Source organism: Ceratotherium simum, chromosome 35 (genome assembly GCF_057802395.1).
Source record: "Ceratotherium simum simum isolate JZ-2026a chromosome 35, ASM5780239v1, whole genome shotgun sequence".
NCBI lineage: Eukaryota > Metazoa > Chordata > Mammalia > Perissodactyla > Rhinocerotidae > Ceratotherium > Ceratotherium simum.
This window is the reverse complement of record NC_141934.1, coordinates 32112059-32255942: the sequence shown is the minus strand read 5'-3', so window position 1 is coordinate 32255942 and position 143884 is coordinate 32112059. Positions and strand designations below refer to the sequence as shown.

Below are 143884 nucleotides of genomic sequence, written 5' to 3'. Positions count from 1 at the left end.
GAGCCCACATCAGTACTGTCTTTCCACATCCTCTTCTATGTCCTCCTGAAGGTCTCTGTAGCATGTGCGATTCACTACCACCACTCTCCTTAAAGCCAGAGCTCAGTTTTCATGGCACCTTCTCCTGTTCCCTCATCAGTCCTTCCAAGCCGCTGCTTCTCTCTAAGCGTTCCTCCTGTTATCTCAACAGGACCACTCTCTAAAGGTCAGTATACCTCCATCAGAAGTGTGCTTCAGAATCAACTATAGAACGTAGGGAACTTTTCATAAATACATATAACTTAGGCTCCACAGATCTTCTATGTCAGAATCTTCAAGGGTGGGAGATGGCCATATTTATTTTTAAAGAGCTTCACCAGCAATTCTGTTGTCAACCTAAGGAGAAAAAGGCTTTCAGAGCCCTTCTCAATCTCATGGCTTCAATTTTTGCTTCTTAACATAAGATTCCCACGTCTACATCTTTAATCTGAACTTCTTCCTGAGACATGTTCCAACAGTCTGTTTCACAGCTTCACTGGGAAATACCGTCCTCTACTCACACCACGCATATCTCAAACTAATTCATCACCTTTTCTACAAAACCAACCCTGGTTCCATCTTTTGTGTTTCTATTACTACTATCCCTATCCAAATTATCCAGGCCTAAAACACCAACTGGAAATCCCTTTTTTCTCATTGCTGAACTGCCAACTCTAACAAAGTCACTTACAGATCCATTTTATCTCTCTAGACCATAGCTTACTTGACAGTTATTACATTTTTGTATGCCTTCTACTCTCTGTAGCACCTAAGAGAAAGTCTTGATGAGGTTAAAATTTCAGTAAATATTCTTAAGTGAATATATGAGGGATGAATAAAGCCATCAGTTAACCAAAGAGTAATGGATTAATCTTTCCAAGATGGCTAAACAGAACAGCACTATAAAAAAATATATATCTTTTAATTTAGGCAATAGAGACATATGTCAAGTTCAAGAAAGAAAAGAGAAATAAAAAAAAAATGAAATTCAGAGCCCAGACAGAACTACCAATGAAAAGAGAGGACACGTCTATCTGTGAGAAAGTGGGGAAAGGGTAACATGTGATTTGAAGGCAGACTGATAAGTGGGTGTGAAGTAGTCCCTTATGCAGTCTTGTGGACAAGACTTCGTAGTCTCTGTATCTCTAGTATCTTTTCTTTTCAGTGAGGAAGATCAGCCCTGAGCTAACATCTGTACCCATCTTCCTCTATTTTGTATATGGGATGCTGCCACAGCATGGCTTGATGAGCAGTGCATAGGTCCGCGCCTGGGATCCGAACCTGCGAACCCCGGGCCACCGAAACAGTGCGCGAGAACTTAACCTCTTCGCCACCGAGCTGGCCCCTTCTCTAGTATCTTTAAGGGAAAACTTTCCAACCAACATATAAAAAAGTATTGCTTTCTCATTGACTAGTTGAGTTGTTATTTAAAAAATTTTCCCCACCAATTTTCTAACTCACTCACCTGAAAACAGATCTCTTCTCACATCTCCTTTCCCCAGCCAAGGGTCTTTGCCTTGTTCCAATAAGGAAACCACATCTGGCTTAGAAATGTTAAGACCTGCTTGCAGAAAATGAAATAAATTCAAAATCAGTCCTTAAATCCTCAGAAAAGAGGGACTATTAAAAGAAATACCAGATGTAAGTATGAAAGATGTCTAAACATCACGTGAAGTTATAATCTCCATCTTAAAAACTAAAAAAACAAAAACAAAAACAAAAACATACCTCCTTTGGGAATATTCAGCCAGATAATCAAGATTCACAACAACCATCCTAAATGTCAAATTCTGACTGAGTGGAGACGAGGAGGAATACTTACCCAGCGAAACCAGGTGGCCATAGTTCTCCAACATTACGTATCTGTACAGATCTCTTTGAGCAGGCTGAAGCCACTCCCACTCCTCCTGGGAGAAGTCTATGGCCACATCCCTGAACGTCACGGACCCCTGAAAGGACATACAGAGATAGGCACAACCAGCACCATGCTCCCAAAGGCTCTGACCAAGGAGTGCAGTGAGTCCCACTATGGAGAGTGGACAAGTCTCCATAAGTAGCAATGGGAGTTTTCAGAATTCTGAATAATTATTAAGAGTATAACTAAGAGCCTCGCTGTTTTGTTTTGTTGTATAATTAAGAAAAGGAGAAACCATATATGGGATTTGTCCTGAGATAATTTACAATTTTGTGGAAGATAAAGCATCATACATGTAAAGAACAGGGATTTCTGGCTTTGGCTGTAAAAATTCTTAAGATCTTACAACACTTTATGAATAGCAAAGACAATTCATTTGTGTTAATAGACAATGTATATTTTCCTTAATACCAGCCTATCTGGATACTACTTGGCAAGAATTTTTCATGGTAACAAGTGGCTATACCAGATAACAGCAGCACCCTTGAAATGGGGCACACACTCAAGTTTATCACAGTGGCCCCAAGCCGAAAGGAACAGCTGTGAAACTCAGAGGGATTTTTAGCAATATGACAGAACAAGGAGGGATAAGCAGTCAAGTACAAGGATCTCTCAAAGAGGGAACGTAATACTTCCCAGGATGGAACCTAAAGCTTTTTCCCTCGGGGCTGGGGGAACAATAAGCCCCTGCTTTGCAGCCTGGTTTTGCGCCACTTGAGTGAACCTCATAACCACTAGGCATGAACATGAATTTTAAAAGATCCCAAACTAGCAACAGCCCCAGATGTATGGCAGAGTTATATTTTACAGTTTAAGGTTTTTAATAAAAACTTCCTGACTAATAACGAAAGCTGTTTCCTAGAGTCAACAGTGGGATCTGCAGCAGAGGAGGAACAGACTCTCCAGCAAAACTCGGAGAGCCTCTGGATTTGAAGACAAGTGTGACAAAAAGCAAGACAGGGAAGTGACTAAACACAAAGGGACTAATTTGGAACGGCTGGCCGCCTTCTCTCTGCGAAGCACAGCTGCCGGCCAGGCTTTCAGCCACAACCAAAACGAAAATACCCAGCGTTCTCTGCTAAAGAAACGTAACGTCATGCCTGAAAAACGAGATCGGAGGTGGTGTCCTGCTCACTGCGGCATCCCCAAGCCCCCGGACGGGTCATGCACGAGCGTCACCTGCAGGCACTGCCGAGCCGCGCGCCCAGTGTCCGGTTCAGAAGGACCGGCGGGGGCTCAGGCGACGCTGATGCTGCTGGTCCAGGAGCAGCACTGCGCCAGGGCCATAGGCGCCGCAGCAGACGCTCCACGACACACGACGAGCAGCGGATGAAGGGCAGACGCTCCCCGCTCCACCACGGGGAGGGCAGAGGCGGCGACCCACCGCGCGCCCGCTCCCGGCCCGCGAGCGCCCGCGGGGCAGCCCGGCCCTCTGAGACGCGGCCGGAGGGGCAGGGGCGGGGGCGGGGCTCCAGGACAGAGAGCCCCGTCCCCGAGTCCGGGACACCGCGGCGTCGGCGAGGGGAGGCCCTTACCTGAGACATGGCGCTCGGCGGCCCGACGGCGACGGGAGGAGGGCCGAGCTGCAGGGAGAGAGGAGCCCTGAGCCGGGCGCCGTCACTCCACGGCCGCCGCCCTCGGCACGCGGCCCGGCGCCCGCGCCCCGCACCCCGGCCCGCAGCGGCCAGAACGGCGCGCTTCTCCGCGCGCTCCCGAGCCCCGGACGCCCGTCGCGCCGGGCCACTCGGCGGGCAGCCGGCGCGCGCAGGGCGAGCCCCTGACCTACCTCGGGTCCAACGCAGGCCGGGTTCTCGGCTCTAAGGATTCGGGGTCTGAGGCCCTGCCGCCAGCGTCGCGCAAACTGCATTCCAGGCCGCGGGCCTCAGACACTACACTTCCCAGGACCCACCGCGCCTCCGCGGGGAAGGAAGTGCCCCCCAAACACACTACAATTCCCAAAACACCCCGCGTCCACGCCCACAGCGCCGGAGACCGACTGTGGGCCTCAGACACTGCATTTCCCGGGACCCACCGCTCCGCGCACGTGGGATGCAGTGTGCGTCTCACACACACACTACAACTCCCAGTATGCCCCGCGGCGGAGCTCATGGCGCCTCGATACAAAGGCCGTTGACCTCAGGCAACTACAACTCACCGGCCGCCGAGCAGCCTCAGCCTGAGACCCAGAGCGCGACCCTCAGACAACTACAATTCCCAGAACCGACTGCGGCCCCAGCACTTCCGTCAGAGACTTCCAGCCTCCGACAGCTGTGGTGACCAGATGCGATTCCCGGAGACGCTCGCGCCGTCAGGCGAGATCGGGGAACGCACCCCCGAGGCCGCAGCGCCCGCGCACGCCATGGCTCTGACGCCCCCGGAAGCACTGGGGAAAGGGGAGCTAGAACGGCTGCGCCGGCCGAGCGACCTGAGCGCCCCTGTGCCCCCCTGTGCGGAACACTGTCCTGGGCACGTGGAGGAGGTTTGGGGAGCAAGCAGGACGCTCCTGCCCTTGGAGAGCGCAGAGGCGGAGTGGGGTGGGAGGCAGGGCGGGAATCCTTGAAGTATGGCGGTCAGGAAAGGGTCGGCCCACTGGATCGGGGGGCATTACTCCAGGTGGAGGGAACAGTTTATGAAAAAAGGCTTAGAGGCAGGAAAGAAAAACGGTCCGTTATGGGACAGGAGAAGAACATTCATTGGCCTGGTGAAAAGAGGACAGGGAAGAGGTGGTGCAAAAAGAGATGAGACTGAAAAGGCAAGCGAGGCGTTGTGAGGGGATTTGCGTGTAGTGAGAAGACTGTGCAGAGTTTCAAGGAGGGTATAACGTGGTCATGTTTGCCTTCTAGTGCCTGGTGTCGGGTAAAGTGAAGGGAAGGAGGACTTGAGCCAGGAAGGCCAGTTCGGGCAACGCAGTAGTTCTGTCTTCTGAAGACTGGCATCTGGGGGGACTGATTCAGGACACAATTTAAAGGAAGAATCTAAGGGACCCGGTAATGAAACGGATATGGTGGATGAGAGAGAAGAGCTAGGTTTCTTGCTTGGGTGAAATATTTCTAGAAGTTCATTCTTTAAAACCTCTTCTACCGCTATGTTATTCTACCGCTATGTTATCCACTCCCATGACTTCAACTTCGACGTATACCACAGACAACTGGCCCAGATCTTTGGGTAATCATTTATTTCACTAAGATGATGAACACAGGGAAAAAAAAATTTAGGAGAGAAGAAATGAATTTGTTTTGGGACATGTTGAGATCGACATGTGTCTGTGTTTAATCTTAGCTACTAATCTTGTCCAAACTATGTTTTCTCGCCTGGAATCTTGCTATAACTTCACCACAGCCATTTCCCCAAATCTTTTGTTCACACAGAAGTCAGCCTAATGTTTATAAAAGCACTTACAAACATATTCCTCTGCTTAACATAATTTGATGGCTTTTGATTGCTCTGAAGTAAAGGCAAAAGTCCTCCACATAGTCCACAACACTGCGTCTTACCCCGTGTGTCGTAGTCTTACATTAATTTCCCTCTCTGACTGCTAACCTTCTTTCCCCAAAGCCATGCATCTCAGGACCTTTGAGCGTGTTAATTTGCTTTACCTCAAAAGGCCATTGGTCCCTTCACATTCAGCTCAGAGAAGTGTTCTCTGATCCCATTGTGATCTCGGAGTAAGGTCCCTTTGACTGTTCACCCTCATTGAGTCCTATACTCATTCTCCTTAGCATTTACATAATTTGCAATTATGTTTGTAATTATGTATGTGTATTTGTGTGATTATTTTGTTACTCCTTGTCTACCTCACTAGACCAGAAGCTCTATGAGTCTAGCAACTGTCTGTGGTGCTTATCGTTATGCCCATGACTAGCATATTGCTTGACACAGAGTAGGGGCTCAATGAATTTATTGACTGAATGAATGACCAGAATTATAAGAATTTAATTTGGGAGGCCGGCCTGGCGGCCTGGTGGTTAAGTTCGGTGCGCTCTGCTCTGGTGGCCTGGGTTCGGTTCCGGGTTATAGTGTAGACCACTCGTCAGCAGCTGTGCTGTGGCAGTGATCCACCTGCAAAATGCGGGAAGATTGGCAACAGATGTTAGCTCAGGGCGAATCTTCCTCAGGGAAAAAAAAAAGAAAATTTAATTTTTGTCATATGGTGAGTTAAAATATCTTGTTTTAACCTACTTTCTGTAAGAATAAGCAACTTTATTTATTGACTAGTTCTTATTTATCTTCTGTGAAATACCTGTTCTTATTTGTTCTTATGTCTCTGAGGCAGATAAAGACGCTGTGTGGAGTCCCTTTCAATCCCTAGCAGTTACAAAGGCCTCTAGGGTTCTGTAGCAAGGCCATGGCTTCTGTGGCAGAGAACTACTTTCCATTTGAAAAACAAACTCTGGCATGCTGCAGGGCCCCAACAGAGGTGGCACACTGGAGCATGTGAGTATGTGACTGGTGCTAGCCTTCACGAGATGTATTCTCAGGTTCATTGACTGCTGCTGCAATTCACTGTATTGTGGAAATGCTTTATTTGGGATCAGGCATTAGGAAGTCCAGAAAGCCTAGGTAAAGTGCATAAATAGGAGTCCAGACTCCTATGTCAACTGACAGGCCTCCTGGGGGCTTCCCTGTGACCAATGGGCAGTGGAGGAGATAACTCAGGCCTCGTTCACAGGTGCATCAGCACCATCTGGAAAGGACCACTGATACATTTTAAAGAATTTTGTGAAGACCCTAAAGGACAGTTTTCAGAGAAACCTTCCCAGTGGTCACAGCTAGGAGAGGTACCCTTGGAAATTTACTTCATATAGCAGCTGGGACAGCTGGAAATACAGACGTACACTAATTTCTTGGCAGAGGTAACTGACTTGGCTGGTTGTTAGGATCCTGACAGGAACAAAACTGGAACCTCAGGGACAAGGAAGTCTGAGGAAAGGCCGCGTGGGTGAACTCCGAACCTGGCAGTGGACACACAGCGTGTGGCTGTCCATGTCTCACCCCCAAAAGAGGCAGGGGAAGCCAATGGCGGACGGTGTGACACCTCGTGCGTGTCAGCTGGTTTCAGGTCCAATGACCCATTTTAAGGCAAAGAAAGTGTAACAGTGGGATTGTGATCATGGTTAAGACCACTAGTATTAACATTTATTTGCTTACCCAGAAGCAGTCAGCCTGACAGAATGGTAAAATGGCCTGTGGATGGTTCCTAAGTTTTACAGTACGTACTTGTGACCCAATTACAGGGTCTATCCTCAACGAGATCCAGTTCCTGTATTTTTTATTATAAAGATAAGACCTTCCTAAGCTGTCCATCTATTTTGGCCCTTAAGATCCCACGATCAGTTAGCCACTTCCAGAGGTTTTGGCAGGTCCAGCAACTCTGATTACAATTATGACCCTGAGCCTATTGCAGTAACCACGCCCGCCTTGCTCTCAAAACTAAATTCTGCTACTAGGACTGTTCCATCCCAGACTCCTAGAATCTCCTTTGATACCAGGGGTCTCACTTCAGTGACAGCAGCACCATCTTCACCCTTGGCCTACAACACACGGCCACAGCACATTTCTCCGGGATGCTGGCGCTCCCCTCACCCAGGAATTTCTCAACGCCCTGGTAAGAGAAGTGTCTTCTGGCCCCTCTTGGAGGTCAAAATGGAGGGACCTGGTGAGTGGATTACTCATGACAAATCTATATCGGTAATCATATTTCCTCAAGTTCCTATACTGTAACAAGGAATTTCTGACAGCTTATCTTAGTATTGGCCTCTGTCAAGTCCAGCTTTCAGCTAATCAACTAAACAGAAACGATGATACTAATAGATCAGCAAAGTCACAATCTTGTTCATTATAAAAGCTAATAGACAAACTTCTGCTAAGAGGGAACAAGAATAAAACAGAATGTAACGATAAATATTACAATGAAAAATTCAACATAAACTACAGATACAGAAGAGATTCCAAAATTAATAAAACATCTATAATTTGACGTCAATATATAAATTACTAGAAAAACAGCCTACCAAAACTTCCTAGATAATATATAAAGCAAAATATATAATACAAAAATGTGAATCGTATCTTTTGTGGTAAGTTGCTAAACCCACAGGGTTTGTTGCCCATCCCCTGGGAGGCATGTGGCGTGTCAGGGTCTCCAACCCGCTGGCCACCACTTGCTCACCCTGCTTGACCAGCATGGTTTCACTGCTGTGACGGGTCACTGTAATGTTCTCTGGAAGGTCAAGATAGTCTCTATCTCTTCAGACTATGTTACAGTGGCCCTGGGGTAAACTGTGGATGTATAACGTTGTCTGCTCCATGTTAATGCAAACATTTTTTTAATCTTTTTTCCTGAGTGGGGTAAAAAGAATGCATTTGTCTAATCAAAGGCTGCATAGTATGTACCCAAGGGCATACAAATCTGCTTTAGAAACAATGCCATGTCTGCAAGTGGGAGTACTATTGGTTGAGCTTGTGTCTAGTCTGGAGTCATTCTCTAGAACTTGTCGGGCTTCCACAAGGTCTTGACTATGGAATTAAACAGGGATATGATAGAATATCACCACTGCATCTTTTAGGTCTGTAAGAACAGCACTAATCTCTGCCACCCTCTTCCCATCCCCCTCCCCTGAATGTAGTAGTGTTTTTTATTTAATATCTTACCTGGGGAGTAAGTTTCCATCTTGCTTCCCCCACTATGGTGGCCCTTAACCAATGACCAGGGATCCAACACAGGGGTGACTCTAGTCACCAAGAATGTCAGTCCAGTCCAATGGCACAGAATCTCTCTCACCAGGGCTGATCTGGCTACTGCCACCACTGAATGTCCAAAATGAGAGACCAAGGCTGAGCCCCCCACAAGGAACCATTCCTTGAGGAGACCAACTGGTACTTGGTGTCAAGTCGACTACTTTGGCCTTGAAAAGGCTAGTGTTTGTTCTCACAGGAAAAAAATACATATTCCACGTATGAGTTTTCTTCCCTGCTCATAGGGCCTCAGCCAGCACCACTACCCAAAGGCTTAAAAAATGTCTGCTCAACTGATATGGGAGCCCACATACACTGCATCAGACCAGAGGGGGTCTTTGCAGCAAAGGGGGTGCAAGAATATGCCCAGTACAAAAGGACCCCCTGGACGTTTCACATACCTCACCTTCCAGTAGCTGCTGTTGCAACAGAGCATTGCAATGGCCTGGTGAAGGCAAAGATGAAGCCCCAGCTCAGAAGCAATGTTCTGTCAGGACATGGCGCTATCTTTCACATGCAGCACGTGGACTGGATGGAAGATCTCTCTATGGTGCTGTGTCCCCATAGTGGAACAATACATGGTACCACTGCCTGGAAGCAGGGATGGCCTCACCCACCACCATTACCAATGACCCTCCAGGGGACTGTGTGCTTCCTGTACCCACAACTTGGGGCTCTGCGGGGTTAAAGGTCTTGCTCCCCAGAGGGGGCACACTTTTCACCAAGGGACAGAACAAGTTTTCTACTTAATTACAAGCTATAGGTACGACATGGGAACTGTGCTCCTTATGTCCAGGGACCAGCAGGTCAGGAGGAGTCAATCTTTGCAGGGGCATCTGACACGTCATGAGGAGGCAAGGCAGCTGTGACACAAGAGGGCGGCGGGGGGGTGGGGAGGAATGGCTTAGATAGGAGTGGGTTCAGGTGATCCACTGAGGTGCTTCCTGGGACATCCTTGCCCAACTGTGATAAATGGACACACATCAACTCGAGTCTGAGAAGCGCACAGTGACCAGGGCTGACCTCAGGAATGAGGCTCTGGGTCCTGCCACCAAGAGAGCCACTGATGCCAGCAGAGGTGGTAACTGTGTGAGAACCTGGGATGGATAACAGATGAGGGAAAACAACCCCAACAGTAAGGGCTGTAGTTTGTCCTACCAATCTTCCTTTTCTCAGTCTCTCCTCCGAGACCTAATATTGGGAAAATGGATCTAAACAGTGGAAGGGATGGACTGTGTAGTCTCAGAGATGTGTCACCCAGACCCCTCTTCCAAGAATGACTTTGCAGGGAGAGTGCTCAGCAGACTGCCTCCAGCGCCAGCGTTTTCAGAGCTGGCCTCAACTGAAAAGATCTGCTTCACCTGAGATTACGCCCTTCCCAAGGCCACCTGCCTCTGGTGACTGAGCAACTCAGCCGTCATAAAGGCCAGACCATCTTGGCCTGATACAAGACACTCTTCTGAGCAACCCCTGCTTCAGAGCTCCTCACTGGCTTGGCTAAGGTTTCAACAACCTACAGTGCAGTTTGACTTCTTCCTCTGATCAATCCTTTCCTAATTATTCTCCCATCACTTCACAGCCATTGATCCTCAGTAAACGTCTTGCACCCCAAACTTCATCTCAGCATCTTCTTCCAGAGAACCCAACTTATGACACAGCCCGACTTGCTCTGTTAGTTAGGAATATGTGGGTTTTAAGTAACAAACACAACTTGAACCAGCTGAAGCAAACATGGGAATTTATTAGGATATGTGGGACATCTCACAGAAGAACCCAACAATCAAGGCATGAAAAGGGCAGAGATGAACCTAGACATCAAGACAAGAGAAGCCAGGGGCCGGCCCCGTGGCACAAGCGGTTAAGTGCGCATGCTCCGCTGCGGCGGCCCGGGGTTCGCAGGTTCGGATCCCGGGCGTGCACGGATGCACCGCTTGGAAAGCCATGCTGTGGCAGCATCCCATGTAAAGTGGGGGAAGATGGGCATGGATGTCAGCCCAGGGCCAGTCTTCCTCAGCAAAAAGAGGAGGATTGGCATGGATGTTAGCTCAGGGCTGATCTTCCTCACACAAAAAAAAAACAAAACAAAACAAAAAAGACAAGAGAAGCCAGAACCTGGGACGCAGTCAGGACTGGTCTTGAACTCTGCTTCCATGATGGCTTCCTCCTTCTCTCCCACTGCAGACTCAGCTTCTCCATGTGGTAGAAAACACAGCCACTGATGGCACCCACATGATACATTTCAGCTTCAACTGCTGAAGTTATACAGACAAACAAGACAGGCCCAGCTTCCCAGAAGCCTTCTAATGGAAATGATTATATTATCAGTGACAAGCACATGTACAGCTTCATATAGGTTGGGTAGGCATTAACAAGGAACAAGGGCATTTCCACAGATTTGCAAAAAGCATAAGATGAGCGACTGTAGAAATCTCAAAGAACTGCCAAGTATTTCTAGAAGGCCAAAAAAAACTGTGTCGGAGGAAAGTTTAAGTATTCAGAAATGAAGGATAGGCATGGATTTGTATACAAGTCCTCAATACCACGATATTACACTTTATTCTTAAGTCCACAATTAGCCACACATTATTTCAACATGGTTTGTAATCAGAATTGCATCTTAAAATAACTACTATGTGTAGGTGTGAAAAATGGGCTAAGAAAGAATGAAGGCAAGCTGCAGAAAGCATGCACAGAGCTGCAGGGTCACGGCTGAGTCCGTCTGTCAGCACTCAGGCCAGGACTAGGTGCTGAACATCTGAAAGCTTGCTGGTACCATATCTGTAGACTAATGAGCCCACTGAAATTGACAACCTGGGTACATATTGCTGGAATAAATGACCAAACGGCTGAGGTCTCAAGTGTGGATTCCAATGCCTACTGACCTATATTCTACTATTTAATACAGACATTGTAGACAAATCTGGTGTTCTTTGGCTTCATTTCATCTCAGCAGTCTACAAGTGATGTTCTTGAAACCAAAATATCTGGAACATACGGATCTACACGGACATAACTGTGTCAGGAGATGCTGAAGCCAACCAAGAGAAGCTGAACAGAAGGCCTGGGACAAGTCTCAAAATTCAGACTGGACCTCCAGAAGATCCACTCCTTAGTGAAAGAACGCAACAGAAACCATCCCCTGTAGAACTGCCTCCAGGCCAGTGGAAGGCCCTGGGTGGTGAGAGGAAAGGAAAGGGATGTCTGTTTCCCTGAGTGTTCTATCTCAACCTAGCCTACTGGGCTCCATGAAACTGTATGCAATCCAGCTAACTTTAAAACTGGCTTTCTTCATGTGGGGTTTGTGGTAGAAATCAATGAGGGGAAATGTGGGGACACATTATGGGGAGTTTACCAAGGTCATTTAAAAAACAGACACTAAAAATATCTAACATCAGAATCAGAACCTTCTTGTGACACTTCAGAACCACAGAGCTCCCAGTGAGTCCTACACACGCCAGGGGCTCCTCATCGGGTATTCTGATAAACTAGACCTCAGTTGCCAGTATCAGCCCTCCCTATGACTAACATCTGACCCTTAGGAGAAAAATCTTGCTCTTGGGCAGTCAATCAATAGGTGAATGCCAAAGTTTCATTATCTAGTGAAGGAAGTACTAGGTTTAACTACTTAATAGTTAATGTAATAATCTAGAATTGCAGTAAGCAAAATTAGGAAATGTTTAGACAACAGACTCCTGAGCTCAATCCAAGACCTAATGACTCAATCTCTGGGACAAGGGAAGAGAATCATGAGAGACGGGAAGAAAAAAACAGGAAAAAACACAAAGTAAGATATAACCCTGGGGGCCGGACCCGTGGCTTAGCGGTTAAGTGCGTGCTCTCTGCTACTGGGGGCCCGGGTTCGGATCCCGGGCATGCACCAACGCACCGCTTCTCTGGCCATGCTGAGACCGCATCCCACATACAGCAACTAGAATTTGCAACTATGACATACAACTATCTACTGGAGCTTTGGGGGGAAAAAAAGGAGGAGGATTGGCAATAGATGTTAGCTCAGAGCCGGTCTTCAGCAAAGAGGAGGATTAGCATGGATGTTAGCTCAGGGCTGATCTTCCTCACAAAATAAATAAATAAATAAATAAATAAAATGTCACCCTGTAACTATTTGTTCGTTTACAAAGGTCTGTTTCCTACATCTGGTAAAATGAGCTTTAGGCATTAGGGAGAAAAGTAGAAAGTCCATAAATTTGAGTATGAATACAAATTTGGGAAATTAGATGATTTTAAAATTAATATGTGGAAGGCCAGGATTATCTGGCTGTTAAAATTCTGGTACCATGGTTTAGAAAATTACTCTCATTTATTTAAAGTCCTAATTTTTCAACCATGATGTAACATGGGTAATTAAAGGAAAAAAATACTGCTGGAATCAAAGGTGCGACACACCATACAGAGGGAACAACTTGTGCACAAGAGAAGCCTTGATTTTTCCCAGTTTGGAAACAAGGTCAATGTTGGACTTTTCTGAATTTCTCCATCGTACAAAAAATACTGTTGACTTTGTCAAGTAACATTATAGAGAGATCGCTACAAAACCCTAACTAAGCTACAAGATGGTTCACGCATTTTCAAGGGAACCACACTTACACAGCTCAGGGTGCGGAGCCTCCCGTGCAGGTGATACAACTGCTGAAGGAAGGACAACAAGTATTGCAAATGATGCAGTAACGAAAATCCTGCTTCCTGATGCCTGTCCAGTAGTCACAGACACGTGCAGGAACGCCAAACAGGCCTCCCTGAATACATCAAAAATATAGTTCTCACCACAAAATTCTCTATATTTTACATTTTCTGGAGTGACTCAAATAATTGGTTTCTCCATCTAATTTTTTACAACATACTTTATGAAACATCAAAAACATAAGAGCAGCACACAGCATCCATGACACTCATCAGAGTAAACTAAAGTACACGTTGCACTTGTTACACAGCACTTTATGAACGTGATGCTCACAGGCCTGTAACTCACTGAGAAACAGACTGTGCTCAGCACCACTGCCATCTCGTCTGAGTGCTGAGTGACACAGTGCTCACCCTCCTCCTGCTCACTCAGTTCATCATGAGTCACCAGTGCTGGTCTGTGCTTCTTGCCTTTGAATACTTATATAAACTGTTTCTCAGACTCTGAGGGTGCAGGAGACTTTATATAATGTTGGCTTTTGTTACTGAAGAGAAAAGTCAGTAATAACAGACCCCTTTGATATGCCAACAAACCACAAGGGAAAAAGAGATGTGGTATCTCATTTTACTCTCATTCATTACTTAAGCTACTTATTCAGCAATAAGACATGTGATATTAGTTACCATTTTTATAGTATCATTAAAATGGAAAAACCAGTTGCATGTGTCTCCACAGACATCAGAGGCACTACAAGGCTGTGTGCATTTCATGCTCCCAATTACACTACCATATGCCATTCCAAAATACACATATGTGACACAGGAAAATAAGCCATAAATACCACTGAGAAATTTCTTATTTAGATGTTCCAATAATTCAATTTATTCATATATCTTTAAAACTTCATACTTCAGAGTGAACACCTGTCAACCATTTAAATTGGGTATTTTGGGTACCCATGTTTATAAAAAGTGTATGGCTTCCCTTTATAGCATTACTTCTAGGAACACATATTTCCAATGACTTTAAATTAGGTTTACCCCACAATATGAATTCTCCAAAATACAATATGGTTGGATTACCTGCTGAAGATTGTCCCATATCCAGTATTTTCACAGAATTTCATTCCTGAGGGCATTTTCTTATGTACAATGAGCTGTCATTTCTTGATGAAAATATTATGTCACTTGCTGCATTCATGGGGTTTTCCTTCACTCACTGGACTAAGATTTATCTCCAGTGAGAATGTTTCCAACAGCTAATGAGATTTGACCTCTGGAAAGCTATCTGAGGTACAATTCACAATTCCTCTTTGCTGTTAATTTTCTACCATATGAGGTTTGACAGGATTTTGAAATCCACTGCGTTTCATAAGCTCATTCTACTCTATGAATTCTGATATAAACGTATTAGAAGCATCTGCGGTAAGCTCAGAACCTCATTATCACTCCTACCCTAAGAGTACTCAGACATATACAGTGATGTGACTGTTATCTGATTTATCACAACTGCATTTTCTCAAGTACAATGAGGTAAGATCTCTGTCAGAGACTAATATTCACTCCATTCCTAGGATTTCTTTACTGTGTGAGTTCTCTGATGATTAATTAGCTGTGACTTTTGGGAGAAGGCTTTCCCACATTCAGTGCACTGATAAGGTTTCTCCCCTGTATGAATCCTCTGATGATTAACAAGCTGTGACTTCTGGGAGAAGGCCTTCCTACATTCGCTGCATCCATAGGGCCTCTCTCCTGTGTGTGTCCTCTGATGTGGGATGAGGTGTGATTTCCGAGAGAAGGCTTTGCCACATTCGCTGCATTCGAAGGGTTTCTCTCCCGTATGTATCCTCTGATGATTGATGAGACTTGACTTTTCCCTGAAAGCTTTTCTACATTCAGGGCATTCATAAGGTTTTTCTCCTGTGTGAGTTCTCTGATGTCTAATTAGCTCTGATTTCTCAAAGAAAGCTTTCCTACAAAGACTGCATTCATAGGGTTTCTCTCCGGTGTGAATTCTCTGGTGAGTATTGAGCTGTGACTTCTGGGAGAAGGCTTTTTCACAATCCCTGCATTCGTAGGGTTTCTCTCCCGTGTGAGTTCTCTGATGAGTTGCAAGACTTGACTTCTCACCAAAGGCTTTCCCACATTCAGTGCATTCATAGGGTTTCTCTCCTGTGTGTGTCCTTTCATGGGATATGAGATGTGACTTCTGACAAAAGGCTTTCCCACATTCACTGCACACATAGGGCTTTTCTCCTGTATGAATTCTGTGATGATTAGTGAGGCTTAGTTTTTCACTGAAAGCTTTCCCACATTCACTGCATTCATAGGGTTTTTCTCCTGTGTGAGTTCTCTGATGTCTAACAAGCTGGGATTTCCTGCTGAAGGCCTTCCCACATTTAATGCATATGAAGGGTCTCTCTCCCGTGTGTGTCATCTGATGTGATATGAGGTGTGACTTCTGGGAGAAGGCTTTCCCACACTGAATGCATCCATGAGGCTTCTCTCCTGTATGGGTTCTCTGATGGTTAATAAGACTTGACCTCTCTCTGAAGGCTTTCCGACACTCACTGCATTCATAGGGCTTCTCTCCAGTGTGAATGGTCTGATGTCTGATGAGCTCTGATTTCTCAAAGAAGGCTTTTCTACAATCACTACACCCATAAGGTTTTGTTCCTGTGTGCGTCCTGTGATGGGTAACAAGCTGTGACTTCCTGCTGAAGGCTTTCCCACATTCTCTGCATTCAAAAGGTTTCTCTCCTGTATGAATTCTCTGATGATTAATGAGATTTGACTTCTCACTGAAGGCCCTCCCACATTCACTGCACCCATAGGGTTTTTCCCCTGTGTGTGTCCTCCAATGTGATATGAGATGTGACTTCCGGGAGAAGGCCTTCCCACACTCACCACATTCATATGGTTTCTCTCCTGTGTGTGTCCTCTGGTGGGATGTGAGCTGTGACTTTTGGGAGAAGGCCTTCCCACACTGGCCACAATCATAAGGTTTCTCTCCTGTATGAGTTCTGTGATGTGTAATAAACTGTGACTTCTGGGGAAAGGTTTTGCCACATTTACCACAGCCATAGGCTATCTCTCTTACATGTCTGCTCTGATGTTTAATAAGACTTGATTTCTTAGTGAAGCGCTTCCTACATTCACCGCATTCATAGAGTTTCTCCCCTAAACGAGTTCTGTGATATATGATAATCTGTGACTTCTTACAGCTGCCTTTATCATATTTATCACATTCATAGCATTTTAACCAAGTGTCAGTTTCCTCGGGTCTGGTATGGAGAAACAATTTATCAAAAACATTTAGGTCATCTGGTTCCATTTTTCCATAATCTGCTTTTGGAATAAGTAAATCTAAATGATGTTTTAAAATTAATCCATCTACATCACCTTCACTGTTTGATTTCCTTAAAGGAGCAAAGTTCATGCTCAGATTGAAATTTTTTCCAAATGCATCACATTCATCATCTTGTTTCCTGTTTCTAAGCTTCTCTTGGGTATCCTGGTGCCATGTCACGTGACCACTTGCTTCTAAGACTTGTTCTATAAAGAAAAAAACCCTGTGAATCCTTCCATAATTGTGGTCACTCAATAAAATATGAGAAATGCTATGTGAGGATGAATGCTTTTTAAGGCTTCATTTCTTAGTCTCAAATAAGTCCCAAATATAGTGTCTATCCTGTAGGTATCAAAAAACAAAGGAAATGCTGTAAACAGGAACAGGAAACACACAGTAGATTAACTTACCTTTGATTGTTGTCAAACAGAAGTTTACAAAACGAGGAGAGAATGTGAAAAATACATGAAGAGCAATGAGGAACAAAGAAAGGAGGTATTGATCCAATGTCCTGAGGAATTATTTACTCAACACCGACTGACACACCACGTTCCAGGGGGCATGTGAGGTGCTGGAGACATAAGAGAACAAGCCCCCGCCATTGTGAAACTTACATCGCAAAGGAAAAGATAATTAATAGATAATATTAAGAAACAACATGACTGTTCACTGTGGAAAGTACTGTGAAGAAAATTAACAAGTTTTATAGAGTTAACTGGCTAAAACCATTTCAAGCTTGAAGAATGAGAAATATTTTGTGTGCTTTTTCCTATTCTCAAATTTTCTGAAAAGTTTTATTTAAACTTACAATATATACTTTCAACATTACTACCAGGAAAACCACTTCACATAACACATTCAAAACACATCATCTTTCATCTAAACTGTCCAGGGAAAACTCTAAAGTCCATGTGTTCTTTCACTGAAATTGTCCCAAGACACATGTTCCCATTCTTAAAAGTATGCTGAGGGCCGGCCCCGTGGCTTAGCGGTTAAATGCGTGCGCTCTGCTGCTGGCGGCCCGGGGTCGGATCCCAGGCGCGCACCAACGCACCACTTCTCCGGCCATGCTGAGGCCGCATCCCACATACAGCAACTAGAAGGATGCACAGCTATGACACACAACTATCTACTAGGGCTTTGGGGGAAAAATCAATAAATAAATAAAAATTGTAAGAAAAAAAAAAAGTATGCTGAGAGTGGGATTGTCATTTATTACATAGCTCCATTTCCATTATCCTCACAACATAACCACTTATGCCAGGGTTAAGTGATCTTCCAAAGAATTATTTTTCACTAAGAATCTATACTTGAAATTTTTTCTGAGGTCATACCCACAGGTATGAAAGACAATCAGTAATGTTAAAATTTTTTTAAGGACTTACTTAAATGTCAATTGAGGGCAATAAATTTGCAGGAAACCCACAACTCACTGTTGGCCATATATATTTTGGAGGTAGAATCAACAAGGTTTGCTGATGGAGCTGATATGTGGGGGATAAGGGAAAGCAAGGAATCAGGAAGGATGCCTAGGTTTTGGGTTTGAGCAATTCAGTGGATTGTGGTGTTAATTACTGAGTTGGGAAGAAGGAGGGAAAAAGAGGTCTGGGACTAAAATCAAGAGTCTACCAGATACATTAATTCTGAGATGTATGTTACATTTGAATAAATGTGAGTGTAGAAAATGGAATATGTGTAAATTAAACTTACAGTTTTATGTTACTTTAGTAAAATGTTACTTTAAATGTTACATTATTAAACTAAGTACACATTTGGAAATATCTACCTTCCTCCAAATTTTTGTTTAATTTCTTCCCATGAGAAGAATGAGACTCTTCGTATTTGGCTATTTGTGGTATATTCCAAATATTCCAACTCTCTCCATCATTTTCTCTGCTGTAGTTTACTCCAGCTTATTATCTCAATGAAACATCCTTCTAATTGGTTTCCCTGCTTCCAAGGACATTTTCCATTCTGTGGTCAGACTGACTCTTAAAAATGTAAATCAGATAACTTTACCTTTATTTAAATTAATTTAAATCAATCTAGATTCCTTTCTATTGCTTACAGATTGATGTATCATCAATCCAGCTCCTGCACCCTCTCCAACCTCTATCTCCCTGGCACACTGACCTCAACACATAGCCTTCCTTTCTGTTTCTCAAAGTCACTAAGTCCCTTCCCGACTTAATACATTCATATCTGTCATTCCTTGTGGGGACACTTCTCCCCAGTTCTTCAGGTAGCTTGCTCACTTCACATCTAGAATTGGCTTCTCCACGTTACCCTGTTGTGGACTGAATGTTTGTGTCCCCCCAAAATTCATATGCTGAAGCCCTAACGCCCAGTGTGGCTGTATATGGAGATGGGGTCTCAAATGAAGTAATTAAGGCTAAATGAGGTCATACGGGTGAGGCCCTGATCCAACAGGATTAGTGTCCTTACAAGAGACACTAGAGAGAACTCCCCACACCCGCTCCGCCCACATGCATGAATGAGGAAAGGCCATGTGAGGACAGAGCTACAAGGCTACAGGTGGGTCTACAAGCCAGGAAGACAGACCTCATCAGAACCCGATCATGCTGGCACCTTGATCTTGGACTTCAACCTCCAGATCTGTGAGAATAACTCTCTGCTGCTCAAACCACCCAGTCTGTAGTACTTTGTTATGGCAGCCTGAGCAGATTAATACACTCTCTATGACATCATCACCTAATTTATTTCTACAATCATACTTTCAGAGTCTGGATTTTATCTTGATTATGTGCTAACTTGTTCACTCTTATCCTCCCACTAGAAAGTAAGCACTACATGGGCAGGGAACATGTCTCTAATGCTCACTATTGTACCAATAGCACCCAGCACAATACCTGAGAAATAGGAGAATCTGTTTGTATTCAATGTTCTATGAACTGCTACAGCGGTCTGTGGAGAAGAGCTAGCCTCTGGCTTGAGACAGCTGTGCAGAGACAGGCCTGCCAGGCTGGCCCTTGGCTGGCATTTGGAAACTTGGGTTTCGGGACAGTTCCCACCACTCCCTAACTGATAAAGTGGCCCCTGTGCCTAGAGCGTGTACAGACAACATGGTCTATGCCGAGCACCTGCTTCCCTTCTGGAGTCTGAGAGGCTGATGCGAGTCTCTAATCAGCTTCGCCGGGCAGACACATCACACACGTCACTGCATTTTTGCTGCTGAAGGAAAAGTGAGCTCTCTGTAGCCCTCGCAGAGGGAGAGAGCCCAGGAAGTCTGCCCTGGATTCTTCCAGAGTCTTCTGTGACTCCTCCCTTGGGATGAAGCTGTGTATTCTGGTTAGGCCACTGTAATAAATCTGAACATTAAGTACAACTACATTCTGAGTCCTTCTAGTGACTCTCCGAACATGGGGTGGTCTTGGGGACCCTGACACACAGTCCTTGACTGTGTAATTAATTTTGATAACTAACTTTGCACTGCATTGCAATGAAACATAAACACTCAATGTTTAAATACTGAATAAAAAAACTGGATGCAAATGTCACATCTTCTTAACTAAGTTCTAGGCTTCTAAGTTCTTATTTTATAGGTCTCTTACTTGTTAATCATTTTTAGTAGTCATTAGAGTAGTGGGTCTCAACTAATGAGGTGCACATAAAAATCACAATAAGTTTTTCAAATTACGAGTTTCAGTACTAGAATACCAAATTAAAAGCTACAGATACACCACTCTACTGAATCAGTTTCTGGTAATGGATCCATGATGCTCATCACTGGGAAAAAAAAAATCCCCAGGTAATCTGATGTATAACTGGCTAAAAACACCTGAACTAAACTAACGGGCTTGTGGAGAGACATTTATTGAATGAATATTGTGTGTCCCATCACTGAAGATATTAAATCATAAGCCCTGGGTCTATGCATGCAAACATGGCTCAGGGGCCAACCAACTAAAAAACATGACACACCATGATCAGGTCTGGGATGGGACTTCAGAAAAAGGTGAGAAAAATTTAGGCTGGAGCAGTCAAGGAACATTTTATGAATACTGATGCAGTGAATACAGAGTTTGGGCAGAAAGAATTAAGGTTTCTAGACTAAAAAAAAAACAAAAACATAGCATGATCAAAAGTTCAGATGCAGGGCCGGCCCCGTGGCTTGGTGGTTAAGTGAGCGTGCTCCACTGCTGGCGACCCGGGTTCAGATCCCAGGCTTGCACCGACGCGCTGCTTCTCCGGCCATGCTGAGGCCGCGCCCCACATACAGCAACTAGAAGGATGTGCAGCTGTGACACACAACTATCTACTGGGGCTTTGGGGGGAAAAATAAATAAATAAAATCTTTAAAAAAAAAAAAAAAAAAGTTCAGATGCAGAGAAGAATAAATAGTACATGTCTGAAAACACTGAGAAATGTTTAAATGGAACTGACTGTGAATTTGGAAGGAAAAGGGGAAACAGGTGAACAGGGCACACGGGCGTGTACTGTGGAGGTCCCTGAAGAAGAGGCCACAGATGAAACAGGTGCTCCTGCTGCCTCACCCACAGCCCTCAGCTACAATCAGGGAACACCAGCAGCTGGGCAGATGTGGGGCCCACCCCAGGTGCCCGAATCTCTCCACCTGAGACCTTTCCAAGGCCGCAAGTGCATGCTGGGTCTGTGTGCAGAACGCTGAACATTCTGGAGACTTGATGTTCCCCAGAGAGAGATGACACTCTCTCAACTACTCAGAGATGCTCAACCACCGGGAGACAGGAGCTGGGAGGATGACACCAGCTTCCTGGTCCCTCAGCGCTCCAGCAGCACTGAGTGCCCACTGCCCACAACAGCAGTAACGCCCTTCACTGCACTACTCCTCCCACCACATCTCACTTCCCTTTCTCCCCCTACACCGTGGGATCACACGCTCAAAAAATTCTTGCACTCAGATACGTATCTCAGGGTCTGCTTCTGAGGGAACCTGAGGTCAGCCAATGTCACAGGCAGATAACAAGGAGGAGGAGGTTTAACTCCTCAAAGCAGTGCTCGGTGCTTTGGGAATCAAATATGGGATAACACATAAAAGAAGATCAGAATCTAGATCCGTCCAGCAATCTGTAGAACTGAGGAACAAGACGTCATGGGCTTAGTTTTAAGTGGGAGTTGAGGAGGGAAGGCTCTAAAAAGATATTTTCCAAAGGGCAAAAAACTCAGTAAGAAAGAATGGCAGAAAGAGATCATTCAATGTACTCCATGTGCCACCTATAGAAAAAGCACAGCAGAACCTAATCTAAAAAGAGATGAAAAGGACAAACTGGAAGGATGATGCCTCCGTTCTCTGATAAAGAGACTGAACACGGGGCTTCACAGGGAACTTCTCTGGGCATCAGAGACACTCAAAACGAGGGGAAAAAGAAGAATACTTGAATGTACAAGCAGCAGTGTCTTTGACTACAGGGGAAGGGAGGACAGAGGGAGATGAAACACGTCGGGGACAGAACACCCAATAAGGAGTCAAAGTCCCAGACGCAAGAGACGGGGAAGAACGACACGGCCCAGACAAGCCGAAACATTCTGCTTTAGGCTCCAAGCAGAGGCCACATCTGAATGTGATTACTTGAGGAGCTCGTGTCAGTTGTGAGTCACCACCAAAGCCTGAGAGATTTGGCAAAGAGCTCCCTAAAGCACGTTCCAAAGATGCCAACCCACTGACCAGCTGAGACACTGCCACCCCCTCCCACCGGCCTGGTTCTCATACACTCACCTGGAGGGTCTGAACTTGCGATTTCTCCATCGCCTGTCCACGGCTCTTCCCCTCGCTCCAACTTGAGGATGACCTCGGGTTTTCTAACTTCATACCCTGTTCAAGGGAAACCACACAGGCCTTGGCCCTGACTGCTTGGGCTTTAGGGCCTCCGAAGAATGAGCAAGGTTGGGCATCAGAGTTGACCCAGTGAAGCTACCCGTTTGTATATCAACAGAGCAAACAATTCTCAAAGAAAAGTAATGGTCTCTCTGGGAGCTAACGGGGTCTAAAAATCTCTGACTAGAATAATTCAAGTCCCAAACCATTAAACACTTCAGAGGCTCTGGTGCCAGCCTGCCTGGGTTCAAATCCAGGCTCTTTCATTTACTAACTCCCTGGGAGTTACTTAACCTCTCTTTGCCTCAATTTCCTCATTATAAAAAAAGGAGAGCAATCACACCGGCCGCACAGGACTGCTCTGACGGTTACATGAGTCAACACGTGAACAGGATGTAGAACGGAGTAAGTTACATGCACCACCCTCGACCCAACCCCTCCCCCCATTACTATTAGTTTCAGAGGCTACACAATGAAATTAAGACCTCATTATTGGAAGGTGAGATCCAAACACTTTCCCTGGTGTCAAAGTCCAAGGAACTTTGATCTCCTAAATTTAGGTCCAAAATCACTAAAAATTTCAGAAGCCTCAACACTCTCAGCAATTAAAAAAGAAAAGGCAACGTACTGAGCCCAGTCTGAGGTCCCCTGGGAAGCTTTCCTTACCCAGCGACACAAGGCTGCTGTAGTTCTCCAACATGACATCCTTGTACAAGTCCTTCTGCGGGGGGCCCAGGAGCTGCCACTCCTTCTGGGTGAAGTCCACTGACAAATCTTCAAACGAGAACGACTCCTGTGAGAGCACAAGCCTAGTAAACCTGAAGCACTACCACTGCAGGATGAGGGAAGCGGGTGCTGGAGCGGGAGCACATCATGCATCATAACAAGGCACGGAGAGTCCCAAGCCCCTGCTCTTGCTAGTCTGTGGGATGAAATACCATGATGCGTTCTTCCATCTTTCCATTTACACAATACGTGAGAACTGGAATACACTGACTTCTGAGTCACCAACAAAATATTCACTGAACCTCAAATCTGGCACCAGAAGAGACAGCAGCAAAAGAAGATAATAAAACAATATCCCCAAAACCTGCTCAGTCTTGTAGAGGGCTGCAAACAAGTACACCTATAAACAAAGGAGGTGGTTACAACAGCTAAGACAGAAATGAGGGCACAGGCACCAACCGGGTGGTGCAGCAGTTAAGTGCTCGTGCTCCACTGCGGTGGCCTGGGGTTCGCAGGTCCGGATCCCGGGTGTGCACTGACGTACCGCTTGTCAAGCCACGCTGTGATGGCATCCCATATAAAGTAGAGGAAGATGGGCACGGATATTAGCTCAGGGCCAATCTTCCTCAGCAAAAACAGGGGGATTGGCATTGGATGTTAGCTCAGGGCTGATCTTCCTCATAAAAAAAAAATTAAAAAAAAAAAAGAAATGAGGGCACATGTGGGTATAGGCAGGGAGGGCATCGTCCTGTTTTCAGGTCAAGCTGGGCTCTCTGCAAGAGGTAACACTTGAGATGAATTCTAGGAAATCAGTCGCATTTTCCACACAAAAGAGGGTGCAAAGGCATTCTGGGAGACGGCAGCTCCAATATCAGACCCAAAAACTGCTGGGGGTGAGGAGGTGCAAACAGTTGAATGAGATCAACCCAACTGTGTGGGACAGTGGTTAGATCACAGGGTGTGGGGGTGGAGATCAGATCACATGGTGGGGGTGTGATTAAATCAAAGGGGTGTGGGGGTGGAGATTAGATTATAGGGTGGGCGGTGATTAGGTCACAGTGTGTGGGGTGGAGATTAAATCATAGAGTGGGGCGGTGATTAGGTCACAGGGTGTGGGGTGGTGATTAGATCACAGGGTGGGGCAGTGATTAAGTCAAAGGCTGCGGGGTGGAGATTAGATCATAGGGTGGGGCAGTGATTAGGTCACAGGCCACAAAGGGAGGATGGGCAGATGGTGGTTAACACAGCTGGACACTGTCATGTTGCCAACAGTTAGCCATGAAAGATTTTACAGGATGGGAGTGATATAACCAAATTTAGGTTTTAGAAAGGTTTCTGGATTTCAGATCAAGATGAACTTCTGTCCGAAAGTCTCCTGAGACGACAAGAAAACATAAACACACTCTTTAAAAAATCCAGAATACCATTGGAAAATAAGAAACCGGACCCTAAACAGCACACCCTACCCTCTGAGAGGAGCCAGTGAACCTGACGACAGTCAACAGAAAGTACCCATTTTGAGCAACCAAGGGAAAAAGACTTAAAAATGGACAGAGCTCAGGACACGGCAGACAATACCAATTCTATGTCGTGGGAGAAAAGAGAGCACGGTGAAGAAAGAAGTTTCAAGAAACGATGGCAGAAGATATCAAGTCTGCAGGTCAGTGGCCCCCAACGGATAAAAGAAACCCTTGACCACACACATCAGGTTCCAACTGCTACACAATAAAGACAGAGAAAAAGCGACACCACTTATGGGGACGGCGATTCAAACAACTGCAAACTTCCACCGAGAAGCAGAGAGCCAGAGGAGGCGGAACGGTTTACACCTGTGGAAAGGAAAGAGCTGTTAACCCAGAATTCCGTAGCCAGGAATAACTGTGAAAACACATTTTCTCAGGACGTGAAACTAGGAGAATTCAAGGGCAGCAGACCTGCTGTGAGTTACCAGTGGAAGATCTTCAGATGGAAACAATTCCAGAGGATAAGTTAGAAATCCAAGAACGAAGAAAGAGGAGAAATGGCAAATATCTAGAAACTATGACACACTCTTCTCCTCAAGTTCTTTAAAGTATGTTTGATGGTTGAAAGCAAAAATCTAACACTTTCTGAAGGAGCTTTCAATACATATAGGTGTAATATATCAGACTGCTATAACGTAAAGGAAAGAGGATAATGGGATCTGAATGGTGGTAAGATTTCTACGTTCCTATTGAAGTGCAAATAAAACTTAAAACTTTTGCACTTCAAATAACAATGAAATGAAATGTTTTCATTTCATTGAAAAATGAAATGACAAGACATGGACTGGAAAAAATTATTTGCAAATCATATTTCTGATAAAGAACATGACCCAGAACTTACAAAAACGACTCTTAAAACTCAATAATAAAGAGACAAACAACAATTCAAAAACAGGCAGCAGGACCGGCCCTGTGACCTAGTGGTTGAGTTTGGTACGCTTTGGTGGCCCGGGCTCGGTTTAGCAGCCATGCTGTGGCGGCGACCCACATGTAAAATAGAGGAAGACTGGCACAGACGTTAGCTCAGGGCCAATCTTCCTCAGGAAAAAATAAATAAATAAAAGGCAGAATATCTGAATACATTTTATCAAAGAAGATATAGAAACAGCTAATAAGCACATGAAACGATGACCAACATCATTAGTTATTAAGGAAATGCAAACTAAAACCACAATGAGGTACCACTTCACGTTCACTAGAATGACTATCATCAAACAGACAATAACAAGTGCTGGAAAGGACGTGGAGAAACTGGAACTTCATACTGGTAGGAAAACAAAATGGTTCAGACACTATGGAACTGTGGCAATTTCTTAAGAAGTTAATATAATTTTACCATATAACCCAGTAATTATACTCTTAGGTATGTGCCCAAGAGAAATGAAAACATGTTCATACAAAGCTCTGTACATGATTGCTCATATCAGCACTACTTGTAACAACCAAAAAGTGTAAATAATTCACATGTCCATCAAGTGGGGAATGGATAAACAAAAACTGTATCCATACACAGAATACTATCCAACAATAAAAAGAATGAATTTCTGACATCTGTTAAAACATGGATGGACTTCAAAAACATCTGCTAATTGAAAGAAGCTGGACACACAAGATTACACAATACACAAATCCATTTACACAAAATATCCAAAAGGAAAATCTATACAGAGAGTAAGCAAATTAATGGTTGCCTCAGGCTGAGGATGGGAACAGAAATCGACTGCAAATGTCTCTTGGGGTGACGGAAACTTTCTAAAACTGGATTGTGATCATGGTTACACAACATGATGTTACCAAAAAACAAAAAATAACACAGGACCAGCCCAGCAGCATAGTGGTTAAGTTCTCGTGCTCCTCTTCAGTGGCCCGGTTCGGATCCCAGGCGCAGACCTAGACACTGCTCATCAAGTTGTGCTGTGGCAGCATCCCACATACAAAAAATAGAGGAAGACTGGCAACAGATAGCTCAGGGCCAATCTTCCTCATGAGAAAAAAAATCACTGAATTATACACTTAAAACGGGTGGATCTTACTGAAGTCATAGTTCAATAAAGCTATTAAAAAGGACACTATAATAATAACTTTATGCCAACATATTTGACAACTTAGAAGAAACAGATATATTCCTTGAAAAACAATGTCTTCAAAAGTGACACAAGAATAAAGAGAAAATCTGAATTAGTCCTGAAACTGTTAAAGAAACTGACCCCCTTGGGCTGGCCCCGTGGCTTAGCGGTGAAGTGCGCACGCTCCGCTGCCAGCGGCCCGGGTTCGGATCCCGGGCGCGTACTGACGCACTGCTTCTCCAGCCATGCTGAGGCCACGTCCCACATACAGCAACTAGAAGGATGTGCAGCTATGACATACAACTATCTACCGGGGCTTTGGGGGGGGAAAAATAAATAAATAAAATTATAAAAAATAAAAAAATAAAATAAAATAAAATGCTTATCTTTAAAAAAAAAAAAAAAGAAAAGAAACTGACCCCCACAATTTAAAACCTTCCTTCAAAAAACTCAAGGTCCAGATGGCTTCAGAGGTGAATTTTTCCCAACATTTAGGGAATAAATAAAATGATCTCACATAAATTCTTTCGAGAGCAAACTTCTCAACTCATTTTATAAGGCCAACAGACCTCTCTAACCGCAAACCAGACAAGACCACAACAAGAAAAGAACATCACAATTAACTCTCACAGAATCAAAATTCCTAACCAAATATTAGCAAATTGAATCAAGCATGCATAAAAAGCATAACATCGCCTGACCAGATGAGGTTTCCTGCAGTAGTGCAAGATAGGTTGAACACTCAGAAATCAATAAATCATATTAACAGAATAAAGGAGGAAAACCATTATCATCCAACAGATGCAGAAGTGGGATGAAAATCTGTTAATTGTAAATATGATCAACAAACTAGGCATAGAAGGGAAATTAATCTGATAATCAAGATCTACAAAATATCTACAGCCAGCATCATACTTAATGGTAAAACACTGAACACTTGCTCCCTGAGGACTAGAAAGGCACTGTTGAATAGAATTTTATTTTATTTTATTTTGTGAGGAAGATTAGCCCTGGGCTAACATCCGTGCCTATCTTCCTCGATTTTATATGGGACGCCGCCACAGCATGGCTTGACAAGCAGTGCGTCAGTGCGTGCCTGGGATCTGAACCTGTGAACCCTGGGCCGCCGCAGCGGAGCGCACACGCTTAACCACTATGCCACCGGGCTGGCCCTCAACAGAATTTTTTTGTGATGAGTGAAATGTTCTATGTCTGCACAGTCCAGTACAGTAGCCACAAGCCACACGTGTCTACTGAATACTTTCAAGATGACTAGGAACTGACTTTTAAATTGTATTTAACTAATTTAAATTTAAATAGCACACGTAGCTAATGGCTACCTGTTGTATAATAAAGAATTTGTCTGGTCTTTGTCCCAGGTTCCTGGGATGGAGCTTCTACAGCCGTGGAATCTCTGCAGTGACAGGAGTGTCTGATACCCATGGTGGGCCCCTCCTGAGTGTATGCTATCAAGGTGACTCAGGGTGGCTCCCAGATAGTCTGCAGACAGGGACTGGCCATGCTGGAAAGGGTTGATTAGAGGGTTAGGGCTTTGAGCCAGATATCAGCCCAACCTCCAGGGAGGGGAGGAGGGCTAGAGACTGTGTTCAACCACATGGGCAGTGATTCAATCAATCAGACCTACTCAATGAATACCCAATAAAAACTCTGGACACTGTGGGGCCGGCCCCGTGGCTTAGCGGTTAAGTGTGCGCGCTCCGCTGCTGGCGGCCCGGGTTCGGATCCCGGGTGCGCACCAACGCACCGCTTCTCCGGCCGTGCTGAGGCCGCGTCCCACATACAGCAACTAGAAGGATGTGCAACTATGACATACAACTATCTACTGGGGCTTTGGGGGAAAAATAAATAAATAAGTAAAGATATCTCCCTCTCTGTTTGGAGAAGAGAGGGGGATGAGCTCATTAAAAAAAAAAAAACAAAAACAAAACAAAAAAAAAAAAACTCTGGACACTGCAGCCTCAGGTCAGCTTCCCGGTTGGTGAACACAAACATGTTCCAGGAGGGTGATGTGTCCTGATTCCTTAGGGAGAGGGCACAGAAACTCCATACTGGGACTCTCCCAGACCTCACCCTATGTGTGTCTTCATTTGGCTGGTCCTAATTTGTGTCCTTTATTTATTTACTTTTTTGTGGAAGATCAGCCCTGAGCTAACATCCATGCTAATCCTCCTCTTTTTGCTGAGGAAGACTGGCTCTGAGCTAACATCTATTGCCAATCCTCCTCCTTTTTTTTCCCCAAAGCCCCAGTAGATAGTTGTATGTCATAGTTGCACGTCCTTCTAGTTGCTGTATGTGGGACGTGGCCTCAGCATGGCCAGAGAAGCGGTGCGTCGGTGCGCGCCCGGGATCTGAACCCGGGCCACCAGCAGCGGAGCGCGTGCACTTAACCGCTAAGCCATGGGGCCAGCCCTGTGTCCTTTATAATAAAACTGTAATTCTAAGTATAGTACTGTCCTGAGTTCTATGAGTTGTTCCAGTGGAACCCCCTCAAATTTGTAGCCAGATGGTCAGAAGTGCAGGTGGCCTGGAGACCCCCAAACTTACAGCTAGCAACTGAAGTGATGACAGTCTTGCTGGAGTCTGCGCTAACATCAGACAGTTGGTGTCAGAACTGAACTGCTATAATGCGCTATACAGCAGACAGGGCAGGTAAGGCAAGGATGCCCCCTCACGCACTTCCAGTCCACACTTTATGGAGGTCCTGGCCAGCACAATAAATGCAAGGAAAAGGTATAAATATTGAAAGGAAGATGCAAAACTTTCATACATGATATGAGGGCAAATGAAGAAAACCCAAAAGACTCTACAAACAATTAGAACTGGTTAATTATGGATAGTCGTCTTTGATACCACACCAAAACTAACCAACTGGTGGTCTCTTAAAGATGAGTTGCATTGTAGAATCTTCAACTTTATCAATGAACTTTTCATATTCTGTTACACTAAAATCTACTGTTTTATCCTGCTCTTTGAACGGATCATTTACCCATTAATGATTTTATAACACTGCACATCGGTCATGTGGAAAATATCGGTTCCCTGAGTTAAAATCTTCTCACAAAAAAATGGCTTTACCAGTTAATTCTGTAAATATTTAATGTAGAAATAATACCAATTCTACTAAACTTTAGTGTACAGAAGCAAGAACATAACTCTAAATGTTTTGATACTAGAATAACCTTGATAACAAAACCCAATAAGGATATCCCAAGAAAGGAAAAGAAAAGACTAACTTACACCTGAATGTTAATGTGACAATCTTAAACAATGTTACCACACTTCATTGAGCAATATAGAAAAAAAAATATATATCAAGACTAAATTGGAGTTTATCCCAGAAATTCAAGGTTGGTTTAAATTTTCTTTATAAAATCAGTGATATTCACTACCTTAACAGATTAAGAAAAAATATATAATCACCTCAATAGATGCAGATGAAACATATCTGCAAATGAAGAACATACATTGTAAGAACTACAAATAGAAAAATCTAACCGAGTTTTTAAAAAGCACGTTTAAAATTTTCAAAATGAAGGCCTAGATTTTATAAGGAAAGAATATAAGAGTGTGAAAAAGAATAAGCAGATTAAAAAAATTCACACTAAAAATGGAAAAATAATCAATATTTGTTATAAAACTCTTGGCAAACTACGAATTCAGTGGAATTTCTTTTTCCTAAAAAAAAAAGTACTGCTGATATGTCTGTGAACATGGAAAATCTAATCAAATCTAAAGAAAAATTATTGGAATTAATAAGTGGGCTTAAAAAGTTCCTGGATACAAAGTTAATATGCATAAATCTAGTATATTTCCATGTTTTGGCAACAAAAAATTTTAAAAATTAATAAATAAATTTTAAGATACTATTTACTGTAGAAATGGCTAATTGCAGGGCTGGGGCAAAAAATGTATCAACTGAGCCTTGATATATCTTGTCATGCTAGAAAGTTGTATTCTAGTTAATAAATAAAGAAGAAATAATAGAAGTAGGATGTCATCATTCTATACCCCTACTGAAATACCCCGTCTAGGCAATGATCACAGAAGGCTGCTAGCTTGACAAAAAGAGAACAGCAGACATTATGTGCCCCAGAAAGGACATACCACAGCCTCTGAAGCATTCTTGCCAAGAAGTCAAACTTGAATCTGATCAAGCCTCTAAATGATGGAAATGTTCTTTATCTCTGCTATCCAATTCACAGCTGTCCGATTTGTGACTCCTGAGCACTGGAAATGTGGCTAGTGTGACTGAGGGATTTAATTTACATTTAAACTGTCATATGTGGCTGGTGCCTTCTGTATTGAACAGCACAGCTCTATATCTACCAATTTATAGGAATCACGGTGACAGAATACATTAACAACACTGTAGGGAAGCAATTAGCAAAATCCAGACAGTGGGAAACTACAGAATAAATGACTTGGCTTTTTCAACAAATAATTTGGCTATAAAAAACTGAGAAGAGCCAATAGATTAAAAGAGACTTCAGAGACAGATCAACCAATACACTGTATGAACTTTATTTAGATTCTGATTCAAACAAACTGCAAACAATTTATGGATGTTATGAGACAACTGGATATTTGAACACTGATTGGATTTGGTGATACGAAGAAGCTACCTTAATTGGAGAGAGAGTTGTAATTGCGATGAATCTCACAAACAAAACGTCAAGTGAAAGAAGCAAAATACAAATGAGTATCCACCACAGCAGACAAACCAAAGTGCAGTGTCTAAGGAAGAAGACTTAGGAGTAAAACCAGGCAGAACAGTGAGGAAATGGGCACCAGTCGGGGTCCTGGTATGGGGGGAGGGAGGGGGGCAGGGCGGCAGGCACAGGAAGGGCTGAGTTCAGGCTGAAAGGTTCTAGTTCTTGACCTGAATAGAAGTTTCATGGGTATTCAGTTGATAATAATTCATTAAGCTGTACTTTTACATTTTATGTACTTTCCTGCATGTGAATTCTGCTTCACAATTAAAGAGGTAAGTAAATAAATACTTATGGTCACTATGCTCTGCTCTGGCATTTTCCCCTTGGTCACTCTGTGGAAAATGGTGAAAAACAGCCATAAGACCCAGGTATTTATTACAACATTTCTCCTGAGGACATTACTCACTACATCATTTATTCAAAGACCTCATCAAGAAATGACCAAGAAATATTTACTTTCATGAAGAATCAGTTTGCTCTTTCCTTTGGATAATGCAACTCATATAAATGTTCATATTTCTTTATTACAACTGCCAAAAATTGGAGTACCAGTTTGCAGCTCAAATTCAATAATTATGTAGGACACTATGGCTTATAAAAATTCAAACCTTAAGAACTCTCAAGGTCTTATAGTTAACATATCACTGCTCCAATTTTATCCCAATCCGGATCTTCTATCCTGAGGCTATTTTCCCAATTTCTTAACTATTTATACTTTTCTTTTTCCCTGGAAGACTTACACACCTCTTCTAATCCCCTGGAAAAATAATGAGGAATAAATAATCAACTCACCTGTAACATGGTCATTTTCTGTTGTCTACACGAGATGATCAGCAAGTCCGATCTGTTCTATCCTGAGGCTCTTCTGCTTCAGCCCAAAGCTCTGGTGTGAGGTCCTGGCTAGGTCTTTACACTGAGAATGAATTCCTGCTTCGAGGAATTCCTTTCTCATCTCACGTGTGTAGGCTTACTCGTAGGGAACCAGGAACTGTGGACTTAGGGACAAACACACTTTAATTAGCATATTCACACTGCACCTAAAACCCTTTCCTCTCTTGCTAGGAACTAGGCATTCTTTTTTTTTTTTTTTTAATTTTATTTATTTATTTTTTTCCCCCAAAGCCCCAGTAGATAGTTGTATGTCATAGCTGCACATCCTTCCAGTTGCTGTATGTGGGACGTGGCCTCTGCATGGCCAGAGAAGCGGCGCGTCGGTGCGCGCCTGGGATCCGAACCCAGGCCGCCAGCAGCAGAGCGCGCGCACTTAATCGCCAAGCCATGGGGCCGGCCTGGAACTAGGCATCTTGACCCTCTAAGGCCAGAGTGTTTTTTCTATATAACCACAACAGGGCTAGCAGGGAAAGAAATAGGATATAGTGTAAAACAGCAGCAGAAATCTATGTCTCTGCAAACAGATAAAGAAATACCAGAAATAAAGCAATTCTGAGATCATTCCACGTTCACTGTGGGCACTGAAGTATAAATCTCTTTAACAGATGCCGTCAAGTACATCACAATTCTATTTTAGGCAGATGGAATTTTGGAAAGCTTATGTGATTTGTATTAAAACAGATCTGAGTTTCAATCAACCTTTTCCTTTTACTGGCTATGTGACTTTGGACAAAAACAAACTTCATCTTTCTGAGCCTTCGTTTCCTATTAAAATCTTCTATAACCTTCCTAATTTATGTCTGCCAGTTCTAGCAATTTCTGAGAAAAGTGTGTTAAAAATCTCCCAAGATGATTACAGATTGGTCAGTTTTTCCCTGTAATCCTGCTGACGCTTGGATTGTATATTTAAGGCTATGTTGTGAGATGCATAGAGCTTATGTATTTCTGGAGGATTATTCTTTAATCATTAGATAATGACACTCCATATCTCAAATAACGTTCCTTTCTTGCCTTCTAATCTTTCATTTTTTTTACCTGCTAAAATGGTGAGGATAAAGTGGACCTCTGGGTCCAACTGAGGAATAAGTGAGATTAAAAGGAAAGTGACTAGTTCCTTGTAATGACAATAGCTAAAGTCTGAGTGCTTTCTATACATAATACAAAACACTACGTGCTTTATAATGTAATCCTCACAGATGACCCAATAAGGCATTTAACATAACCTCTATTTTACAGAAAAACTGAGACTTAAAGTGACTGAAAATGTGCCCATGATGGCACAGCTATTAAGTAGCAGAATTGGAATGTTATTTCTCTTTCTTGCTATGTTCAAGGCGTTTACTACCAAAATCATAATATCATTTGTGTGTATCTATGCACACACACACACCTCCCATATATCCTGGAATTAGCTTATTTCCATGCACACCTTCAGTCACCTTATTTCCACAAACACATAAATGAAGAACAGCCTGCTCACGCCTATATCATACTAAGAAGCAGCACTTAAAAAACCAAGCTCTTGGGGCCAGCCCCGTGGCCAACTGGTTAAAGTTCTGCGTGCTCCACTCTGGCAGCCCAGGTTTGCGGGTTCGGATCCCAGGCACGGACCTACTCCACCAATCAGCCATGCCGTGGAGGCATCCCACGTACAAAAGAGAGGAAGACTGGCACAGATGTTAGCTCAGGGCTAATCTCCCATAAGCAAAAAAAAAAAAGGAAGACTGGCAACGGATGTTAGCTCAGCGTGAATCTTCCTCATCAAAAAAAAAACTAAGCTCTTGAGCCAGCCCTGATGGCCTAGTGGTCAATGTTCAGCACACTTTGCTTTGGAGGCCTGAGTTCAGTTTCCCCGGGGTGTGGAACCACACCCCTCGTCTGTCAGTTGCCACGCTGTGGCAGCGGCTCACGTAGAAGAACTAGAAGGACCTACAACTAGAAGATACAACTACGTACTGGGGTTTTGGGGAGCAAAAAAAAAAAAAAGAGGAAGATTTGCAACAGATGTTAGCTCAGGGCAAATCTTTCTCAGCAAAAAGAAAAAAAAGGCCAGGCCTTGAGTCTAAAAAAATAACCAAGCTCTTCTCTTTCATGCTTTTCTGTGATTCAAACTTCAGAGCCAACTCAAAAAGACATATTAACGGTTTCTTCCAGTCACACAAGAAACAATTCCCTCATATCTTAAATTGTGAAAACATATGCATCTTAGAACAGGAGCTGGCACACAGAAGCACTAAAAAAATACTAGCCATAATTATCATTACAAAAGTAAAACACGACAGCAAAGGGGCCAGCCCCATGGCATAGCGGTTAAGTGCCCGCACTCTGCTGCTGGCGGCCCGGGATTCAGACCCCAGGCGCGCACCAATGGACCGCTTGTCAGGCCATGCTGTGGCGGCCTCCCACATAAAGGGAGGAAGATGGGCACGGATGTTAGCTCAGGGCCAATCTTCCTCGGCAAAAACAGGAAGATTGGCAGATGTTAGCTCAGGGTTGATCTTCCTCACAAAAAAAAATATGACAGCAAAATTTAGAAACATATACACGATAAACAAGAAAGAACTATTACCTATGATATCACCACACCACAGATAACCATTCTTAAGAGATGATGGAAACTATCTGGATATTTTTAACAAAAATATACGGATACGGTCACATTTAAAAACTGTTTTTGTTTTTTTTCCCCACTATGCAAAGACCATCTTTCCGGATTAATCAACATAGTTCTCAACTATCAACAGCTTTCTTATATAAATCAATAAAAAGGTAGAAAATAAAATCTACTCATAATAGAAAGAAATACATAAAATATAAAGGAATACACTTGACAAGAAATATGTAAGATCTATATGAAAAAAACTAAAAATACCAATGGTGACTTTAAAAATAGACTTCACTGGGGTAGGCCTGGTGGTGCAAGCGGTTAAGCGCACGCACTCCGCTGCGGTGGCCCAGGGTTCGCAGGTTCGGATCCCGGGCACGGACCAACGCACCGCTTGTCAGGCCATGCTGTGGCAAGCATCCCATATAAAGTGGAGGAAGATGGGCATGGGTGTTAGGCTAGGGCCAGTCTTCCTCAGCAAAAAGAGGAGGATTGGCAGATGTTAGCTCAGGGCCGATCTTCCTCAAAAATAATAAATAAATAAAAATAGACTTCATACATGTACAATTTGGTCTTGTTCTGGGATAGGAAGACTTCATATAGTAAAGATAATTTAGCCCAAAATGATTTGTATCTCTAGTCAACTCGAACTATAACCTCGAAAAGTTTTTAACAAGCAATTCTAAAGTTCATCCGGAAGAAAAAAGGTTTAGAGACAGCTTCAATACTTTTGGAAATACAAAATAACGAGTGTAAACAGGTCTACGTAATATTAACATATATTATAAAATTATACTAATCAAAAAAGCAGTTGACACTGGCTTCAAAAAAGACATACAGATGAATAAAGCACAATGGTCCAAATACGTAAGAATTTAGCGTGCAATACACGTAGCATTTCAAAGCCATGAGTAAAATTACTTAATAAACAGAAGTGATTAATATTTGAAAGAAAATAAAGCTAGTTATCTATCTCGTATATTACAACAAACTACCTTCAGATGGATTAGAACTTAAAATAAGGGAAACCACGATAATGCCTGAAGAGAACACAGGTAAATATTTGTATTTTTGGAGAGAATTTCCCCACACATGATACAAAGGCAAAAATCATATTTTTTTTTAAATACAGTCAATGAACTTCACCATCAAAAAATTTAAAAACCTCTGTGTGGTTAAAAAAAAAAACAATCATAACACACACACACTACAAATGAAAAAAATATAACTACCACAAATATGTCATTTTCTCTGCATTATGCTTTCACTTCCTTTCATCTCACGTAATAAAAATTCTGGCATTATGACAAATAAAACTACGTTTATCATTCAAACCATTTCCTTAAGCAGACAGACAAATTCACAAGGTGATTTTAAAATATTTCTCACAGGGGCTAGTCTGGTAGCGTAGCGGTCAAGTTCAAGAGCTCCACTTCAGCAGCCGGGAGTTCCCAGGTTTGGACCTAACACCACTTATCAAGCCATGCTGTGGCAGGGTCCCAGATACAAAGTAGAGGAAGATGGGCATAGATGTTACCCAGGGCCAATCTTCCTCAGCAAAAAGAGGAGGATTGGCAATGGATGTTAGCTCAGAGCCAGCCTTCCTCACACACACACACAAAAATTCTCACAATATTTAGGTTTGTTACTCAGAACAATGCAGACTCAACCTTTTTATACTTTAATTTAAACAAATGTTTTTGCAAGTTGGCCCTTGAGAGAGAGGGCACCCCTGAACTCTCTGTTATCTGGCTCTCACAGGTCCGCTCAGCCTCTCACAAACAATCGGGCCCATCTTCACTTCATGGGCGTTTTCTTACCTTGGCAGTTTCCTGTGTCACACTGCAGCTCTCCCCTCGACAGCTCTCACATTCACCTTCAGGAGGAAGGGGCCACCTTCACCATCATCCAGTAGTTCCTCTCAGCATCAAGTTCTGAAGAAATTTCAGGGGAAAGGTAGAGAATAATAAAGGATTTCTTTACACTTACTACGTGCCAGATGTTTTATACACCATACTGTCTTTTTTTAATGCATTCAGCACCCGCTACAGAAGCAGCAATAAGGTACAGAGGTTCAGCAACTCGCCCAACATGGAGGACACACCCAGAAAGTGGCAGATCTGGGCCACTGGTCCCCTGCAGTCCACCCAAGAGCCTGTGACCACAGCCCCTCAGCAATAGTGGAGGGAGGCATGGGCAAAGGCCTCCAGCTGTTCATATTCCCAGTACAGGCGAGATCAGTCCCCTGGCTCCACGGCAGAGTAGGGATGAAAACAAGAGAAAGATAAGTTCTCAGGGGCCAGTTGAAAAAACTCCCCACTTGGGACAAAATATTTCAAGTAAAGGAAAGATATTCTTCATACGTTGTAATGGCTTTAAGCACCGTATTCAGCATATTCCCAATTTTGTTTTCTTAAAAGGAAATATAAACAAGATGTACTAAAAACATACATCTATTGACTAAAAGAAATGTACCAAAACGTTAGCAGTGACTATCTCCTGTTAATGAGGTCATGAATAATTTTTATTTGAATCTGTTTATCAAGATGCTCCAAATTGAGTACAGTAAACGTATTTTAAGTTTATAACAGAAAAACATACAGATACTATTTTTTAAAATGTTAAAGTCCTTAACTCAAGAAAACAACAGACAAGCAGAGGAGTTTCAGTCTAGCACCACATGGCTGAAACAAAGTAAACAATAAACAAAAATTAAAATAAAGTATGTTTTATGATGCAAAAAGTAACAAACCTAGAAATAAAAAAGGTCATTCGTTTCCACTCCCTCATTTTCAGATAAGAAACGGGAGACCCTGAAATCGTGCGTGAACTGTCCAAAGAAGCCGAGTGGGTCAAGATCAGAGACGAGGACCTCAGGCCAGTGTTGTCCCTGCCACACCAGCTTTCGTCAAAGGTTGTTCTGGTTTGGTTTTTCAGTAGAGAAGCCTTTATAAAAAACTTGATAGGGGTCCAGCCTGGTGGCGCAAGTGGTTAAGTGCGCACGTTCTGCTGCAGCGGCCCGGGGTTTGCCGGTTCGGATCCCGGGTGCGCACCAACGCACGGCTTGTTAAGCCATGCTGTGGCGGCGTCCCATATAAAGTAGAGGAAGATGGGCATGGATGTTAGCCCAGGGCCAGTCTTCCTCAGCAAAAAAGGGGAGGATTGGCATTGGATGTTAGCTCAGGGCTGGTCCTCCTCACAAAAAAAAAAAAAAAAAAAAAAACTTGATAAAGCAGAGCTCAACCGGGTGAAGCCAGGCGGGAGGGGGCATCACAGGCGCAGCGCTCCCGGGACCCTCGCCCCGCACTCCAGCGGGGTCTACGCAGACACGCGCAGGAGCTCCTTCCGTCCAGCCATGGCTCCCGGCCCCGGAACCGGACCCGCGCTGGGCTCCCGGCTGAAAACATCCAGGGACGCCCGCGGGCGTCAGTGCCTCCAGACCCACCTACAAGGGGGACCCGGAGAGCTGAGAACCGGGGGCGGGGCCTCGGGCGCGAGGGCGGCGAGGCGTGGGGGGACCCCGCGCGCAGCCACCGCCCCGCCCCCGACCCGCCGCCAGCACCCCGGCGCTCGGAGCCCCGTCAGGACCAGAGGCCCCGCTCCCCGCGCTCCGGCCGGGCCAGCGCTGCCCGCCGCACCGCACCCCACGTCAGATACCCCGAACCTCCCCGCCCGCGCAGGCGCTGACGCCTCAGCTCAAACACGATCCTAAATTCCTCCCCGGGGACCCCCACACGCCCCCAACCGCCGGCCCGACAGGTTCCCTGAACCCGCAGAAGCGCCGGCACCGACCCCCAGGCCTCCGCCGCCGGAAGCGCAGGGCCGGGGACCACGTGACCCGCCCCGCCGCCCCCAGACTCGCCGCCGCCCCGCCCCCGGCCCACCCTCGCCCCCGCCGTCCGCGGGTCCCCGCCGGGGCCGGAGTGGCGCGGGGGTCCGCGCGCACGGACACGCGCGCACTCGCCTCTCGCGTGGCGGCGAAGGACAAAGAAGAGGGGCGCAACCCGAACGCGCCAGAGGCCATGCGCCTGCGCGACAGGAGGGAGCCGCCGAACTACATTTCCCAGAAGGCTCCGCGGCACGTCGGCGTCCTAGGAACGCTGGTTGCCTAGAGACGCGGGGATGGCCGCCTGCGCAAGAGCGAGTTACGGGCACAAGCGCTTGGGAGAAACGTGAAGGATTAGGGTTTTAAAAGAGTAGGAATACAAATCCATCAGAACGTTAAAAAAAAAAAAAAAAGATACCTGACTTAAGAATTCAGTTGAGGAAACCAGAAAAAAATTTTTAATACGTTTATGGAAAGCAGATAGGAATTAATCAACAGAAAAACGTAAAACTGATGCATAATTCAAGTACTGTGGGGGAAAGTTATAAAGAAGTCACTATCTCTATTTTAAAAAGAGAGAGTAGGGTAGGATGATAAAAGAGAAGTAACCACAGACACATAGGAAATTGAATGAGAATCCTCTCTATGCTAATAAATTCGAAATTCTTTGTGACACAAATGATTCTGCAGGAATAGATGTGTCAAATTTGACCCAAGAAAGGAGAAAACCTAAGCATGGATAAAAATGAAGACAATTTAAGGAGATTATCTGCCAAAAAGCATCAGTCATTGAGTTTCTGGTGAATTCTTTCAAACATCTAGTGGTCAGAGAATTCTTATATTTAAATAGTTCCAGAGGAATTGGAAGAAGGAAATCTTATATTTATTAAATAGTCAGCATAAAGACACCAAAATCGACAAATATATGATTTGAAAAGAAAGCTCAGACAAAACTTGTTTATGACTACACGTGCAAAAATACTGAGAAATTTTAACAGAGAGAAGCTGGTGTTACCGCCAAGGGGTGTCTACTGGCTGCAGGAAAAAGCTAAACTTTGAAGAGGTAAGGTGTTGAGAGAGAAAGTGTCTATATTTCAGCGGGCTAGCAAGTGGAAGACTGATGGACTAATGTCCAAACAAAAACCATCTTAAAACTACAAAATCTTGAAGCAGTGATATAGGGCAAATGGGCTGAAAAAAGGGGGGCTCTTGGAACATTGACCATCTGATGTAGCAGACCTTGAGACGCTAACTCGTGTGTTTCTTCTGTCACCGGTGATGGATATCCGCAGAGGGCTTTCTCCGGAAGTTCCTTACATTCCTGAGAAAAATGGAAGAACAAAGTTACTGCCTTATCGTAACAGGGAGGTTTCCGTTTAAGCCAGGGCTACCAAATAGCAGAACATGCATATTCCTCAGAAGCAGGTGCTTGCCGTGTCTACTGCAAACTAAAGCATTTCTGGAACTAAGGGTGGGGGTCTGGTGAAGCACGGTTATTTACGGTTTCAGTATGGCTTCTCTTACGCTAACATGTTAATCTTGGGCTGCACTTATCGCAACTATTTTAGGAGGCGCTAACACTGGGAATACCTTACAGAAACGTACTATAACCAAGTGGATTCTATTCTAGAAATATAAGGATGATCAGGATATCCATTAATATTACCATATCAATAAGTCAAAGGGAAAAATATAATCACCTCAATAAGATGAAAAAAAAATTTATACTTAAAAATACATTCTAGACTTTAAAAAATAATAAATTAGAAAAATTTGTTTGCTCCTTTAACATGATACAAGTATAGACTTGAACCATAAAGCCAGTATGCTACTTAATGGGGTAACATTAGGAGGAATTAGGAACAAGATATGGATACTCAAGATCAAGATTTTAAAACTTCAACTAGGGCCGCCCCGTGGCTTAGCGGTGACGTGCGAGCGCTCGGCTGCTGGCGCCCGGGGTTCAGATCTTGGGTGCGCACTGACACACCGCTTCTCCCGCCATGCTGAGGCTGCGTCCCACATACAGCAACTAGAAGGATGTGCAACTATGACATACAACTGTCTACTGGGGCTTTGGGGGGAAAATAAATAAATAAAATTATTTTTAAAAATATTAAAAAATAAATAAATAAAACTTCGACTAATATTTGAACTGCAGAACATGCAGATAATGTGTTTCAGTGATCACTGCAGAAGTATACACATTTCTACACCATTTGGGGGTTTTATTCCATAAATTGTCAATTATCGTTTGCCTATTTTTCTGTTGGGTTATCTTTTTCCCCTAGATTCATAGAGTTGAATGTGTATTGTTTACTAATCCTCAATATGGATATATGTTTTATTTTTTTCTGTCTGTTCTTTGTCTTTGAACTTTGTTTATAAAATTGTTGGTCCCTAAGATTTTAGTTTTGACATTATAAATTTGTCTAGCTTTTCCTTTATGGTTTCCTTACATGTCTTCTTAGGAAATCTTTCTCCGTCCTGATGTCATACAACATTTCCTTGTGTTGTCTTTTAATAGTGTAGTCATTTGCTTTGACATTTAAGTTTTAATCTATCTGGAGTTGTATTTATGCATGTAGTGTGAGATATTGATCTAATTTCATTTTGTTTCCGTATGGGAAGCCAATTGCCTAATCTCAAGTATATTAGTTTGCTAGGGCTGCTGTAACAAAATACCACAGACTTGGGGGCGGTAAACAATAGAAGTTTATGTTGTCACGATTCTGGAGACTAGAAGTACAAGCTCAAGGTGTTGGCGGGGTTGGTTTCTTCTGAGGCCTCTCTCCTTGGCGTGTAGAAGGCCATCTTCCCCTGTGTCCTCACATGGCCATCCCTCTGTGCATATCTGTGTCCTAATCTCCTCTTTTTATAAGGACACCAGTCTTTTTGGATTGGGGCGATCCATATGACCTTATTTTACCTTAATTACCTCTTTCAAGTCCCTATCTCCAAATACAGTCACATCCTGAGGTGGTGGGGGTTAGGACTTCAACATATGAATTTGGAGGGTGACACAATTCAGCTACCAAGTGTCAAATTGCCCAATTTTTCTTCAATGTTTGTAAACTGATTTCTTTTATATCTGAAGTTCCTCGATGTGCAAAGGTCCCTTTCTGGAATATCTTTTCTGTTCCCTTGACCTATTAGTCTATCACTGCATGAATACCGCAATGCTTTATTATTCTACCTTAATAAAAAACTCTTGTATCTCCTCTAATTGTTGTACTTGTTTATTATTGTCTTGGATAGTTTGAGACCTGTAAACTTGCATGTAAATGTTAGAATCTGTCACATTTCAAGAAAAAAATTCTTTTATTGTTTTGATTGGAATCATATTAAATTTATATTTTGTAAAAATTAATATTTTTATTATATTGACTCTACTCCTCCATCAATACAGTCTATCTTTCAATTTTTCAGTTCTTTTATGAAATTTAATAGCATTTTATTATTTTATTCATAAACTCTGTTTATATAGGTTTTTCAAAAGATTTATTTCTAAATAGTTCTCATTTTAAATTCCACATTGTACAGTATAAGATGTATTCCTAAGTAGCTTATTATTCTTATTGATATTATGAAGGTGAGGGTTTTTTTCCTAGTATATTTTCTCATTGGCTATTAATTGTGCTATGGACTAAATGTTTGTGTCCCTCCAAAATTCATATTGAAATTCATTGAAATGCTAACCCCCAATCTGGCTATATTTGGAGATGGGGTATCTAAGGAAATTAAGGTTAAAAGAGGTCATTAGGTTGGGGCCCTGATCCAGTAGCATTAGTGTCCTTATAAGAAGAGACACCAGGGAGCTCACTTTCTCTCTCCAGGCGCACACGAGGAAAGGCCACGTGAGGACGTAGCAACACGGTGGCCATCTACAAGCCAGGAGCAGAGGTCTCACCAGAGACTGACCATGCTGGCTCTTTGATATTGGACTTCTAGACTCCTGAACTGTGAGAAAATAAATGTCTGTTGTTTAAGGCACCCAGTCTGTGGCATTTTGTTACTGCAGCCAGAGCAGACTAAGACAGATGGTGTACAGGAAAAGTATTGATTTGTCCCTAGCAACAGTGCTCAAATCACTTTTCAGATCTTGCCTCTAATAACCACAATTATTCCTCTTTATTTCCAGTCCATGTAACACTTAATCTTCATTTCTTATCTTATTGCATTCATTAGGATGCCAGTTCAATGCTTAATAGCATGAGAACCAGAGGGGTCGGCTCAGCAGTTCCTGACTTTAATTATAATGTTTCTCAAGTCTTACTGTGAGTATGATGTTTGTTGTGGGGGTTAGTAGCTTTTTTTTTTTTTTTGAAGGAAGATTGGCCCTGGGCTAACATCCCTGCCCATCCTCCTCTACTTTATATGGGACACCGCCACAGCATGGCTCAACAAGCGGTGCGTTGGTCCGTGCCCAGGGTTCTGAACCCGCGGACCCTGGGCCACCGAAGTGGAGGGTGCAAACTTAACCACTACACCATCGGGCCGGCCCTGGTAGCTATCTTTGATTACCTTAAAGGGAAGTTACCTTCCATTCTGAGTTTTTTAAGGATTTTATCACAAAGAATTGCTAAAATGTACTGAATATTTTTCTTAAGCTATATAGGTAATTACGTTTTGTATATTAACCTATTTCTACATTAACTGATTAATGTGATGAATACTTTAATAAACTCTAATATTGAATTATCTTGGACATATTATTTACTTATAAGGTTGAACAATATGAAATTATCCTTTTGTGGGTTGGTCCAGTTACTCTTCTACATAGTAGATCACTTCAACATTTAGTGGCTATTTATATCTCACAGTTTCCCGGATCCAAAATTCAAGACAAGCTCAGCTAGGCAGTTATGTCTCGGGGTCTCTCATGTGGCTGCAATCAGGCGATGGCTGGATTTAGAACAGCGGGGTGAGCTGGAACACATTGGGTGGTGTAGGCATCTTTCAATATTCGGTAGTCTCAGGCCTCTTCACGTGGTCTCTTTGTGTGAGCTGTCTGGACTTCACCACAGCATGACAGCCTCAGGGCAGTTGGACTGCTCACCTGGCAGCTTAAGTCTCCATCAGTGAGTGTTCTTATGAATAAGGTGGAAGACGTATCTCCTTTTATGACCTAGCCTTGGAAGCCACACAGCTTCATTTCTGCTGCATTCTATTGGCTACGAGCAAATCACCAGCCCTTCCAGATTTAAGGAGCAAGGGGCATAGACCTCCCTTCCCAATGGGAGGAATGGCACAGTCACATCGTCACATTGTTGAGGAGGATGCTGGATAGGAAATATATGGTAGCCATCTTTGGAAAACACAACTTACCACAGTCTGCCCCTCTGTCTTTAACAATTCACATCTGCAAACTATACTCATCTCCTCCAAGACCCCTAATGTCTCATCCCATCATGGCGTCGGATTAAAGTCCAGGATCCCGTCATCTAAATCAGGTACTGCCGCACAAGAGGCTCTTCAGGACTGCTCCCTTGGGTACAGCTCTTTAGGTGCTATTCCTCTCAATCTGAATACCTGTGAACTAAAAGAGAAGTTATTTTCATCTTACACACCCAAAATGTAATAGTGGGGTGGACACAGAAAATCTGCTATAGGTACTCCTATTCAAAACTGGAGACAACAGGAATCCCCACAAGGCAGTCACTGGTCCATAGAAATTCCTAAATCCTGCTGAGTACATGTTACTGGTTCATTGATTAGGGTGCATTCCTGCTTTCTTGGTGTTCAGAGCTCTTGGCTGCACCCTTTGGATCTTGTTTCTCCTATCTGAGTTGTCTTTCCTTCCTTATTCATGAAGAGTGACCCATGTTTGCAACTGATTTTCCTTCTCAGCCCCCTTCCTGCCCAAATAAGGTTGGGAGTCCAAAGATCTCTATTTTGTACAGGGTTTGTCCTTTTCAGTTCAAGTTAATACGGCTGTTTTAAAAGCTTTGTGGCGTGTGTGTGAGTATTTACACTATCTTTCAGTTTTCAATTAGCTTTTGTTTTTCCACTTTTTGCTGTGAATCCTACAATTAACCATACTTCTACGATAATTTTGTCCTGTATTTTTCTTTCTACTCAAACACTTTCCAATTTTTCTTTATTAGACACTCATGACACTGATGTTAACTCTTTAGTTAGTATATCTCCAACCTCAAGTAATGGAAAATATTCTTGGGAATTGAGGTTGTCATGAAGTTTTCTTTAAAATGATTCTCCCCCAGATCTGCAACTGAGTTCTTAGAACTCATTGACTGACTCCATGGCTCACTTCATTGAGGGCTTGTTGATTGACCTCTATTCTTAAAGAGGTAAGCTCCCAAATTTCTGTTCTGTGAGTATTTTGGTGGAGAAGGAGCTTTGGTAGTTTTACATATGTGTTGTTAGGGGGATACACAGGAAATCAGAAAAAAAAAAACTTTGTGAGCTTTTTATGTATCAGTTAGGCAAAAGACACATTCCCAAAAACTCTCTTAGAGATGAGACTTTCTCTGCCTTGGGCTCTCTATGGGCTTTCTGTGAGACCACACCCTGAAGACTCTTAGAAGCTCTGTTGTTTAAGAGAGAGGGTCCACAGAGGCGTTCCCCTAAGAGGCTTAGAAAGCTTCTTTTTTTTTTTTTTTTTTTTTTGTCTGAAGAGTTCATGACGTACCCGCTTAGATCTTGCTGAACTCTTACCTCAGGATATTATAGTCCCTGAGGAACTTTATTACTTTGAGAACCTTTACTAGCTGAAAAGACTGTCCTAGGCCATTTCACATTTCCTCCATGGAATGGTTCATTTTTTAGTTCCTCTTCTCCTCTCTCATTTCATTATAAGCAGTGAGAAGAAGCCAGGTAGCACCCAAACACTGTGCCTAGAAAAGTCTTGGCTATACTATTTGAGGTCATTAGGTGTGTTTTCTATTTTCCATCTACGTTAGGTGACGGTATTGAGCAACTTTCTGCCACTACATAACGAAGTCTCCTTTTCTCCATGTTCCAGTAACACTATCCTCGTGTTCCTTCAAGCCCTCATCAGCAACCTCCTGGACGAACTTTAAGCTTGCTGATACCTTCCCTAAGGGCTCTGCAGGCTTTCACTAATATTTTCCTCAAGAGTCTTCCAGCTTCTGGTCGTCACCCAGTGCCAAAGCCAGTGGCACATGTTTTAAGATTTTGTTACAGTGGCGCTCCACTTGCAATACCAAATTTCTCTTCCAGTCACTCTTGCTGCCTATACTATGTCCCCAAAACCCTACAGCATACGTAACTAGGGTGTCGCCATCTCTCGTGGTTTCTGTCAGCCAGGAACTGGGACAGGTGTGGCTGGAGTTCTGGGTCAGGATCTCGCATGCAATCGCTCTCCGTCAGTGGCTGGAGCCAGAAAGTGAGGAATGGGAGTATATGGGGGCCGGATGGGCTCTTTTTCTCCTCGTGTAGCCTCAGAGCCTCTCTAGGTGGTCTCTCTGCGTGGACTTGGAGGTTTCCTCCTACACCTCAGCCTGAGGGACTGCCCACACAGCAGCCAAAGGTTCAAGAACAAGATTCCAGCAAGGGAAACAGAAGCTGCGTCACCTTTCACGGTGCAGGGAGTCATGCACAGCACTTCCACCACACTCCTCTGGCCACAAGCGGCTCAGCAGCCAGCAAGACTCGCCAGGGGAGGAGCGGCACAGTCACCCTGTAGAAGAGCATGTGAGATGGGACATATTGTTACAGCCGTCTCTGGAAAATAAAACTTGCCACGTATGTCAAAAGTGGTCCCTTATTGCTAATTTCATATAGTTCAGCCTAAAACAGACATGTACAAATGTGTGGGGAAAGAAACCTGGATTCCATTTTATTCAGAGAATTTTAATCTATTAGATTGACCTGTAATTTTTTTTTTCCTACTGTCTCCAGATTTGCTGTGAAGGTTATACTAGGATTGCAAAATGAATTTGGGAGTAATCTATCCTTTCAACATTTTTGTAATACTACTTGTATAACACAATGATGATCAAGTCCTTCAATGTTCGGTAAAATTTTACTGTGCAATAATCTAGGCTTGCTACATTTCACTGAGGGAAGTTCTCGACTACCATCAAATTTCCTTGTTATTGATTTATTCAGTCTTGCTTTTTCTGCTTGCTCAATTTTGGTAATGTATAAATTGCAAGAAAACTGAAAAATTTTATCTAAATTTTCATATTTGGTGGTACACGGTTATCCTTAATATTCCCCTATAATTAAATCTAATTATCTGTACTTATGTCCCCTTTTCATCTAATATTAGTAACAAGTACTTTCTCATGAATGTTCACGAATCTACCACCCCATCTCAGACAGAGAAATCTACAACTCACTTGCATCCTGTTCGCTGCTCCCTCCACAGACACAGACACTCTCCAGATATGTGGCTGACTATCCTCTTGCTTTTTTGTTTCATCGTTTTATCACATACATGTGTATGCCTAATTAATATGTACTCCCATTTTATTTTGGCCTTTAACAATGGTATTATATTATATACAGCCTTCTGAGCATGACATCACTCCGTGTTCTATATCTAGGACTTGGACATGTTGTTCATTCAATTGTAGTTTATTTCATAGCTGCATAATATTCCATTGACTGTATGTAAGTTTATTCATTCTCCTTTTACATCTGTTAGATTTATTTTGTTTTAATTGAAATTTTTATTGCAATAATTACAAATTCACCTGCAGTGTAAAAAATAATACAAAGAAATCCCTTATATACTTTGCCCAGTTTACCCCAATGTTAACATTTTGCAAAACTATAGTATAATATCACAGCCAGAATATTGACATTGGTACAATCCACAATATCTATTAAGATTTCCCCAGTATTACTTACACTCATCTGTGTGTTTGTATTAAGTTCTATTCAATTTTATCACCTGTGTAGGTCCATGTATCAACAACCCCAGTCAAAATACTGAACAGTTCCAATACCACAAGATTTATTTTTTTATATTTTGCGTTTTGATACTTTTGAAAGTGGATTTATTTTATTAAATACCAATTTATAAAGTTTTTCTGGTGTGTAGAAATAGAATTGACTTGGATATATTGACCTGACATCCAATGACCTTGCTAAATTCATTTTTCCTTTTTACTATTTTATTTAGAAATAATTTCATACTACTGAAAAGTTGAAAAAATAGTACAACAATACAGAATTTACAGAATAGTAAAGAATTCCTAATACCTTTTACCTATATCCCCCAAATGTTAACATGTTACCATGCCTGCTGTCTCTATACAAGAACTTATTTTTCTTGAAAGGTAGGAGCATAAGTTACAGCCATAATTCCTCTAGGCTCCTAAACACTTCAGTGAGTATCTCTACAAGGTCATTCTATTATCTAACTGCAGTAAAATGATCAAATTGAGGAAATTAACATAAATGGAGTACTACTGTCTAATATACAAAACTTTTGTATCAATTGTCCTGATAATGTCCAAGAAACAAAATTTGTGTTCAGTATCCAATGTTGTATATCTTTAGTTACCTTTAAACTGGAACACTCTTTCAGTCTTTGTCTTTCATGACCTTGACATTTTAAAGAGTGCCACTTCCGTGCCAAATGGCCTTCAACTGCGCTCGTTAGATGTTTCCTCATGAGTTAGATGCAGGTTATGCATTTTTGGCAAGAGTATCACAGGAGTGATATGATTCTCAGAGAATCATATCAAGAGTTCTATGATATTTGTTTCTATCAATAATGACAATATTAATTTTGATTTCTTAATTAAGGTGGTAAATGCCAGATTTCTCTTTTGTAAAGTTATTATTTTTCCAATTGTAATAAGTATCTTTTGGGCAGATGTTTTGAGACTAATGAAAGTGTCTCTCATAATACTTTCACTCACTTAATTTTAGCATTCATGGATGATTCTTGCCTAAAACAAGTGCTAGGTATCAAATGGTGATTTTTCTGTCATTTCCTGTGGCATTTATTAAGTGATATTCTACTTCAGAGTTTTCCCTTCTTTCTTACTTGTCTATACATTTATATATTTATCTCAATATGGATACATGGATTCTTATTTTATTCTTTGGGTTATAACCTGTTGTTATCAGTATTTATTTGGACGCCCAAACTGTCCCAGATTTGGCCTGTGTCTTCAAGCTGGTTGTGCTGTCCTTTTGACAAGACCCCATCATTAAATTTTTGAGGCTTGTTCTATGACCTGGCATCTCGTCTATACTATTCCGTGTGCACTTGAGAAGAATGTACATTCCGCTATAGTTGGGAGGACTGCTCCTCATATGTCTGTTAGGTCCACTTGGCTTATAGTGTTGTTCAAGTTGTCTATTTCCTTGTTCATTTTTATGGGTTGAATTCTATCCCCCCAAAAGAGACATGCTGGAGTCCTAATCCCCACACCTCAGAATGTGACCTTATTTACAGATAGGATCTTTACAAAGCTAATCATGTTCAAATGAGGTCATTAGTGTGGGCCCTGAGCCAATGACTGGTATCCTTATAAAAATGAGAACTTTAGACACAAAAACAGACACATCTAGGGAGAAAATGATGTGAAGAGACAAAGGGAGAAGATGGATATCTACAAGCCAAAGAGAGAGGCCCGGAACAGATTCTTCCCTCACAGCTCTCAGAAGGAATCAACCCTGCTGGCACCCTGATTTCAGACTTCTAGCCTCCAGAACTATGAAACAATAAATTTCTGTTGTTTAAACCGTTCATTTTGTGGTACTTTGTTACAGCAGCCCTAGCAAATGAATAAAGATTTTGGTACTGTAGCAAATACCTAAAAATGTGGAAGTGGCTTTGGAATTGGTAGAGGATTGAAGAGTTTTGAGAAGCTTTATAGAAAAAGCCCAGATTACCATGAGGAAAACTGTTGGTAGAACTATGAATGTCAAAGAGATACTTCTAGTGAGGTGTCAGATAAACACAAGGAACATATTATTGGAAATTGGAGGAAAAGGGATCTTTGTAATAAAGTGACAGAGGGGCTGGCCCAGTGGCATAGTGGTTAAGTTCACGCTCTCTGCTTCAGCAGCTCGGGGTTTGCAGGTTCGGATCCTGGGCGCAGACCTACACACCGCTTGTCAAGCCATGCTGTGGCTACATCCCATATACAAAATAGAGGAAGATTGGTACAGATGTTAGCTCAGAGCTAATCTTCCTCAGTAAAAAGAGGAGGATTGGCAATGGATGTTAGCTCAGAGCCAGTCTTCCTCACACAAAAAAAGATAAAGTGGCAAAGAACTTGGCTGAATTATGTTCTAATGTTTTGTGGAAAGTAGGACTTATAAATAATGAACTGGGATATTTAGCTGAGGGGATTTCTAAGCCAAGTGTTGAAGGCATGGCCTGACTTCTCCCTGCTGCTAACAGTAAAATGAGACAGGACAGAGATAAATTGAAGAATGAAAGAATGTTAAGCCTAAAGGAACTAGTTCTTGAAGATTTGGAAGACTCTCAGCCTACCCATATTGCCAAAAATGAAAAAGCATGCTCTGGAGAGAACACCTAGGGTGTGGCTGGACAATGAGGTAGACAATGTGGCTGGACAAAGCTAAAGAGCTGAGGTGTGTGACTTGTGAATCCAACCAATCTCAGCAGAAATACCACCAACTTGGACTGAAGGGGACAGAGAAAGGTGGAAATGAAGGAATGTTGCTGGCCTTCTGGGATTCTACACGCCGGAAACAGCTGATAGAGCTATCTAGCTGTGAACATGGGTTATCCTTACAGAAAAGGGAAGGATGGCCCTGATGGTGAAGCCATCTTTCCAATTCCAGAGGGCTGGACCACCATCCAGGGATGAGCGGGCAGGGCCACCACCCCAGTAGGCTCAGAGGACAGAGCATTTAGCCAAAGAGGATTATTCTCAAGCCTTAAAATCTCATGGAATTTGCCCTGCTAGGTTTTGGACTTGCTTGGGACTCACAACACTTTTTCCTGACTTCTTCCTTTTGGAATGGGAACATCTATCCTATGCCCATTTGATCATTGTATTTTAGAAGCAGATAATTTGTTGTTTACCTTGACAGGTTCACAAATGAAGCGGAATATTGCCCCAGGAAGAACCATACCAAGTCTCACCCATACCTGATTTAGATGATATTTAGATCAGATTTTGGACAGAGTTCATGCTGGAATAGATTGAGCTTTTGGGGGATGTTGGGCTGGGGTGAATGTATTTTGCACATGAAAAAGACACAAACTGGCCACGGGAGGTGGGGGCAAGGAGGCAGACTGTTATGGGTTGAATTCTGTCCTTTCAAAAAAGATATGTTGGATTTCTAACCCCAGCACCTGAGAATGTGAAGTTAATTAGACAGAGTCTTAATAGAGATAATCAAGTTGAAATTAGATCATTAGGGTGAGACCTGAGCCAGTGACTGGTGCCCTTATAAAAAGAGGAAGTGTGGACACAGAGCTGGTGACAATGAGGCAGGGGGTACTGGTAGAATAAGCTTCCTCCTGCTTTTTCAGAGAAGGGAAGGGGCCCTACATCAGAAGTAGGAGGTTTTGTGGGCAACACGGTGTCTGCCACAACTACTCAACTCTGCCATTACAGTGCAAAAGCAGCCAGACAATACATAAACTGTCTGGCTATGTTCCAATAACACTTGATTTATGGACACTGAAATTTGAATTTCAAATAATTTTCTCATTTCATCCAATAGTTTTGATCTTTTTTCAACCATTTAAAAATGTAAAAGCGTCTTAGCTTGCTGTCCATACAAATACAGGCAGCAAGCTGTATTTGGCTCATGGGCTATAGTCTGCCAACATCTAGTCTATATCCGTGAGTGAAGAACATACAGTGCAAAGTCTATCAGGAGTTGGCCAGGCTGAGTCCTCAGATTCCTCTCAGATATCCCTACTCGAATTACCAAGAGACAACATTTTCTAGACCAATGCATGTTTATATAAGGGACAGTGAGCATTTGAAGTGGATGACTTTTTAACTCAGCAAGCCAAATATATATTTGATTTCCACCATCTCAACCCCACAGCCATGAGTAAGCAATGATTTCAGCAACGTCACAGAGAGCTGCTGAGTTTAATACACCGCCTTGAGATGAGATTTCAGGGCTTCAAGTCTGTCATTGCTATGAGCTGATATGACCAGCAGTAGCCATCTAATTTCCTGTCACAAACTTCCTCATAAATTTAAAACTTTTCTATGGTAATAGTTCCTCAATGTTCCCAGAATCTTACCATCAGGTGCCACAAGGTTCTTGGTGTACACAAGCAATAACACTATTTCATACTGTGGGCTAAAAAGATCCCATCTTGGAATATAAACAAGAACCTAAAAAATTTTCTTCTTGTCTCAGGGAAAAATCTAAACCACATACTCCACTTTTCTCTAACAGTTTGTTATCTACACACTACTGCAGAACAACAATTCTCAATTAAAGCCCTTTGGCTACAAGAAACAGAAACTCATTCTCCTTAACTCCAGAAGAAAAAGCAGTTTTTACTGAAATATGAGGAAGCACATAGGCAGCCAGAAAACCAGGCTCAAAAATGGATGGTATCCAGAGTTTTCCAGGGGGGTGGAGGGGAACACGGTCCCGTGGCCTAGTGGCTAAGTTCAGTGTGCTCCGCTTCGGCAGCCTGGGTTCATTTCCCAGGCATGGACCTACACCACTCATCAGCGGCCATGCTGTGGCAGTGACCCACATACAAACTCAAGGAAGACTGGCACAGATGTTGGCTCAGGGCGAATCTTCCTCAAGCAAAACAAGAGGAAGATTGGCAAAGTTATTCTGGGAACTCAATATAGAAGGAACTAACTGAAGGTCTCAGTAGAATTCTGGGACAAGAATAAATGAGTTTCCACATTTCCCTTCTGGTTCATGTGTGAATTAGAGACTCAAAATCCTGGAAAAGAGGTTACCATTACCCAACAAGAGGCATAATGCTCACCTGTGGCTAGTGGAAAGGACACCCTGAAAGACACTACCACAAGGATGCACATGACAGAGGGGAGGTGTTTCTTCAGAGAAAACTAGGGTGCTCCTGTCAATCAATGGAAAACAGACACTAAACTGCTAAAATACAATCAATGTTTATTACGATTTCTCTTAAGCAGCAGCCCTGCACTCACTGCCAGACTCACTTATGCAGACTCCTGAATAACTCATTGGAGTGAGAACCACATCCTTTCATTCATTAAAAACCACAGTTTCCTTATATTGCTAAGAAATAAAGAGACGATATTGATATTTAGCATTTAATATGGAGAATATTGGGGGCTGTTATTCCACAAACTATTAAATACATGTATAACAAGTTATATTAAAAAATAAAATACCAAAAATTTAAAAAATGCTATTCAGTGTTACTCAGGAAAGTCACACTAATTATCCCTTAACCTTCAGGATATGTTCCTTGTTGTTTCCCTGACCATTACTTTATTTACATATCAAAATAAAAAGCAATTTTATATTCCACCTGGAAAAAGCCTACCATTTATAATCAAGATTTTCTTTATTCTAAAACACACCTTCAAATCTGGAATGTGACTCTTCACGTAATGCATTTTCTATGGGAAAATGCTTTCCTGATTTATTAAATGTATAAGGTGTTCTCAGTGTGAATTCTCCAAATTAAATCTTCATAATGATGCTACTACATCTGACAGTTATTGCTCCTCATTCCTTCAATTATTGTCATCTATAAATACTTGTATGACTTACTTCTGAAAGCTTTTGCTCATTCATTCCAAATATGAGGGGTCTCTCTCCTATATGACTTATTTGATATGAGTGTATTTTTCGGACTTCCGCTTATATATCCTGTCTATATCATCATCTGAAGTCTCCTGAGGATCAACTTCTGTGAGAATGCTTCTAACATCTACTTCATCCTCCCCTCTCACTTGTGAGTTTTTCGATGTATACGAAGCCCTGAATTCCAACAGAAGGATTTCCCACATTCAGAGCATTTCCATGGTTTCTCTCCCGTATGAACTCTCTGATGTTCACTGAGAGACGATTTCTGAGTGAAGGCTTTCCCACATTCATTGCATTTAAAAGGCTTCTCTCCTGAGTGAGTTTTCTGGTGTATCTGAAGGGATGCCTTCCTAGGATAGGCCTTCTCACATTCATTGCACTCATAGGGCTTCTCTGTTGAGTGAGTTCTCTGATGTATAATTAGCTGCGATTTCCCACAAAAGGCTCTCTCACAGAAACTACATTCATAGGGTCTCTCTCCTGTGTGTGTTCTCCTATGTATAACGAGGTATGATTTGCTGCTGAAAGCCTTCCCACATTCACTGCATCCATAGGGTTTCTCTCCTGCATGAGCTCTCAGATGTGCAGTGAGCTGTTCCTTCCTACCGAAGGCTTTCCCACATTCACTGCATTGATAAGGATTATTTCCTGTGTGTAGTCCTTGATGTACAACAAGTTGTGTCTTCATATTGAAGGCTTTCCCACAATCACTGCACTGATAGGGTTTCTCTCCTGTATGCATTCTGATGTGAACGAGGAGGTATGACTTACTCCTAAAGGCTTTGCCACATTCATTGCATTTATGGGGTTTTACTCCTGTGTGAGTTCTCTGGTGTACAACGAATGGTGACTTCAAACTAAAGGCTTTTCCACATTCACTACATTCATAGGGTTTCACTCCCGTATGACTTCTCTGGTGTAAAATAAGCTGTGATTTCCAGCTGTAGGCTTTCCCACATTCACTGCAACCATAAGGTTTCCCTCCTGTGTGAATTTCCTGATGGACAATGAGCTGTGACCTAAAAGAGAAGACTTTCCCACATTCACTACATGAGTAGGGTTTTTCTCCTGTGTGAACTCTTTGATGAGCATTAAGGTTTGACTTGGCACTGAAGGCTCTTTCACATTTAGTGCATTCATAAGGTCTCTCTCCTGTATGAATTCTAAGATGTACAATGAGCTGTGATTTACAACGAAAAGCTTTCCCACATTCATTACATACACAGTTTTTTTCTATACTATGAGCCCTTTGATGCTTAAGAAAATATGATTCTTCATATCCATGAACCTTATCAGGATTCTTTCTTAGATAGCTTCTGGTTGAACCTGAGTTTTGTGTGAAACTTATTCCATGTGTGTTATACTTATGGAGTCTTTGTCTTGAAGAAACATGGGTTTTGCTCAGATGAAGTTTTCCAAATGCATTACAAGCATAGCTTCTCTCAACACTTTCAAGCTCATCCTGATTTTTCTGGTACCATTCTTTCCAACCCTCTAGGGAAAAAAAACACAGTATTTTAAAAATCATAACACAAACCTGATATGGAATTAAAGAGCTTTAGAAATGCAATATAATGAGTCTTTTTCTTTTGGTAACAGGCCTCTGACACCGGTTCAAAAGAAATATTGGCTATGTGTACATGCACCATATATCTAAGCATGGGGGCGAGGGGAAGTGACTCAAATGAAGCCAAGTCCCATGATGGAAATGGGAAGTGAATTAGCAGTGATCAAAAATGGTTTTTAAAAGAGAGATTTAAAAAGTTTAGCTTGTACTGAGGAGCCAATGTCAATTATTTTATATCTGAATTTCATTATTGCAAGACTGTACTCAAAAAGTGAACTCACAGGATACAGAATAAGGAGGGTATACAATGAGACATTAAAAATGAGACTGAGTAGGCCATAGGAAAGTTACAAGCAACAGCGTTCCACACAGAAGGAAGAGCAGAGCCTGCCTGTCATGGTTAAGAAAGAGAAAGAAGGCCAGGACAGCCAAAACCACTGAGTGAACAGAGAGGACGCAGGAGCCAAATGAGGCAAAGCCGCAGAAAAAAGTTCTCTTCTCACCCAAAGGATTTTAATTAGAGGAGATCTCGATTCATCTTGTGCTTTTAAAAGATCAGTCTGGCTGTCATCTAACAAATCAACAGGAAAAGGGCAGAGATGATCATAAAGCCATCATCCTAGTCCAGGGTGACAGGACAGCAGTTTGGATGAGACGTCTGCAGCTGAGCAAACGTGGAGCAGACCTGGAGTGAGAACTGAGAAAAGTTCCTGAGGGACTGGATGTGGGAGCCAATGGGAGGATTTAATGACTCCTAGATTTTAGACTTGAGAAACAGGTGGTGCTGCTCTTTGAGATGGAAAACACCGGGAGAGAAACATGGTTGGAGGAAAAATGAAGGACTTTGTTTTGGATCTTATTACATTTGAGATCTCAGTTAAATACCCAAATGGAGACAGCAAGTACGCAGTTAAACTTAAGTTCAGCGCTCGGTCAACAGTATGAGTCAACCGCATAGAGAAGATATTCAGTGATGTGATGGATGAGCTCTTCCAAGGAACACGTGACAATTGAAAGGGATGCCAATAGCCCTGGAGCAGATGACATTTAAGGTTGGACAGGAGATGCAGAGGGAAGGGGAAAGTCCATCTATGAGGCCCAAGCAGTAAAATGATGATGAGAGTGACGAACAGAGGTTAAAGGAAAACAACAGCAGCAGGTCAAAGTCGGGACAGCACTCATCAGGTACACAGCCCCGACCATCTCATCACAGGATTACTGCGGTGGGATCTTCAGGAGCTTTCCTACCTCCTCAGGACTTGTTAAACACTGTCTTCCCAGTAGTGGTGGGACGAATCAGTGAGGTTTGAGCCTGAAAGTGGGGCCACCACAGTCTAGCGTGAAAGGTGAGCATACTAAAACCAGGGGCAAGAACAAAGGAATCCTCAGGCTCACAGACTTCATCTAGACAACTTTTGGTGGTTGTTAGTCAGAAAAAAAGAAAACTGACTGGAAGCCTATGAATTTTTGAGGGACCCTAAGCCTGGTCTGGTATCAGCCTATGATTCTTGAACCCTACCCACCCCAAACTCGCACCAAGAAGTGGCCTAATGAAACTTTATAAGAGCCTCAGAAGGGGCATTCTCCCCAAACCTGATCTCCTCTGTGGCCCTGGAGGACAACAGGAAGGAAGACTCTTTCAGAGTCAAGTGCCAGGACTGTGAAATCAGATAACAAGGAAATTACACCAACACTAGGGCAAAAAAGTCTCCCCATATCATTTCCTAAAAGAGATGAGGTGTGCAATGGACCAATGATGACTGTTGTCTCCCATCCTCACCTTCCGGAAAGAGGAGCTTCTATTATGATGTTCTGCTTTCTTCCCAGCCACTGTGCACGTCTGGAATAGACAATCTGTCTTTAACTACATGTCAGTGCAGATGGTGAGGCCACATCACAGCTGTCTGACGTCACTGCACACACCCCAAGAGAGCCTAGATGTGTAACGCGATTCAGACCCATGATGAGAACTCACACTGTCTCCCCTGTGGGAAGGGACGATGACATTTCATGTCACCATCAGCATTTCTGAAGATGCACAGCTGGAAAGAAGGGCATATTGTGTTGAACATCCAGAGGTGGGACTCTAATATGCACTGTTCACCGCACACTCAAAGGCATTTCCCCTCCTTCTGTGCAGCAGCCCTGACTGGGTGAGGATATGGTCCATGTGGTCTGCCCAACAGGGGCAGAGCCCCAATGGAGCCTGCCCCACTCCCCACACTGTGACTGGCTTAGGCACTGGCATTTCAGTTGTAAGAAAGCATTCTGGGGAAGATTTTGGGCACCGATGAAAAGGATATTTTGGAAAGAAACAGGACTCATACAGTGGTTCCTGTTGTGTCTGCATGTGATGCCTGGCACTGAAGCACCTACCTGGAAATGTTGAAAACAAAAGCGTTAACATCAAGGTTGGACAAAGGGGAGACAGATGAACCTTGACCCCTGACATCACCAAGCTTTTGAATTAAGCCACCGTGGAACTGGTGCCCTATAGCAGACAATTTGTCATTTGAGACTATAAATTCCTTATTGTTTATTCTGGTTGAATCAGGGATTTAAGATACCTGTTTATCTTCTCAGACTAGTGATAAGGATGCTTATGAAAATAAATCCAGCAACAACAGCTAAGAAGAAGATGAGAGTTCTCAAACATGGTTAAGAATTGGAGCTATCCAAGTATGAGAGAATACTGATGTAGTCCAGGTGACAATCGAGGAGACAGGAGCTATAAAGATATTTTCAAAGAATATAATACTAACAGAAACAGAAACAGTAGTGAGATTAGCAAGGGAGAAAGGAGACAGGGGTACCCAAGGTGACCCCCCCGAGGCCAGGACAGAGCACTGAGCACTGGAAGTGCAACAGCAGTAATAAAAATTGGAAAACTGAGGAAGAAGAGTCATCTTAGAAGGAGTTCCTTCCCATTTCTGAAACTGAGATTGAAGAGTGGGAAAGCTTGGGGGCTCTCCAGCAAGCACGTAAAACCCAGGACTAGAGCGCAGAATAAAAAGGGGATGAGGACATCAAATTTGATTTTACACCACTGAAGAGAAAAAAAGCGGAAATTTTCAGAATGGAAGAGGCTTTCAATAGTTACAACTTAAGAGAGAACAGCCGAATTTGGGAAACAAAACCCTTAGGACAAATCGAAAGAGAAGACTAAAAGAAGCCAGGAAACGTAAGGTGATGAAATCATTTAATGATACAGGTGAGACCAGGCCAGGGTTCAGAATTCTTTTAAGAAAAGTGCCCAGGAAAATTAACAGTTATAATTTCAATGTGATCAGCATGAGGAGAGAAGAAAGCAATGAAATCTTCTAAGATGGTCAAGACGAGGGAAGGAAGTAAAGACTGTGGGTAAATCCTGAGGGATTTACCTGAGGAAGGCAGAAGAGAAAGTAAATGTAAGGGAAGCAGAGGCACAAGTCTGACCGGGTGGGAGGAAGGAGAAACTCTCTGGAGGCCCGGATGCCCGATGCGGTCCACGCCCATGGGAAGGCAGACAGAGAATGAAGGTGCTAGAAGGAAGGAAATTAACTCAGAAAGCAACACCTGAGCAGAGTGCAGGGAAGGGCACGCCTACCTCTCAGAGCCCAGGGAGGAAGGCCCAGACGCGGGAAGAGCGATGGCCGTTTCCTCATCTGAGGAGCTTTCGGGGTCCCTGAGAGGCCCCAGGATTGAAGGACTTCAAGGACAAGTCTCTGCAAACCACACTGTCGGAGTGCCAGCCCCAGGTCACTCCCACCCCTCCCTTTTCCTGCTTCCCATTCACCCACCTGCACAGCTCGGAGGGGAAATGCTGGCATTTATTATGCACGGCTCTTCTCCTTGCTCCAACTTGAAGATTAAATCAGGTTTGGAACCACAATACCCTGTTAACAGAAAATCACAAAGGATCAGCCAAACCGCTAGTGATCAGGAGCTACAAAGTGAAGCTGCTCTTCTGCACTTGGGGAAAGATTACAATTAGGAGGTGAGGGCCTCCTAATAGGGACTCCAAATACAGACTAAGAACATCTGACCCCTGAAGTTCACGTCCATAATCATTAAGTACTTCAGAGGCCCCAGAGCAGGTCAACAAAACAAAAACAGATGGCAACTGATGATTCACAGTCTGAGCTACAGAGAGACGCTGTACTTACCCACGGACAGCAGGTTGCTGTAGTTTTCCAGTATCACATTCCTGTACAGGTACTTCTGCATAGAATCCAGTAACTGCCATTCTTCCCAGGTGAACTCCAGAGATATATCCTTGAATGACAATAATCCCTGTAATAATACACACCCCATTCAATTGATGCAATTACATTAGGTGACGTGGAAAAGATGTCGAGTTACTGGGAGAGGAGAAATGTTCCTCCACAGACTGCCTCCGTGCCCAGTCAGCATTCACTTTGAGAGACAATTAAAAATAAATAAATAAAAATTTTAAAAAATTAAATTAAAATAAATAAAGTAAAATAACTGCGCTTCTCTGTGACAGATATTCTTTTGGGTCCCGAACATTTCAAGATGAATAAAACTCACTTCTGCCCTTGAGAAGCTTTCAGTCTTGTAGAGGGAAAGAAACATTAACACATACAAATGAAATAAGGTGTTTTGACTCTTTGATAAAAACATACCCAGGGTATACCTTGCACAGAGATGGAAAGAATGGTTCTAAATAAAGGTGCCAGACACATGGGAAGGTCGGACCCTCCAGAAGCGTCTGTCATCTTGCTGGCTGCTCAGCCCACCTTCAGTCTCAGTGGAAGTAAGAGTCTGGCACCATAAAAAAAAAAGGTGCCAAATAGGTGAATTCCTAGCCTTTCTTCAATAAAATAAGGGGCCTATGACTGAGGCCAACCAGGGGACACCCCAGCACAGACTCTGAATCTGGAGCTGGTGTCACAGAGCCACAGACGATGGAGAGCCACCATGGATGGGTGTGGGATGGTGGCAGTCTGCACCCAGGGGCAGCCACAGGTCCTCACCAGGCAGCTCTATGGCAGTTTTGGGTGTGCAGCCTGCAGGCGTGGTTCTTGACATCTCTGTGAGCTGCTGTATGCCTACAATCAATTCCTTTCATGAGACCAAAAAAGTAGTAACAAGCCACAGATCACAGAGGATCATTCAACAAGCATGTGCCAGGCACATGCTTGTGCCAGGATTAGGCACCAACCATGTGCCAGGATTGCTCAAGGTGCTAGGGACCCAGCTGGGGACGTGGTCCCTAGATTCAGTGGGTTTCTGTTCCTGCATGGGGAGACGCCAGCAAACACACAGCTACCTGACACGCAGGTGGTGAAGGCACTCTAACAAGACCCAGCAGGGAGGGCCGGCCGCGTGGCTTAGCGGTTAAGTGCGTGCGCTCCGCTGCTGGTGGCCCGAGTTCAGATCCCGGGCGCGCACCGATGCACCGCTTCTCTGGCCATGCTGAGGCCACGTCCCACATACAGCAACTAGAAGGATGTGCAGCTATGACATACAACTATCTACTGGGGCTTTGGGGGGAAAAAATAAAATAAATTAAAAAAAAAAAAAAAAAAAAGACTCAGCAGGGAAAGGGGACAGAGTCCAAGGGGGCAGGCACAGGTGCTGTTCCAGACGGGGTGATCAGGGAGCCCTCTGGTGAGGCGACATTTGGGCAGAAACCCAACCGATGTGAGAATGAGCTCCAAGATTTCTGCAGGAAGATCCTTCCAGGCGACGTGCAAACAACAAAGGCCCAGGCCTGCAGGGCTCAAAGGATACAGTAAGGACTCGGGGTTTTACTCCAAGTGAGGCAAAGCCACTGGAAGGCCCTGAACAAGAGGGGCAGGCTCTGACTCACATCTGAGACCATTCTGCACACTACAGAGCAGGGTGGTCCTGGTTCCAGGGGAAGAGGAGGGTAGCTGGGGCTGGAGCAAGAGCAATGGGGTGACGAGCAGTGGCTGTGCTCTGGGCATCACACGAAGACAGAGCCAGAAGACGTCCTGAGAGAGATGACGCGGCACGTAGAGAGAGAAGGATCTTGAGGACGACGGCACGGATCCTGGCCAGGCAAACTGACGATGCTACCCTTTAACGAGGTGGGGAAGCCTGGGGGATGAGAAACAGAGGGAACGAGGGGCTGAGATGGTGAAGCAGCAGCTAGAGAGCAGTGCCCAGAAGTGGGTCATTGAGGAGAAGTGTCCCCATTAAGGAGAGCACCTGTGGGAAGAAAGGGAAGGAGACAATGTCTGTGCAGCCTGGATGTCCACCCAGCCCCCAGTCAGGAGGAAGTGACCTGTGTTTAGGGATTTCAGGAAATTTCAGTACACAAGGAATATGATATCTGATTGCCTCTGGGAAATTCTGAAGATGGAGACTGCTGGAGTGCTGCAAAGGCAGGTGAGAAGTGACGCCCAGGAGACTCCTGGACTTGATGCCCTGGACAGGCTCCTACCCAACAGCACTATCTGCAGGGAGGGGGACCCCGGAGGGAAGAGACAATGAGTGCAGTTCTGGGGATCCTGCAGAGGTAAGTGAGACAGAGGTACTCACATCATGGAAATAGAGGGTTGAGCCTTGTCACAGGCTCCTAGCGACCCCCAGGTGCTGAGTACTGACCGCCAGACAACAGGAGCTCTGTCCTCTAATCACCCTGGTCTTCCCATCATCACCCAGGAGCCCCCACAGGAGGGCAACAAGAAAAGGAAGTGGGAATAAAGAGATGAGCCTCCCTAACTCCCCCCTACAGCTGAGTTGGGGAAGAAGCGGGCTGCAATTAGAGTGTGGACTGGATTTTCCAAAGCCTGAAAGTAATGACAGCCAAATCAGATTGTGACCAGAACATCATGGGCTCTCGCTCAGAGGACCACCAGGGCCAGGGAGGGAGAGCTGACAGGGCATGTCTGAGGTTGTGATGGAGAAAAATGAAGCTGTGACGTGTCTGTATCCTAATCAAGCCCGGGCCATTCATCAAGCCAGCTACTTTACAATGAAGGGAGAAGGGCCAGCCCCGGGGGCCTAGTGGTTAAGTTCGATGCGCTCCACTTTGGCAGCCCGGGTTCAGTTCCCAGGTGCGGACCTACACCACTTGTCTGTCAGTGGCCATGTTGGCGGCTCACCTACAAAAAGAGGAAGATTGGCAACAGATGTTAGCTCAGGGTGAATCTTCCTCAGCAGAAAAAAAAAAAATGGAGGGAGGAGAAACATGAAGGACAGTGCACAACGCCACTGTATAAAAGTGTGAGGCAGACACCACAAGTGTGAACGTAGACCAAAGCAGCTAATTCTGGGGACAGGATGGAGGAAGAAAGGTACAGAGCAGAGAGTGGGGGTAAACCAGGAGGCTCATTCTATTTCAAGCCTTTTATTATTATTATTATTTCTTTTTTGGTGAGGAAGATTGGCCCTGAGCTAACATCTGCTGCCAATCTTCCTCTATTTTGTATGTGGGACGCTGCCACAGCATGGCTTTGAGGAGCAGTGTGTGGGTCTGCGCCTGGGATCCAAACCCACAAACCCCAGGCCCCAAAGCAGAGCACATAAACTTAACCACTATGCCACCAGGCCGGCCCCACCTTTTACTATTTTTTAAGCTTGATAAGAATAAAAATAAAATACAAAGAAACTATTTTTAAAAATTTTAATTGGCCAAGTATGATCAACAAGAGAACGTAAAAAAAGAAAACTGTTATGACCAACACAGGGTCCATAACTCTAAGAGAAGAGATTTAAAAATTTGTAAGAGATTATTATACAAGGCAGTTCTGCTGCCATGCAACACTCATGTTGCAAAAAATCACCGCTATGCAGAGTCGCACAGGGAAAACCATGGGGCTTATGGGAAGAAGGGGTTGCGGCGTAACCCCTCTGCCAGCCACACACAGAGCAAAGCAGGAACCTAAGAAAAACAGCAGAGTTGACACATTTGATAGTTAAGAAATACATAAATACTACCACGAATATGCACTTTACCTCGAAACAAAAGACCTGATGTTGGGGTGTCAGAAGGGCTGCACCTTATTATAAAGCAGTAGAAAGAGGGTTGTCTGAAATCAGACAAAAAGCTCACATTGTTCCCTAAGATATCAATCACGCTGAAACAAATTCACGTTTTTAAAACAAACATGACAGCAGAACTGACTGTATTTACGAATTTGTTCCAATAAACTTGAAAACTTAGAAGAAATGGAATATTTTCTAAGAAAATGAAAGTAATGATGGCCCAGAAAGAATTAGGAAAGCCAGACTGATCAGTCAATGATCATAAAATATATTGAACTAGTATTCAAAGATATACCCTCTCCAGAAACCCAATGGTCCCACACAGTATATTTAAGAGTGAGTTCTATCAACATCCAAGGAACAGAAAATCCCATCGTATCTAATCAGATATAGATCCAGGAAACGATGGGATGCTCACGCCATGCATCAACAAACTTGCACAACCCCGCAGACAAAACCAGGCAAGGAGAGCACCAACTGTAGTCTAATCTCATTTATTATTAACTCTGATCAAAGTACCCAGATAGAAACATTAGTAAAGTAAAACAAATCCTGTACATACATAGATAGCAAACTACGACAAGAAAGTTTATCCAAAAAATTAAAAGACAGTCCAAAATTAAAAAAAAACCCTATCAATCAAATAAGTCACCTTAGTACATTAATGGAGAGCAGCCAAACAATCATCTCAATAGATGAAACAAAGTAATGTGATAAAATTCAACACTCTTAAAAATCAGAATTCAGTCTGCTAAAGGTAAAAGGAATTTCCTTGACACAAGAAAGGTTTCTTCCCTAAACCTGTAGAAAGTATCATACTTTGTGTGAAACATTAAAAGTATTTCCTTTAAAGTCAGGAAGAGACACGGATGCTCATATCGACACCACTGGTCAATGCTGTCCCAGAGGACCAGCCACAGCAGGAACAAAACAGATGCCAACGAGAAACACTGAGCGAGAAGAAAAACTACTGCCATTATTTACACACATCTGATTGTGTGACTAAAAGACCGAAGAGAGTCGCTGACATGAGAGCCAATAAGAAACAACAGGGTGGCAGTTTAGAAAAACAACAATATGGAATAGCTTTTGATACATTAGCAGTAATCAACTAGAAAATGTAATAAGAAAGACTACAACAAATCCAGAAAGTACTCAGGAATAAAGCTTAAAAATACAGAAAAACCAAACAAAAAATACACACATGATAAAATACATCAGTGCAGAAGAATTAAAAAGAAAACAAAAGACCTGAGTAATTGAAGAGTTACACTACATTCATGATGCGTAGACTCAACATGGTAAAGATACTAATTTTCAACAAATTAATTTATAAATTCAATGAATTCTCAATCAAAATGCTAAGAAGACTGTTCATCTTATTTCTTCTAATGAGAAGTATTTTCTAACTCTTATTAACAAAAAATAAAATCATATGCTTGGACTACCACTGCTACAACTAGAAAATTAAAGGTAAATTACAATACTCATATCTTTTTTAAAAAATCAGAGACCCAGGGAAGCAATGAGGACTAAATGGACCAAATTCCAGAGAGGGACGAGCTCTCCCCAGGGGAGCTAACGGTGCTGGCCGTTCACTTTGCTGGGGGCGTTGGTGCAGCCTGAGAAGAGGCAGGACAGCTCAGCCGAGGCAGAGGGGAAAGAGGAGCCGGTGGAGGCTCTGACTGCCCCCGTGGACAGCAGGCTTTCCTGGGGCATTTGCTGAGTGCTGGTCAGCGCAGGAGCTGGGGTGGAAGGGCGGACTGACTGTCCCAGGCTAGAAGCACTCAGGACAGGAAGTACTATTAGAGAGGAGCCCGCAATAAACACCCCCAACCCTAGGTGAACCAAGTCTCACTAAAGCAGCAACCCAGCCCCAGAGCAGCTAAAGGCCTGCCTCGATTAGGTGATCAGTCACCCCTGTCTGCACGACAGAGGGAAGGGGAAACACTCTCTGGTAGGGGGTACCACTGAACTTCAGTCTCTGTGGTTGTTCCTTTTATACCAATGTAGGCATAAAATAGAAAATTTTGAGACACATGAAAAGACAAGAAAACACGACCGATAAATCAAAGGAAAGAGCACACAGTGGACACACACCCACAGACGATCCAGATGATGTCACAGCAAACAGGCATTAAAATAACCATCACAATGTATCACTATTATAAATATCTAACAATACAGAAGAAAAGTTATATAAAATAGATGAAAAGAAAACTGGAAATTTATTTTTAAAAAGCCAAGGAGACATTTAGAAATAAAGAACTGATAACACTTCAAAGGAGCATCGGAGAACAGTTAAGTGTAGCACATCCACTCTGTGGGAAAACATTCAAGCACAAAAGAGACAAAACAAGTCCCCTTGTTGGCACAGACGCAGAGCAAGTGGACCGCTCACGGTGGTGGTGGGAATACAAAGTGGTTCACTGCTTTGGGAAACTGTTTGGTAGTGTATACTGAACTTAAATACGTGTATGCCCAACAGCCCAACAATACCACTCCTAGGTACATACCCTGTGGTCCTCAATGGAGCGGATGGGAGATTCTGCCCCCAGGGGATGTCTGGAGACATTTATGGTTGTCACATGGGGGTAGTGCTACTGGTACATAAACGGGTAGAGGCCAGGGACGCTGCTCAACATCCTACAACGCACAGGACAGTCCTCCACAAAGAAGAATTATTCAGCCCAAAATGTCCATAGTGCTGAGGTTGAGAAATCCTGGTACATGCCTAACAAATAAATGAGAGCTGACATCCATCAAAAGACATGTGCGAAAATGTTCACAGCAGTGTTATTCAAAATAGTCCATAACTGGAAGCAACCCAAACGTTGCCGATGTCCACGTCCACGTTAACAGATGAACACAACAGGGAAGTTATGAGATATTCATACAATAGAACATCATACAACTTGGATGAAGCTCACAAACGATGTTGACTGAAAGAAGCCAGACACCTTAGTGTACAGCTCCAAATGTATCGAGTTAAAAAACAGGCAAAATCTATGGTGTTGGATGTAACATAAGTAAAATAAATAAATAAATAAAGCAGTGACCCCTGGGGGTGGGGCTGTAGCGAGGGGGGGCACAATGGAACTTTCTGGGGTGCTACAACTCTTTGTTTTGATTTGGATAGGATTGTTCTCAGTGTAGGTAAATATTCCAATTAAGATTTATGCATTTTACCATATTTAAGTTAGAATTCAATTAAAAAGAAAAACAGTCAAAATAAGCCACAAATGGTTAACTATATAAAATAATCACAGATACACCTACAAATATATTTTTTGCATGAGAAAACACAGAAGTAATATGTAATGTAGTATGAAACACATTTATGTAAGAACCCAGACAAATAAACCAAAATACACACACTTTTTAAGCATATAAACATCATAGATAAATGTATGGAGAAAGATCTAGAAAAATATACACCAAATTGATTACCTCTGAAGCAAGAAAGGGGATTGGGATGGAAGATAAGAGACTAAATTGTGTTCTAAGAGAACATAGAAAAGTATCAAATATGTCATCAAAAATTAATTCACATGTGTAGAGCTATTCACTGTTTCAAAGTCTGTCATAGTGACAAATTAAACAACCTAAATTTCCATGAATAAGGGAATAGCTAAATGGGAATATGGTGCATTCACTCCGTAGACATTTTTGCAAACTACAGAACAACTAGACACAGTATGATGCCATTCAGATAAAAACAAAACTTTTTAAAGGTTGACTTAAGCACACCTGAAATTCCACCCATCACCTATAAAATCCACGAATCATTGTAATCAGTTATTTTTAAAAATTTAAACATATTTGTGTCTCAAAAGAACAGAAAATTTCAGCAGATCAAAAGCTGAGAGGCATATCTGAGAGCAGGAGAGGTAGGGAGCCCTGGTGGTTACCAGCTGTGGGGCTGCTCACAGCTAGGACATGGAAAGGTTAGTCCACAAAGACAAATCCCCATCAGTGGAGAAACAGCTCAATAAAGTGTGGCCCACCCACACTGGAGGACATAAAATGGAGCTATTAAAAGGAATGCACCCAACCTATATGCACAGTTATTTCCACAAAGATATCTAAATAAATTTAAGGGGAAACAGCACACAGCACAATATACTGGAGAGAAAAAACATAAAATCTTGTTTCCTGTAGAAAACGTCTGGATGGAGCTCCCCCCCAAGCTACTGACCACATCTGGATAGAAGAGGAAGGAAACAGCAGCCAAAGGGGCTTTGGAGGAGCCACTTACAATCACCTTTGCTAAAAGGATGAGATTAAAAATTATACTAAAGAGGAAAAGCTATAAAACTATTTTCACACTAAAACACAAACAGACACTGGTGTGCATGATCTAACATGTAAAATGCAGAGAAAAATGACAGGAAGGTTACCTAAAAAAAGTGGGTGGCAGTTTTTTCTGGGAAGTAGAATGGGAGGGGTGAAGTAACCTTTCATACAATGAATATACTCCTGCAGTATTTGTGACAACAAAAATAAGAAGGAAGGAGAGGGAAGTAGAAGGAGAAAGAGGAGAAGGAAAGAAGGAAGGGAGAGAAGACCTAGGGGAAAAAAGGTGAGGGGTGCAAGCAAGAGCTGGCTTTGAAAGGTGGAGGGATGGCAGGGACTGGAACAACAAAGGAGGGAGGAAAAGGAGTGTGTGTGTACATAGACACACACACGTACACACAGAAGTAAAGAGGCAGAATGAGAGAGCTAATGAGGCAAAATAGTAACAACAACTGGGGAATCTAGGTGAAGGGTGTTTTTTTAATACAATACAGTTTTTTACGCTATTCTTAAAACTTCTCTATAGTCTTGAAATTATTTCAAAATAAAATATAAAACAAACTCCAAGGGCTCTCCAGCACCATTCTCACCTCCCTTAAGGAGCAAACACAACCTGGCCCTGGCTGCTGCACTCCCCTCCCTACTCCAGCCACACGCCTTCTTTACGCCTTCTTTCCACAAGACAAGGCACCTGCTGGTTCACTGACACAGCTGCTTCCACAGCCTGGAATGCTTCCTCTCCCCCTGCCCCCCTCTTCCCATGACTGTCAAGTTGTCATTGAGACCCTGCTTAAATGTTGCCTCAAGAGAGAGCTGCCAATTAAAGTAGTCACCTGGCCACTCTCTTTCACATGCAAAACATTCACAAATTTTGTACCTGTTTATCATGCTCCTCAGATATGTCTGACTGTCTCCCATACCCTCTATGGGGTCATGGACCCTGTTGATCTTGTTCACCCCTGCATGTCCCAGAAAATTACCTGGCTTAATAGTCAATAAATGTTTGTTAAGTTAATACATGCACTCAAAAACAAGCAAATACTGTTTACATCTGTTAAGATGTCTTTAGGTCCTAAGAGGCAATAAGAACCACAAACTCTGAAGACACTCTGCCTGGGTTTGAATCCTAGCTCTGCCATCCCAGTGTCCTTGTATCCCTTACTAGTTTGGGACCATGGGCATGCTCCCCAGGTTCCTCACAGGGTTGTGAGACTTTAGTGAGTGGTACCTATTAATATTATTCAGTAGTTTTAAAATCTTCTTTATTTAGGTCCTGTATACTCATATTCACTTATTTTATCTTTTTTTAATGCTGTTGTAAATATAATGCTTCCTCTCATTGCATTTTCTACATAGTTATTGTTTAAAAATAAAAAGCTGATTGATTTTGAGGTTAATTGTATCCCTCAGGCCACCTCAGTGAAATCCCTTCTCCCTGGCCCCCAAACTCTTCCTGTCACACTTGACCACCTAAAAAAGGTCTATACTATCACCAGTTCTTTACATCCTGCTGCCCAGCTCGTGCAATCCACATTACAACATTCCCTTTACCTCTCAGGAAGTGACCATCTGCACCACCCCCAACATTCTCTCTTCCCTGGGAAAAACTGCTTAAGACCTTCAAATTCCAAAATCCAAGAAATACCTTTTCATCTCACGAAATACTTCTTAGGCATTTCATATCATGGGTTTTACGTTCTCTTTTCTCAAAGGTGCAGGAGAACATGCCACTCTCCAAACTTTCTCTCACCTCTCCTGCACTTCAGCCCTTCTTCACCACAAGCCTCTCTCCTTGTCATTGCCCCAAATGCTCTATTTGGTCCTTTTCCAGGCTGTATTCGGTCATATCCTGACCTTCCACTAATATACATGCCTTTAATCTGTACATTTCCAGTTGAGAACTCCCACCTGAGCCACAGACTCAGCTACAAGCACTGCGTATTCAACATCTACAAAGCTGTACACCTTCTCTAGTCCCTCTTCTACTAGTGTTCCCAAGAGTGGAAACACCACGACCATGTGCCACAGGTCAGGACAGCAATCACCGTGAAGTCCCCCCTCTCGCTCACTCCATCAATCACCTGCACAGTCCAGGTGGTCCACTGACCCTCCTCTCCTCCAAAACTGCTCCCTCCTGCTTTGTACCCTCAACCTCCTCTCTCTGCTCATCCACCTGCTACTGTGCCCAGTGTTCACTTGATCACTCTCCTCGCCAGGCCACAGCTCCTCTAAAACAAGAAGCATAATTTATCTTTGCGCTGCCAGCACCAGTACCCAGGCCCAGCACACAGAAGACACTCAGTAACAACGAATGACCAAAGGGGAGGGTAATGTCCCTAACGAGGCCCTAAAGGTCTGGATATGAAGACAACTCAGTGCTCGTGTGTGAAAAATCCGAAATGATAGAGACTCATTTCCTTAGCAAGGGCCTTCACTTCCCTCGGAGTCCAAGGTCCGCAGCGGCAATCAAGTATAACTGCCGAAGGAGAGGGCCCCGGACGCGAGACGCCGGAAGACAAGGAGCGTTTCTGGAGATCCAGAGGCAGGGAGGGGGCGGGGAGCACGCGAGTCCAGGCCCTGGATGTCGCCGTCACGGGACGAAGGTGCCACCCCAGCGCCGAGTCCGCTCTGAGAGGGACGCTCCCACTCACCCAGCACGACGCTGTCCGGCACCCGGCGGCCATCCCGCGCTGCTCCGTGCGGGCTGCGGAGGAGAGAACCGAGCCGTGAGGGTCTCCCCGCTGCCCCGCCCGCCCGGAGGTACCCCGCGCCCCAAGAGGGAGGGTCCGCGGGCGGCTCAGTCCTCGCAGGGAGCCGAAGCCGTGAATTCGTACCGTTTGGCGGCCCTGAAGCAGGAGGGACCGAGGCCGGGCTGGCTCCGTCCACGCCGCGGACAGACCGTTGGCGCCTCAGCTGCCCAGGATCCTGGTCTGCACAGGGCGCTCCGAGCCGCATTAACTCCGCGCCTCCACCGAGACCGCGGCCGCAGAAACCCGGGACGCCGCTAGCCCTCTGCGGTCCATTGACGTCGAGCCCGAGTACGGCTGCTGCTGCGGCGCACGCGGAAGTACGTCATGCGTCGATGCGCCAGACGGGGCGGTGCCGAAAGAAAACTACATCTCCCAGAAACCTCTGCGGAGGGTCCCTGCTTACTGGCCGGGCTTCCAGCAAGAGGCGGGTCTGGAGTGAGGGGCGGAGCCCGACGGGAAAGGTCCACAGCCCTAGGGCCTCCGGCGCGGTCGGGGGAAGAGACTGGAAGGCCAGGGGTGCTCAGGTCTTGATATCAAACAAGATAGGGTTGAGACCGAAAGGCATAGCAGCGAAGGACACTTTGTGAGGCTACAAGCTGCAATTCACAGGGTTATAAAACGGTTTTGAATATCAGTGCACCAAATAATACAGTTACCAACTTCATAAAGGAGAGCCTACAGTAAATGAAAAGACAAATAAATAGAAGCACAGCAATAATAGGAGACATGAACATACTACTCTCAGTCCAAGACAGATCAAACAATCCTCTCGCATAACTACAATAAAACTATAAATTAATAGCATAATTTAAGAAGGCCTATGTGCCTGAAAGTCTTTTTTAAAAAAAGCTTTCTATTCAATAAATATTGAACGAAACGTGGAAATACACCCAAAACTGTAGAGGACACTATATAGGAATTTATGGGAGAAACTTAAAGCAGTGATGACAGGAAATTTCATAATCTTGAGTAATTATAACAGTAAAAACAAAACAAAATAAGTGGATTAAATTCCCAAAAAGCTAGTAAAAGAACAACAAAGTGGGGCTGGCCGCATGGCATAGCGGTTAAGTGCACACACTCCGCTGCTGGCGGCCCAGGTTCACATCCTGGACACGCACCCACGCACCGCTTGTCAGGCCATGCTATGGCAGCATCCCATATAAAGTGGAGGAAGATAGGTACAGATGTTAGCCCAGGGCCAGTCTTCCTCAGCAAAAAGAGGAGGATTGGCATGGATGTCAGCTCAGGGCTAATATTCCTCACAAAAAAATAAAAAAAGGAACAGCAAAGTAAGCCAAAAGAAAGCAAAGGAAAGGAAATATTAAATATAAAAACAAACAACTAGACAAAATTAGTAAAAACAGAAAAGACTCAAATAATACTATGAATCCACTCAAAGTAATTGACATATATAGAACACTATACCTAAAGACTGTTAAATATGCATAATTTTTATGTGCACATGGAACATTCTCCAGGATAGGTCCTATGTTGGACCACAAAACAAGTCACAATAAATTTAAAAGGATTGAAATCATACCAAGTGTGTTTTCTGACAACAGTGGAATTAAATTAACAGTCAGTTCCAGAAAAAACGTAGGAAATCACCAGATTTTTGGAAATTAAAAAACACATTTTTTAGCTCAAAAAAGAAATCATGAGGAAAATCAGAAAATGCTTTGAACTGAATTAAAATGAAAATACAATAGATGAAAAAAATCTGAATAACTTGAAATCCAAATCCTGAGCTCTTTTCTTTATTCCGCTTACCTCCAATTTAATCTTCCCTTTCTATTTGAACCCAGAGCTACTCAGTCACTGTATAGTCTCATAAAATTCCCAAGCAAATTGTATTTTCAGCAAGTCCTAAACACATACTCTATGCCCAGTTCTCTGATCGAAGCAAACTCACTCACCACTTAAGATCTTTCTTAGGCTATCCTCGCATCTAGATTGCCACCTTGTGTCATTTAAGTAAACTTAAATGCATAGTCCCTAGTCCTACAGTCTTCCCAGATCTTTCCACAGTAGACAGGGATGTTAGTCTCCTGCTAATTCAAGTCTCCTTATTCATATTTATGAATTTTTTGTTATGGTGTAAAGCTGCTACGGGCCTAAAACAATGCAGAACTATTTTTAGGGAAGAGGATCTAGGATGGTATTGGGTTTGAGGGAATGGAAAGAGGTTCTGGAAAAGTGTGTGAAAGAAATAGACACCTGTAAGAATGATTAATGACAGTATATAGACAAGTAGAGGCCAATGAGGACATTTCAATGTGTAAGATGTGACAGAATATAATACAGAGATAACCATTCTGTTCATACAAAATTAGAGGCAGTATTGGGGACATCTGCATGCATTAAAGGAAGTAGAGTTGCAACAATGAATAAATATATATGGTTACCTCTTTATTTTGTATTTTTCAGTGATTTGCTTAAGTTTTTTTTTTTCTTAAATATTGGCGTGGAAATTGATGCTGGAAACACCATACATAATTAATGCAGTGAATTTGTGTTAAGACTCTTTTGAAGGCAAATGCCAGAAATATAGCTCAAACTAGCTTAAACTAATAGAGGAAATTTACTTCGTTTTATAACTGAAGAGGTCATGCAGTAGGCTTCAGGAATTACTGGACCCGGGGCTTCCATCACCATTAGACTACTCTCTCCTTTTCTCTATTCATTCCAGTTGGCCTCATTTTCGGTCACACTTTCCTCGTGAAGTAGCAGAGGAAAACTCACATTTCTTTCATAATAGTTCTGGCAAATATGTAGGGACTGACTTTCACAGGGTCAGATGCCCATCATTGAACCAGGGTCACAACGACTGATTGTCCAGGCCTTGGTCCATTCCATAAAACCAATAGTTCATTGTCTGAAGCGTCACTAAAACCACATAGACTAAGCATAGGAGAAGGGTTGTTTCTTAAATAAAATTGAGATAAATTATCAGAAGAAAGGGAATTGATGTAGGGAAGGCAAAATCAAAATTTCTCGGGCCTAGTTTTAGAATTACTGACTCCCCTGGTACATGAATTAATCCTGTTTAATGGGAAAGTCACAGCATGAGGAGGCACTGTAACACATTTTTCAATGATCAGGTCATATCTCAGGGCCTCCAAAATTCATTCTTGTGTATTCCAGTGAATTTGGATCTCACTATATTTACTGACTGTGGTATGACTTGTAATTTGAATCATGTAATTATCCCTGTGGCCTTCATATCACATACCATTCTTTGTTTTATGTTTGCCTGTATTTATTTTTTTCTACTTAAATTCTAAGCTTCCAGTAAGAAAGTGCTCCTATTTATTTTTGTTCCCAGCTTTGGAAATAGTGGGTTTTCATTAGATATTGGGTTGGTTGGTTGATTTACATGGAATATGCCTAGAAAAATTATTTCTCTGTTTTTGAAATTGTCTATTTCATAATAGTATCTTCTCAGTCTCACCTTCCTTGATCTTCCATTCTCTTTCTGTGTTTTTGTGGAACATCTACTATATAAGCCTAGGACATTAATACTAAGGGATTCAACAAAGGATGAGACGTATTTATTTCTCTAACAAAGACTTATAAGCTAGCTGGGACAAGAAGTATACACATGCAGTAGGTTGAGTTTTGGGGGAAACAGACTTTGTAATGGAGATTTGTGAGCAGATGGTTTATTAGGGAGTGCTCTCAGGAACAACCACTAAGGGAATGAGGAAGCAGGACTAGACAGAGGGAAAAGCTGAGAAATGATGCATTTACAACGGAGGCCTCAGCAAATTCCACAAGGATCGCTGAAGCTGGCCCTTCAGAGATGTCCAAAACTGAGGCAAAGGAGTGGGGACTATCTTGACCCGTTTTTGACCCCACGGAGAAGGCTAAACTTGGGTGAGTCAGCTCGCCTCAGCTGAGGGCAATTTCTTGAGAGGGCCTCATTTATGGCCTCTTAGAAGGCACCACAAGTGGCATCTGGAGAAATGAGTGCCTCAGTCCCAAAGGAGGTTCTGTGTCGTACACCAGAGCACCCACTACAACACGTAAGGCAGTAAAACGTGGGTAAGACTGCCTAAGGGCGTCTTAAAGGTTTAAAGACTTGCAGAAAAATCAGCCTATTGTTGTAAAGCCAGCTTTTAAACAGAACTAGACATAACCATTATAAAACATACCCTGGGTAGAGTCAGTACCTATATTTAATAAGGAAATGTATTTGACTTGATGAAAAGTAGTATTTATACCAATAATGATTTTCAGAGTTCAATCAGGTACATAGAGTTAGAGTGACCTCAATTTTTTTTCAGCTAGAAACATTTTTCTTTATTTTTCATTATAAAAAGTTGAGCTTGAAATTTCACATAGACTCTAAGTATATATAGGCCTATATTGTATTTTTCTTTTACAAGTCACAATTTTGTATTAAAACCATCTAGATTTGAATTTTTGATATACTACTAAATATCTTTGTGGAACTGGGTTTAAATTAAAATGCTGAGTAAATGTTATCTATTGTGGAAATTAACAAAAGAAGCCTTAACTCAACTGGAGTCCAGAAGGCCTGTAGGGAGAGCTCTCACACCCCATCACACACTGTCAGTTACAGCAAACAGGAAAAGAGGACACTTGCCTCTTGGACAGGGAGTAAAACTACTCTACTTCCTTCAGGAAGGAAGATTTCTCTCCCCACTGGGCAATACCCAACCAAGGAGAAATGCCACAGCTCAGCCAATGAGAAGCTGTTGCTGCCCTGCCCTGTTACTTCCCCCCCATGGACTTTCCTTTAGCACAGTCCCTCCCTGCTCCTCCCTTTTCTCTATAAAGCACCTCCCCTCCTTTGTTGGTTGGATTTGCCTATGGTTTACCACAATATGGCTGTATCCCAAATTGCAATGCTTTTGGCTATTCCTGAATAAACTCGTTTTGAGGCTTTTCAAGTTAACACTATTATTACATTTATTGTTATTCTTGTCATTATGAAGTGTGTATGGTTGCAGGGAAGAGGTCTGGGAAGGCCTGGAAGGTTTTTGGTTAGCACCAGTGATATAAATTTACGTTAAGATAAGTCTTAAAACAGATACAGAATGTTTTGGAAATTGGAGGGACTAGAGACTAGTGGGAGAGAGTTCACCACTTAACTACATGATTGCAGATATACAGTGAAGAATATGCTTCCGAATTGACTTCTACAATTCCTCAACTTCACAGTATTCCTATATTATTACAGATGGTCCCCTACTTACAATGGTTCCACTTAACGGATTTTTTGTCTTTACAGTGGTGCGCAAGTGATATGCTTTCAGTAAAAACTGTACTCAGAACTTTGAATTTTTATCTTTTCCTGGGCTAGTGATAGGTAGTACGATACTCTCTCATGACGCTGGGCAGCAGCAGCCACCCACAGCTCCCAGTCAGCCACGTGATCACGAGGGTAAACAACTGATACACTTACAATCGTTCTGTACCCACACAACCATTCTGTTTCTCACTTTCAGTACATTATTCAGTAAATTACATGAGATATTCAACACTTTATTATAAAATAGACTATATGTTAGACGATTTTGCCCAACTGTAGGCTAATGTAAGTGTTCCGAGCCCGTTGAAGTTAGGCTAGGCTAGGTGTATTAAATGCATTTTTGACTATGATATTTTCAACTTATGGTGGATTTATTGGGATTTAACTCCATCATAAGTTGAGGAAGATCTGTATTTCCCTTTATTTTATCCAGTGGTTTTCAAAGTTTAGGATTCATTGAGATCACCTAACTAGGTTGTTAAAACATTTTTCTTTACCCAGAGGCTGAGACTTGGACATTTGTATTTTTAATAAACTTGCTAGGTGAATATGATGCTTGCCAGAATGTGAGAATCACTGATTTACCTTTTTCTCTAATATCCTTTCTCACTTTCCTAAAAATCTCCCAATTTTCAGTGTTATTTTTCAGTATTATTGTCCGATTTTTAGATTGCAAATCCATAGCTGAGAGCTGTCCGTGCCATTCACATCCCATTAGCATCATTTGAAGTTTAATAACCCCACTTTCAGCATAGAAGTCTCCTTTCTTACAAAATAGGAAATCAAAGTGGGAGTTTTTTGTTCTTTTATGCTTCAGACTAGGATTCTGGGATATTTGCATAGATAACTCATCCCAACACAAAATAATGGAACAACTTTTAAGCTATGGTCTTAAGCGTTCCAGTTTCAGAGAGAATTAGGAATGTAAAAGCCAGTATATGAAGCAGAAGGGAAATCAGAAGACATGTTCAGCACCCAGTGAGAAATCCCTTCTTTCAGCCAATACACAAACCTTGGTCTATATCTGAGAATTCTCACTGGAGAGAAACCTTATGAACATCTAAATGTGAAACATAATTTAGCTATAACACAGATCTAAACCAACATCAGAAAATTCATGCTGGAATCAAACCCTATGAAGATAATTCGCTCATGTACAGCACAAACGTTGCTCAACATGAGATAACTCATAATGTGGAAAATCTCTCTGAATGCAATGAATGTGGAAAGGCTTTTAATTGTCACTCATTTCTTATTAAATACTAGATACATATATACTAGATATAAAGCTTCTAACTATTAGTAATAAGGGCAGATTTTAGTTATTTCTCAAGCCTTCTTTTTTTTTTTTTTTAAAGATTTTATTTATTCAGTTTTTTTCCCCCCAAAGCCCCAGCAGACAGTTGTATGTCATAGGTTCACATCCTTTTAGTTGCTGTACGTGGGACTCGGCCTCACGTTGGACGGAGAAGTGGTGCCTCGGGGCGCTCCCGGGATCCGAACCCAGGCCGCCAGCATCAGAGTGCGCGCACTTAACCGCTAAGCCACGGAGCCGGCCCTCAAGCCTTCTTAAACATCAGAGAATTGATATTGAAGAAAGATCCTATGAACTTCATGAGTGTAATAAAGCCTTCACATACCATTAAGACTTCATTACACATCAGAGACTTCTAAGCCAACAGCCAACTTTACCCAAATCAGACCAAGAGAACAGGTCCCATCCCCATTCTGAAGAGTTTGAAGAACCAGATATGGAAGTATTAACTAAATTGCCTACTTAAAAAAAAAAAAACACACACTTCTTTGTCATTTAAAAATGTACTTAGTAGTTGATCCAACTTACTTAGGAAATTGACTGATTTATCTCAAGAAATTAGTACCAAAGGCAATTGGGAACAAGTTGAGGACAAACTTAACAGTCAGTTTAAGTCAAATCATCAGTAAATTGTAACCAGGTGTTGAACTCATTCCAAAGAGTGACTGAGCTGCAAAGAACGTTATTAAGAATAGGGACTCTCGGCCGGCCCCGTGGCTTAGCGGTTAAGTGCACCAGCTCTGCTACTGGCGGCCCGGGGTTCGGATCCCGGGTGTGCACGGATGCACCGCTTCTCCAGCCATGCTGAGGCCGAGTCCCACGTACGGCAAATAGAAGGATGTGCAACTATGACATACAACTATCTACTGGGGCCTTGGGGGGGGAGAAAAAAAAAGAATAGGGACTCTATAGAGTATCATAGTTAAGATGTAACTAGTGTCTGTAAGCAATCTAAACCTTAACTGGTAAAGAGGATGAAATAAAGAGCTAAGTGTCACAATCTGAAGCCCAGGTCATCTTATTCTGTTGGTCTTGGGTAGAAGCTGTCCACTTCATGCAGTCATCTGCTTCTGAAAATTTCTTAGGAATCTTTACTGTGAGGCCTCCAGCTGGTACAGTTTTCCAGTTTTTTAAGAATTACAAGGCTTTTTACTTGAGAACAGGATCAACAACCTGGAGATGTAATGTTACATCTGTTGTTAACAATAGCATTCACGTAAGTTAAGACATAAAAAATGTATATGACACATATGGTAAGTACAGTCTGTATGCAGTAAAACTATAAATACATTGAATGGAAGGATACACAGCACATTCATTATAGCCATTTCTCCAGGGGAGTGGTAGAGGAGAGGAAAGAGATGAAAAGGCTCAAAGAACAACAACTGAATATGCAATGCTTTATTTTTTTATTTTTATTTATTTATTTTTTCCCCCAAAGTCCCAGTAGATAGTTGTATGTCATAGCTGCACATCCTTCTAGTTGCTGTATGTGGGACGCGGCCTCAGCATGGCCAGAGAAGTGGTGCGTCGGTGCGTGCCCGGGATCCGAACCCGGGCCGCCAGCAGCGGAGCACACACACTTAACCGCTAAGCCACGGGGCCGGCCCATGCAATCCTTTATTTTTTGATTAAAGAAGGATCTGAATCAAATATTACTGAATATGAATATTTGATCATTTGACTGTTTATGATATCATTCTCTATACTTTTGTGTATTTAGAAAATAACCTTAATTTAAGCAAGTAATACTGGTGATAGTTTTACAATTTCTAACGGTAATATTGATATCGAACCTGAAGTGAGTTCACTCACCCGTCGTGCAGCAAGCCAGTCTCTGACACGGGGTGTATTGGAAGAAAGTAGGAATTTTATTGCAAAGCACTGAGCAAGGAGAATGGGCAGCTAACACTGTAAACCTGAACTCTACAAAAAGCTACAAGCAAGGGTTTTTATTTGGAGTTTTAGGTAGGGGAAGGGAGCATGTGGCCTTTGAGGCTGAAGTTCTAAGAGTCCTCTGAACAGGCGTGACTGTCTGTTCTGTGTGTTGCATGTGGTGGATTTTCAGTCTGTGACGTCTAAAGTTTACAATCAGTCATTTTAGCTTCTCAATGGTCCTGCAAGATGCTTAGCCAGGCAGGGGGGCTTTTGGGAAACTCCTCTCTTATCAGCAGTCCTCCTGCTGTTCTGCAAGGCAAGCTCAGAAACTTGGATTATTTTGTTTCCCACTATGACCTTGTGGGTGTAAGGCACAGTTTCACCCTAATCCAGGGAAATTTTAACTCCTTCATCCTCAGTTTTAATACTTTTCATTGTGTTATCCATTTATGAAATTTACTTTTACATATTAAGGTAGTATCTCAACACTGCTGTGTAAGTTTTCTTAAAATACACATTCTAGGTTGAATTTTGTTTAATGATTTTTCAGTCTCCATTGAGATGATGCGTATTTCCTTCTAATGCATCAATAAGGTGAATTACATTAGTCATTTATAAAGTCCTACAATAAATTCTACTTGGTTATGATAGGTATTTTTAAATGTATTGCTTGATTCCATTTGCTATTTTTTCAGGATTTTTGCATAAATATCATAACTGAGATTGCTTTATAGTTTTTTTTTTTTTTTTACTTTACCTTTTTCTGATTATGGTATAAGTATTTTGCTGCCTTTGTTTTAAGAAGCTCTCTTCTGTCTAGATTTTTCTGTAAATTACTTGGTAAAAATTATGTTCTGCAATAGTGCGGAGGATTCACCAATTAAAACATAGGGGCATGGAGCTAACATTTTTAACAACTAGGTCTAAATGGATATTATTTTCTTAAGTTAATTACCTAACTATTCCTTTAAATCATGTACTTCATTAGGTTCCTTAAAACGAGTTTATTTCAGAATGGCCAAAAGAATTGCAATTCAGGATGTGCATACTATTGAGATAGGCAGGAAGCTAGATATGAGCTGGGAGCAAGGTCACTCCACCACGTGGAACGGCCTGATTACCCGGCAGTGGCTCTTCCGATATGCGCTCCCCCCCCCCCCCCCCCCCCCCCCCCGCGCCCACAGAAAAGTAGCCCCACACCTCATTATACCCTTATTTGCATTGTGGTTTTGACAACCCCTATGGGGATCATCGCTATGGCAGTTCCCGAGATGCCTATGTAAGGGAAAAGTCTCCCCCTCCCGACATGGGGGTGGAGACAATGCCCTATTGGCACACGTCCCAGGACCCTCACTCCTCCCCAGAGACCCGCCCTTCCAAAGCCACTGACCACCACAACTTTGGTGCAGTTGATCCCTCGAGCCTGTCTGCTCCTCCCCTTGGGGGTGTACTTTCATTTTGCTCATAAATCCTCCCCTGCTAAAACTTCTGCTGTGTGTCCACTCTCAAATTCTTTTGCGTCTGTGGACCAAGAACCTGGGACCTCACGGCACCAATCTGACCCCCGCTGGAGTTACTATGGCAAACCACAGGCAAACCCAACCAACAAAGGAGGGGAGCTGCCTTTATACAGAAAAAGAGGGAGCAGGGAGGAGCTGTTCTAGATGCGAGTCCACTGGGAGAGTAACAGTTCAAGGCAGCAAAGGCTTCTTATTGGCTGAGCTGTGGCATTTCTCATTGGCTGGGCTGTTGCCAGGTGGGGAGAGAAATCTTCCTTCAGTAGTAAAGTAGTTGTACTTCCTGTGGGAGATTCAAGTGTCCTCTCTTGCTGTTTCGTGTCACCCAGGATGTGTGCTGGGGGTGAGCGCTCCCCCCGGAGGCCTTTCTGACCCAGTTTAGTTAAGGCTTCTTTTATTAATCTCCACAACATGTTACATAGAATTATTACACAGAATTGAGCAAAATAATCTCTCACAAATATTTTAATTTGTTCTTTATGGCGATTTCATTTTTGATTACCAATGGGTTTTGCTGTTTTTCCTCATTTTTTGATAAAAATTTCTAGTATGATTTTATATTTTATTTAAAAAACTGGATTTATCAAGTTGTTTTTTTTCTATTTTAATTCCCTAATTTCTGCTTTTATAGTCATTAATTTCTTCTCTTTTCATAATCATTTTATTTCTCCTTAAATTCCTCATTTCATTTATTTTCATTCTTTTGGTTAGTACTGTTGGATTGGATGCACTAAAACTTACCTATACTATTTATTTTCATTTCATAAATTACTTTCATCTATAATCAAAAATGGAAAGGATACAGAAGTCTCCTCCAGGTGACACATCTACATTCACTCAAAAACACATTTAGGGCCGGCAGCGCCGGCTCCACCCCAGACGTGTGAACCAGGCACCCCAGGCAGGCGCAGAGGGGCTTTATAACCCGAAACCACAAACCTGTCGATACTGGGAGGTGCGCCGCAGAGCCCTCTGGGAGATGTAGTTCCCGAGCGAGCGGAACTCTGGGAAATGTAGTTCTGCGAGTTATTGCGAAGCCGGACGGCGTCAGTTTCGGCGCTGGGGTCGGCGAGGTAAGGGTGTGCGGGGCGGGGGCGAGGGCGGGACGGCGACGCTGAGCGGCGGGGGCAGTCTTTGTGTCCGCCCGGGTCCTGCGGTGACCCCGACTTGGACCGCCTCGCGGCGACCCCGGCTCGCCCACGAACCGGCTCCGGAGCCGGGTGCCAAGAAGGCCCGGGAGGACGCCCCGCAGCGCATGCGCCGCTTGCGGTCAGGTGGGGGTGGGGCCGTGGGGGCGGTGCTGGGAAGGGGCTCGTCAGGGTGGGGGCTGCGGGGAGGGGGCTGAGGGAAGAGGGCCGTGGGGTGGGGACTTCGGGGAGGGGTCGCGGAGGCGGCGTGGAGGAGGGAGGGAGCGAGATCGGGAGGGCAGCGTTTAGGGAACTGGGGGTCTGTAGGAATGAGTGTTGGGGGCAGTGAGTGTAGGCTTCGGGAGGGAGATTTGGGGGTCGGGCTAGGCCCCCCGTGGTGGCGGTTGATGAGGGGACTGTGAGGGACATCGTGGAGCTGATTAATTTGGGGACACCAGAGGGTCAAGATATTGGAGTGTCTGTGAAAATCAGTAACTTGGGGCTAGGGAGAGGACGAGTGATTGTGAAGCCAGTGGAGGGAATTAACTGGGTGATGGGGGCCTCTGGGGTGAATCGTTGGAAGGGGCTTTTGGGGGAGTCTAGACTTGTGGGATTGGCAGTTGTGGGGGCCAGGCAGCAGGAATTGGGAGTGAGGGAGCCCCTGAGGCTGCCCTCTGGAGTGATGGGAGAGTGGTGGGGGGAGTGTGTGTCATTGGGGATACAGGTCGAGAGTTTGTAGGAATGATTAGGACTTTGGTGATCAATGATTTGGATGCCTTTGGGTTGGCGATTGGGGCCAGTGAAAATGAATGAACGCTTTGGGGGCGTTTAGAGGGCTCAGAATTGTCGGACTGAGGATTTCATGGACAGAAAGGCCTGTTGGTCGTGACAGTATTGGGTTTTACCTGAGCCCTGTGCTCCTGGGAAACAGCTGACTGCAGAGAATGCCCTTCCCCATGTAACTAGATAAGATTCACACGTGCACGCTGGTTGACCTATGACAAGGCCAGACTTGACCCTCCAAATTCTAGTTCTTTGCCTCTTCAATGATTAGCTGAAATGTCCCTCCCTCTGAGCAGTGGGAACAAAGTTGCTTGTTAACTAGACTTTGGTTAAGTTTCTCTCCTTCCCCAGCTTCCTGAGCTTTGGTCTGCCCTCTGCTTGAACGGCATTAGCCGCTCTTGAGAACTGGCAGGCCTGGGTGAAATGTTCTCCCATCTGCTGTCTGATCCCCCGCCCTTCATCCTGCTGCACCACACCTGGTTTTTTTGTGTAAAAGAAAGCAGAAAACTCTTTGCCTTGCAAAGATGCGTGCACCTCCTAGGGCCAGTGTTCTCCCCCTTGCAGTGCACGCATACTCCTGCAGTAATAATTTTTTGGAATAAAATATTTCCTTACTAAGACTGCATTTGTTTTTTATTTGACAGTTCAATGGTAGCTTTTCGGTGGAGGGGAGAGTGTTGGGTGGCCTATGCTGGTGAGTGGTCTAGGCCTGTGTTTGGGGATCTTGGAATTGTTGCATCAGAGATTGGGGCGCTCTGTGTCAGTGACAGGGGGTCTGGATACAAGTTGATGGGTGGCCTGTTGGGAGTTGCGAGTGGACAGTGGGGGTAGTCATTGGAGTCATTGGAGGGATTGGGAGTATCGGTGTTCATGCAGAGCTAGAGTCCCTGTGGGGCAGTCAGTGAGTGGTGGGTGAGCATTGGGTGGAGCAGAGAATGGGGTATCGTGAAGGCAATGATTGGGGGCCCTGTGTGATAAGGGATTGGGGATCCCTTGGGGTTTAGTGATGGGGCTAATTTAGGTGGCTGGTGGTGATGGGACATAGCAAGCCTGAGGGGCTCTGAGAGAACAGTTATTAGGGCACCTGTTAAGGTGAGTGAATGGGTGCTGTAGTGGGGGAGTGATTGGAGGTCCTTTGGGACTCAGTGTTTGAGGTTTCACTGACTCAGTTTCTAGTCAATGAATAGACTCTGTGGAGATTTGTGAATGGGCGTTTGGTGGGGCCAGTGATGGTGTTTCTTGGCTTCAGTGTTTAGGAACCTGTGGGAACCAGTGATTAGGGGCTGTGGCGTGGTAATCAGTAAAGGGGCCTGTAGGTATAACTGTGGCTGGTGCCTGGGGCTGAGTGAGGGAGAGCCTGGTGTGACCAGGAATAAAGGGTCCTGTGAGTGATCAGGGGCAATGCTGTGGAGAGACTTTGGATTTCATTGATTCATGCCCTCCTGTGGATTGGTTTTGTCACTTGGGGGCTGGTTATTGGGGGCTTTGCTAAAGGAGTCATTGGGGATCCACAGCGTGTGTGAATGAAGGTGCTGGAGGGATGGCCTGTGAAATCAATAATCAGGGTCCTGGGGGGTGATGGGCACGTGGGGTAAGTAATAGCAGGGTATATGGGGCTCAGTGGGTGTGTTGTCTGGAGTTTGTGAGGGGCCTGTTGTGTTCACTGATCTAGGGGCTGGAGGATTCTCAGGTGGTCATTGTGGGTGATTGGGGGCCTTGTGGGTCCTGAGGGTTGGTACCTGGGGTGGGGTTTGGTCATTCGAGGTCTGTGGGGGTTTCTGTGTGTTGAGGCCGTCTTTGGGGCCAGTGTTGGTGACTGCGGGGCCTGTGAGGGTGGTGTTTGTGGGTCTGGGTGGGTGTGATGGGTGTTGGTCATGCGTTGGCTCAGGCAGGACTCTCACACAGTGACTTCTGTTAAATAACCACATTCTCTTGTTTCTTGGGCCACTCTCACCCAGCACGTGCTTCATTGGTCAGTGACACCTCCTTTTACTTGAATGTTTCTTTGTTTAGAGGTTCTCAGTGGCCCGTTGGCTGTAAGGTCCTCCCCCTTGCTAAACCTCGTTGCCCTCCTCTCTCCCTGCACCACCGCCCGCTCTCTCCATCTCCAGCCGGTTGTGTCTGATGCTCCTTGGTGGGCATGGTCTTCCCGCAGTTCCACAGTGGGCTCCTCCTCTTCAGGGCTCAGTTAAAGTCATCTCCAAGAGACCTTCTCTCGCTGTGCTGAAGGGGTATCCTTCGTCCACGCCTTCCTATGTCACATTGAAAATTTCTTCTGAGCACTCTCACAGTCTGAAATTATTTTATTTACTTGTTTATCTGTTTGCCATCCTAGAAGGTATTTCCTAGAGGGCAGAGACCCTGTCTTTCGTGTTTGGTGGTTCCTCCCATGTGCCCAGAACAGGGCCTGTGGTAAGAGGCTTTCAGCTTATTGCTGCTTTCCAGCCAATAAATGAGATGGTGAGTGTGTGTGTGTTTTATTTGTGAGTGTGTGAATGTATATGTGTGTATGTGTATTTATGTGTGTATGTATGTGTGTGTTTTTTTTGGGCAAAATTATGCTCAGAGACTGAAACTGTCTTTGCCATAGTTCATTTAACACAAGTTCACTGTGGGATTTATAGTAATTTCACAAGCCGATAGCATACGGGGTAATGTCTCTCAGTAAGCCAATAAAGAAATAACAACATAATCCAAACCAGTGATAGGTTAATCACATTGTTGTTCCAGGCAAGGGGAGATGAAAGGAATAAAGTCCAAATTTAGTTCAAGGAGGCACTTGGGAGCGTTGGCTTGACCACCAGAGCGGTGATGTCCAGCTGCCAGCACAAAACGGATGTGAAAAGTCCCCGTTGCTAGAGCACGTTGTTAGGGAACAATGGCGCCAGTGTTGGTGGGCAGGCTGCTCTCCTTCATGGGGCCCCTGTGAGGTTTGTCACCGCTACCAATGAGGGAGTCGCCCCTACCACAGGAGCTAATGCCCCAAGGTCTTCGGAGAGTTTGTTTAGCTCAGCAGCGAGTGCCTGGCCCAGACCGAAACTCTCCAATAATCTCAGTAACTCTCAGTGTCTGTAGTCTGGATGTCCCCTTGTCATAGTTGCTTCTCCATGTGTTCCTACTGACCAGCCCCCAGTGGGGCCCCTCAGCAGCTGGGCTGCTGAGTTCTCATCAACAACAACAGATGAGATGATGACATCCTGATACAACTTACTTCATTCTTACATCAAAACAACTTTTTTTTTGTCTTTGTCATAAATGAGTGGATAAAAACAACTGAAGTCATAAACAAGTGGATTTGAAGTCATATTAAACCAGTACACAATGGTGTGAGTGCGTGAATGTATACATGTGTGTGTGTGAGACTTGATGTGAATGTGAGAGCAGAGTTCGGGAGTGTGTTGGGATCCTGAAGGAGGAAGCCGGGGCGACTGCTGTGGATGTTGCGACGGTTGGCACATTCCCTTTTCCAGAGGAGACAGCTGAAGAAGATCTCCTGTGCATCAACCCGGAAGGGGTCCAAACTAAACAGAAGCATCCAGGGCCAGTGGGCCTTGATCTCAGGGACCCCAGGTTTGGAGAGCGATGACTCTGGGGTCTCTTTTCAAGCAGGGTCCTCTCAGGGCTTCCTAGACTCTGAGACCCCTTCCTGTGCCCAGGAGCCTGGAAGAGCTCCCCAGGCATCTCAGGAAGAGGTGCTTTTCCTTGGGATGTTGCTTTCTGCTCTCCCAGGACGTTTTTTCTTGAGAGATCTGCCCTCAAGCCCTGCACTCAGGGGAGCAGAATTTGTCACCCCAAAATATGTCTCTTTGGCATAAGGATTATTTTAGGCTGGTTATTTTAAGAAACAGCAGACATGGGAGAAGCTCTGAAAACTGAATAGAAGTTACCCTTGTGTAAGAGATATTGACATTTATAGGGGAAATCTCCCCGTGTAAGGATGTCTCCCTCTCAGTACCAGGAAGAGGGGCTGACTCAGTCTCTAGAGACGCTTATCAACAGAGAAGGCGGAGTCTTTTTTGTGTGTGTGTGTGAGGAAGATCAGCCCTGAGCTAACATCTGTTGCCAATCCTCCTCTTTTTGCTGAGGAAGACTGGCCTTGGGATAACATCTGTGCCCATCTTCCTCCACTTTATATGGGACACCGCCACAGCATGGCCTGACAAGCAGTGCATCAGTGCGCGCCTGGGATCTGAACCCAGCCAGTAGCGGAGCGTGTGCACTTAACTGCTACGCCACAGGGCCGGCCCCGAAGGCAGAGTCTTAAGTCTGCATAACAACCATAGCCTTGTTTACTGTGCTTTGCCTGAAAACCTCCTGTAACTGACTCCTCGCACCCTCAACATTTTTGTCTTTAGCTGAAGATGGTATTTAAGGTGGTGGTTTTGGCTGTTTCTGGGAGTGACTCAGTTTTCTTGGGCCTCTCCCATGTATATGGGAGGTATGCATATTATTAAACTTCTGTTAGTTTTTCTCTTGTTAGCTTGTCTCATGTCAATTTAATTCTTAGACCAGCCAGAAGAGCCTAGAAGGGTAGAGGAGAAATTTTTCCTCCCCAGCAACTCTTCACACTGGACTAAAAAGAGTCCACTTTCACTCGGGGAATCTGACGTTTATGTCTGCACCCCTAAGTAGCAGAACTGTGTCACTTGTCTCCCTTCCCACTCCTAGGAATTATTCCTGCCCTGGATGCCCTTGCTTTGCCCTCTACCACTATTTTGGGTCAAAATTCAAAATCCAGCCTATCTTTCAAAACTGTGGGTTTCTTTTTTTTTTTTTGCTGAGGAAGATTCACCCTGAGGTAACATCTGCTGCCAATCTTTCTCTTTTTTTTTTGCTTGAGGAAGATTAGTCCTGAGCTAATGTCTGTGCCAGTCTTCCTCTATTTTGTATGTGGGTTGCCACCACAGCATGGCTGACGAGTGGTGTAGGTCTGCGCCCAGGATCTGAACTCACAAACCCAGGCCGCCAAAGCAGAACATGCCAAACTTAACCACCAGGCCACAGGGCCAGCCCCCAGACTTGGTTCTTGACTGCCCCACAAGATCCTCATTACCTTGTTGATATTGTGACCAGTCTTCCCTCCCTGGCCTGAGTCTTCCCTCACTTCACATTTTTTTTTTTTTGGTAGGGAAGGATTCACCCTGAGCTAACATCTGTTGCCAATCTTCCTCTTTTTTCCTTTTTTTTTTTTTCCTCCCCAAAGCCCCAGTGCATAGTTGTATATTCTAGTTGTAAGTCCTTCTAGTTCTTCTATGTGAGCCGCCGCCAGTGGGAAACAAACCCTGGCCGCCAAAGCGGAGCATGCCGAACCTTAACCACTAGGCCTTCCAGGCTGGCTCTCTCTCGATTCTCTTTATGACAGAGAGGGAGACAGTTAAGGCACTCAGGAGTTGATGGCAGGAGCTGACCACATGGTCAGGTCAACGCTAAGCAGTGTTCAGGTGTTTCCTTCCTGCTTCCTGCTTGCCGTCTGCACAGGGCATGGGCTTTGCTGACTGAGCAGTGCAGGGCTGCTGAGCGTGTGCTAATGAGAGCAGGCTTGTGTGGTCTGTTTTCAGACTGGACCCAACTCTGGGGTGGGTAGTAACTGCCTTCAAGGAGCTGCTGTCCTGGCTGCACTCTTATTAGCTGCCCTGGGGCAGAACCTGGCAGTTTGCTGACACCCAGGTATAACTGTGTTCCCTCATTTGTGGGAGATGAGTGGAGACTTCCATCTGTCTTTCTCTGTATCCAGCGGGACATTGAAGGCACCGCACTCTCCCCCGTTGTTTGATAGAACAGAGCCTCCAAACAGAGAGCTCTTGCTCTAAGTCTTCGCAGGTATCACATTCTCTCCTTGCTCACTTTATGTTCTGGAATGGTGCCCACTGACCTGTCCACCATTTTTGGTCTTCCTAATAGCCTATCAGCATGTGGAGAGAGCCCGGAGCACCAGGAACTTAGGAGGTGCTCAGCAACCGTTCCCGGACCACAGGGGGAGACCACAAGCAACAGACAAATCTCGATTGGCGGGGTTGCTATGAAAGGTGGAATTTGTCCCTCCGGTCCCCATGTTTACTGGGTACTGTGTTTTTTAGACATTTCTTTTCAGGTGTATTCTTATGAAGGAAATAACACCCCGGTGTGACCCCGTGCCTGTGAAGTCCTTTGCTCTGATTCCATATCCAACTGAATGTAAGTGACCTGATCATGAGCTATGAAGAAATTTAAAGTGTATTTGTATGCATCAGGACGTAGTATTTTTTGTTTATTTTTTGCTTATCTTAAATCTTGGTCCATCTCGTGTAGTAATTCTGCCTAAGACTGTATCTGCTATGCATTTTGTGATCCTTTAAGAAGTTTTTAAAATAGTGGTTGTACTCAGTTATCTGGTTATATGGCTTGTTGGGGAAATAACTAAAACCAAAATCTGCCAACCCAGAAAACCTCTCTGCAAAAGTAGAAGCGAAAGAAAAATAGTTTTATTATTGAATAAAATGAAACCAGAATGTGATGAGCATTGCAGGCGATCCACTAAAGAGATTGTAAAGACAGGAAGAAATCTCACCCTGCTCTATAGCCAGGCAGACGCAACCCATTACACACATGTTCTCAAGATAAATGATCACGTGTCACACTTGGTTCATCCTGAATTGACCTGGAGATCAGGGTGGCCATCTGTGGTGTCTGATTGCCTTTATCCAAAGGAAAAATAGACTCCTCATATCTTTATGACAGAGGTAGTTTTACAACTTGGAGTCAGGTGCCCAAGGCTGGCTGGTTGGGCTCTGCCCTCCCACAGACTGGGAGAAGGGGGCACGTCTTCTGGTGATTTCAAAGCGCTCCCAGGTCCTTAAGAAAGACATTCTTGGGTTGTTAAACTGGATAAGGCTTATTTAGCTTTAGAAAAGATTTATATACATCTCAAAGGGCAGAGAAATAATTTGCAGTTATAGGTTTTCTAAAGTAAATGCTCTTTGAATAGGGGTCAGGGGAGTCTCTTTCCCCTTTTTGCCTGAGAGAGAATTAATGTTTTTTTCTTATTTTTAATTTGCATTTGCCCTGCGGGCCTCAGAGCTCATATTCACCTAAAGGTGTTGGATACTATCCTGCACACTCTGGTAATTTGCATCCGGGGAGGGCTGAGGCCAGGACTTTGAAGCAAAGGGGAGGGAAGGGGCCCCAGGGCCAACAGTGTGGCCCTTATGGACAGACCCACTGGGACAGCCCCCTGTCCCACCACCCCTCCAAGCAGCTCCTCCGGTCAGGGATCAGAGGCCCTCAGAAGGAAGCAGGCTGTGCAGCAGTGTCCTTGGGGTGCAGAGGGGAGGTGGGAGGTGAGTAAATGCCCAAAGGCAGCCCTTGCCATGTCCGTGATTCCTTAACTCAGCAGAGATTTAGATCTGCCTCGGTTTCCCCTTGGGAACCGGTGGCCTGGGCTGTTCCTGCTGATTCTGAGGGGAGGGGCGGGCAGTATTCCTCCCAACCTGAGCTGAGGAAGAAGCAACATGAAAGGTTTCCTTGGGCCTCTCTTCTCCTGCCATAAGCTCTAGGCTGTGGCCGCCCCGCTCGTGGCAAACCCGCCTGCGAGCACTCAGCTTCACCACAGCCTCAGTCTCCCGCAGCGTCTGCTCCTCTTCTTGGTGCTGTTTCTGTAGTTCCTCTGATCTGTGCTTTCCTCTTGCTCCAGGGCTGGTTTTGGAGTAGAGAGCCAGCACCCCAGGCTACTTGACCATCTTGATCTAAAAGCGTTTTTCTCTTAACCATCCTGCATAGAAATGAGTTGCATTTTACTCTATAGCAAGTAATTTCATTTAAGTGCCCCCAGGAAATGTTGCTGCAGAGTGAGTGAGCCAGGACTGTATTTCCAGTCTTTGGTGATGTGTCTGCAGAGCAGTGTGGTGTGGTGGTGCTCCCCTGGGAGTGTGTGGTTGAACCAGTGAGGCGAGTGGCTTCAGTCTGGCAGTTACAGGTGGAGACCAGGGCTGCAGAGTGCACTGTGGGAGCAGAGCTGGCCCAGATAGAGTCAGGCTCAACGGAGACGTGCCCGCAGCTGACATTCCATCCTGCTTCTCCCCCGCTAGGCCTGATTTGAGTCTAGCAAACAACTCATCTGAGTTCCCAGAAGAGAACCAAGATTTAAGTTCCCAAATTAGTTACATCATCTAAAATACAATTCCCACTGCATCTCCAGGCTATGGCTCTCGGGAACAAGATAACTCGTGGGAGATAAGGAAGAAGAGGCCTCAGGACTGGGGGTGCCTTCTCAGTTTAAAGAGCGTTTGCCAGAGGCCTTTGTCCAGAGCCTCAGGACAGAGGGAAGTCACAGAACAGATTTCCCAAGAGCAGCAGAAAATGATCACCTCACAGGTGAGTTATTTGTTTACCCTCCAGCAGTTTTCTTCTGTGGATGTGACGAGGCTTAGAGAACGCCTGCAACCAACAGGAAAGGTCTAAATACATTTAAGTCATAATCAGAGAAAATAGAAACTTGGGAAGGATGTCAAAAGAAGCACCGAGTGTATTATAGAATCATGCAAGAGCCTTAAAGTGGAAGCCAGAGAGATAAGAAATGAGGTCCTCCTTCACTGTTGGAGAGGAGCTGTGAGCTTCCCCAGGTGTCCCCAGAACACGTATCAGAAAGGGAAACAGGAATAGTCACAGGGGTTCCTCTGTCAGAAAGCAGACCAGTTGCTCAGTCAAAGCAAACATTTCCTGACAACTGCATATCAAGAAAACATTTTGATAGCTATTTATGTAGATGATATAGTGGACAAAGTCCTAAATAGCAACACTGTAATACATAAGCCCTGCAATAAATGAACATATTTCCTCGAGCTGCTTCTTACCGAATTCCTCGGTGTAAGCTAAGGGAGAACTCAGAACACACAGTTAGTTAGGATGGGGACAAGTGGGCCTGGATTGATCATTACAAAACCTTCAAATGGCCCCCATAACCATCCTGTCAGTTGGAATTTTGGTACATTTTAGATGGAATGTTTTTGCTTCTGTTGGCAAAAGCTGGGCATGAGGGTATCTGCCTTTTGTTCCTATTACTTCTAGTCCTAACCTCTATTTCCTTACTATCTTGGCTGAAGAAAAGGACTGCACCTTTCAGAGCAATTCCTATCCACCCAGCTAACCTCTCTTCTCTCCTTCCCTCCCTCTGTTCTTTCCTTTCTTTTAAAAATTTTATTGTTTAAACTGGTATGCGGCAACATTGACTTCCCCTTTTTTGATGTCAAGTGCTATGTCGAGCTCAGCTGAGCTGAGAGAGAGCTGAGCTGCCAGGTGTCAGAGTAGCTGATTAAAGCAACAGCCAAAGTGAAAGTCACAGTGGAGCCTGAATTGTTTGCTGCAATGGTACCATCAAGAATGCCGACCCCTGTTGCGGTTCCCCATGGAGGAGCACACTGGTCAAGGGTCAGGTAGATCAGCATGGACGTGGAGGTTGTTCACTGCCCAGGGAACACGAGGAATGAGGCTCTGGCAGTTGTATGGTCCCTGGGGTCAGGATGGGGGGAAGGGCCAGGAGTACTGGGTTCTGAGTCAGAGTGGGGAAAGTGTCTTCAGGGTTCCCCTCTGCCCCCCATAAGGAGGTCTTGGCAGAGGCATCTGAGAAAGCTCTCTGCCAAAGGCCTCAGATAAAGAGACCTGGGGTGCGCAAGATCAGGACTGGCCAGGGGGCCTGAGTCCTTGACTGCAGCTTCTTCAGAGCCTGCGGGGCACAGGTGTCCCAGGTCCGGTGTGGGGAGGGCAGCTAACCAGGAGCCAGACTTCTCAACTCCACCCCTTATCTTTCAAGACCTTTGCAAGGAGCAGGCTACCCCATCATGGACTCGAACAGGTCAGACTTGAGGGGCTGTGACAGGAGCCAGGTAATTAATCTGAGGCAGCAGCGGACAGGGCCCTGATGAGACCACTCCACGCGGGGTGATCAGGCCTGCCTGCAGGACTGAATGTGGTCTCGACAGTTTCTGAGTCAGGAAAAGATTCCTCAGCCCATTAGGAGGCTTCTCAGGTTTCTATATGAATCTTTTTGGCCTGGCACAAGGCGTCGATTAGGCACAGCACAGCTCTGGCCAGTAAGTGGAAACTGGCCTCGACGCCTTCCAGGGTGAGACAGTGTCACGATGATTGTTGGGGTACACACATCAGAAGTGCAGTCCCAGAGGGCATGTGCGGTCCTCCTAGAAACAAAGAACTGACGGAGTTAGGGCACCCAGGCAGACTTTAATCAGGCAGTTGGGTTAACAGGGCCCCAGCATGGCTTTCCATTGTGGCCCTGTTGCCCCGGTGTTTTAATCCAGTCTGAGTAATTTAGTTTCGTCCTTGGTTGTAGAGGGACTGCCTGGCCAGTTAGTTCCAAACCATTTTTTGTTCACGACCTCAGCTTATTAGTCCACACTTTCTTAGATGGGGACAACATCTGGGATCTTCTGCCTGGAAAGTGTAGGAGCTGAGGCCATCCTCTGCTGTCCCTCGGTGGGCTCGTCGGGAGGCCCCTCTGCTGTCCCTCGGTGGGCCCGTCGGGAGGCCCCTCTGCTGTCCCTCGGTGGGCCCGTCGGGAGGCCCCTCTGCTGTCCCTCGGTGGGCCCGTCGGGAGGCCCCTCTGCTGTCCCTCGGTGGGCCCGTCGGGAGGCCCCTCTGCTGTCCTGCGGTGGGCCCGTCGGGAGGCCCCTCTGCTGTCCCTCGGTGGGCCCGTCGGGAGGCCCCTCTGCTGTCCCTCGGTGGGCCTGTCAGGAGGCCCCTCTGCTGTCCTGTGGTGGGCCCGTCGGGAAGGTTCCTCTGCTGTCCCAGAGTCGGCCTATTGGGAAGTTCCTCTGCTGTCCCTCGGTGGGCCCGTCAGGAGGCCCCTCTGCTGTCCCTCGGTGGGCCCGTCAGGAGGCCCCTCTGCTGTCCCTCGGTGGGCCCGTCGGGAGGCCCCTCTGCTGTCCCTCGGTGGGCCTGTCGGGAGGCCCCTCTGCTGTCCTGCGGTGGGCCCGTCGGGAGGCCCCTCTGATGTCCCTTGGTGGGCCCGTCGGGAAGGTTCCTCTGCTGTCCCCGAGTCGGCCTATTGGGAAGTTCCTCTGCTGTCCCTCGGTGGGCCTGTCAGGAGGCCCCTCTACTGTCCTGCAGTTGGCCCGTGGGGAAGTCCCTCTGCTGTCCCTCGGTGGCCCGTCAGGAAGTCCCTCTGCTGTCCCAGAGTCGGCCTGTGGGGAAGGTGCTTTGTTGGCTCAGCAGTCAGTCTAAATCCAGAGCGATCACAGGAGCCTGGAAAGGCAGCAGAGCTGGGGTGGTTTCTTCTGCTTTTTGGTTTTTTCCAGGAGGAGGGAAAAGCTTCAGGAGCAGGTCTGAAGAACAAAGATCATTAATGTCTCCCCCTCCCCCATCCTCCCAAGGTGCTGGGTTTTCTTTTCTTTTTCTGTTGTTATCAGTTTCTCCCATTTAGTAATCAAAACTTTAAAAAAAAATCATCTGTTTTCATCCAGACCCTTTGTCTGGAAAGATTGTATGCAAGAGGGACAGATATTTTTATATAACAACCAGGAAAACACATCATGTTTAAGAATTGGTTAGCAAAAACTCCTGAATTTTCAAAAGATTTTAAAATGGCTTTATGTAATCTCCCATTCATTGAGTCTTCAGGAAGGAGTCCTAGGGGATGGAAGGCTCTCATAGTGTCCCCCATGGAGCTGAGGTTCAGTGACTGTAAAAGGAGGACATATAATTGAAGACAGCGTGTCTTCTCACTGGGACCCCAGTGAGAAGTGCCTTTTGGGGAACTGCTGCAGGGGGCCTCAGGCTGCTCTTCTGAGCTGTGTAATCCAGGCTGGGTTATCTTGACCCCTCCCATCGGCCACTTAAGTCTGTCCTTAACTGCCCATTAAAACACTCTCTCAGCCCCGTGGCAAATCTGGGGCTGTTAGCAGATGCAGTGAATTCAGGAAACCTGAACAGGAAGCAAGTGTGGTCTTGGAGGCCTGGACTCTGTGGCCCGAGTTGGTGGAACCCCGGAGATGGCTATGCCAAACCCCAAGAAAGTGTCAGCTGCAGTCATGGTGCAGCAAAACCATCTGGACAGGACAAGAAGCCCAGTGAAATCCACCTGTCAAGAACGTCCTGGCCTCTTGGCAGGGGAACCTGTCCCTGGGCAGTAATTTTAGCCGTGGCCAGCGTCTAGAAGGCCAGACAGCTTTCCCAGGCTGTTTCAGCATCTTCTGATGACAGTGGCAGCACATGTGCGTAGGCCCAATCTAGGACAGTATCTGATCTCCACGGACCATCCTCTCGTGGATGCAAGAGGTGTCCAGTTGCATAGCTGCTTGCTCTGGGTGGAGGCAGTTCTGGTCTCCATGTGTAGCTGACAGGCGTGCTCGGCTGACTTTGTTTCCTTGGTCAGCAGAGGGGCCTTTTTGGTGAGCATTCACATGGGTAACAACAAGCTTATTAGGAGCAGAACTAATTTTATCCAAGTGCCTCATCCCTACAGAGGGGCTCGTTTTTTATGCCAGTCTGAGGCTTGTCTGTGGTATTAGCTGTGGTCCATGAGGCACGTAGGTGCACAGTCTTCTATATGCCCCTCTATAATGGCCCTGATTGTGGCAGTTCCCGTCAGGGCTTGGGGGCAAAGGCTCACAGGGGTGTTCATAGACAATATGTCAATACCAATGGCACATTCAGTAATGGGGACCAGAATAATAGTCCTTCGGAGCCTCCGGTGCACAGGCCATGCACCAAGTCTGTGGGGAGGGCGGCTTCCCCCGTGAGGCCTGCCAGGTACAGCCTTTGTGATTACCTGTGGTTGGGTCTGAAAAATCCTTGTTAACTAGGAGCTGGACTCCTCATATGGATTTTATTTTATTTTATTTTTTTGAGGAAGATCAGCCCTGAGCTAACATCCATGCCAATCCTCCTCTTTTTTTGCCGAGGAAGACTGGCCCTGGGCCAACATCTGTGCCTATCTTCCTGCATTTTATATGGGATGCCACCACAGCATGGCCTGACAAGTGGTGCATCGGTGCGATGCCCGGGATCCGAACCCGGGCCACCAGCAGCGGAATGCACGCACTTAACCGCTACACCACGGGGCCAGCCCCCCTTGTATGGGTTTTAAGACGTGTATAAATTCATGTGATTAACATCACAGGCAGGACTCGGAACAGTTCCATCTCCAGACAAGCTCCCTGAGTCTCGCCTTCCCTCGTCCCTAACCCCTGATGGCTGACCTATTCTCTGTCACTACAGCTTTGCCTTTCCCAGAATGTCATACAAAGGAGTTGTTATAAGCATATGACCTTTCGATCCTGGCTTCTCTCTCTCATATCTTCGACGTGCGTCCATGTTGTTCGTGTCAGTTTGTTGTTTTTGTTGCTGAGTGGTTATCACTGGGTACTATCCCATTGTAGAGACGCACCCGTTTGCTTATCCATTCACTTTTGAAGGACACCTTGGCTGCTTCCAGTGTTTAGCAGTTGTGTTCATCTGCATACAGATTTGAGCATAATTTCTCAGGTGAGCGTAAGTTCTCCGTTTACTTAGGTAAATATCCAGGAGTGGGATTGCTGGGTCATAGGTAGGTCTACGTTCCGCTTTATGAGAAGCTGCCAAATTTGTCTTCCAAAGTCACGTACCGTTTTGCATTCCCACCATCAATGAATGAGAGTTGCTGTTGCTTTGCATCCTCTTTGTCAGTTTTTCTTTTTAATTTTAGCCATTCTTGTAGGTATGTAATAGTGTCTCATTATAATTTTAATTCCATTTCCCTGTTGACAAATACTGCTGAACATCTTTTCACACGTTCATTTTCCATCTATGCATCTTCTTTGGTGAAATGTGTATTAAGATCTTTTGCCCATTTTTTAATGGTGTGGTTTATCTTCTTATTGTTGAGTTTTAAGAGTTCTTTATATATTCTGGATACAGGTGCTTTCTCAGATTTGCAAATATTTTCTCATAGTGTGTGCCTTGTCTTTTCTTTCTCTTAATGTTCCTTCACCCTGAAAAAAATTTTAATTTTGAAAAAGTCCAATTTATTAATTTTTTTCTTAAATTGATCACGTGTTCGGTTTTATCTGAAAACTCATTGCCAAACCCAGGTTCATGCAGGTTTTCTCCTAGAAACTTTATAGTTTTATGTTTTACATTTAGGTCTGTGATCCATTTCAGGTTAATTTTTAAGCAAGGTATGAGGTATGTGTTGAGGTTTATTTTTTGCTTATGGGTATACACTTGTTCCAGCATCATTTGTTGAAAAGACTCCTTTCTCCAAGGAATTGCTTTTGTACTTTTGTCAAAAATCACCTGAGCATATTTGTAGGGGTCTATTTCTAGGCTCTCTATTCTGTTCCATTCACCTACGTATTTATCTTTTCACTAATGCCACTTTGTCTTGAATACCGTGCCTTGTAGGAAGTCTTGAAATCAGGCAGCGTGCGTCCTGCAGCATATTGTTCTCCAAATCATTTTTGGGGCTCTGGTTCCTTTGCCTTTTGCCCCTGGACCCTGTACGCACTTGTTTTGTGGCCTCTGTAACACCTTATTGCCTCTGGCCTGGAAAGACTGAAAAGTATTTGAGAACATGATTTTTTTCTACTCATCTTTGTATTTCTGTTACAGTTCCGAGAACCTTAATTGCTCAATATGTGTGTTCTAGAGCTATAGCTAGTTGTCCCAACTTGGGAGCAGAACCACCCCGGAGGGAGGTGATGTGGTTTTGGTTTTGACAGTGACTGAGAAATATTGCTGTCATTTAGCAGGTAGAGGCCGGGCATGCCGAAGGTCTTACCCTGCTCAGCTAAGAATTGTTCCCAAATACCCGGGGCACTTCCTTCTCTAATTCCAATTTCTTATTCAGTGGATAGATGGGTGGATAGATGAATGAATTCATAATGATAAATATTTTAATAACGTTTTTGTTTCTCTCTCAAAGTGGAATGCAAGATTAGGATATTATATTAGTTATCCATTGCTATATAACAAATTACCCCAAACCTCAGTGGCTGAAAACACAAACATTTATCTCACAGTTTCTCTGGGTTAGGAATCTGCCAGCTGCTTGCCCATGTGGTTCTGGTTCAGGGTCTCACACGACCCCGTAATCAAGATGTTGAGGGGCTGGCCCCATGGCTTAGCAGTTAAGTGCGCACGCTCCGCTACTGGCGGCCCGGGTTCAGATCCTGGGCGCGCACCAACGCACTACTTCTCCGGCCATGCTGAGGCCGTGTCCCACATACAGCAACTAGCAGGATGTGCAGCTATGACATACACCTATCTACTGGGGCTTTGGGGAGAAAAAGGGGGAAAAAGGAGGAGGATTGGCAATAGATGTTAGCTCAGAGCCGATCTTCCTCAGCAAAAAGAGGAAGATTGGCATGGATATTAGCTCAGGGCTGATCTTCCTCACAAAAAAAAAAAAAAGATGTTGAGAAGGCCGTGGTCACCTCAGGGTGCAGTGGGGAGATGGTCCCTTTCCTCCCTCACTCACGTGGGGGTTGGCAGGCCTCAGTGCCTTGCCTCATGGGCTTCTCCACAGGGCTGCCTCCCAGCACAGCAGCTGGTTCTTTTGCCTTTTGCGTGAAGGGTTCCCAAGAGGGAAGTCCCAGCCTTTTATAACCTACTCTTAAAAGTGACACCCCCCCCCCCCCGGGCTGGCCCCGTGGCTTAGCGGTTAAGTGCGCACGCTCCGCTGCTGGCGGCCCGGGTTCAGATCCCGGGCGTGCACCGTTGCACTGCTTGTCCGGCCATGCTGAGGCTGCGTCCCACATACAGCAACTAGAAGGATGTGCAACTATGACATACAACTATCTACTGGGGCTTTGGGGGAAAAATAAATAAATAAAATTAAAAAAAAAAAAAAAAGTGACACCCCTCACCTCTGCCCCATTCTGTTCAGGGGAAGTGAGTCAGTAAGCCCAGCCTGATTTAAGAGGGGAGGACTACACGAAAGCGTGAACACCAGGAGTTAGAGAGCATTGGGCCGACTTCGAGGCCACCTACCACTCCAGAGAAGAGTGTGTATTCCACAATGAGAACCAGCTCAAACTTAACAGGGTTGTGCTTTTCTAGATATCGTTTGAGGACGTGGCTGTGGACTTCACGTTGGAGGAGTGGCAGCTACTAGACCCTGCTCAAAAGAACCTGTACAGAGACGTGATGCGGGAGAACTACAGCAACCTGGTGTTCTTGGGTAAGGACGTTCTTATATAACAGAGTGTGCCGGTAACTGAGGGCCTCTAAGATGTTGACCGATTTTAGATTTAAGTTTCAGATGTCAAAGATTCTTTGATTTCTATACCCAATTGAAAGACTTTTTTTCACTTGCTTTGTTTTATAGCCTTTGTAGTAAAATATGCTTCATGTTTAAGGGTCCCTCAGCCTAAGCAACTGGGTCCAAGTCCTCTGTATTTTCAATTAACAGGTTATCAAATTTTCAAACCTGATGCAGTTTTGAAGCTGGAGCAAGAAGGGCCGTGGATAATGGGTGAAGAAACCCTAAGTCAGAACTTTCCAGGTGAGAAGTAATCAGGAGTGAGGCACACGGGGAAAGTTAAATCTCAGGTTTCTGACGGTGGGTTGGCACTTTTGAAATGTTATTTATAAAACTGTGTTTAAAGTTCCTAAATCTTTAGAGTCCCCTCAAGACTGGTGACATGAGCTCGTTGTGATTTTTACTGTACTCTGGGTCCTGTTCCCCGTGTCAGGGTGCATCCCCTCTGTGTGGAGCTGATGGTGAAATACGCCCGCTCTTGCCTCTACGATGGCACAGGTTGATGGCCAGTCATTTAGGACCTTGCTTTCTTGGATAAGATGGTTCTTCTTAGCTTCCTCAGTCTCCTTGTCTGTTTCTCCTGCCCCAGTCCAACCTGGAGAGGTAGGCTTCTTTCCTCCTCTTTAAGAATTCATAAATTTTGCTCATTTTAGGTGACACTGATTACTTTTGAGTTTCCTTTATTTTTTTCCTCCCTCTAATTTCTCAGATTTCTGTTTTAAACCTACAGAGAATAGAAGGTGAATCCATGGATAGAGAATAAAAATCAAATACCTTACAGGTGAGAGGTTCTGTCTCTTCCCTGCCTCTGTGCAGACTGAGAACTTTGCATTCAGTCTCCAGTGCATCCTTGTGGTGCCTCTCAGGCTTCTCATTTATCCCATCAGATAGTCTGCCGGGTGTAAGACCCCTGCCACCTGCTCTGTGATATTTTAACTCCATTTACATTGAAGAACCTCATGGTATGGCAACATCTTATCTACCCAGTTTTTTCCTGTGCCCAAGGTCGTGGTTAACTCCACTTGAACTAGTTTCTTCTTCAGGTCTGTCGTAGATTTTTCTCTGCACATGAGCCTTTGGTTATAGTATGCTTTCCCTGTGTAGACACTGTCCCTCTCTTCAGTTTGAGCTCTTTTTCCACCTCCAGTGAATGTTCCTTCACTCAGCCTTTTCTGAGATCTCTCCCCAGTTGGCATTGTTCTGTAGGAACCCAGGCCTGATCAGACAATATCGGGAATTCCTTAACTGGTTAGGTCTTAAGGTTCTTCCCCACATAGAAAGATGGCAGGTAACTTATTTTGCTTGTTCTTTGTGGAATTTATGGTGTGTAATTATTAAATATTTCATTAATTGGTTGTATGGGCCCAGGTAATGCAGGATCTTTCTTATTTATCAAATATTTCTTTAGTACAAAGCTTTTCATTTAAGCAAGTGTGTCAGCTTTCCTTGGGAAATATTTCAGATTATAGATGTCTAGGCACCATTCACATGGATTTTGAGCTCTGGGTAGCTGTAGTTTAGAACCATTAGTTTAGAACCACTGCTATTATGTGGAATGAGAGAGAATAAGAGTCATGAAATAACCTTGCAGGACCAGAGAATTTTAAATGTAGAAGAAAATATAAAACTATAAAATATTCAATAATTCAGTATTTGAACTTGAAACATTTGTGTTAAATTGCAAAGTTAATTATCAAGGTCAGTGATACAGAAAGGGACTGCTTTAGAAGTTAAGTGATAAGTGAACAGTATTTATCCTACAGGGATTGAGGGCTGGTTAGGTGCCATGTAGTGGAGGTTCCTCAGTGAAAAATATAAGCCTGTTCCCTGCCCTCGGGCTTCCATTCTAGTGGGAGAGACAGAAGTCGGATGGTTACCTGTTTGGTAGGTACCGTGAAGAACAGGGTATTTGTTAGTGTGCCCTAAGATGATGTTTAGCTTTAAATGAGCTAGGCATGCTGGAAGCTGGGAATAGCGTGTCACATAGAAAGAACAGCAGGCGCAAAGGTCGTTAGCAGAAAGGCCTTTGGGATGAAAGGAAGGGTAGGGAATCCAGTGTGGCTGAGGGCAGTGAGCAAGAGTGTTGAGAGAGGGAGTCGAGAAGGCAGGCTAGCACATGCAAGCCACAGTGAAGTGTGAATTTATCAAAGGGTTTTTAAGCAAGGGGGTAAAAAGGCCTGATAACATTTTCTAGATTCCTGGCTCCTGTCTGGAGACTAGAATTGGGAGGGAGCAAGACTGGAAGTAGAAATATCAGTTTGAAAAAGAGAGTGAAATGAGGGCAGAACAGACTAGAGTGTAACAGGAACAGAGAGGTGGGGATGCACCTGGCCCTACCTAAGACACACTGTGAAGGACGGTCCACTTGTTCCCAGTCACCTGTCCCCTGCCTAAGATACACCATGAAGGACAGTCCACTTGTTCCCAATGCACCTGTCCCCTGCCTAAGCTACACTGTGAAGGACGGTCCACTTGTTCTCCAATACACCTGTCCCCTGCCTAAGATACACTGTGAAGGATGGTCCACTTCTTCCCAATGCACCTGTCCCCTGCCTGAGATACACCGTGAAGGATGGTCCACTTGTTCCCAATGCACCTGTCCCCTGCCTAAGATACACTGAGAAGGACAGTCCAGTTGTTCCCAATACACCTGTCCCCTGCCTAAGATACACTGTGAAGGATGGTCCACTTGTTCCCAATGCACCTATCCCCTGCCTGAGATACACTGTGAAGGATGGTCCACTTGTTCCCAATGCACCTGTCCCCTGCCTGAGATACACCGTGAAGGGTGGTCCACTTGTTCCCAATGCACCTGTCCCCTGCCTGAGATAGACCGTGAAGGGTGGTCCACTTGTTCTCCAATACACCTGTCCCCTGCCTAAGATACACCATGAAGGATGGTCCACTTGTTCTCCAAAATCATGATTTTTTTTTTCTTAAAGACTTTGATACAGTTGAACTACTTCAATATTGTTTTATATCATTTAAGATATTAATTTGGATATATATCTTAATCTTATTTCTTGAATTGATTTTAATTTAAAATATTTATTTTATTTACTCTCACATTTCGTGAAACAATTTTTTGTAAACTCTTTGGGTGAGTCTCAAACCTTTTATCTCTACATATGACTCTGGCATTTAATCTCCACACTTCTCTCCACAGTCATTTTCATCTCAATGAATAGAACGGTCCTCTCCACTCACGTAGTTCAACACACTGAATCCTTTCATCTTCCTCCGTATCAGCAGCTCTGGCAGTTCTTCCTCTGAAATTCTGATATGTCTGAGAATTAGATGAGGCTTTTTTTCCCCCAAAAAAATTATCCTGCAGAAAAGGAATAGTTGCCTTAAATTTGAGATCTTGCCAAATCTTTCATCTTGCAGAGAACTTCTCAGGAGTATTACCCCACAATTGCTAGTAAAGAGTATCATCATAAAGTGAACACACCTTTAAAAGATCATTGTAAAATATCCATAAATGGTCATATTGTGGAAATCACAAACAAATGTACTTACAGGGTAAGAAAAAAATCTGTCCTAACGTTATACAAAGAATTCTTGTGGTTTGGAATAATGTCCATTGATAGCATTACATATAGATTCTAAATTCAGTTAAAATGTCAAGTTGATGCTGAGCTCTGGAGAACCCTCAGGTAATTCCAAAAAGTAGCTCTAATGATGGGGAAGTTACTGATTTCAGTGCTTCAGGTGATGATCTTGAATGAGATGTTTTTTAAATGTAATGATAGTACCGAAAACTAATGTTTCTCATCTTTCAGATGGCAGGTTGATATCCTGCATTTACTCTGCATCCTAGTTGGTGCTTCTTCCTTGATAGCGCTCGGCAGTGTGCTGGTCTTGTTCCTTTGTGTGCTGGTTAGTCTCTGTCTTCACTGCACTGTAAGCCCTCTGATGGTGGGGCGCCTGCATGTCTTCTTCTCTGATCTAGAGATCAGGCTAGATCAGACTCTGGACACGTAGTAGATAACCACTAGATTGTTGTTAATAAGTAATCAGTCACCCCAGTATTTGATTGGAAATTGCTCCAGTCTCTTTTATGGAGAAGACCATCACTGTTCCTTGAGTATATTTCATCTTTCCTTATTTAAAAGTTCATGTTTATCTACATTTGTAATTTTAAAATCTGTTTTCATTTCTGTTAAAATTTTCAATGCCCAATAAGTAGACATTGTATTTGGGAGATTTTTTTGACTGAGATCCTAGGCTCCATTTCAGAAATTTTATTCAATAAGCATAATAATTGAGGGATTTACACAGTATAGTTCATTTTTTCCTTTTTAGAAGAAGTCTGGCTAGATAATAATCTCAAAATGTGGCACCAAGATAATCAAGACAAACTTAAAAGTATGGAGAGAGGCCATGAATATGATGTTTTTGGGAAAATATTTCATTCAAGCACTAACTTTGTTCATTTAGGAATGAGACTCCATAAATGTGGCACAGGTGAAAAAAGTTTGAAACATCCTTTTGATTTTCTTATTCCAAAAAATAACTGTGGAAGAAAGAAACGTGATGAGCTCAATAAGAAATTATTAGTCTATATCAAACCAGATAGACCCCACAGTGGAATAAAATACTGTGATTACAACAAATGTAGAAAAGCCAGCAGTAAGGAGTCGTGGCTCATTACAAACCGGATAACACAAACAGGAGTCTGTTTATGCATGGAATGTGGCAAAGTTTTTAACAAGAAGTCACAGCTCATTATACATCAGAGAACTCACACGGGGGAGAAGCCCTATGGATGCAGCGAATGTGGGAAAGCCTTCTCCCAGAAGTCCTTGCTCACTATTCACCAAAGGACTCATTCGGGAGAAAAGCCATATGGGTGTGGTGAGTGTCAAAAAGCTTTCAGTAGGAAGTCACTGCTCATTTTACATCAGAGAATTCACACAGGAGAGAAGCCCTACGGATGCAGCGAATGTGGGAAAGCCTTCAGCAGGAAGTCACAGCTTAAAAGACACCAGATAACTCACACGATAGAGAAACCCTACGGCTGCAGTGACTGCGGGAAAGCTTTCTCTCAGAAATTAAAGCTCATTACACATCAGAGAATGCACACAGGAGAGAAACCCTATGAATGTGCTGATTGTGGAAAAGCCTTCTTCTGGAAGTCGCAGCTGGTCACTCATCAGAGGACTCACACGGGGAAGAAACCTTATGCGTGTAGTGAGTGTACAAAAGCCTTCAGCAGGAACTCACTCCTCATTAGGCATCAGAGGATTCACACAGGAGAGAAACCCTATGAATGCAATGAGTGTGGTGAAGCCTTCATCAGAAAACCGCAACTTATTAAACATCAAATAACTCATACAGGAGAGAAGAACTATCAATGCAGTGATTGTGAAGAAGCCTTCTTTAAGAAGTCGGAGCTAATTAGACATCAGAAAACCCATTTAGGAGAGAAACCCTATGGATGTGTTGAATGTGGGAAAACCTTCTTTGGGAAGTCACAGCTCCTAACACATCAGAGAACCCACACTGGAGAGAAACCTTATGAATGCAGTGAATGTGGGAAAGCCTTCACCCAGAAGTCAAGCCTGATATCCCATCAGAGGACACACACAGGGGAGAAACCCTATGAGTGCAGTGAATGTGGGAAGACCTTCAGTGAGAAGTCAAGCCTCATTCATCATCAGAGAACCCATACTGGAGAAAAACCCTTCGAATGTAGTGAATGTAGGAAAGCTTTTGCCTGGAAGCCACAGCTTCTTAGGCATCAGAGAATTCACACAGGGGAGAAGCCCTATGAGTGCAGTGAGTGTGGGAAAGCCTTTGTTCAGAAAGTGCAGCTCATTAAGCATCAGAGGAATCATACAGGAGAGAAAACCTACGGATGCAGTGATTGTGCCAAAGCTTTCTTTGAGAAGGCACAGCTCATTATACATCAGAGGATTCACACAGGAGAGAGACCCTATAAATGTGGGGAATGTGGGAAGTCTTTCACTAGAAAGTCACACCTTATGAGGCATCAGAGAATCCACACAGGAGATAAATACTATGGATGCCCTGAATGTGGGACCACGTTTAACAGGAAGTCACAGCTTGCGATCCATCAGAGAAATCACGCGGTGTAGAAGCCATGCAAGTGCAGCAGGTATGGGAAGCCTGCTGTCAGCTGCCATGCCTTCCTGCCCTTCTGAGGACACACAGGAGAGAAACCCTGTGCAGTGACTGTTGAAAAAATTGTCATTGTGGAGGCAAGTTTCCCTAGACAGAATTCAGGAAGGAAAGAGCCTTTTAAAAAGTAGACCGTATAGGAAAGCTTTCTCCCAGAAGACACAACTTATGACACGTGGATGACTCATCAATGTGGAAGTCTTATCAATATTGTAGTAGCACAGAACCTTTTAGTAAAAAGTGACAGTTCATTAAATATTTAGAAGACCTAAGCAGAGGAAAACTGTTCTCATAATGTGATGAAAGATTTCATAGAGAAAGGATGACAGTGTACTAGAGAGTATGTACACAAAGAAAACGTGAATGCTGTATATTAGAGATTTCACTGAGGAGTACTAGTAATTTCAAGAATTTCATAAGCGTGATCCTGTAAGTTTATAAAGAAATTGTGTTCATTGTATATAAATTTTTATAAAGGTTTTTAAATGGTAGATGTGTTTTAAATGTGAAGACTTCTGCTTTCTGCCGTGGTGGTATAAAAAGGACCAGATTAACTCTCCTGCCTTAATCAGCTAGAAACTACAATATATATGAAATAATGGTTTTTAGACAGATAACAAGCACAGGTTTTGATCCCTGGAAGAAGGTGGATAGAGTGAGTTGAGCCCTACGATTGTCCAGCCTACTGCCTGGTGGCCATTTCCAGGCTGCACTTCAGGGAAGGGAACAACCGGGGTCTTGCTGAATTGAAGAGAATTGCTGATTTGGCATTTGGGGAGGCCACAGTAGCTAGAATGTGCAGGGAAAGTCCTGGAGAGGAGGGAGCTGCCCAGACCGAGGGCTGCAGAATCTATAGGGAGTCCTCTTGAGCTGAGTCCTGATTTGCATGTGTGTGAAGGAAACTTCCTGAGACCAGGAAAAGTAGCGCTGGGGAGCAGGAGGCTGAACGATTCCTGGAACTCAGTGCAGGGCTGGGAACAACAGTTCATGTTCCCACCAGCCAGAGTGGAAACAACTTAGCACACGGGGCATCAGGTAGAATTCCCAGAAGAGTATGGTCTTACTAGTGAGGGTAATTAACCCTGGATTAAAAGCCATGCTGGACCCACAGTGTCTGGCATCCAGAAACATCTGGCAGGCAAAGAAGCAGGAAAATATGACTTGTAACCAGGAGAAAAATCAATCAATAGAAAGAGATCTAGAAAAGACTGAAGTGGTTAGAATTAGTAGACAAAGATGTTCAGATAGCTATTATAAATATGAAGTAGAGGAAAACATGAATTTGATGAAGCCTGAGTGGAAGGTATATTTTGAAAAGCCCAAATGGAACCTCTCAGGATGAAAAACACAGTATCTGAGGGGACGGCCAATGGCATAGCAATTAAGTTCGTGTGCTCCGATTCGGCAGCCCGGGGTTCGCAGGTTCAGATCCTGGGTGCGGACCGACATACTGCTTGTCAAGCCATGCTGTGGCAGGCGTCCCACATATAAAGTAGAGGAAGATGAACACGGATATTAGCTCAGGGCTAATCTTCCTCACACACACACAAAAAAAACCCCACAGTATTTGAAAATTAAAAAAAAATCTAGATAGAATTAAGAACAGGTTAGACATAGGAAAAAAAATCAGTGAACTTGAAGAGTAAGAATAAAAACTATCCAAGTGATATACACAGAGCAAAAAAGACTGGGGAAAAAGAAGAGACGAGGAAATCTGTTACAGTGGTGTCATCCACGTGTAACTGGAGTTCCAGAAGGAGAGGAGAGAGAAAGGGCAGAAGCAAGTATTTGAATAAATAATGGCTGAAAATTTTCCACATATGCTGAAAAGTATAACTCCACATATTCAAGAAGCTCAAAGAACCTAAAACAGAAGAAATGTAAAGAAAATCATGCCAATGGACATCATAGTTCAGTTGATGAAAACCAGTGATAAAGCACCTCGAGAAGAAAAGAGAACACGGTCATAGAGCAAGGATGGCTCAGGCTCCTGGGCGGAAGCTGTGCAGGCTAGAAGACGACGGAGCCACATCTTTAAATTCCTGAAAGAAAAACACAAAACCTCTGCAACCAAGAGTTCTGTTACCCATCAAAAACATAGTTCAAAAATGAAAGCAAAAAAAGAGTTTTTTCAGAAAAACAAAATCAAGGAGAACTTATCACCTGTAGACCTGCTTTCAGGAAACATTAAAGGAAGTTTTTGGGCAGCAGGAAAATAATACTACGTGGAATCTGGATCTGCAGGAGGAAATGAGTTCTGGAAATGGTGAATGTGTGGGTAAATAGAAAAGGTTTCTTTTCTCATTTTAAAATCTATAAAGGTAACGACTGCTTAAAGCCAAGGTATGATAAAGTATTTTGGTTATGATCTATTTAAGAGTAAAGTGTATGACAACCATAGCACTTAAGTATGAATCTTGAAAAACAGCTGGAAGACTGCGTCGTCCGAATCAGAGCCCTGTCTCCTCAGGGCTCGAGGTGGCTTGTACCCATAGCAGCTGCACGACTGGAATTGTACGTGTCGTGGGTCTGTGTATGTGCTGATTATCCTCTGCTTCTCCAGACCTCTGTTCCTCCTCCCTCTGCTCCCTCAAGGGTGGCCCCCAGGACGGCTTCACGGGGGTTTCTGCTTAGGTTTGAACGTGGGAGGTGCTGGTAAGAGATGAGGGGGCGGGAGGAGAGAGGCGGGAGTGTTTATCACCGCTCCCTTCCTCCTTCCGGGCCGTGCTGTTGGCGGCGTCTGTGCTCCCGGCTGACGGCAGCTCCTGCTGGGCCACCCTCGTCATGGCCATCGACCCTCAGCTTCCAGTTAACGACGTTCCCTCTCCCTGACGTGAGCTGGGTGCTTCACCAAGCCTGGTCGGTTTCCTTAATTCTGAACACATGTCTGTAAATAGTCCCTTTATTAAATGTCCTTGAGTTAATATTTTGAGTTTACCATTTGTTTTCTGTGCCATGTGTTGAATGATGAGCGTTTAACAAAATTGTGAGCATCAGTTACGGGTACATGTGCCCTTAGGGCATAGACTGACATCTGTCGAGACTTCCTACACTAAATATCAATATCTTCTCTTTGTGTTTTAACAGTTCAGTAGAAATTATGACACAAAGTAACAAAGTTCTTTGTGTTTTTTGTTTTGTTTTGCTGCGAATGTAAATGGCTCTGGAGATTGTTACCATCTGCTCCATATGCAAGTGGTCTTGCAGTTATTACTAAACCCGTCTTCAGTAACAGAAACTGAAATTTTTATGAAGTCTTACGCTACCTCTGGGTTAGCCAAACAACTTACAAGAAAGCATTGTTATTTATGTTAAATACGTACAGACAAGAAAGAAGATAACCCATTACTGAGTGAAGAAAGAAAGGAATGATGTACCGTACCTCCCAGTACTCTGATTTTAAAAAATTGTGCTTTGCAATTAAAATATCCTCATTGCATATTCTGTTTTTATTATGTATAATTCATGTAGTCTGTAACCCATAAACAAGGTTTTCCATTTCAGTAGTCAAAATTACTACAGAGAACATTTTCAAAGGCTCCACACCACTTCCCATCCCAAACACCAGGCCAGAAAGAAAATCTGCTTTTCTGAAATTAAACCAGAGTTGCTTCACTTAGAATCTCATGAAGCAGAATAAGTTAGGTTGAAATGGGCTACCAGAGAGGCCAGTGTTGACAGCGCCATCCCCTGCTGTTTGTCAAGTATCTCTCTAAAGAATGTCACCTTTCTTTATCCTCTCTCACCCAGTCATTCTCTCCTGGCAAACCTCAGTTGAAGGGAAATAATTGCTATCAGGCTACACAGCGGTATTTTCTCTTCCCCTTGGACTTGCACTTCAATCTGCATTTTGAAGGAGCTCTTCATGCAGGTTTTCAGTTTTGTGTAACTTCAGGAGGCACCATTCGCAGTGCCATCTGTGTTAACAAACTTGTGTATCACTCTGCTCCTGTCTTTAAGGAATTAGCTGGTGAATGCAGTACGTATTTTGAGATTTGATCGTAATTGGAATACAGCATCGTGACAGCTACCTGCAGTGGTTTCTCTGTAATAGTACTATGTGATCTATAGCAGAGTAAAATGGATTCCGCCCTCAGCCCTCTCCGTGACCCCCTTTATTTGGCAGAGTGAAATAAAGCCCTTCTCACTCTCATTATCTTAGAAAATTTTATCTCATGATGTCTGTCTGCAGCCCAGAAGCAGGCAATGTAACATCTCATAACCAGCACAAAAGAAGGCACTGTGGCTAGGTTATGTCTACACTTTCCTCTACACTGCAAAGTGTCCTCCCAGCACCACACACCCTCTCGCCACATCAACTCATGTCCCTTGATAAGTAGTCGATTTGTTCTGAGGCTAAATCTGTGGATTTGGTGATGCTCTCTGATAATTCTTTATTTTCTTTGTGGAGTCTTTGCAACTTGGATCACAGCTATTACCCATTGTATCCAGGTAGTCTTGACATCTTGTCATTGAGACTGTTACTTTCAGAATGTTAAGATTAAATAAACCAAGGGATGCCACACTTATCTAAAACCTAAGTCATTAAAGGTGCCCAACAAAGAGAACGTAGCTATGGAAGCAGTCGCTGGTCAGACGACAGGAAGAGAGGCACACAGAGGTGACATTTGTAATTTGAGATTCTGTTTGAACGCATTCCTGTTATTAGATTGTTTATGGGAAAGCTCACCAAGCTCACACTCACACAAGGTGGGGAAGCAGGTTAGCTTCCGTGCTTGTGAGAGAGTGGTCCTGTGCCCGGAGCCCTGAAGCCCTGGCCTGCTCCCGCTGCCGCCATCCCCACAGCAGTGTGGGTTCATCCCCAGCCTTGGTGGCCCCGGCAGCTCTGCGGGCCTACGCCAGTTACACACCCACTGTGTATAACCTGTCTGTATAAGCAGAACGTGCCAAGTGGCGACGTCAGATCCGGGACCGGCTGTGGTTCTCGGACGAGGAGGGGTAAAGGGCTAGTGAGAAGGGTCAGCCTGCTGCTCTCTGTGCCCAGCGGCCTCCGGGAGTGGCTCGAGTCTGTTTCCACTGACTGGTGCACGTGGAGGTCAAGGGCAGCTGTGTTAGCTCAAGCCGGTTGCTGACACTTCCCTCTCTGCTCTGTTTGAAAGAAAAGCTCTGTACCCACATGGTGACTGAGTAAACTGTTTGAGGAGTTAACCTGTGTGCGTGTGATCATTGGAGCAGTGAACTCGAGCTTCCATTCCACCTCAGTGTCCACACTCAATCTGAACTCTCACCAGTTTCCAACACGTCATAAACATGAAGAGAAGAGCTCCTCTCAGTTCAGTTGCTGCTAAGAGTCAGCTCTCTGTCCAGCCCTTCGCTCACCCGGCTGGGGGCTGGGGTCCTCTCGAGGGAAAAGGGCCTGCTTGTTTACACACCAGGCTGGGGCTCGCCTGATCCTCTGAGGCTCACGAGAGTAGGAATCTCAGAGCATAGTTGTACCAAGAGCATAACTTGCAAGGGAAGCAGCGATGAGGCATAGTGTGTGAGGTTTACCCACATCTGCCCTGTGCAGTCTGAAGAGGAGGGTCTGGGCAGCACCATAGACGTTAACGTTGGAAACTCCATCAGATTTCACCTAATCCAAATCCCCACTAAACAGATGGGCAGCGTCCTGCCAAAGATCACACAGTCGCTGGTGCTGCCAGGCCTGGATTCCACGTCCCCATGTCCAGGGCTCTGCCTAGGGGACACCGGTGTCCTGGGCTTCCTGCCTTCTACCCACCAGCTTCAGTACAAGCGGGTCCCTGCTTTGATTAATCCTGAGTATGGGTGATACCTTGCACGCTTCTGCCTTGTCGAGAGGCTTTCTGACGGAAGGAATGAGGAATCTAATGGGCGTTTGTTAACGCAGTGGCACCTCTGGGGGTACTTGTGCTGGTTGAGCTCTCTGTTTAGTGCTTTACATATTTTTTTACTGTCGACTCATTTAGTGTTTAGCTCATCACTCACTCTAAGCTACTTTTTGGTAACCCAGGGTCACACTACCACCGGGTGGCAGAGTGGGATTGAACCCCTCGGTCTCCCTAGAAACAAAGCCTCTTTATCATACGACTGTTAATTACGCTGTATTCATCCCTGTTTAAAACAGCCAATTTCTTCAAGTAGCTCAACTAAAGCCAGAAAGACTGAGGGTCTGAAAAGATCAGGAGCACAAAAGGCGTACCTCATTCGCATTATCAGCCATTTTGCTACTCTGTGGTTTTTGACAAATTAAGCTGTTTTGAGCTCCAATTTCCCAATCTGTAAAATCAAAATGGGGTTGTGGTGGTCTTATGGTGTCCGTCCAGTCCATTTATCCTGCTCCTGGGGGCTGGGGTCATGGCCCACCCTCCTTACAGCAAGTGCGACTCTGACCGACCTGGTCAAAGCCGTGTCCTCTCTGTGGCCCCAGTGAGTGCCCAGGTTTGGGGCGTGAGACTCAAGAAGGGTATTTACCAAGATGGCGTAAATGGATGCTGGGGAGAAGTGGCCTCCCCCTGGGTTTGAAAACTAGAAGGTGGAGCTCCTCTTGTTCATCCTTCCTGCTTGCAGGGAGACCCTTATCTTCAGCTAAAATGGAGGATCCACAACTTGGAAGGAAGCAGAGAATGAACAGGTGGAAAAAGTCCCGATGATGTCACTTGAGGTGCAGATCACTTGTCCCTCAGGTTATCTCCACCCTTGGATTTTCTGTTTGTTTCCTAATTACTTTTCTTTTCTGCTTTAGTTGCATTCTCTCTCTTGCAATCAAGAGAGTTTTGACCAAAGTAGGTATGACACCTGCCTTAGCTATTTCCAAGGTTCTTCACGAGACCAAAGTAAAAAACAAATAGTAGGGCCGGCCCCGTGGCTTAGCTGTTAAGTGCGCACGCTCCGCTGCTGGTGGCCCGGGTTCGGATCCTGGGCGCGCACCGACGCACCGCTTCTCCGGCCATGCTGAGGCCGCGTCCCACATACAGCAACTAGAAGGATATGCAACTATGACAGACAACTATCTACTGGGGCTTTGGGGGAAAAAATAAATAAAATTAAAGAACAAACAAACAAATAGTATATAGGCTTCTTTTTTTTCCATTTTTTTTATTGTCCTAACGTACATGTAACATAAAATTTACCATCTTAACCATTTTTAAGTGAACGATTCAGCGGTATTAAATACATTCGTAATACTGTGCAACCATCACCACCATCCATCTCCACAACTTTTCATCTTGTGAAACTGAAACTCTGTCTCCATTAAACACCAACTCCCCATCTCCCTTCCCCCAGCCCCTGGCACTCACCATTCTACTTTCTGTCTCTGAGTTTAACTACACTAAGTACCTCATATACGTGAACTCATACACTATTTGTCTTTTGGGGGCTGGCTTTTTTCACTTAGCCTAATGTCCTCAAGGTTCATCCATGTTGCAGCACATGTCAGAATGTTCTTCGTTTTTAAGGCTGAATAATATGCCATTGTATGGAGAGACCACGTTTTGTTTATCCATTCCTCCATCCATGGACACTTTGGTTGCTTCCACGTTTTAGCTGTTATGAAGAATGCTGCTATGAACATGGGTGTGCAAATGTCTCTGAGACCCTGCTTCTAATTCTTTTGAGTGTATACCCAGTGGAATTGCTGGAACGTATGGTCATTCTATTTTTAATTTTTTGAATACATAGACCTTATAATTCTGAAATAAATGATCTCTGTTTCACATAACATCCCTTTGTAAGTTGCAAATCCTTCTGTCTTTTTTGTGTGTGTGTGAGGAAGATTAGCCCTGAGCTAACATCCGATGCCAATCCTCCTCTTTTTTTGCTGAGGAAGACTGGCCCTGGGCTAACATCCATTCCCATCTTCCTCTACTTTATATGGGACACCACCACAGCATGGCTTGACAAGCCGTGAGTTGGTCCATGCCCAGGAGCTGAACCTGCAAACCCCGGGCCACTGAAGTGGAGCGCACGCACTTAACCACTTGCACCTAATGCCAGCAGGCCGGCCCCAAATCCTCTGTCTTAATTTCGTCACTAGAACCAACATTCCTCCAGTCTCCCATTCTAGAAACCTCTGTCCTCTTCCTAACCCTCATTTCCTGACGTATAGTCTGGAACCAAATCCTGCCTTGTTTCAGTATGTCGTGTTCAACTGCACGTCCATTCCCCTTCCTGCCCCTCTAATGATTCTCGTCTGCACAGCTGCCGTAGCCTGCAGTCGAGGGAGGGTGGGGTGTGCTGGTTCCGATGGCATGCTTTGCCTGGGTCAGGTCCTGGCTAGGTCACTAAGCACACAACCTCAGGCACTCTTCTCAGACCCTCAGTATAGCACCTGCTGCACGTGCTTATCCTGAGGACTGAATGCAGAGATGAGTGTGAGGTACTCAGAATGCCGCATGTACAGTGCGGGCTCAGTAAGTGTTATTAGTGAGTCTTCCTGCTGCTGCTGATTGTCCCCACTCCTGAATGGAGAGCTGGAAGGGCCTTCTAGGAGCATTGGTTGAATCCTGTTGGGTAGATGGGAAACCAAGGTGGTACACAGATGTCAGTGGGGAGCCAGGAAGTGGATCTTTGAGTCCCAGTGCAAGACTGGACTCCGCTATATCCCCCCATCTAGTTCACTTCCACCACAGGAATCTTTCAATTGCACCTCAGAATCATGTCTCCACTCCCAACTTTTTTTTTGCTGAGGAAAATTTGCCCTGAGCTAACATCTGTTGCCAATCTTCCTCTATCTTGTATGTGAGCTGCCGTCACAGCATGGCCACTGACAGGCAAGTGGTGTGGTTCCGTGCCTGGGAACCGAACCTGGGCCACCGAAACAGAGTGTGCCGAACTTAACCACTAGGCCATCAGGGCTGGCACTCCACTCCCAACGTTTTTTTGTGTGTGTGAGGAAGATCTGCCCGGAGCTAACATCCATTCCAGTCCTCCTCCTTTTTGCTGATGAAGACTGGCCCTGGGCTAACATCCGTGCCCATCTTCCTCTACTTTATATCAGATGCCACCACAGCATGGCTTGACAAGCGGTGCGTCGGTGCACGCCCGGGATCCGAACCTGCGAACCCCGGGCCTCCGAAGCAGAGCGCACACACTTAACCGCTACACCACCAGGCCGGCCCCTACTCCCAACTTTTAATAGCTTCTTCCAACTTGATTCCTGCTGAGGTCTGAATGTTTGTGTCCCCCCAAATTCATCTGTTGAAATCCTGACCCCCAAGTTGAAGGTGTTAGGAGGTCGGCCTTTGGAGGTGATGAGGTCATGAGGACAGCACCCTCATGATTGGGATTAGTGCCCTTTGAAAACACCCAAGAGAGCAAGCTTGTCCCTTCTGCCACATGCGGATACGAGAAGGCAGCCGTCTGCAGCCTAGAGGGGCTCTCACCAGGACACGACAGTGCTGGCGCTCTGGGCTTGGACTTCCAGCCTCCAGAACTGTGAGCAATAAATTTCTGCTGTTCATAAGCCACGCTGTCTGTGGTGTTTTGTTACAGCAGCCAGAATGGCTACACTGTCCTAGGCTGCTGCCTGGCTCTCCAGCGTCAGCCACAGTTGGCAGCAGTTTTTCCAAGTTACTGTTGACAGTATTCTCTTGCTCAGTCAGTCTCCAGTGCCCCTTCTTGGAAACCTAGTCTCTTCTCATCTGAACCTGTCCTGCCTTTCGAATCCCACCCGAGGCCCATTCCCTGGGCATCTCTCCCTTCCTGCTTCAGCCCTTAGTGGTCTCCTCCATTGAGGCTCTGCAATCAGACCCTCACACCTGAACATCTATTGTTCTTTCTAGTTTTCTCTGTTCCTTTTATCCTCTGGGAGTGTGAGCCTGGTCCCAGCACACCCCTTCCTTTGGGATCACCTCTTCTGTTACTTGTTTGCTCCCCGTTAATGCTCCTGTTTTAGGACAGTGAGCAGTTTGCTGTCATTTGGTCCATCCCCATAGGCAATTATGTGGGTGCATTTTCCAAAGCTTTGGTAAATATAATTAGAAGGTTCAAATAATGTTAAAAGCTAGTGCTTTTTATTGTGGTGGTGGGTACACAAATACACGTTTGTCAAAACGTACACAACTTGATATAAAAAGAGTGAATTTTACCTCGTGTAAATTATATCTCAATAAACCTGACTTAAAAAGTAACTACTGGTTTTTGTATCATTTGGAGGGTGGTTAGCCAACTGCGACTACAGTGAACGTATCGTGATTTAAACTGCTTGTCTCAGAGGAGTGTGATTAAAGGCAATTTCTTTTTTATATGTGCCTATTTTCTACATGATATACATACCATGATCATGGGTTTTTTTACAATTTGAAAAACAGTCATTTTGTTAACAATGAAATAATTATCCTTGATGTTACATAATAATGAGAAAACAAAGATGCTTAATAGAAAGGCACAGTTGGAACAACTGAACTCATTTACACTTGACCCCAGAAGGAGGGGCCACGGCCAGGGAGTGAGCCAAACAGCCTGGATCAGGTGGGGAGCAGGTGGGCAGTGCCTCCCACAGGTGCATAAGGTGCTATTCTGGCTCCTGAAGAGGAAGTGGAGACAGAGCTAGTTGTGAAGGAAAGGCTGGAGCTACCATAATGGGCATTGAAATATTGAAATAAACACAGACTTTGAAATATTTCAGAACAGCACATTAATTAAATTAGCTAAATGGAAAGGACAGAGAAGAAATTACTGATATAGAAAAAAACATATAATAGAGATTATCAACAAAATTATTAATAGATTCTTTGAAAAGGCTGATTAAATGATGAAGCTCTCAAAAAGCTTGATTGAGAAAAAATAAGCAATAAACAATATCTAATGAAAGACAGAGTTTTGAAAAATTATTAGATGAAACTATAACAACTCAACTAAAAATCTGAAAATTTAGATCAAATGAATACTTTTATCACAAAATATTTAGAGAGATCAAACTCACTTTGAACATTGATAAAGAAATCCAAAATAACTTTGGCAAACTAAATCTGGCAATATATTAAAACAACAGTGACAAGTAAGTTTACCCTAGGATTGAAACAGTGGGTTAACTTTGGAAAATCTATTACTATTAATTAACACATTCACATTAACAGATTTAAAGATAAGAATGGTAAAATTCAATTCCAATTCTTTCTTTAGAAAAAAATATCCTAAGAATAGAAAGGAGCTCCCTAAATCTGCTGTTGGTGTTTGGTATTCATCAAATATACTTAATGATGAAACCTAATCTATTTATTTATTTATTTTTTTCCCTTTTTCTCCCCAAGGCCCCAGTAGATAGTTGTATGTCATAGCTGCACATCCTTCTAGTTGCTGTATGTGGGACGCTGCCTCAGCATGGCCAGACAAGTGGTGGGTCGGTGCACGCCCAGGATCCGAACCCAGGCCGCCAGTAGCAGAACGCACGCACTTAACCACTAAGCCATGGGGCTGGCCCCTAATCTATTTAAAATTCCTTTAAAAAAATAAAACAAGATAAGAATTATCACTGCTGCTTTAAGTTATTTTTATCAAACATAAATGTTATGTCCCCCCAAAATTCATATGTTGAAGCCCTAACCCCCAGTGTGATGGTATCAGAGATGGAGCCTTTGGGAGGTAATTAGGGTTAGATGAGGTCACAAGGGCGGGGCCCCCATGATGGGATTTGGGCCCTTATTAAGAAGAAACACTGGAGCGATGTTCGGACACAGTGAGAAGGCAGTCGTTTGCAAGCCAGGAAGAGAGTCGTCACCAGAACCTGCCCTGCTGGCACCCTGATCGCAGACCCCCAGCCTCCAGAACTGTGAGAAATAAATTTTGTTGTTTAAACCACTCAGTCTATGGTATTTTGTTACAGCAGCCCAAGCTAAGATACATGCGTGTAGTTTACAAAGGAAATTCTTTTACCATGTTTGTTTTGGGGAAAATGCAGCTTTCTCCCCCTCGCCCCATCCATCTTGCTTCTGTGATTTGAGGCACTATCTATTGATTTCTTGTTTGGGGAGTTGAGGATTGGGCTCTTTACTTCCATAAGTGCACCCTCTTCCCATCTCCTCATGCTTCCAAAATAGTCATATTGTAACTTGGGTTAGGGCAATATTCAATGTTGACGTGATTATGTAAGAAGATTTTCCGAGAAGTCTGAATGCACTGTCCCATTATCTGCTTGCTTTCAGTGTGAAGCCTTTCTGATTTCTAAGCCCTTGTATGTGACCTTTTTCTCCTTGGAAACCTAGTAGATTTTGTTTTTGTCCCCAGTGTTCTGATATTTCTCAATGATATGCATTTTATTTTATTTCTTTTTTAGGAAAAAAACCATTTTATTTGGAAATAATTTCAAACTTATAGAAAAGTTGCAAGACTAAGAATAGAACATAGAACACCTGAATATCCTTTACCCAGATTCACCTCTTGTAAACAATTCGCCCCAATTTGCTTTATCATTTGCATGTTCTCTCCTTCTTGCTGCCTCTCTCCCCCATGTGTGTATGTATGTATGTGTGATGTTAATTGAGAATTGCATAAATGGACCTTTACCCCAAACACTTGATTTCCTAAGTGTTTTTTCTGAGAAATGTTCCTAAGTGTATTTCCTAAGAAAAGGATATTTTTTACATAACCCCAACATAGTTATCAACTTTTAATAGTGATACAATCCCATTATTTTCATGTATTGTCCATATTTCAATTTTGTCAAATGACTCAATAACAAACAAAAATATATATATATAGAGAGAGATACAGATATATCCTATTGGCTCTGTTTCTCTGGGGAACCCTAATAACCCAATTTAAAAACGGGCAAGAGATCTGAGCAGATGATATAGAGATGGCAAAAAAGCACATGAAAAGTGCTCAACATCATATGTTACTAAGGAAATGCAAATTAAAACAACAATGAGATACCACCACACACCTATTAGAATGACTAAAATCCAAAACACTGACAACACCAAATGCTGGCGAGGATGTGGAGCAACAGGAACTCTCACTTGTTGCTGGTGGGAGTGCAAAATGGTTCAGCCACTTCAGAAGACACTTTGGCAGGGTTTTTTTTTCCTGAGGAAGATTTGCCCTGAGCTAACATCCATGCCAATCTTCCTCTGTTGTTTAGTATGTGGGCTGCCAGCACAGCATGGCCACTAACAGAGCGGGGTAGGTCTGCACCAGGAACTGAACTTGGGCCGCCGAGGTGGAGCATGCTGAACTTAACCACTAGGCCACCGGGTCTGGCCCTGGCAGTTTTTTAATAAAACTAAACCTGCTCTTACCATGTAATCCACCAATCATGCTCCTTGGTATTCATCCAAATAAATATGTCCCCCTGAAAACCTACAAATGAATATTTATAGCAGCTTTATTCATGATTACTGAAACTTGGAAGCAACCAAGTTGTCCTTTAATTGGTAAATGTATTAACAAACTGTGGTACAACCATATAAAGGAATATTATTCGGACGTAAAAAAATGAGCTACCAAGCTATAAAAAGACGTGGAGGAACCTTGAAGGCATATTGCTAAGTGAAAAGAGCCAATCTGAAAAAGCTACATACCATATGATTCCAGCCATGTGACACTCTAGAAAAGGCAAAGTGATGGGGACAGTAAAAAGATGATTGGCTGCTAGGAGCTGGGAGGGAGCAGGAGGGTGGAGCGTAGGGGATTTTTAGGGCAGTGAAACTAATCAGTGTGACACTGTAATGGTGGAGGCATCTTTGCTGAAACTCATGGAATGGAGAATACAAAAAGTGAGCCCCAAGGTAAGCTATGGACTATAGTTAATGATAATGTATCAATATTAGTGCATTGGCCGTGCAGCCCCTGTGAATAGCAGCGGAGCACTGTCTGTATCGTGCTGGAAGGTGAGAGGATGGTGCAAAAGACCAGGCAGAGTTCCGCTTTGCTGTCCGCAGGGGCGCTAGGAGTCGGAGTCGACCTGATGGCACTAACAACAAATTAGTGCATCAGTTGTAACAATGCACCACGGTAATATAAGATGTAAATATAGGGGAAACGGGGGGGGGGGGGGCGGAATGGGGGATCAGGGGAGGGAGGATAAAGGAACTCTCTGAAATTTCAAATCAATTTTTCTGTAAACACTGCTCTAAAAAAAATGATCTATTAATTAAAAAAATAAACTAAACAAGAGCCATAAAAAAAAGAATATTACAAGTTGGTCTTACTCATGGCTATAGAGTCAAAAATCCTCAATAAAATGGTAACAAGAGTTAAGCAATATACATGTATCTATAAATATGCATTTATATATGTCCACAATAGACATATTTTTATACACTCACATTTGATCATTTGGGTTTATCCCAGAAATACATAGATAATTGAACATTAGAAAATCTTTTAATGTAATTCACCAAATCAACAAATCTAAAAATAGACATTAACTATATGATCTTCTCAATAGATGCAGAAAATAGCATTCTAAAAATTTTAATATTCAATATTAAAAAATGAAAAGGAAAGAAAATTCTTTTCAAACTAGGAGTAGAAGGAAACTTCCTTAACCTGACAAAGTGTTTGTACTAAAAGCTTACAGTACATGTCGTTCTAAGATACAGCCTTTCCAGGCAGGAAGGGTTCAGATCAGCCCGGTAGCACTGCTTCTATCGAACACTCTTGAGTAGAATTTCCCAAGCAAGTCAGAAAAAGTACGATTCACAGTAAAAAGTGATTGATAAATTTAACTGTATCAAAACTTAAATCTTCTGTACAACAAAAAACCACCACAAACAATATGGAAAGACTAGCAACCAATCAGAAGGAACTTACAACAATTACACAGAATTAGTATGTAGAATATATTAAATAAGACTTCCTGTAAATCTATGAGCAAAAGTCAAATAACCCAATAGAAAGATAGGCAAAAGCTCTTCACAGAATGTGTGAAAAGTGGACTAACGGGAGCTCTCCTCCATTGCTGGTCATAGTGTAACTTGGTATAATCACTTGGCAGAGGAGTTTACAACCCAGGAGTTTACTTAAGCCCCCAAAGAAACACTCCCACATGAATACAAGGAAGTATGTATAAGAATGTTCCTTGAAGCAGTGTTTGAATAAGTTGCAAAAATGAAAATTACTTTGGATGGAGAAAGTAAAACTCTGCCCTTCATTGGGCTGGAAGGACAGACATAAATTAAGCCAGCTGCGAAGTTAACAAGAAACTTTCTCCCGAGGACAAGCCAGAAATGTTCCCACGGAGCCCTCTTGGAGTGGCTGCTGCTTGCTCCCTCACTGAGAAGACGTTCTCTCTAAGATCATAAGTTCTGCTGTTGAAAGTGGATCAGCAAGAATGAAACACCCCACTCTTGCCGGAGGACCTAAATCACTTTGACCCAGAGAAGCAACCTCATTTCCAGCCCAGGGGCAGAGCTTCAGATAAGGGGTGGTCTGGACACAGCCTTCCATGGCACCTTAACTTTGTCGTTTCCTCGGAAACCCGACATTCCAGACCTGACGTTGTGCCCTTACACACAGCCTTGTTGTGTTAGCAAAACACTGCTTCACTTAATTCACCTTTGCCTAAATCCTGTAAGTATTAATCTCTTCCTTTTTTTTTTTTTAATAATTTTATTTATTTATTTTTCCCCCAAAGCCCCAGTAGATAGTTGTATGTCATAGTTGCACATCCTTCTAGTTGCTGTATGTGGGACGCAGCCTCAGCATGGCCGGAGAAGCAGTGCCTCAGTGTGCCCCCGGGATCTGAACCCGGGCCGCCAGCAGCAGATGGTGCGCACTTAACCGCTAAGCCAGGGGGCCGGCCCTAATCTCTTCCTTTGTGTGGAGAGAGGACTCACACTTTGTCAGGTGTTTAGCCTCTCTCATTGCAATGAGTCAATAAATGAACTTTGTTGAATTACAGATTTGTCCCTGGTGAGGGACAAGTCCCTAGGCTGACTGGGCTGGGACATGGTAAAAAGAAACCAAAACAAAAACTAAAAACAAACAAAAGCACTAAATATCCAGCAATCAGAGCATACATTATGGTGTATTCATAAAGTGGAACACTACATTGTGCTTAAAATGCATGAACTGTGTCTATATTCATCCATATAGACGATTCTCAAAACCTAATGTTGAGTTTTAAACAGTAATCGAAATAATGCTACATCTTACCTCTCATTCATGTAAATTAAAACAGAAAACATCTGCTATAGACTGAATGTTGTGCCCTCTCAAAATTCATATACTGAAACCTAATCACCAGTGTGATGGGATTTGGAGGGGGGCCTTTGGGAGGTGATCAGGTCCTGAGGATGGAGCCCTCATGAATGGGATTCCCGCCCTTATAAAAGAGGCCTCCGAGAGCTCCCTTCCCCTTCTGCCCTGTGAGGACACAGGAAGACAGCATCTGTGAACTTGGAATAGGGACCTCACCAGACCCGGAATCTGCTGGTGCCTTATTCTTGGACTTCCAACCTCCAGAACTGTTAGAAATAAATTTCTGTTGTTTATATCCACCCAATCTATGGTATTTTGTTATAGCAGCCGGAACGGACTAAGACAACATCATTACATATAGCCTGTAAGTAGTAAAGCTATAGATACATTGAATGGAAGGACACTGAAGATTAATTAGCGCCATCTCTCCTTGGGAGGGGGAGGGATGGCTAAAGGGAAGGGAACTGATAAGTGGGACAGATGTCCGGGCTAATAAATAGCTGATAACATAAGGTTTTATTTCTTTTATTAAAATATTTAAAAAGCAAATATGAACAAATATAATGTTTAATAATTTGGAGGTGACAGATACTGGGGTGTCTGTACATTATTCTCAGTACTTCTGTGGATTTAAAAATGTTTACAAATTAAATAGAAAAACAAATAGTAGCAATAGTGTCTGGTTCCTGATTGTAATAGGCATGCTCGTGATTGAATGAGAATGTTCCATTTATTTATTTTTATCATGTTAAGCTAATATATAAGCATTCTAATTTTAAGAGTTTAAAAATCTAGATGGACATTAAAATTTATCAAATGCCTATTTAACCATCTATGGAGATGATCATATGGTTTTCCCCCTTGATATAGAAACATGGTAAATTTATTAATAGTTTTCTTAATTTTGAAGAATTCTTGAATCTCTAGAGAGGACCCCATTTAGCCATGGTGTATTTTAAATGGCTATTCCAATTCAATTTGTCAATATTTTCTCTTATTTCTCCATAAATCTCTATAGGTGGTGTGGGGGAAGAGGGAGAATCCCCCTCTGCCCTTTCCCTTAAGGTTCTTATGGCTGGCCAAATAATTAACAAGACAGGTTAGCAGGAGAAAATAATACCAAGTTTAATAACATGTATACATGGGAGAAACCAGGGACACTGCGTTTCTCAACACAATAGCAGCAATTCTCGTCTTAAATACCATGTTCAGCTAAAGACAAAGGAGGATGTTGGGGGTGGGGGGAGTCAGTTACAGGAGATTACCACTAAAGCACTGTAAACAAGAGTAAGGTTATTATGCAGATTTAAGGCCTCTCCTTCCACATTGATAAGTTTCTAGAAATGAGGTTGTCCCCCCTCTTCCTAATACAGAGAGGGAGATACCTTTACAAATGGAGATTTCCCTTATAAATGTAAATGTTTGTCTGGCAACTCCTTGCAGGGCCATCCAGAGAATGTGGCCAGAGACAGAATTTTTGATAAGATGGGCTTGTTGGTGCCTTTCCTATTGTAACATCTATTTTACATTATATTACAGCCATCAGATAGAACTCCTTCCTAGAACAGATCTTCTATGTCAAATTCTTTAGGCAATTAGTGGGGGAGGTCAAATGTCTGTCAGAGAAAATAATCAAGGTAAAGAGAGATATTTCAGGGTAGCCAAATCTTGATCTCCCATAGTGGTTTTTTTGGTTTTGGGGGTTTTTTAATGCTACCTTTGTCAGATAGATCCAGGTTATCCTGGCTTTTCAATATGAGGCAGGAGACTCCTCCTTTCTACATTCACGGCAACAGTTTATTGGTAGAATTACCTACTCTTTAAAGATTAAAAAAAATTCAGCAGTTAAAATGTGTGAACCTGGTGCTTTTGGATGGATATGTCTGAAAAAGTTTTCCATTTGGTCAACGGTTATTGTTTTGTAAGGTTTTCTATTTTTTTTTTTTTTTTGAGGAAGATTGGTCCTGCACTAACACCTGTTGCCAATCTTCCTCTTTTTCTTTTTTCTCCCCAAAGCCCCAGAAGATAGTTGTAGAGTTGTAGCTCTTCTATCTGGGACACCACCTCAACATGGCTTGATGAGTGGTGAGTAGGTCGGCAGCTACCATTGGAACCAGGGAACCCGGGGCCACCGAAGCGGATGCGCAAACCTAACCACTATGCCTCCAGGCCATCCCCAGGCTATCTTTTAACTTAACTATGGTTATCTAAATATTCCTTAAAAAGAATTCATTTCATGCTAATTTCAAACATTATTATTGAATCAGGCAAAGTGTTGTGTTCCCAATCTTATTTTTATGTAGTTACCTCCATTTTCTCATTCTCAGTTTTGCGTATCTGCGCGCTCTCCACCCTTTACTTGACTGGGATTTGTAATGCTTTTTCTACATAAATTTTCAAAGAACTAAATTTATGGATCAGCTTTAGTCATTTTCATTTTTGATTTATTAACTTCTGCTTTTATGTGTTGAATTTATTCCTCCTACTTCCCAGAGGAAAATTTTCTTTTCTCTCAATTTGCTCAATTTAATGCCTAATTCATGTCCATTCTTTTTTTTTAAGGTAGTGGGGGACTCCATTTCGTACTCTGGGATCTAAATTTCTTGCATCAATAATCACATTTAAGAGGTTGTGTTTACCCTGGTTACCGCTCACTGCCGTCACTTTCTGGGCTGCAGGTCAGCTCTGCCGCAGGACTTCCGCGGGCACACACGAGCAGACACCCTCCCCGCGGCCGGCCCGCCACGCGAAGAGACCCCCGGAGTTTACGGCGAGGCGCGCCGAAGAGCCCTCTGGGAGATGCAGTTCCAGAGAGAGCGAGACTCTGGAAGATGTAGTTCCCGAGCGAGCGGGACTCTGGGAGATGTAGTTCTGCGCGGACACTTCCGCGGCTTGACCGCGTCAGTCTCGGCGCTGTGGGCTGCGGGGTGAGGGTGTGTGCTTCGGCGCGGGGGTGGCCTCCGTGTCCGCCGGTGTCCCGCGGTGTCCCCGGCGCGCCCGAGCCGGGTCCCAGGAAGGCCGGCGGGCGGCCGGTGGGGCGGCGTTGGGGTCAGTGGGGTCCGGGGCGGTGGGCAGAGCGCGGTGGTCAGTGAGAATCAGAGTGTGATCTTGGCTGAGGACCCCGGGGACTGGGTGATTCGGCCTGCGCCGGGTCACCGAGTGTCGGACCGCGAATGTTACGGATTGGAGCGTGACGGCTGGATCGGGCCGAGTGCGAACGGGGTCTGTGGGGTCAGGATGCGGTGTTAGTGAGGTGCGTAGTGGGGGGCCTGTGTGGATGAATGACTGGGGAGACTGGGCAGTGTGGAGTGGGGTTTAATTGGGGGCCTGTGGGGACGAATGACGGGGGAACTGGGTAGTGCGGAGTGGGTCTCAGTGCCTGCAGGTGCTGGGGGATGCGTGCGTGTGGACCTGTTAGGGCCGGCGTTCCGGGTCTGAGGGTCTGTAATCAGGTGTCGGCAGACAGTGATGGGACAGCTCCCGGGATCGGTGATGGGGGTCGCACAGCATTAGTGCTGTAAAGGTACCTGCGGGGAGTGAATGATGGGGCCGGTGGGCCTGAGTTGGTCTAAAGGTGTTGGTGATTTGGAGCTCAGAGCCCTGGACTTCGATGCCTTCAGGCTGGCAGTGGTTGGGGCATCTGTGGAGAGCAGAAATTGGGTGCCTCCTGGGGTCAGTGGAGGGCAACTGGAATTTGCTGTTTGGAAGGACCGTGAAGTTTAATGTTTGTGGGGTGAATGTCTGGGGTTTTTTATGGTGTGGGGATTGCTGGGGCTTGTGAGGGTTCTGTGAATGGAGAGACTGTGGATTTCATTGTTGGAGGGAGAAATTTTATTCTGTACCTTAGAGATGAGTGGCTTGGGAGGCCCTATGGGGGTAGGGGGTAGGGCAGTGCTGTGTGTGTCAGTCATTATAGGCTCATGGAGGAAGTGAGTGTACAACATCAGGTTATGTGGTGACTGGGGAATTGAGACCAGTGATTAGGATGCCTGATGGGTGAGGAATTGACGACTATTAGGGATAATTGATTGGGGAGCTTTATCTGGCTGAGTGATTGAGGAGGCCTGGGTATCAGTCATTGGAAGAGTAAGTGATTGGGGAACGATGGGGTGAAGGATCTGGTAGCCTGTGGATGGAGGTCAGAGATTGGTAGACGTGTGGCCGTAATTGGGGGCTATGAGAATGACTGACTGGGGACATAGTAGATATGGATAGTTGAGGAGACAGTTTATGGGGACAATAGGATGAGTCATTAGGAAGCCTGTGGGGGTTAGTAATTTTGAGTCAGTGACGGGAGTAGTTGGTATGAATGGTGGGATTGTGTGCGAGTTAGTGATGGGCCCACTGGGTCTGAGTGATTGGGAATTGCAGGGCTTGTTGGGGGTGTGACTGGTGGAGTGAGAGATGAAAAGTGGTTGATTAGGGAGCTGTAGAATTGATTGGGAGGTCTTTGAGAATAATGACTGAGTGGCCTCAGGGTCAGTGATTGGAGACTAGGCACGCCTGGATACCGGGTGTTGGTTGGTCTGGGGGCCAGTGAGTGGACTATGGAGAAAGTGACTGCGGGGACCTGGGCATGAATCTTTGAAGACCTCTGCAGTCATGTTTAGGGAGACCCTGTGGGAGGTGATGATTGGGGGACCCATAGAGGTAATGGGTGGTGGGGTATGGGGTGAGGAGTTAGGGGTCATTTGGGGGTTAGTGACTGAGAACTGATTGGGTGGCCTATGATATGATATAATAACAGGTCTATGGATATATTTATTGGTCTGAAAATATGTTCACTATATAGCACACAAGCCAGTTAAAAAATTTAAAAAGACTGTAAGATCACACTTTTGTAATAATGTCAGCATAGTTTCTACCAATCTGCGAGAGAGGTACCTTTGACGTAGTGAGATTATGGATAACAATTGTTTCTTTATTTAATGTACATGTATTTTCTCATTTCTCTGTAATCATATCATATAATAATAAGAGCACTAACTAGCATTTACTAAATGTTTATAAGCCAGTCACAGTTCCAAGCTTTTTACATGTATTAACTAATTTAGAACTCTCAAGAACATCATGAGGTTAAAGTGAACTGTTGTATTTTGAGGAAAAACTGCTGAATTATTCATTTAATGAACTGGTGGATTCACTTTCCTCTTCTATTCGCCTTTATTTAATGGTGAAGTGATATCCTTGTTTCCTGTTTGCTCTGTGTCTCACACACATGCTCTGTCTCTCTTTCAGAGAGGATGGTGGAGTAATACCCAGTTTTCCAGGTCACCCACCCTTGTCACCAAGAAAATCAGGTGGAGAGTCTTCAGACCTTCCGGAGTGCTGTGTTGTGGAAGCTCGTGTGAGATGAGAGTTCTGGAATTCAGTGGCAGGCCTTTCTCAGACCATTACACCGCACTCATCCGCTCCCTTCCCGCACATGCAGTTCTGGGTTTGGATTTTGCCCCTTTTCTCTTGCTCCCACATAATGCCAGGCCAGACTAGAGGGCCCTGCTCTGATCCAAGCACAGAAAGAAGCGGGTGTGGGTCCCTTCAGGTTAAAGAGTTGATGGGGACTCCAGTGGCAAAGGCAAGATTTCCATATACACATTCAGGCTCCAGAAACCCTTGTCTTATTCATTCTATTTTCCACTTATTTTAAGAGTCTTTAGTAGTCACTTTCATTTCCATATCTCCTTCAATCCTTATAAGCATCCTATGTGGTCTGTGTTTCCATCACCATTTAAAAACAAAACAAAACAAAAACCACCAGGCTCCTTGCTTAAAATCACTTGGCCAGCAAGAGGATAAGCTCAGATTGAACCTTATTTGTTTTATTCCGTATCTCATGTTCTTTGCCTGAAACACATTTAGTCCCCAGCACGTAGTTGTTTTATAGCAAGGGGTCTTGAGGAGATATTTACAGAGGAGCTATTAAGTGCGTCTCACAGATGATCACAGAATTAACAGGGGTATTTGGTGTTTTTGCAGGGTGCGTGCGTTAAATGCTGGGGTTCATGCTGTGGGGTTCTTTTTGCATACTCCAGTATTTTGGGTACTTGTTAGCTCTGTTTAGAGTCTATAGAAAACCCAGTCTGGGCTTTAAATGAAGATGAGTTTTCAGCAAGAGGGAGATTTAGATGTCAAAGAGTATTCCTCAGCTAAGGAGAATTTGCCACTGACTTGACAGACTCCAGTTTCCATGAAGTAACTGGCTGATTTGAGATGAAGAGGAGGAGGTCCCAGGACCAAGGATTCACCCTGGTGAAAAGTCCTGACCGGAGGCCCTAACCTGAGCCTCCAGACAGAGTCCAGAAGATTCACAGGATAGAGCAGAGCCTAGAGTTGTGGCCATTTCCCAAGAGCAGCAGAAAATGACCAAGTCCCAGGTGAGTAGTGTATTTATTTATTCTTCAGTTGTGTTTCCATACAATTCACCCATGTAAAGTGAACAATTTATTGTTTTCTAGTAGATTTAGAGGGTTCTGCAACCATCTAATTGTGCAGCCACAATCTAATTTTAGAATATTTTCATCCTCCTTAAAAGAAAGCCTGTGTTCATTAGCAGGTACTCCCTATTTCTCCCTCCTCACTCATGCCCTCAAGCTCGAGGCAACCACAAATATGCTTTACGTTCCTATGGATTTGCCCATTCTACCTGTTTCACATAAATGGAATCATAGAATACGTGGTCTTTTGTGACTGGTTTCTTTCATGTAGCTTATTTTCAGGTTGGGGTATATGTCAATACTTTATTCTTTTTTATTGTGGAATAATACTACACTTTATGACTATACCACATTTTGTTTATCAGTTCATCAGTTGCTAGACATTTGGGTTATTTCCACGTTTTGGCTGTTCTGGATAATGCTGCTATGAACGTTTGTGTATATGTTTTCTATCCTCTTGGGTATATACCTAAGAATGGAATTGCTGGTTCATGTGGTAACCATATATAACATTTTGAAAAACTGATAAACTGTTTTTCTAAAGTGGCTGCTCAATTTACAATCCCACCAGCAGCATATAAGGGTTCCGATTTCTCCGCCTCCTTACCAGCGCTTGTTGTTGTCTGCTTGGTCGTAGCCGTCCTAGTTCGGGTGAAATGGTATCCATTGTGGGGTTGATTTGTATTTCTCTCTGTATCCTTGATGCTCTGTAATTTCACATTGATGTGTCTGCATATAAAATTTTTATTCACAGCCTTTATTGCTCTCAGTGGGAAGGCTCTTGTCTGCCTTCAACTTTGGGGAACTTTCTTCTTTTATTTCACTGACTATTTCCTTCCCTTTATTATTCATTTTCTCTAGTTCTGGAATACTTACTTGATGGATATTGTCTTCTGGATTTATCCTCCAAGTTTAAAAGCTTTTCTTTAATATATTTGACTTCTTTTTCTTTTCATTTTCATTCTTGCAGTTTCTAAGTTTGGTAATTCAGACTGCAAATGTCCTCTTCTACTAGATCCATTCTGCTATTTGGCCAATGTATTGAGCTTTTTTTTCCATTCAAGTTTTAATAATAACTCTAGTTGATCCTTTTAATGGATCAATGTAATGGTTGAAGAAAAGAGACCTGGGACTTTTGTGTTGTTTGCATTATTTGTTTCAAAATCAAAATACTGATTTTTCTAGGGGTGATAACCGAGGTAGGATGTAAAAAGCAGGTCTTGTGTTTGGCTTAAAACCGTTTTTTAAAAAAATTATCAGTAGCGTATTGGAGCCAGCTCATACCAATTTGCTAGAGCCAATAGTTAAATACTGAGGAATTTTGCAAACCAGTTGTTAAACTTGCATAGTTTGAAATCAGCCATGGTGGGAATATTTACAACACAGATATTAGCAAATGCTACATCTTAGGGCTCTGTTTTGCCAGAAAATTGATTTATCAGCACACCACTAATTGCAAGTCTGGATCACATTACATATCTAATCATTCTCAAAAGTCATTCACAAGTTTAGCTACTTCACATGTCAAATTGATTGATCTAACTGGAGTCATCTCTTATAGTTATATTAGTAGTCAACATGGTACAGATCATGTTTAACCCGTGAACTGACTGTGTGCCTGTGCATATCTTGTAAGAAAGGAGCCATGTGTACATGACTGGGGCATGTCTAAAATGGACTGCCCGAGATCTGTCTTAAGCTGTTGGTTTTCCTCTTCACCACTCTGCCCCAGTACTGTGGGTTTTTTGGTCTATCTTGCTTTCATTATAGTTAAGTCCAAAATATTTTCATTGTGATTTCTTCTTTGACCCCTGTATTATGTAGAAGTGTGTTGCTTAATTTCCAGATATTTGAGGTGAGGACTTTCCTAGATATCTTTTTGTTATTAAGTTCTAATTTTATTCTGTCATGATCAGAGAACATCTGCTTATGACATCAGTCCTTTGGGACTTGTTTTATGGTCCAGCCTATGGTGCATCTCAGGGAATAATCCACGTGCATCAAAAAGAATATGTTGCTGGGTGGAATGTTCAATTAATGTCAGTTAGGTTAAGTTAGTTGATAGTATGTTCACTTCTTCTATATCCTTACTGATTTTTGTCTACTTGCTCAGTTATTGAGAGAGGCATGTGAAAACCTCCAGTTCTAAATATAGGTTAGTCTATTTCTCCTTTTATTTCTGTCAACCTTTTTGTTGAGGATTTGTGCAAGAGTTTATGTACAATAAATTCCTAGAAATGGAATTTCTGGGTCAAAGGCCACGCAAGTATACATATTGATAGAGATTACCAAATTGCTCTCCAAAAAGTTTATTCGAATTCACATCCTATCGACAGTGTTTTGCTGACTCTTCCCCATAGCCTCACCAGCACTGAGTCTTAACTTTTTATCCTTGCCAATCTGGTAGATGAAAAATGGCATCTCTTTGTTGTTTTAATTTACATTTTTTAAATTATTAGTGATAATCTCTTTTCCATTTTTATTGTGATAAAACACACATAAAATTTACCATCTTAAGTATTTTTAAGTGTACAATTCAGTGATATTAAATATATTGATAATGTTGTGCAACCATCACCACCATCTACCTCCATAACTTTTTTACCTTGTAAAACTGAAACTCTGTACCCATTTATTTTTGTCAGTTTTTGCTTCATATATTTTGAACTCTATTATTAAATGTATGCACATTTAGGATTATTATGTTTTCTTGATGAATGGGCCCTTTTGTAATTATGGCATGTCCTCCTTTATCTCTAGCAGTACCCCTTGTCTTGAAGCCTACTTTGTTTAACACTAATATAGCTACACTGGTTTCCTTATGGTTAATGTCTGTGTGATACTGTCTTTTCCTTCATTTTACTTTTAACGTATTTGTACCTTTATAATTAAGTATGTCTCTTGTAAGTATCCTATAGTTAGGTCTTACTTTTTTTTTTTTTTTTTTTGGTGAGGGAAATCAGCCCTGAGCTAACATCCATGCTAATCCTCCTCTTTTTGCTGAGGAAGACCGGCTCTGAGCTAACGTCTATTGCCAATCCTCCTCCTTTTTTTATTTCCCCAAAGCCCCAGTAGATAGTTGTATGTCATAGTTGCACATCCTTCTAGTTGCTGTATGTGGGACGCGGCCTCAGCATGGCCGGAGAAGCAGTGCATTGGTGCATGTCCGGGATCCGAATCCAGGCCGCCAGCAGCGGAGCGCAAGCACTTAACCGCTAAGCCACCGGGCCGGCCCAGGTCTAACTTTTTTCCATTCTGATAATCTCTCTTTTATTTGGAGTGTTTATTTAATCCATTAACATTTTAAATAATGTTAAATGTTAAAAGTAAGATACATTTGGGTTCAAGCCTACCGTCTTGCCATTTGTCTTCCATTTGTCCTATTTGTTCCCTGTTTCTCTTTCCTTTCTTCTTTGGGATTGGTTGTGTGGTGCTCCACGTTCTTGGGTGCTGGAGGGCATATGCCCGTGAACCTCCATGCAGCTTTCCCTCCTGCTTTCGACACCTGAGTCCTCAGGCACATAGGTGAAGCACTCCTGGGCTTCCCCACTCCTTCTCACCATGACTTGGGGGGCTCACCCTCCTTGGTGAGTCTTTCAATGTTGGTGCACAGGTGTGGGGGTCTCACCCTTCTTGGTGAGTCTTTCAGTGTTGGTGGATACATGCTGATACATCTCCATGCAGCTGCCCTTTGAAGGCTGTTTTTCCTGGAATAAAATTCTAGGATTGTTTGTTCATTTGAGCGCCTTAGGCATCTCAGACGGTTGTATGCTGGCTTGCATTGTGAAATGGTGAGAGGTCAGTTCTCGCTCTTATTGTTGATGCCGGGAATGTAATGTGTCTGTTATTCTTTGGCTGATTTTAAGATTTTCTCTTTATCGTTGGTTTTCAGCAGTTTGACTCTGATGGGCCTTGGTGTGGTTTTCTTTATGTGTATCCTGCTTGGGGTATCCTGAACTTCCTGGGTCTGTGGGATGGTGTTTTTCATCAAATTTGGAATGTTTTCAGCTGTTATTTGCTCAAATATTTTTTTCTGCTGTATTTTCTTTCTTCTCTTTTGACCTTCCAATTACCAGTGTGTAAGACCTTTTGATATTATCCTACAGGTCATTGATACTCTGTAAATTTTTTCCCAATTTTTTGTGCTTTAGTTTGTATAGTTTTTGTTAACCAATTTTCAAGTTCATGAATCCTTTCCTTTATAATGTCAAATCTGTGAAGTCCATTCCATAAGTATTTTATATCAGCTATTATATTTTTCACTCTAGAGTTTCCATTTGGTTCTTTTTTTTTTTTATAACTTTATTTATTTATTTTTCCCCCAAAGCCCCAGTAGATAGTTGTATGTCATAGTTGCACAACCTTCTAGTTGCTGTATGTGGGACGCAGCCTCAGCATGGCCGAGAAGCGGTGCGTTGGCGCGCCCGGGATCCGAACCCAGACCGCCAGCGGCGGAGCGCACGCACTTAACCGCTAAGCCATGGGGCCGGCCCTCCATTTGGTTCTTTTTAAAAAAATTAATTTCTTTTTCTCTCCTGAAATATTCCATCCCTTCACCCATAATGTCTATGTTTTCTCTAAATTCCTTTTTTTTTTTTTTGTGAGGAAGATCAGCCCTGAGCTAACATCCATGCCAATCCTCCTCTTTTTGCTGAGGAAGACTGGCCCTGGGCTAACACCCGTGCCCATTTTCCTCCACTTTTTTTATATGGGACGCCACCACAACATGGCCTGACAAGTGGTGCATCGTTGCATGCCCGGCATCCAAACTCGGGCCACCAGCAGTGGAGTGCACACACTTAACCACTATGCCACGGGGCTGGCCCCTCTCTAAATTCTTTAATATGTTTATAATTGTTATTTTAGAATCCTCCTCTGTTAATTCAAGTTGCTTGGCCATCTGTGGTTCTGCTTCTGTTGGCTAGTTTTACTTTTTGTGGCCTTAATTATTGGTCACATTTTTTTACTTCTTTGTATATATGTATGTTTTTTTGCAATCTAGACATTGCAAATAAAAAACAGTAGAAACTAAAGTACAAATTTTAGTTTTGCTCGTTTTCCAGAGCATACAAACTCTTTCCTTTAGAAATTAGGATGGAGGGCCGGCCCCATGGCTTAGCGGTTAAGTGCACGTGCTCCGCTGCTGGCGGCCTGGGTTCGGATCCCAGGTGCACACCGACGCACCGCTTCTCCGGCCACGCTGAGGCCGCGTCCCACATACAGCAACTAGAAGGATGTGCAGCTATGGACATACAACTATCTACTGGGGCTTTGGGGGAAAAATAAATAAATAAAGTTATTTGAAAAAAAAAAAAAGAAATTAGGATGGAGGTTTATCATTCAGTTTTTTTTTGGAGGAGTTGAATTACAGTTAGTTCACAGTTTAAATTAGATTAGATTCACCTAGAATTAGCCCAACCCTAGCTTCCTCCACTTAACACTGCCTTTTGATCTTTTCAGTATTTGAGCTGAGAGGGGGTTGGACTGCAGTTCAGTTAATTTTGGTTCACCTAGATATTCAACGCTGGAAGACTCCTGGAATCCAAGCATTATAAAAGTGTGCAGGACTGTGCAGTTTTTCTCTGCTTTCCACCTGTGCCAAAAAGGAGTTAACATGATGGGCCTGAGGCTGCTGTCTTTAGAAAGGCCTACTTGCAAGGTAGGTATCTGGAAACTCAGCTTGTGGAGAGTTCCCTCCACTGCTATGAAAAGTTCCCTGATTGGTAAAGGTGTGTCCCTGTGCCCAGACTGTATAGACAGTTTGATTTATAGAACACCCACTTTCCTTTTGGTAGTTGTGAGGCAGAGGGTGCTGATTTTACTCCTTCCATTAAAAGTCTTGGGTGCCGCATCTCTAATGTCTTTCCTGGGCAGAAACATCACACGAATTTGCTGCATTTTCGTTGCTGGGGTAGAGTGTGCTCTGTGTGACCCCTCATAGGAGGGAGCAAGCTTAGGAATACCGTGCATGGATTCCTCCAGACCCTGCCTGCATCTGCATCTTTTTCCCTTTCTGATCTCGCTATGTATTCTCTCTGGGTTGCTATAATATATCTTAGGCATAACTACAACTATGCCAAGTTTGTGAGTCCTTCTAGTGAATTACTGAATGTGTGGGTGGTCTTGGGGACCCCTGAAACACCACTCTTTTTCCTTATGCACTTTCTTGGCAAAATTCCAGTGGAATGGAGTGAAAAATTGTTGGGCTGAGCAGTTTATTTCTGTGTTAGGGACTCTTCCAGACTCCAGTTCTTCCCATCAGTCCTCACCCTTGTCTAAAACTTGGTTAATTTCTTCTCATTCCTGTTATGTTCCTCTGGCTTGTGGCACCTGCCTCTCTGACTGCCCATATCCAGAACAAGCACCTGCCCCTATGTATAGAATCCACTGTGGTTCTCTGCTAACCTGTGAAGGCTTCCTTCTCTCTGAAATTGAATTCATCAAAACTTCCTTGTATCCGTAAGTCTTTGCTGGCCCTATAGAAAAGTATAATCATTACACAGGTTCGCAGGAGCAAGGGCCTTTTGCATCTTCCTACATCTTAATGGAAAGTGGAGGTCCTATTCTGTCCTCATTCTTAAATGATACTTTGGTTAGGTATGAAATTCTAGGTTGAGAGTCATTTTCTCTCAGTGCTTTAAGGAAATGATTTCACTGTCTTATGTCTTCTATTATTGCTGTTAAGAAATCTGTCAGTTTAAACAATAATGTACAACAAAAATTTCACAATAAAGGAAAAAAACTAGAAAAAAGGTAAAAAAAAAAAAAAGAAATCTGTCAGTTTAATTGTTGTTACTATATAGGTAATATATCTTTCTCTTTAACTTCCTGAAGGATATCTTTCTTTGCCTTTGGTATTCTGCAGTTTCACAATGATGTATCCAAATTTTTCATCATCATCATTATTATTGTAATTATCACTATTTATCCTTTTGGAGAAATATTATGATTCCTGAAATTCATGTCTTTCATAACTTCTCAGCTGTTTTATCTTGGACTATTTCCTCTTTCTCATTCTCTCTATTCCTTCCTTGGGGAACTCCTTTTTAGATGAATATTGCACTGTTTCATTTTGTCTCTGTGCCCAGTACCTTCTAGTTCATGTTTTCAGCCTCTGTGCCGCATTCTCATATGTTCTGGTCTGTCTCACTCATCTATCTGTGTGGCCCTTCAACCCCCTCCAGGGACTTTTTTAGTTTTAGTCAATATGTTCTCATTTCTGCCATTTCTCTTTTGTTGTTGTTGCTGCTGTTTTCTAAATCTGCTGGCCTTTTAAATATTGTCATGTTTTTCTCATGTTTTGACTCCTTTTATTGTAACTTTGGGGGTTTTAGCATCCGTTTTTATAGTTTATGTCCAATATTCCGTTTTTTCATGTTTTTAGGAGTTAAATTCTACCTTTTATTATTTCTGCTGACTCTTGCTTGTGCTCGTGTTTAAATTTTGGAGTAAGATTTCATGTTTGTCTGTCACAGTCTTGGGCGGCCTGGGTTGAGATTGTGTCCCTTCATAAATAATTTGTTTTGCTTCTACTAAGTAACCCAACAGAGGAATTACTGGTCAGGGACCACTTGGTTGTTAATTTCTTAGCTTAGAAGTTCCTGGATCTTGCAGGTAGGATACATCGGAACCACAAATGTGTGTCAAGGAAGATCCATGATTATAAATTCTCAGAGTCAGAAATGCTTTTACAAGTATGCCATTAAGTTTCATCTATATTCTTATCTGGAGCTATTATTCATGCATTTTGACTACTGTCTAATTCGTTGTTTGACTCCATCACTATTTATTTTCTTGTCAATAGATTTTTGAGCTGTTTTAAACATTGATGCTCTGAAAAGGCTTATATTTTTCACCTAGTACACATGTGTGAGAAAGTCCCTAAGGCAGGCTCAGCAAACTTTTTCTGTAAGCCTGGTGGAATGCTTTAGGCTTTTTAGGCCGTAAGTTCCCTATGGCACCTCCTCAGCTCTGCTGCTGCAGTGTGAGAACGGTCCTAGATAGTACATAAACAGATAGGTGTAGGCCATCTTTCAATAAACTTTATTTTAAAAAATAAGTACTGGGCTGGACTTGGCCACGGGCTATAGTTTGCAGACCCTGCTCTAAGGTATGAACTTAGAGAATGGAACTGCTGGGTCATAGCAACTGTGAATGTTTCCCTTTATAAGATAATGCCAAATTGTTTTACAGAGACTGTATCAGTCCACACTTTCACCAGCAGTGTGCTTGTTTCCGTTCATCCACATTCTTACCAACTCTTGATATTGTCAAGTTTTTAATTTTTGGCAATCTAGTGGGTGTAAATGATAACTCACTGTAGTTTTAATTATACCACCTATATTCTTCTATCATAGCCTTTGTATAAATTTGACTTGCTGTCCAAAATGGAAAGCTCTCTGAGGGCAGGATATGTTTTATTCATCTTCATACTGACAGCACCTACAGCAGTACCTAACACATTTGTTGATCAATACACACATTATAGATCATTTTATCTTATTTAAAGCACTTAAAATATAGTAGGATTTTTTTTTTTTAAAGATTTTATTTATTTATTTATTTCCCCCCCAAAGCCCCAGTAGATAGTTGTATGTCATAGTTGCACATCCTTCTAGTTGCTGTATGTGGGACGCGGCCTCAGCATGGCCGGACAAGCGGTGCATCCGTGCGCTCCCGGGATCTGAACCCCGGGCCGCCGGCAGCGGAGCGCACACACTTAACTGCTAAGCCATGGGGCCGGCCCAGTAGGATTTTTAAAAGATTTTTGTTTCTCAAATAAACTGTGATGCAAGACTGGGTATATGATACAGAGCCTGTATAATGAATCCTGATAAGAATGGTCAAAAGAAATATATCAATTAGGAATGCTTTCATTTACATGTAATAGAAAACCTAAATAATAGTAGCTTTAGTAATAAGGCCATTTAATTTTCTCCTATGAGACACCCGGAGGTAAACAGTCCTGGGCTGGCACAGCGCTTCACTGTGTCATAAAAGATCAAGGATACTTCTAGTGTTTCTTTCTGCTGTACTTCACAAGTTGGTTTTCTGTACTACACGTATTGCCTCCTGGATCAAGATGGCGACTGCAGCTCCAAGTATGCCATCTCTGTTACAGCAGAAAGGGGGGACAGAAGGCACTATCAGTATCTGTCTCTTGTATCAGAAGAGCAAAAGCTTCCCCCAAATTGCCCTTGCACACTTCTTCTTCCATCCCACTGCCAGAACAGAATCATGTGGCTCACTCTAGATGTATGAGAGAGAAGGACAGAGGGAAATAGGCCTGTCAAGACTGGCTGAGAACCATTATGATTGGTTAGTGGGAACTGTGCACACTTTCACCCCTAATATAAGTGGAGTTAGCAAGAAAGGAGGAGAAAACGGCTATTTTGAAGACAACCAGTGGTTCCTACTACAGTGTTTCTTTATATCTTTATTCTCCAATAAATATTTTTCAGATGTAATATGAACATGCTCTCTCAGGGATCCTTGTCGTTTGAGGATGTGGCTGTGGACTTCACCTGGGAGGAGTGGCAGCTACTGGACTCTGCTCAAAAGACTTTGTACAGAAGTGTGATGTTGGAGAACTTTAGCAGCCTTGTGTCACTGGGTAAGGACATGTTCCTATGTGGACTCAGCCTCTGCCCAGTCAATTGTCTTTTCCTATTCATTTGCTAAAAACTGGGACCTTTGAAGCATTTTATGATTTAGGGCTTTAGTTTAAGAATTCAAAAATTCTTTTTTGTCTTCAGAGTGTTTGTATACTCACATCCCAAATGAAAGCCCTAGTCATGCAGCCCCTGAAGCAGCCTCTGAAACATTCATTTATTCTTAGAAGCTTGAAGCCCAAGAAATTGGGCTCAAGTCCTCTGATTTCCCATGTACAGGGTTTCAAGTTATCAAACCAGATGTGATCTTCAAATTGGAGCAAGAGCAGCCATGGATAATAGATGAAGATATCCCAGGTCAGAACTTTTCAGGTGAGTGAGTGACAACCTGTCATATGTGAGATGATGGAATTTAAATGCCAGTTTGCAATGGACAATGAAGTTAGTGAAGGGTGGGTACCTTTGCAATGTTGTTTAGAGAATCTTGAAGTCCTAAACCTTTGGAAGTGACTCAGGACCATCAAAGTGAGCTTCTTGGATACCCAAATATCATATCATATATATCAGTTATCCATATTAGGATAATCTCTCCTTCTTTGCTTTGATTTTAGAGTGAGATATGCTCCTCTTATCTGTACTGAGGAGTTTAACCTTGTCTTTCTCATGTAGGACCTTGTACATTCATGTTCCCTCTCAACACCCCAAACCTTATCTTGCCAATAGGTTCTTTTTATTTTTTCATGTACACAGATTCATTGTGATTTTTTTCCTCTCACTTTTCTAATTCCCTCCTATTTCCTTTCCCTTCCATTGTTAACTGCCTCAGATTACTATTGGATGCCCTCAGTCATTTTTCTATTCTTTCCTTGATTTCTTTTATAATAGTTTACTCCTTCTATCCCTGTAAACAAAGGAGTAACTTTGATGTCGTCATTCCCTGCCATCTAGTGCAACTTTTTGTTGCCTTGTCTTAGAGTTAATTGTGTTCAAATGAAACCCTACCTTTGCCTAGAACATATTATTATATCTTGGCCTCTAACAGCCTATTTAGTCAAAGTTTTTTTTTCTTTTCCTTATGTATTATTGGTTTTCTACCTCCATTCCCGTGAGAGCACTTTGCTTAATTTTAATTCCCAAACAAAAGCTTATAGTTGTGCATGATTATTTCTACAGTTCTAGTTCATAAGTTCTAGTTCATCTGGTTCACACTTATTGAAGGATTCACAAAATATGTTTATTGTTCTCCTCTCTAGAATACTGGAAAATGGATGATTACAAAGCTTGGCACCAAGAAATCCAAGACAGGCTTAAAAGGTTGGAACAAGCCCATGAAAGTAATGCAAGTGGAAAAATAGTTCAATCAGGCATGAACTTTGCACCTTTAAAGCAAAAACCCAATAAGTCTGTGTCAAATGGAAAACATTTGAAATATTCATTAGATTTATTTACTCAGAGTGGAAATTATGGAAGGAGGAAACCTGGTAAATTAAATGGATGTGAGAAATCATTTCTCTATACCAAACATGAAAAAACTTGTGTTGGATTAAAATGCTATGAATGTAATGAATGTGGAAAAGTCATCAGCAAGAAGTCTCGGCTCATTGTACATCAGAGAACACATACGGGAGAGAAACCCTTTAAATGCAGTGAATGTGACAAAGCCTTTTCCCAGAAGTCACATCTTGTTACACATCAGACAATTCACACAGGAGAAAAACTTTATGGATGTGAATGTGGGAAGGCCTTCTCTCGAAAGTCACATCTCGTTACACATAAGAGAACTCATACAGGAGAGAAACCCTATGAATGCAGCAACTGTAAGAAAGTCTTCTCTCAGACATCACAGCTCATTATTCATCAGCGAAGTCATACAGGAGAGAAACCCTATGGATGTGGTGAATGTGGGAAAGCCTTTAGTGGGAAGTCACAACTTATTACTCATAAGAGAACCCATATAGATGAAAAACCCAATGAATGCAGTGAATGTGGGAAAGCCTTCAGAGAGAAGTCAAGTCTCAATAAGCATCAGAGAATTCATTCAGGAGAGAAACCATATGGATGCAGTGAATGTGGGAAAGCCTTCAGCGGAAAGGCACTCCTCATTAGACATCAGAAAACTCATTCAGGAGAAAAACCCTATGGATGTAATGAATGTGGAAAAGCATTCATTTGGAAGTCACAGCTCATTATACATCAGAGAACTCACACAGGAGAGAAGCCCTATGGATGCAGTGCATGTGGGAAAGCCTTCTCCCAGAAGTCACACCTCATGATACATCAGAGGACTCACATAGAACAGAAACCCTAGAAATACGGTGAATGTGAGAAACGTTTAAGAAAATAATCACACTTTCTGTATCATAAAACTCATTTATAGAAATGCTATGAATGCCGTGAGTATAGAAGAGTCTTTGGAAGGAAGTTATACTTTCTTAAACATCAGAGTGCCAGCTGGGAGAGTAAGCCTGTGTATGCAGTGAATGTGGCAGAGACAGTAGAGCAGGTAGTCGTCTCGTTGTAAATCAGGTTATTCATATTGAGGAGAAAAATCATGACTTAAAAGAACATGGAAAAATATTTCCATCGAAATAATGTTCAAAAGAAATTCAGTTTCCCACTGTGATACTGTATTTTTAAAGAAAAGATTATATATTCTAAATGATAAGCATGTGAAGCTTTAAAGATATTTATCTGTATATGTATATGTTCAGTAATCACAACAGCAGAGTAAGAAGGATATTCTTTCAGAGGTATATAGGACTTATATTCCTGAATATGGCTACATAAGATGAAATTTATGTATTTTCATAGCATATGTGAAATGAATATAACCATGAACATGATATATGTCATGTACGTAGAATGGCATCTGTCGATTTCTACACAGAATATCATTTACCTTGTCCCACAACAATAGAATGTAAACTAGATCAAATGATTGACTTATTATTTAAAAAACAGTTTAAATCGTATTACCAGGTACTTTTTTGGCACAAGTAAATGAGTTGCAGAACTCCTACCGTGCTCTGTCTTCAGTAATAGGAGCTTGGATTTTTAAATAAAGTCTCTAGCTTCCTTCCTCTGAGTCACCAGTTTATATGCAGAATTGTTGTTTATGTTAAATATGTAAAGGCAAGAATGCAAGTTAACATGACTGAGTGAGCAAAAGAGAAGCTCTGAATCGTATTGCTCATCATTCTAAATATATGAAAAATGGAGTCAGTAAAAATAAAAGGCCCCCAAAATTTATCTTCCTGTTTTTTCAGTAGGATTTCTGTACAAGTTTAGTTATACATAGATTAAATATAATACAGCCAAGAAACTATCTGTATTTTATGTTAATATGATAAGACATTGTTATCTGTTTTCTGGGCCAAGCTTTTAATATTTTCCTAAAGTCCTTTGCAGATAATTAGAAGAAAAAACCCACTTTATTTTTAAACGGCTGTGTAATTCTGTAAGGTTACATACAGAGACTTTGCTAGGAGAATTAGGATTTTTGACAGTTTGATTCAGAGATCTCATAAAGATGAGACTTTAGAAATTGAGTTATTTTATTTGTAAAAAATATTTAAGCTTATTTAATTATTTAATGTACAAGAAACTTTGCAATGTGAAAGATATTATCTTGCTTTTAAATGTACCAACCTTTAATTAAGTTAAAATTTTTAAGACTTGTGTCTTGAAAATGCCAAAAGCCTTTTTGATTGTTGGTGAAATTTAGAGATTTACACTATTTCTTAAATGTGTTGCCAACACAAGAGACTTGTCTTTGTTGAAACTGTTAATGCAAGTTATACCTACCTCTGTTTAGAGTTGTTAGTAATGCCTCTCTTGGTCTTGCTTGACAATATCAATATGCTTTCTTGAATGATTGTAATGTTCAGAATTACAGAAAACTGACTGTTTTCATTAGAGAAAGGGAGACTCATGGACAGTGGTCTTTAGATTGTGAATCCAAGAGCAGACGTTAAGTGCATAGGGGGTTGTGTTCAAAATTAAAGTTAGGATCAGGGTTAGCAAAGTATCTCTGTGGGGGATGCCTTTGACCCCCAATTTCCTATGCAGCCCATATGAGGAGGTCTCCATTATTCTGAAGTATCATATGAGAACATTGTTGGCTGGTTTACCAGTCAGGGTCCAACCTTGAAAACAACAACTACTCTAAGTAAAACAGAGGGAATTTAACATGGGAACTTGGTTACACAGGTGATGGGAGAGGTGAGAAGCCAAAGAGGGTGATGAATGGAAAAGTGAGTAATAATTCCTTCACAGTTTCTGCTCTCCATCCCTGCAAGCTTGGGTCCCTCTGGGTGAGAGGTCTTAATTCTCAAGGAAAGAAGGCTTCTACCAAATGGCACAGCAATAGTTCCTTGACACGGGAAGTTAGAACTGTTTTGAGCTTCTTGTGCCAGTGAATCAGTAGTCAGAGGAGGAGGTTACTATTACTGCTGGAGTTTTTAATCCGTGGAATCAAGGGATTGCTGCTGCCCAGCTGGGCCAGGTGGACTATATATGGAACCACCAGACATGCTGAGCCTTCTGCTGTTTCCATGTTTGAGAGTAAATTTTAGTGAGAGACTAAAGCACTTCAATACAAATAGAACTACCAGAAATTCAGATTCTTCAGTAATGAAGATTTGGGTTTCCCCACCAGGTAGAGAACCTTGACCCGCTAATAGCTGGCTAATGGCAAGCATAACATGGAACAGGTGGCAGAAGAAAGTTATGAAAAAAAAAATCAGAGTTTTATGGCAAGTACAGAGATGAGCATACCTGCTATGTGTATTTCTGTTATGTTTCAACAAATTTTTCCTATTTTTCTTTTGATATGGAGCATTGGGGAGGTTTTGTTTTATAATTTAGATCATAGATCATGAGATCAAGAAAAGTCACATTGTGCCTAGAGATCCTAGGCTTGAGATGTGCACAGTGACTTATAGAACTTTGTCTTGCTCTTATTGGGGGAGAGGGTGTCATTCTGTGATTAGTTGATTCATAATAGGCAGAAGTGTCACATATGTGTATCATAGAAGGGTGAGAAGAAAGGATGCTGAATGACAGAATGGAGGGACTGTGCTGATCCTGGGCCTACTTGGTCCTCAGATCCGTTCCTTCTGCTACCCCTGCCTGCTCTGCTCTCTGGCAGGGGCAGTGTGGCCCACAGGATGTATTCCAGCCTCCTGTGTCAGGTGCTTCTAGATGAGTTTTGTTAGTGGAAGGTATTAGTGGGAGATTGGAGGGTGTGAGATTAGTGAAAACCAGAGTATTTCTTCCCATCCGTGCCCCAGATAATGGCTCCAGCAATGGCTGTGTCCCGGCTGTGGCCCCAGCTCTTCCTATATAGGCCTACCATGGTTGCAGTGCCACTGGGTGACCCTGGACTCTGGGCTCCAGTAACACTACCTCCTCCTCTTATCCCTGCAGCCTCGTCATGGTGATGAACGCTGCTTCTGCTGTCATCTGGGATGCCTCACCACCCTCTTTGGCTTCTCTTCTCTCCTATCACTTGTGTAACCCACTTCACATGTTAGGTTCCCTCTGTTTTACTTAGAGTAGTTTTTATTTTCAAGATCAGACCCTGTGCATTACAGCTATGGGAGAAACAGCATCTGTTGGTTGCAGGCTCAGAGCATATAGTGCATCCTATAAGACAGCATCCCAACCTTGCAGAGTATGTGAGTTCCTAGCAGAATTATTCATAACAGCCAACTCCTGGGAACAATTCAAAACAGCTTATCAATGGATAAAGGAAATGTGGTATAACCATACAATAAAATAATTTTCAGCAATAAAAAGGTGCTAAAACATAGTTGTGGCAAGAAAGGAACCAGACACAAGAGACTAGATATTCTATTTATATGAAAATGTCCAGAAAAGGCAAATAAAAGATGCAGATCTGTGATTGTCTTAGGCTGGGGGTGGAAGGAGGGACTGACTGCAAATGGGAGTGGGGGAATTTGTGGGAGTGATAAAGCTGGGTTGTGGTGATGGTGCATAACTACCAATTTACTGCCAAGTCATTGAATGGAACTCTTATAATGGGTGAATTACACCTCAATAATGCTGTTTAAAAGTGGATAGAGCTAAAGGGAAAAATAGAAAAATGCACAATCATAATTGGAGATTTTTTGCTCCCTTCTCTTAGTAATAGAACAAGTGCACACAAAAAATCCAGAAGGATATAAAGTATTTGGGAAATTTAATGAATGAAGCTGAGCTAATTGATATTTATAGACCTCTACATATAAAATCTGCAGAATGCACATTTTTTTCAAGTGACATGGAACATTCACTAATGTACACCATATGTGAAGCCATAAATCAGGTCTCCATAGATAAAAATCATAGGATATGCTCTCTAGTAACAATAGAATTAAAGATAATGGTAAGCCCTCTAGGAAATGCCCAAATATTTGAAAACTAGGCAATACACTTTTTTTTTTTGCTGGGGAAGATTTACCCTGAGCTAACATCTGTGCCAGTCTTCCTCTGTTTTATATGTGGGTTGCTGCCACAGCATGGCTGCCAATGAATGGTGTAGGGTGTAGGTCCACACCCAGGAACCGAACGTGGGCCACCAAAGTGGAGCACGCCGAGCTTAACCACTAGGCCACAGGGCCAGCCCTGGCAATACACTTCTAAGTGACACATAAAATAAGAACTCAAAGGGGAATTAAAGAAATAGTTTGAATAAATGATAAGGAAGACAACACACCAAACTTCAAGAGATGTAGCTGAAGCTGTGCGTAAAGGGGAAATTTATAGCTTTAAATGCTAGAAGGAAAGTCTGATATCAGTGATTTAAGCTTCTGCCTTACAGAGCTTGACAAAGAGCAAATTATATCCAAAGTAGAAGGTGGGAAATAATGAAGATAAAAGTGGAAATCAGTAACATAGAAAACAAAAAATAGAGAAAGTTAACAAAAATATAATTGGTTCTTTGAAAATATAAAACGGATAAACCCCAGCTAGACCAATCAAGAGAACAGAAAAGTCAAATTATTCCTGGCAGGAATGAAAGAGGAGTTATCATTACAGATGCTATAGATATTAAAAGGAAAATAGGAGAGGGTGACGTCAGCATCGTGGCAGAGTGAGCTTTCCCGTAAACTCTTCCCCCGGTAAGAGACAACAAAAGGAACAGTCACAGACCAACAACGGACTCCTACACAGCAAAAAGGAAGATCAGAAAGATCCACACTACTGCACATCTGAGAGTGGACATGCTGGGGCCCCCGGAGGAAGTGGGGAGAGGCAAAGAGAAATCCTCTCCCTCCCTGTCAGATAGTGATCCGGGTCTGTGCAGCTCCC

The 143884-nt window shown here is 43.4% G+C and overlaps 4 protein-coding genes across 12 annotated transcripts in view; 1 reads left to right on the top strand and 3 right to left on the bottom strand.

Annotated features, from left to right (window-relative positions):
- Positions 1 to 4277, bottom strand: part of ZNF140 (zinc finger protein 140) — a 23883-nt gene extending 19606 nt beyond the window's left edge. The window contains exons 1-4 of the mRNA XM_087423567.1: positions 3720 to 4277; positions 3469 to 3516; positions 1841 to 1967; positions 1484 to 1579 (exon numbers count right to left, since the gene is read on the bottom strand). Coding sequence (XP_087279693.1) covers positions 1484 to 1579; positions 1841 to 1967; positions 3469 to 3516; positions 3720 to 3800 — 352 coding nt within the window. The 5' untranslated portion in view covers positions 3801 to 4277. The remainder of the gene's footprint in view (positions 1 to 1483; positions 1580 to 1840; positions 1968 to 3468; positions 3517 to 3719) is intronic.
- A 6112-nt stretch (positions 4278 to 10389) lies between these two features.
- ZNF84 (zinc finger protein 84) lies at positions 10390 to 38521 on the bottom strand. 3 transcript variants are annotated; one of them, XM_087423539.1, is made up of 6 exons: positions 37767 to 38521; positions 36835 to 36948; positions 32311 to 32513; positions 23137 to 23263; positions 22372 to 22467; positions 10390 to 16861 (listed from the first exon to the last, which is right to left on the bottom strand). In XM_087423539.1, the coding sequence occupies exons 3-6, from the start codon at positions 32323 to 32325 to the stop codon at positions 14877 to 14879; spliced, it is 2223 nt and encodes a 740-aa protein (XP_087279665.1). In that variant the 5' UTR covers positions 32326 to 32513; positions 36835 to 36948; positions 37767 to 38521; the 3' UTR covers positions 10390 to 14876. The 3 variants fall into 3 exon arrangements, with proteins under 3 accessions (XP_087279665.1, XP_087279666.1, XP_087279667.1); XM_087423540.1 differs by lacking the exons at positions 36835 to 36948; positions 37767 to 38521 and adding an exon at positions 29351 to 29507 and having other exon boundaries at positions 32311 to 32484; XM_087423541.1 differs by lacking the exons at positions 36835 to 36948; positions 37767 to 38521 and having other exon boundaries at positions 23137 to 23244; positions 32311 to 32484.
- A 14351-nt stretch (positions 38522 to 52872) lies between these two features.
- Positions 52873 to 70405, bottom strand: ZNF26 (zinc finger protein 26). 6 transcript variants are annotated; one of them, XM_087423562.1, is made up of 5 exons: positions 70212 to 70405; positions 70029 to 70081; positions 59268 to 59376; positions 58902 to 58997; positions 52873 to 55049 (listed from the first exon to the last, which is right to left on the bottom strand). In XM_087423562.1, exons 1-5 carry the CDS (start codon positions 70330 to 70332, stop codon positions 53698 to 53700), a joined length of 1731 nt encoding a protein of 576 aa, XP_087279688.1. In that variant the 5' UTR covers positions 70333 to 70405; the 3' UTR covers positions 52873 to 53697. The 6 variants fall into 6 exon arrangements, with proteins under 6 accessions (XP_087279688.1, XP_004430149.3, XP_087279689.1 ...); XM_004430092.3 differs by having other exon boundaries at positions 59268 to 59394; positions 70212 to 70404; XM_087423563.1 differs by lacking the exon at positions 70212 to 70405 and adding an exon at positions 60938 to 61188 and having other exon boundaries at positions 59268 to 59394; positions 70029 to 70074.
- Positions 70406 to 81153: 10748 nt separating this feature from the next.
- On the top strand, positions 81154 to 139648 carry ZNF605 (zinc finger protein 605). Of its 2 annotated transcripts, none has more exons than XM_087423542.1 (6): positions 81154 to 81191; positions 88106 to 88202; positions 90202 to 90377; positions 98055 to 98175; positions 98407 to 98499; positions 102562 to 107839. In XM_087423542.1, exons 2-6 carry the CDS (start codon positions 88130 to 88132, stop codon positions 104355 to 104357), a joined length of 2259 nt encoding a protein of 752 aa, XP_087279668.1. In that variant the 5' UTR covers positions 81154 to 81191; positions 88106 to 88129; the 3' UTR covers positions 104358 to 107839. The 2 variants fall into 2 exon arrangements, with proteins under 2 accessions (XP_087279668.1, XP_014642693.2); XM_014787207.2 differs by lacking the exon at positions 81154 to 81191 and adding an exon at positions 138107 to 139648 and having other exon boundaries at positions 83634 to 88202; positions 102562 to 104347.
- The last annotated feature ends 4236 nt before the right edge of the window (positions 139649 to 143884 follow it).

What these genes read in the sequence shown, in the direction of transcription:
- ZNF84 (XM_087423540.1), bottom strand. Translation starts at nt 29,398, where the DNA reads ATGTTAGCGCAGACTCCAGCAAGACTGTCATCACTTCAGTTGCTAGCT. An exon ending in CATCACTTCAGTTGCTAGCT is followed by an intron (nt 23,264 to 29,350) that starts GTAAGTTTGGGG and finishes GTGCTCTCACAG; the next exon opens with GAGTCGTTCTCGTTTGAAGA. An exon ending in CGCAAGTTCAGACCCTCCAG is followed by an intron (nt 16,862 to 22,371) that starts GTGAGTGTATGA and finishes TTTTCTTTATAG; the next exon opens with AACAAGTCTTAGAAGCAAGT.
- ZNF26 (XM_004430092.3), bottom strand. Translation starts at nt 70,332, where the DNA reads ATGCGGCTCGGAGCGCCCTGTGCAGACCAGGATCCTGGGCAGCTGAGG. An exon ending in TGCTTCAGGGCCGCCAAACG is followed by an intron (nt 70,082 to 70,211) that starts GTACGAATTCAC and finishes TCTCCTCCGCAG; the next exon opens with CCCGCACGGAGCAGCGCGGG. An exon ending in GCCGGACAGCGTCGTGCTGG is followed by an intron (nt 59,395 to 70,028) that starts GTGAGTGGGAGC and finishes GTATTATTACAG; the next exon opens with GGATTATTGTCATTCAAGGA.
- ZNF605 (XM_014787207.2), top strand. Translation starts at nt 88,130, where the DNA reads ATGAAGGAAATAACACCCCGGTGTGACCCCGTGCCTGTGAAGTCCTTT. An exon ending in AGAAAATGATCACCTCACAG is followed by an intron (nt 90,378 to 98,054) that starts GTGAGTTATTTG and finishes GTGCTTTTCTAG; the next exon opens with ATATCGTTTGAGGACGTGGC. An exon ending in GCGATCCATCAGAGAAATCA is followed by an intron (nt 104,348 to 138,106) that starts CGCGGTGTAGAA and finishes TGAAAAAACTTG; the next exon opens with TGTTGGATTAAAATGCTATG.